Source organism: Sarcophilus harrisii, chromosome 2, assembly GCF_902635505.1.
Source record: "Sarcophilus harrisii chromosome 2, mSarHar1.11, whole genome shotgun sequence".
In the NCBI taxonomy this organism is placed as follows: domain Eukaryota; kingdom Metazoa; phylum Chordata; class Mammalia; order Dasyuromorphia; family Dasyuridae; genus Sarcophilus; species Sarcophilus harrisii.
The window spans coordinates 533434419-533578597 of NC_045427.1; the positions used below are offsets into that span (position 1 = coordinate 533434419).

The 144179-nt window shown below is 35.2% G+C and overlaps 2 protein-coding genes across 6 annotated transcripts in view; one reads left to right on the plus strand and one right to left on the minus strand.

Moving 5' to 3' along the window:
- PGPEP1L (pyroglutamyl-peptidase I like) overlaps positions 1 to 5043 on the minus strand; it is an 80292-nt gene extending 75249 nt beyond the window's left edge. The window contains exon 1 of the mRNA XM_031955520.1: positions 2297 to 5043. Within this exon, the coding sequence (XP_031811380.1) occupies positions 2297 to 2330 (34 nt within the window). The 5' untranslated portion in view covers positions 2331 to 5043. The remainder of the gene's footprint in view (positions 1 to 2296) is intronic.
- Positions 5044 to 12759: 7716 nt separating this feature from the next.
- Positions 12760 to 116811, plus strand: FAM169B (family with sequence similarity 169 member B). Of its 5 annotated transcripts, none has more exons than XM_031955525.1 (10): positions 12760 to 13168; positions 53421 to 53527; positions 55827 to 55960; positions 59467 to 59566; positions 91555 to 91640; positions 93668 to 93842; positions 100537 to 100719; positions 103166 to 103294; positions 112642 to 112745; positions 114353 to 116810. In XM_031955525.1, exons 2-10 carry the CDS (start codon positions 53503 to 53505, stop codon positions 114554 to 114556), a joined length of 1140 nt encoding a protein of 379 aa, XP_031811385.1. In that variant the 5' UTR covers positions 12760 to 13168; positions 53421 to 53502; the 3' UTR covers positions 114557 to 116810. The 5 variants fall into 5 exon arrangements, with proteins under 5 accessions (XP_031811385.1, XP_031811381.1, XP_031811382.1 ...); XM_031955522.1 differs by lacking the exon at positions 12760 to 13168 and adding an exon at positions 14206 to 14602; XM_031955524.1 differs by lacking the exon at positions 12760 to 13168 and adding an exon at positions 14206 to 14503.
- Positions 116812 to 144179: the final 27368 nt, after the last annotated feature.

The window sequence follows — 144179 nt, forward strand, 5'->3', positions numbered from 1 at the left end:
AACATTTCTTTCCCATGCTCTACTCTCTCTCAAAGGACTACTAAAGTCAAAGATCCAAAAACATAGATCTGGATGAGAAAATTGCGGAAAACACCTTGCTCCCTGCCAACCATTATTCTGGATTATCTCAAAAGGAAGAAATATCTCCAATATATATCCGAGATGGAAATTTTTCTACATAGAAAGGAAAAGCTAGGAAGCCATTTTTGGAACTGTTGTACCTGTAGTTTGAAAAATACCAAAATCGAGCTTAAAACCTATTGCCCTTCTTCAGGGATAGTCATCTAGGTAAGTCATTACTCAAAAAGTCAAGGTTAAATGAAATTTGAGCATGCTATGCATGCTTCCATTGAATAGGCAATTATTAACTACCTCTTTGTGCAAGGATTTTGTCTTAGGTGGTGGGGAATATAAAGATTAAAAAAAAAAAAAAAGGAAAACATCCTTACCTTCTGGGAATTTATATTCTGTTCTAGGGACAGAATATATAAACAAATAAATACATATACTCTAATTTGGGGAGGGAGAAAGCTTTACCAGTTAGGGTAAGTCAAAGAAGGCTTTTCTATAGAAGGTGGCACCTGAGTTGGATCTTTGCAGAAACAAGGAGAGGAATTAAAAGGGAAAAGAGTGAATTCCACATATTCAGGATATGTCATAGCTCTAACCTGAAGCTTATTAATAGGGCCTATAAAAATTTACAATTATAATTCAGAGATCCCACTGATAGAATTTGGAGAAGGAAATGACAAACTACCTCAGTATTTTTGCCAAGAAAACTCCAAATGGGGCTACAAAGAGTCAGACATGACTGAACAATAATAATTAATAAGACTGAAAAGTTTTCTCTGTTTTTTTTTTTAAGGGCTCTTCAGTGGTCATTGAACTACCTTGTTCCTATATATTCTATTGTTTTGCCCTCGTCTATCTTTGTGCCTGTTATTTTGGTAAAATGTGAAGGAATCACAAAGATAATCCAATGCTTGGTTCCTGGCAGCTGCCAGACATTTTAAATAAAAGAATTCTGGAATAGCAAAGCCAATGTCCACACCTAAGTGACTAAGTCTTATTAGGTGCTTTATCACACAGACATGAGCATGTGATGATAAGTCACAGGTTAATATTGCCAAGACAGGTGTAAATGTGATTATGGTTTAATATTAATAAATCATTTATGCCAAGTATAACATACATCTGGAAGAAAGATCGAATTCTAAGAGTATGTGAATTATGGTGTACTTTTTTTTTGTACTTTATTTTTGTACTTAAGAGTTCATAACTAGGAAAAAAGTTAAGATCCAGAATATCTAAGACCTTCATGTGAATATTGTTTAAGAGGAAATAAATAAAAAATTACTTATGTTTTGAAAACTATGAAAATAGGCAACTTTCCATTTAATTTTCTAATTGTTTTTTCTTTTAATTAATTGTTATTACAGCAGGAAACTGAACACTTCCTTTCACCACCCCACCCACAACTTCCATCCCATACCCTCAAAAACTTGAAACTGAAAAGTTTGTATTCAAGTCTTAGGACAGGTTAGACCTCACTGATAGTAACTCACAGGTCCTCAGAAATGACTTGAGATGTGTTGGTGACAGAGCCTTCAGTCCTTCACCTTTCTTAAGAGTTAACTTTTAGAGGCGAGGATCTCTGATTGGTAGGTGAGATTCAGCACTCCCTGAAGAGCTCAAGCCTCCTGGTGTGTATGCAGGGGCTGCTTGTTCAGGCACGCTCCTTTAAAGTATGTTATCATTTCAATGGTCTGGTGTAGCAATGTGGCCACTGCACATCCTGCTCTCTCCTTTATCTTGCTGTGAAACTGAGATTCCAAGGTTGGGCATGTGTGGCTCTAATTATGGAGTCTGACTATATATTATGAGGCAATTTTATCTTCCTGATTGAGAGATTCTCTGGGTGACCTTTATTTGGTTCTAATCTTATTTATTGGTCAAATAGTTATAAGTATCTAGGTAGAAATAAATATATGACTTTGAAAAAAAGAAAGAGAGCAAAAGAAAGCATGAGACACAAATAGTATAATATATAATAATTATATAACATTTAACATTCTAGAGTTTGTTTTTTTAAGATCTTTTTTTTTTAACTTCTTTTTTTTTTTTTTTTTAAATAGGCAATAGTGTGGCAAATTATTTTCCCTTGGGAATTATGAGTATGACCAGTTGTCACTCTACCTTCCCTCTTAGGGAACTTTTTACGATAAAGATCAGGCAAGTGTGCATTCCTTGCCAATCTAAAAGGAGCAGTAAATTGGAAACAAACAAAAATTCTTACCAGTCACAACCACGGTTTTGGATTTGGAATCCATGAAATTTAGTTGCAGGATGCAAAATCTGCTTTTTTCTATTCCAAACAAGAGCACTGAAATTTTTGCATTCGTGTCACCAAGGCTGAGCTGGAACTTTTTTTTTCTTTAAATTTCATTCCAAAAGGTCTCGGCTCCTATTGGATAGATGAAGTACCTCATCAAAGAGAGACCATTTGGAGCTTTGTTCAATTTCAACTTAAATCAGTAGGTTGAGGAAGGCACACCGTGTTTGCTGTTGAGAGATAAAACTTTAATTCAATTCTCCTTTTCTGTAGTTTTTTGCAGTTCCAAAATGGTGCCAAAGAAAAATAGAAATGTCTAGAAAGCAAAATGACCACCTGCTATCAGAAATATTAATACCCAAATGCAAAGTTGAATCTTTACTTAACCGAATGTGATTGCAATGAAATGCTTTTTGCCATTGTTAATCCACTGTTTGGCCATTTCTGACATATTTAGCATTTTTTAAAAATCCAGAGCTCTTTTAATATACTTTCTAAGGTAGATGTTAGCTGTAATGTTATTATTTAATTTTATTTTGTTGGTCTTAATATAGCAGGGAAAAAATGTGTCAGTAACGATACAGTTGAAGCTGTGTCCTATGAGATAAGGTAGTTTATTTAGTTATGTAAGCAATTATTTTCTGCCCTTTTTTGTATTAGTGAGGATTATATTAAATACCTTACCATATGGGCTAGTTTCCTCTACTGAAGAAAGAATATTATGTATTGTATCCTTTCAGCTAATACAAAATTTTAAATATTCATTTAGTAATGCAAATAATTGTCTTAATTTTTCCATGTGGCTATGAGAAAGGATCTAGTTCACTGAAAGACACATATAAAAGAAGTACATCAGTTCTAATGCACTATATGCTTCATATTAGACAATATGATCATTCAGTACAATTTCCTTAATTGGCCTCCTGATAAAAGTACACCCATTTAATTGGGATTATTGCCAAGAAGCAGAGTTGTACTGCTTCTCATTGACTCTAAAACAATGGGCAAATGACATGGCTAGTTCATTTAATTGGTCCCCTGGTATGGTGTACAAGCTTATTTACAGTAGTGAACAGGTGTGAATTGTCATTTGCCAGCATAGTTTTCCCTTTGCCTGGTTTTGTCAGTATAAGGTTTTCTTATTCTTCAGATGGGAGCAAAAGGATTTAAATTTCATGTACTAGTACTGCATCTGGGGTTAAAAATATAAAAGAGATCTCCATGTTGGTTGCCTGGTTTTACTATTTTCTCCAGGCAATTGGTAATATTGGTTGGATCCTTTCAAGAAGAAGTAGTCCTCTTGAGCTGTGATGGACTAGGTCATACCACATAGAACAATTATCTGAACTGCTCTTCATGCCACAAAAATAAAAGTTAAAGACTCAAGCCTTGTAGGATGTATGCTTTAAATAAAATTTAAAAATTCATTGTCAAAGACCCCCCTCCAACTTTATCTACAGCCAACTTTATCTAGAATTATCTGTTGTGTAGAACAATCAGAGAATATTGCTCAAATAAGCTTAATGTGATCAGTCATACACTTGAAGTGCTAAAATTCCCCCTCTAATTTTTATGCCCATTTTGCTATTGGGTTGCAAATTTGTTAGCTCTTTTTGAATTTAACATCAGATTTATTTTGATATAATCTTTGGTTTGTACTTCCCCACAAGATTTTCTTTTCCATGATTCAGTTTTCCTTTGTAATTATCTGATAAATTGGTTGATAATTTATTATTAAACATTTCCATTTACCTTTAAAGCCTACTATTTCTTTTAGCCTTCTCCTTTATGCCCCCCCCCACCATGCTTATTCTCTGAAAACCAAACATGACCTAGTATTCCGTGTAATACAGACTTTAAGATCTGAAATCTTCACCTTTGTTTTCTTTTCCATTATAAAAACAAATGATCCTTAACAAATCTTAATGTTGAAGACAATCTTTATGCAGACGAAATATAATAAGCCTGAGAATAAAGAAGGCAGCTGAGAGATGTTGTATTTAACTGAAATTATAGTGATTATTATTACAGTTTAGACGCCGAAGAAGAAAATGTTTGTAATCATATTTGACTTCAGGATTAAATAGGCAAGGTGAGACCTTCTAATTGAACCAGAAAGTAAGCATAGTTAAGGAGCTTTCATGCCAGGGATGGGAAAATGTGCTTTGCCAAGATTACAACAGCACCCTGAAACCTCAACTATTTTAAGTTTTGAACCAAACACAAACCTTTGAGGGATTTGATTTGAATTTCTTATTGGCAAAGTATGTTTCCTACTTTAAAGGGAGAGGGGAAAGTTGTATCATTTCTTTGACATGAAACAACCCTTGCAAAACAAAACTGTGTGCTAATCATATATGTAACACATGAAACTAAAATGTATTAGTCAAATTAATTTCTGGGAGATATGAAAGTGGGTGATTGATGAAAAAAAATGGTGTTGAGGGAAAATAATTCTAGGGAAACTCAATGTTTGCTCTTCTTTTCATAGAATCATTGAGTTTCCAGTTTCAATTACTTAATTCTACTGTGTCATTATGTAGGCTAATGCTTCTTCAACCATTCCCATCTCTCAGTCTAATTACCATTTGTCTGAATGTCAACCAATTCTCAGAAAAGAGCTCCATGACTATGGCAATATCAGTCATTCACACATTTTCTTTTTGTTGGTCCTCACCTGTGAAAATCCTATGCCTCACATTATGACTAAAATGCCGGCATGGTATATATCAGCAATTTTCTCAAGAAAATTAAGAAATTTATTGATAAAAGTATGAAAGCAGGCTTAGAAATACAAAAAAGAATTACTATGTAGTGTAATGCTTACTCAGATAATAGGCTCTGAACCTCAATTTTCTTATGTGTAAAATGACATGGTTTGATGAAAGGTTCTTTACAACATTCAATCTACATTCAATGTTATGAGTTTGTTCCTGATAGTAGGAACTCACCTTATCTTATAAGGTATACTAACATTCTGATTGAAATGCCATAGATAAATTTTCAAGTTCTTCTGAATCTAATTAACTAATATTTTTTCCTATTTGTGGGCTCTACTAAAAGGTAACAAGGCAGTCCATCTTGGAAATGCTCCTTTAATTTTTCAGCATCAACAGATATAAGTCGATTTAGAAAGCAGACCAAAGTTAGTATCCTAGAGTTATGATATGTAATTTTTATAGAGGGCGACAGCCTAACACTGTTTGATTTCATAACAAAATCTTCTATTCTAAATCAAATAAATAGAGGGCACGAAACTATTTTTCAATTTAGAGTGATTTCCAAATAATTCTATTTTGAGAATGTAAAGATTCTTTGAAATAAATGGAGAAATTCAAAACTATTTTAAACAGGATGGTGTATTTGTAAATTAGAGCACTAGGTGGCACTGTGAATATAGTATTGGATGCAATCAGGAAGACTCACCTTCCTGAGTTCAAATCCAGCTTCAGATACCTATTACTTATGTGACCCTGGGCAAGTCACTTGACACTTTTTGCCTCAGTTTCCTCATCTATAGAAAGAGCGGAAGAAAGAAATGACAAATAACTGTAGTACCTTTGCCCAAAAAACCCTCCAAAAAGAAGTCAGAGTCAGACACTACTGAACAAAAACACACAAAAATGTCTATCTTAACGGCCAAAGTACAACTTTGGGGTAATCCCTAAGTCGTCACATGAAATTTATTTAGTAAATTTTGGTCAGCAAATTTTGAGCAACAAGGAATCTTTGATGTAATAGTCCAGTCTCTTGAACTCAGTGAAAAACAGCATTATGCAATGAATAATGTTGGACTTGGAATAACAAAGTGTATGGGCTAAAATTTTATCTCAGACATTTACTAGTTGGGTGGTACTGGACAAATTAATTTCTCAGTCTTAGTTTTATCCTCTGTAAAATGTTGATTATAACTGTAGCACTTCTTACAGAGAGTAGTTGTAAGAATAAAGGGATAGACTATAGATAAAGCACTTTAGAAATCTAAAAGTAATATTTAAATACCAATTATTCTTAACAAGTAGCAGGAAGAGAAATATTTTTAAATGTTCAAATGTTTTTCTTCATAGTTTCATATTTTTTCATTTTTTTGAAAGGAACTCAGCCTTGTTATATTTTATTGAGTCTTTGTTTTCAAGGGTTTCTGATAAACACATACCATTTCTATTGCCAGAATTACACCCAAACTACTAAAAGAACATTTCATTTCATTTCCTATAATGTAACAACTTTAGCAAAAGGACTCAATTTACTTATCAAGATTTGGTAGAAGACAACTATGACTGACTACTACTTTTTGCTTAGGAAATTCACAAATACTTGGGACATTCCTAGAACAGCTGTGTTCTTAACACTGAAGAAATTCCCAGAAAAGTAGAAGAAGCCAGCTGAAGGTTTTTTTTCCCTGAAGCAAAAACAGAACTTTTTGACACTCCCTGTGTATAATGGCCTGCAAAATAGAAGAGAGGAGTTCTCTATTGTTAAAATATTCTCGTTTTTGATATCTCAGTCAAAAATTTCTTGGGGGAAGGGGAGGAAAGTGGAGAGAGATGAGAGATGGTGAGACTCAGTTTTGCATATGACATGCATAGTTAAGTGGATGAATTATATTAGGAGTTTATGAAATATAGAACAAAAGGGCCTGGAGCTTAGTTTGAATCAAGGATTCACAACTTCCTTTGATGTAAGTCTATAGACAAAATAAATCCATTGAAGAGGAAAAGGAGTTATCACAAGAGAGTGATGTGGATGCACAGGGTACTGATCTACCTACTTAGATTTTTAAAAAATAAATTTAGAAGAAAGAAGTAAGAATAGGTAATGGAAAATAAAAACAAAAGCATCTTAGGATCTTCAAGAATAGTCTTTCTGCACCAATGGTCAAAATGATTGGAGGTTGATTCTGAGAGTAAAGGACAAGAAAACAGTTGTTCATTTTTAAAAAAATTGCTATAACTTAAAAAAAAAGGATTACAATAATTGTTACTTAAAAACAAAGACAAAGATACTTGGATTTAACTGTCCTTTGCATTTATGGAATGATCTCTCAATTTAGTTTCAGTTCCAGCTAAGATACCACCTTTTATAGGAAACTTTTCTAAGTCCTCATAATTCTACTACCTTCCCTCCATTGATTACTTTCTACTGATTTTGTCTATTTATTTATTTTGTATTTAACTTTTTTCACCTTGTATATTATTTTTTTTGTATATAATTTGTTTGTCCATAATTCTTTGCATGTTGTTTCCTTCATTAGATTGTAAGCTGCATGAAAGGATGCTGCTGGACTTTTGTTGTATTCCAGTGCTTAGCATAGTGTCTGGAGTATTTTGGGAGCTTAGAATTTTTTTATTGATTGACTTAAGTGACTTTTGCATAAGAGAGAGCCAAAAAATGACCAATATGAGGTCAATAAACAAGGTAAATATGGCAATAAATCAAGAATAAGCACCTACCTATCTTTGATGAGTTCAATTATTAGGTTCAGATAAAATATTTCCAGTGCCACTGAAAAATTGAAAAATCTAACTGTTTAGCTGCCTTCAGTATTCTCTGAAAGACAGTAAAGAACAGGGGAGGTACAGCAGAACTAGTGAAAGGCAAATTTTGTCTTGCTTTTTGAAAAAGTAAAGGGAGTGGAAAACTATGGGACAGTGAATTTGACTTTGATTCTTGGCAAAGTTTTGATACATATTTTTAAAGAATGGTTATTGAACATCCAGAAAAGAAAGAAATAGTTGATCACAAAGAGCTTCAGCAGGAACATTCAAGAGCCATGCTAACTGGTCAGTCAGGAAATACCTGGATTTGGGATCCAGGTCTATAGCCTAAAGATTGGACTTTGGCAAATCATTGGACAAAGTATCTCAAATACTATGGAAAATATGAAGGCATGTGCAGTAAGCAACAGTATTGTTAGATGAATTTAGAACTGGGTGAATGACCAGATCCAAAGAGTAACTGTTGATACATTTACTTCATTTTTCTCAGTTTTTTAAAAACATCATTTGTTTTGTTTATTTAATTTTGAGTTCCAAATTTTCTTCTTCCTTCCCTTTTCTTCCCCCTCTTTAAGAAGGTAAACAATCCAAAGAGTTATTAATTTGATGACAGCTGGAAAGAAGTTTTTACTTCCTTAGGAATATGTGTTAGATTGTAAGCTGATTAAAATTTTATCAGATTTTTAGATGAAGGCATAAATGGGATGTTTATCAAATTTTCAGGTTATATAAATCTGAAAGGGTAGGATAGTTAATAACTTTTTTGGAGAGAATCAATATTTTTTAAAGCTCTTTACAAACTACAATATTGTATTACAAAAATATAATGTTCTATTGAGTTTAAAAAAGAATCAGCCATAAGCACAAACTAGGAGACCTATACCTAAATATTTTTCTGAAAAATATTTAAGAACTTTAGTGGATTGTAAGATTAATATGAATCACTAGTATGATATGGCAGCAAGAGAAGGTGATGTGAATTTACTATACTTGCAGAGAGACACAGTGTGTAGGCCCAGCATCCCTCTGGGTGATAGATTCACATACTTCCCAAAATCTGGGATCTTTAGTTCTGGACACCATTTTTAAATAAGGGCACTTATGATCTCGAGAAGATCTAAAAAAGCCCACCAGTTATTGAAGAACTTCAAAATCATACTATTGGAGGATGAGTTGAAAATCTTGGGGAATTTAGTTTGGTTTAGCATGGAAAAGACTTAGCAGGGAAAGAGATGAATAACTGTCTTCAAGTATTTGAAGGGCTGTCATGTGGAAGAGGGATTTGTCTTGCTTTGCTTAGCCCCACAGGGCAGAACTAGAAATATTGAGTAGAAATTGTGAAGAGCTGAATTTAGGTTTGTAGAAAGGAAACAAAAATTCCCAATAATGGAAGTTAGATAAAATTGTAATGGGCTAAAATGAGTGAATTCCTCTTTACTCAGAATCTTTAAGGAGAACCTAGATGACCATTATTGGAGTGGTTGATGAAGTTCAGTTTGGAGTAAAAAACCCCGGAGAATTCTGAGATTTTGTGAAGGACCAGGCTAAATAATATATGTTAATAGATGCAGTTACTGTCAGCCCTTAGGCTTAAGTGAAGAAGAAAATAAAGGAACGCAAGGAAAGAGAAAGTGAGGGAGAAAAAGGAGTGGGAGAGTGGCAGAAGAGGAAGTCAGTCATTTACACATTATTAGATACCTATTATATGCCCAGTACTGGGCTAATCAATTGGGGATACAAAGAAAGATAAAAGATAGGATCTGTGCTTAGTATAGGGTACTTAAATGTTCAGTGATGAAGTTTAGTCTTGTTTCCTACTTACTGATTTACTGATTGCATTTCTTCTCTCTCTCTCTTTAATCTTGTATATGATTCTTTAGGAAACTCTCAGTTTGACAGGCTATAAACCTTTTCCAAATCTATTATAAAAAAGTGCCCTGGAGTTGCTTTGTGATAATAAAAGTTCTTGCTATCAGAGAATACATATAGCCCCCCACACTCCCACATGAAAATGGAGGCTAGTTTTCAAAGTGAACTGATGAAAATTAGAAAAGACCAACCAGGAAAATAAAAGCAACTAAAGATTTCAATCGGCTATATAAAGAGTCTTCATTGAATTCTGCTATAGCATCTAGGAGTATTTTAATAGACAATGTAAAAAAAAAAAAAAAAAAACAACTCTGAATCTCCAAGTTCTGAGTATTTATAAAGAGATTGAATAACAATAGTATCAAGCTATAATACTACATATAGGGTTGTGATTGTGCATAACTTTCTGCAGTATGAAAGAAAGAAAATGAGGGGGGAAAAACACAGAGAAGGAAAAACAGAAAAAGAGAAGGAGAAAGAGAAAGAGAAAAACAGAGAAGGGAGGGAGATTTGGGGGAGGAAGGGGAAAAGAGGTAAAGAAAGAAAGGGAGAGGAGGGGAGAAGGGAGAAAAGCAAAGAAAGAGGGAGGAAAAAAGAGAGTTCAGTTATCAGCTTTTAACAATGCTTTACTCAAATAGCAAGTAAGGAGAGCTAAAAGGAAACTGTGGAACACAGCCAGCTCATGCTTGTTGCTGCCCATCTCTATTAGATTGTAGGTATGGGGAATCGATAATAGCACAGAGATGTGCGCAACTGTTTATAGAACTGTGGGTGCAGCTGAAGTGGGCCGTCTGAAAGAAGGGAAATAAGAGTAGTGCTACAGACAGAAATATTGTGTCAGAAGATGTGATGGGGCCCTGAAATAGCAATCTATTCAGGAGGCTATGAATGGAAAAGGCCAAGCCACCAGTTCTGGGAAAGCTCTGCCAAAAAGGAGTGGCCTTTGGTAGTAAAACAGAGGGGAATCTTTAAGTCTGTGAGATGCAGAGAAGACATCTGCAGGCTCCTCATTAGTCTCTACCACATCCACTCAGCAGAAACAGCTACAAAAACGTGGATAAGGATTGATTGGAGACCATACTATACTGTGCAGCAATAGAGTACTACTATTTGAAACTGAAAAAAAAAAAAAGGGCTGTTTAACCTTTAAAAACAGGGATCTTCTCATTAATTGTTAGCATACTGAAAGGATGACTTTCACTTTGAGATATCCTTTCAATATGCTAATTACAATGAATCAGAAATTAATAATAAATTAAAATGTACATCTTGAGGAAATCCCTAGAACAGAATTCACAGAATGATTTAGACCAGAACTGCCTTGGATGAGAAGATATGGATGAGTTTCCATTTGTATCACTGAAAGAATACTCACAAAAATGAACTCAAAGTGCGAAACATTTCAGTTCTATGAAAATGGATTCCTGTTTCTGATGGCACTTTACCCATAATCTTGTGCTTAGAAAGGCTGTACTTTGTGTATATCAGTCAGGGTTTTTTGACAGATACGCTCAAATCAAAAAACCCCTTCCTAGGTCACTATCTTGTCATAGCAGAGGACTTACACAGCTCAATGAAACTATGAGTTATGTTGTACAAATTTATCCAAGACTGATGAATCATAGTAGAGAATTCTTTTTTTTTTTTTCTTTTGGCAAGGCAATCAAGGTTAAATGACTTGCCCATGGTTACAGAGCTAGGATTGTAGAGAATTTTGACAAAAAAAAATGATCCTAGAAATGGCAAACCACTTTTATTATCTTTGCCAAGAAAGCCCATGACAATATTAAAATGTTAAAAGATATGGCTTCAGAAAATGAACCCCTTGAGCTGAAGAAAAGCCTGGTCTGCTCTGGTCAAGGAAGAGTCATCATGAATAACTGAACAACAATAACAACTCTCCAATGATGATTGGCTCTTAAACAACTTCTCCTTTTTGTTGCTGTTTTCAGTACTTCTGAGAAAATGGGGGAAACAAAGATGATCTCGGTTACCAAAAGGCCTATGGCCCTAAGACATTGGAAAAGGGGGAAAACAAGGAGAAAGAGAAAAGAGAGAAAAAAGAGAAGAAAATTGCATTAAGAAGCAGAAGGCTTGAGTTCTAGTGTCACCTCTGGTTCTGACTTTCTGAAACTCTGGACATTAGTTTCCTATTTTGTCAAACAGAAATAAGGATACCAGTCTTTAAGTCTCTAGGTTTGTGGTGAGACTCACATGAGAATAGTCAATGGGAAAGAATTTTAAAGAGTATAAGGACAGAGTTTAGTTTGCTGGGTGGGGCACAAGGTTTAGAATGATAGATTTACAAGCAAGAAGGCCCATTAGTGGCTAATTCAAATGTCTCATTTCACAGAAGAGGCAACTAAAATTTAAAGAGATTAAGTAATTTGCCTTGCTGGGATTAGCTCTCCTGCATCTAAATCCAATGCTATTTCCAAGCACTCCACTATCTGGGCTTCAAATTCTGGCTCTCACTCGTTTGTTTGTTGTGGTTTTAGGGGCAGCTACTGTGCATCAGACAGGGCTTTGGGTGGCGCTGTGGAACAGAGTGCCGGCCCCAGTTACAGGTCGTATTTGTGAGTTCAAATCTGGCCTCAGACAGTTCTAGCTGGGAGACCCTGAGCAAGTCACTTATCTCATTTTTTTTGGCCTATTTTCCCATCTGTAAAATGAGCTGGAGAAAGAAGCGGCGGACCACTTGTGGTATCTTTGCCAAGCAAACTCCTAACAGGATCCTGAAGAACAGGAAAAAAGATGGCACCCTGAGAGGTGGCCATTCTTGATAGTACGATGGAAAAGCCCTGGACCGTCAGAAGTGTCTCCCCAGATCAACTGTCATAATTACAAAATCCTTGAGAGCGGGGACTTGGTCCCGTCTTTTTATTCCCAAATGGTCAATGCCTTACCGCATGGTCAAGGGGTACTTGTTAGGCATTAGTATTGCTCTGAATTCGACTTCAAGTTGTTAAACCTGAGAAATGGGGTTGTTCATTGAGTGCTCTGCCCCGCACCCTCCCAGCCCTGAGTGGTGGCGGGGAGCACACGGGAGAGATAGGGAGGGGGAAAGTGCTGCTCTGCCACCTGTAGCCCCGTCGGCCTTGGCAGCCGCGGGCCTCGGCTTCCTTCCTCCGCTCGCCGCTCTCCTAGCCCCCGTCCCCAGTCCGGGGGCCTCAGCTGGCGCGCCCGGTGTAACCCTTCCCCTTGGAGCCCGCTCCCAGGAGCTGCACCCACGGACGCTTTCGGCGGCGACCCTGGGGCGCGCAGCTCGGGGTCCCGCCGTGGGGCCTGGGTTCTCTCTCAGGGGCTGCGCGCCCGGAGGGGCCCCACGGGAGGCGCTGGCCGAGTCCCCGGGAGCCCCTGCTGGGGGCGGGGCCGGGCCGGGCGGTTGATCCCACCAGGGCCTGAAATTCAGCCCTCGGCGCGGGGCGAGAGACGAGCATGAACGCCGAGGAGGCGCCCGCCGCAGCAGGTAAGGGGAGGGTGCCCGGGAGGGCGCGGGGAGCCTGCCATCTCCCCGGCCCGAAGCGCGCCCTGGGCGCGGCGCTTCTGCCGGCTTGGCCCCACCCCCGGCGGCGTCTCGGGTTTCAATGGCACGGCCCCGCTAGCGAAAGCTCCGGGGCCCCGGCGCTGCAAAACAAGACCGTAAACCCGTGGCGGAGTCCGGGAAAACTTCCCCAGAATATGCGCAGAATCAGCCCTCGGAGGCCCAAACCAGGCCCCCGCCCCTGGCCGCACACTGGCGCAAAGCTCGGAGTTGGCGGCGGAGCTTATCCCCTGGCGGCCCTCCACGGGATCGGGTATCGGCGGGAGCCAAGCCCCGCGTCCCCTCCCCCAGCCCCCGGGCGGCGGAGCCCGCCAAGCTCCCGAGCAAGCGGCAGCGCCCAAGTTAGGGGCAAAGCAGACCACCGCAGCCCGAGCCGATAGGAGGTCACCTTCGGCTGGCGGGGTTTGCCGGGGCTTTCCAAGGGGGCCCGAGCCCCGCCGAGGGGAGAGGAGGGCACTGGCGGGCTCCCCGAGACAATCGGACGGAAAAGCCCCGCGCTTGTGGTGTGGAAACTCGGGCAGAAACGTCCGGTCCCGAGTTTCGCAGCGCGCCGAGGGAGATCTCTCAGGCAGCACGGGGTTGCACAGTAGCTAGCTAGCCGGTTTCGGGACTTCGGAGGCACTGGCTCTTTCCCAGTCGCTTCCCCGTTCCCTCCCCCGCCAAAAGTTCCAGGTCAGGACATCAAAGAGAACGCGGAAGTCTCACGTAAGGGGACGTTGTATTTTCCGGCTATTTAAGTGGCTGAAGCCAAAGGTTAACCCAAAGGTTAACAGCCACTTTCGTCCTGGATGATGCAAGCAGTTCTGCAGCAGGTAGAGCAGAAGGAAATAAAGATGAAAAAAAGTGAGCCCGGGGGTGCAGCGGGTGTGTGTTACTGCCAGTAATGGCCAGGAGGCCGCTCAGGGCATTCCCTCTAGGCACCTTCAGACCGTCCCGGACAGCCTCCCCCACCCCCGGCGTTTAGGACGGCCCTTGTGATTTCTGCCCTGCGAAGGGGACCAGGAGCACCCAGTTCTAGGGAACCGAGCCCACTTCCTGTCTGTGGCCAGCGTGCTCAGTAGGTTAGAACCTGGTGGGTGGAGCCGAGGTCATAGGTTGGATTCTCATTAGAATCGGGCAGCTTTGTGTGCTCATGGTTACACCTGCCCCCCCCTCCCCGACTTCAAGCGCACTTGCCTGGCAAGCGCGTGCGGTCTTTAACAAACAGGAAACAGCAGCAGAGTACAGAAGCAATCCAAAGCCATCCGCGCCTCTAGGACAGTAAGCCAAAGAGCAGGAGCCACCGAGGTGGCGGAGGGGCGTCACAGGCTCGTGATAGGGACAGCCCGTGAGAGAAAGAGCGGCGGCCTTGGCCATCTGGTGGGCGCCAGAACCCCTCGCCCTCCCTCTAACTTCAGTGCTTGGGCAGCCGCCCAGCTCTCCCGCGGGCAGTGCCAATCTCCGCACGGCTGTCTGCGTGGGGGAGTGCGCGTGTTTCCACCGCTCTTGTCCTCCGTGCACCCCGTAGGAACAACTCTCGCTGAAACAAAAGCCCTCGGGGTCTGTTGACCTACTCTCTGGGCGGCACTGGGGATTATTTTCAAAGCCCCAGTCACCTCCTCACCTCTTTACTGCTCCAGTATTCTCTAGAGGCCAGTCTCCACTTAGGTCAATGCAGCATCTTTCATGAGAAGTGAATACAGAGGAAACAAACTCTTATTCGAAGGAAAGTCTTTATTGGGCAAGCTTTGCTCCGCATCGGTGGGTCTGGCCATCTTAGATATTGACTATGAATAGGGGATACCAGAAATTTAAATCTGACACAAGGGCAAACGATTGGGTATTATTTTTTCCTTTTTTGATCTGCCTTTTCTGTTCTATGTTTAAATCCTTTCACAATCATTGAAAATAGTGTAGCTTTGGTCATAGTTTACATTGCTTAAAGTGTTTACAAACGGCTTTCCCTTCTGTTATTTGTGAGGCGGGTAAAGCTGCTATTATCTTTTGCTACTAAGGTCTAGATTCCCCTCCCCTGGAGAGAACTCAGGAAATAAGGAACCAATGCGGATTAGAACCATTCTGCACCTTACATACGGAGAAAATTGAGGCAGTGAAAAAGTTAAGTGACATGCTGTTGTTAGATATGGTCAAGGGGTCATGAGACCACCATGACAATCTTCTCTTAAGGGAGGCTGTAGTACATATGGGAAAATATTTAAAGATTATCAACATTGTATATCCAAAAGAAATATTCTGCCAGCTACCAGTTTGTCTTCCCCCTTGCACCTGTGGACCTCAGAAATCTATGTACTGAACCTTGATATATAAATCAGCCAAGTCTAAGTGACTACCAAAATCAGAAGGGCACTGGGAGTATGTCTCTCCTCCCTTTTCCAGGAGTATGTTGCTCCCATGGGACCAAGCCTTCCCATCTGAATGAACCACTTGAGTGGCCCCATGTTTGTTCATATATCTGTCTCTGTGTTTGAGCTGATTTTGGATCCTCTTCTCTCTTTTTCTTCTCCCTTAGCCCTTCCCTATCATTTGACAGTAAAACAAGTATTAGGCTGGCTCCCATCGTTAGGATATATTATACACAGCAACTGAAGTCATTAAGGGGTTTGTTTTCCCTGTTATCTATGACTGGTTAGGGATATATTGATACACTTTGGTTTGTGTACACATATTAAGCATATATAGAATAAATTCAAAATAAATACATTGTAGTTATGGAGGGAGACATAGTATGAAGAGGGTTAAAGAAGGCTTGTTGAAGGAGATGCTTAGTTAGGTTAACTAAGCTAATGTTAATGTCATGTTAACATTTCATGACAAATAACAGAAGGGAAAGCCGGTTGTAAACACTTTAAACAATGTAAACTTTGACCAAAGGTAAACTATTTTCAATGATTGTGAAAGGATTTAAAGAGAACAGATTAAAACATAGAACAGATTCTTTGAAGTGAATATAAGGAGAAAGTGTGTCCTAGACATGTGGGATAGACAACATAAAGTCAGGAACATGATAGATTGAGTGTTGTTTGTATAAGGAGCACAGAGAAAGCTAGTTTGTCTGAATTGTTAGACCTTAAAGAAGAGTAGTGTATCATAAGGCTGCAAAGATACGTTGGGGCCAGATTGAGAAGGGCATTAAAAATTAAATAGAAAAGTGTACTTGGAAATTATTATTGAGTAATTAAGTGCTATAATCCAACTTGTATTTGAGGGCAATAACAATAACCGTTCTGCACCTTACATACTGAGAAAATTGAGGCACTGAAAAAGTTAAGTGACATGCTGTTGTTAGATATGGTCTAACAACCATATCTAACTTTCTAAATATAGATTTACTTTCTAAAATAAGTAAACTTAAGATTCTAATTCAGGGAGGTACCTTTGACCTCAGAAGTATCACTGAGGCATAATGGAATGCAACTCATGACTAGATTATGACTTTAAGAGAAAAGATCCTCTTCAAAAGAATTGCGTAGATAAAGGGTATATCATGTGATGAATTCTAGGAGCTGAGGAGGGGGTAGAGCAAATTGTAGAGAGCATTTGGATAAAGACTAAAGGAGGAAGAAACAGTAGTTTTGTTATTGGAGCATTTTATAGGCCACCTCTGCCACAAGGAGAAAATGAGTAAAAAGTTCAGAAAATAGAAGGACCCTTGCATAGAGGAAGCATGTAGTAATGGAGAATTTTTAAAACCTCTATTAGAGGTCTTTTTTCCCCAGAGAACTGTTAGCAGAGTTGTTAACATTTTCATGATTTTTCTTAATGTCAATTTGGATAGAATAGTGGTTTTGGAATCAGGGAAATTACCGTTTGAAATCAATATCAAATATTAGCTCTATGACCTTGGATGAGTCAAGTTGAATCAATAGGTGATTATGAAGTACTTACTGTTCTGGTTCTGCTAGAGAGCATAATGGGATAGAGTGCTGGGCCTGGAGTCAGAAAGACTCATCTTCCTGAGTTGAAGACCCTTACTAGCTGGGGAAGTTACTTAATCCTATTTGTCCAGTTTCCTCATTTGTAAAATGCGTTGAAGAAGGAAATAGCAAGCTACTCTTGTAATCTCTGCCAATACTGATCTTTTCCCTCCAAAGAGCTAACCCTACTTACTGCTCAATCCTGGCCTGATTACCGAGGCAAGTGGGGGTCCCGCCTTGCAGTTGAAACAAAAAAAATTTTAAAACTTTTGCAAAGTATTTGTAGGTGGAATGTGTGACATGGGAGACAGTGGCATAGGATCCTCCAGCATTATGCTCTCATCAGAGAAGGTGCTGTATAACAATGAAATTAGCTCAAAAAAATGTTGATTGATTGATGGTCACAAAATATTCAGAAAAGATGGAATTACTCAACAGTTATTTGTATGTTTTCTCCAAGAATAATGACCATTGCATAGTAAAGGATAGAAAAATTACTAATGGGGACTTGATACTCAAATTCAGTAGGGAAGTAGAGTCCTTTGTTTCCCTTTGCATTGGGAGAACAGGGTTGATAGGTAATTCTTACTGGTTTCTGGATACTGGGCTTAAAGAAAAGTATGAATGAGAGTGAAGAACTGGAAGGATGGCAATACTATTAATAAAAACAGGAAAATCTAGAAGGGAAAGTTTGAGGGTGAAGATGATATAATGAAAGATACAATGCAGATCACAATCTATTGATTCCTGCTTATCCTCTGCAATTCTTATTACTTAAAAGAAAAGGCTTTAATGTATAAAACAGCATGTGATCAAGAAACTTCAGGGGCTGGTTGGTGTAAGGGGGTACTTTAGCATGGGTATTTATAGGGAAAAGGTAGGGCTAAGTGAGAGATGTTTACTCTTATTGGTTATATTCACTCAAGGGAAATGTTTACTTCTTAACCATTGGCCAAATTCTAAGAAAAGTAAGAAATAGAAATGTGTAGCAGGACCCAGACTTCCTGTTATTCTGTCTCCTAAGACCCAAACTCCTTGCACTTGGGTGTGTGGTTGACCATGTCCTGTTTACCACAACTCAAGCCCCCTTTACCTGTCTTGATGAGCAACAACTTATTTTTTTCATAATTATAACTTTTTATTCACAGAGCCCATGCCTGGGTAATTTTTTACAACATTATCCCTTGCACTCACTTCTGTTCCGACTTTTCCCCTCCCTCCCTCCAACCCCTCCCCAGATGGCAAGCAGTCCTATACATGTTAAATAGGTTACAGTATATCCTAGATACAACATATGTGTGCAGAACAGAACAGTTCTCTTGTTGCACAGGAAGAATCGGATTGAGAAGGTAGAAATAACCTGGGAAGAAAAACAAAAATGCAAACACCACATTCATTTCCCAGTGTTCTTTCTTTGGGTGTAGCTGCTTCTGTCCATCATTGATCAATTGAAACTGAGTTAGATCTTTTCTTTGTCCAAGAAATCCACTTCCATTAGAATACATCCTCATACAGTATTGTTGTTGAAGTATATGATGATCTCCTAGTTCTGCTCATTTCACTTAGCATCAGTTCATGTAAGTCTCTCCAAGCCTCTCTGTATTCATCCTGCTGGTCATTTCTTACAGAACAATAATATTCCGTAACATTCATTATACCACAATTTATTCAGCCATTCTCCAATTGATGGGCATCCATTCATTTTCCAGTTTCTAGCCACTACAAACAGGGCTGCCACAAACATTTTGGCACATACAAGTCCCTTTCCCTTCTTTAGTATCTCTTTGGGGTATAAGCCCAGTCGTAGCAGTGCTGGATCAAAGGGTATGCACAGTTTTTCACCTACTCTTAACAACAAATAGAGGCTATGCTGGAACCATTCCACCTTGATGAGTTCAAGTCATCAAATCTGATGAACTATGTCTGAGAGAACTGAAAAAATTGGTAGATGTGATTGATCAGAATGGTTCAAAAGAAAGAATATTGGATTAAAAGTCAGATCCTGGTTGCAAAATCCCAGCTCTATGGCTCTTTATAGACCTTAGCATCTCATTTTAAATATGGATTGGGATTAAATGACCTGTAAGACCCCTTTTAGATCCCCTGGTTTGTCAAAGATTGTTGAATGGATGAGGTGCTTTAAGATGGGAGAAAGAAAAACTTATTTACTTTTACAAAAGAGTTCTTTATGAGTCTCTAAGATATCAGGTAATGAGCTTCACTTTGATTCCTGGTAAAATTCTGTGCAATAAATTCAAATTAAACATAAAATAAGTTCAAGATTATATCTATCTACACATTTTAACAAGAATCTTTGGTTCCCTTAACCAATGTCTACATAATAATAGGAATTTTAGGCACTTTTAAAAAGAGAAAGTGGAGTAGTATGCTGTTCCAAAGGCAAACTTTAGGTGACTTCTTGCAGATTAAAACTACTGACTTGTGTGCTCAGTCTAACATCATCTCTAAGAAATAAACCTTATAAATAATAGCATTAACTCATCACTGTAGTGGAAAACTGGAGTATACATATGTGTATATATTTTTTCGAACACTTGCTGTACCATAATACTACTCAATTGTATCTCCTGCTAAGCTTCCTCTCTCTCTCTTTCTTTCTCTTGGCACATACTAGGAATATTATAGATACTTTAAAAAGTTTATTAAACTGAATTAGTGAAATATTCTCTAAAATGTCATTTTCTCTTGCTGGGGTTTTCTTGGGCTCTCTGGAGGTAGCCTTTGTTTCAGTTCAGTAATCATCACATGAGTAGCCAGGGTTTAAAGTCCAAATCCTTTATTGTCTCCTTCAAATTCTTGTCTCCTTCATTTGAGGCTTGGCTAGTTTTTCTGGAGGCTTATCTCTCGCCTTGGTTCTGAGAGCTTGAGCTCCCGCCTGCCTTCTCTGGCTTCTGAATGTCTTGGACTGAATCCTGGTTGAGGCTCCTAGCTTATATATGCTCTCTTAAAGGTGTGAATCTTGTAGAACTATAATAAGTACTAGTACATGTACTGAACTAGAGAACTGTTAAGCACCATGCTAAATTAGATAACTATTGTCTCTATCAATTCCACTGACTTATTACCTTGTTTCAAGTTCTGGCCCATAACAAATTAACAGACATAAGGAAAAGGAAGAAGTGAACAAAAACAAGGAGCCTGAATGGCTTCATCACCTTCTGATCATGCCAGACTAATCTTTTTTTCTTTTTATTAAACAGGGTTATTAGACTGGTAGATCAGGAAATGCATAATTGTTGTTCTAGATTTTAGCAAAGTCATTGACAGAGTATGTTCTGTTCTCCCAGGAGAGAAAATGGATAGATATAAGTTAAACAATAGTTGATTTAGGTGAATTTATAATTGGTTTAATGACAGCCTAAAAGAGTAATCATTAACCATTCAATTTAAATTTAGGAGAATGTCATTAGCAAACTAGGTACCAGAATCTCTCCTTGATTCTGTCCTTTGTAATGTTATCTGTGACTTGGATAAGAAATATAGATGAAATACTTATCACTTTTTGCAGGTGATGCAAAAAGCAGATAAAAGAGCCAGTATCCCAGAAGCTCTTAACAGCCTAGAATGCTGGGAAGAATATAATAACATGTAGTTCATCAGGAATAAATATTACTTTTGGGTAAAAATTTTTAAAAATCAACAAACGTGTACAAGATAGATAAGTAGGGGAAGTGTGGCTAGAAAACAATTTTTGTATAAAATATTTGAGAATTTGTATGAACTTTAAGCTGAAGAAATATATGTCACAAGTGTAATATAGCAACCAGTGAAGTAAATGGAACCTTTCATCAACAGATTCATGGTTCCTGGGCTATGCAAGTAATGTATTCCATCATGGTCACATGTAGAGTATTATGTTATGATATAGATACTTCATTTTAGGAAGGACATAAATAAGCTGAAGATATTTCAAAAGAAAATTATGAGGATGGTGAAGGGCTTCTAGATTAACAGTTTGCAAAATGGGGCAGGGGGCAAAAGCCCCTTGGGTGCATGTCCTAGGTAGGGCATTCCTGATTAATTTGTTGCAGGATGAGAAGGTGGGTCTTGTCCACAACACAATCACAGTAACTCCTTTACCCATTATAATCCAGTATTCTCCCATTTTGACTCTTTTTGCTATTGACTTCCATGACTGGTAGAAGCTCCCAACTTTACCCCCTCCTCAGGAATATAATATAATAATGACAGACACCTGGCTGCACACCTTGGTGTTCCCTTGCCCTGCTTCTCAGGTATCTGGCAAGTATTCCTTAGTGAGTTTAGGGCTTTGGGGCAGTGACCTGTGACTAAGAATCAACTCCTACCCCCTTTCAGTTTTTTGTAGGACAATAAGAATTGCAGAGGATAAGCAGGAATCAATAGATTGTGATCTGCTTTGTATCTTTCATTATATCATCTTCACCCTCAAACTTTCCCTTCTGCATTTTCCTGTTTTTATCAATGGTATTGCCATCCTTCCAGTTCTTCACTCTCATTCATACTCCATATCCCAACAGCTTGTAAATTTTATTGTTTCTACTTCTACAACATTCTTTACATCTATTTGTTATCCCCTTCTCTTTATTCAAAGCTTCCACTTTAGTTTAGTCCTTCCTTACCTCTCATTTAGACTATTGTGATATCCCTGTGATTAGTTTTCTTTTGTCAAGTATCTCTTTTATCTCATACAGACTTTCACAAAAATATGGCAAAACATTTTAAAGAGCAGGGATTATGTCACTCCTCTTTATTAAGTTTACTAAATATCACATTCTTATTCAGATTATAATTCATCATATGACATTCATATTACCCTTTTAAATTTTCTATTTTTTGTGTGTGTGTAAATGGATAATGTATGTTATTAAGGCGAAACAGAAAGAGCATTCATCCTTTTATATTTGGAATCATGAAACCTATGTTCAAATATCAACTTTCTCACTTGTTATTTGGATGACTTTAGCAGACAAGTCCTTTAACCTCTCTGGGCTTAAGTGCCTTCATTTAAAATGAGGATGGTGGTGGTAGATTGGATTATATGGCTCTTAAAGATATTCTAACCTGTGATGTGCTACTCCAGAGTCCATAATTAAATTTTCAATGTGCTCAGAAATCATAAAGCTCTTCAATCAGGACTTTGTTGTTTTGTTGATTGTTTAGTCTTTAAAAATAATAGAAAATAGTTTTAATATTGCAGATTTAATTAAAAATGTACAATACAATTTTTTCCCCAGTTCTTAAACATTACCAGTATACTATTGTTTCCTGCTCTAAACCTAAGTATGACCTATAAAAATGTAATGCTATGATCCTAGTTGTGGAATATATACTTTATGAGTCATTAAATATACATACATTGACAGTGTGTTCTCAGAAATGTGTACTATTACTTGTGAATGACCCAAAATAGTTACAATTCACTGTTCCAAATGATGCCATGTGAGAATTAGTTAAAAGAATAAGATGTTTGACATGGGGAAAAGCACAGTATTTGAGTCAGAGATTAGACTAATTATGTGTGGAAAAAGACAAAAAAACTGGTAGAAGTTGAAAAGCAGATTTAGCCTCATTAACAAATAACACCTTCTAACATTTGAGCTGTCCCACTGTGGAAAGGACTGCTTCAGGAGTCAATGGATTTTCCCTGATCAGGGATGTTGTGGAAGGATTGCTGTCTTGGGACTAATTGTTCCATGCAGACTTTGATCTCCTTTCCAATTCCCTTAGATTTTGTGAAATGTCTGAGCAAAGGATACTCCCTACTCCTTCTCCTCCCCCATCCCAAGTCTTAACTTCAAACTTCTTGGAGGTTTCCGCAATGTGTGTCACAACTTTAATGTAATTTAAAAAATCCCTGTTGATCCAGACATTGTGTAGAGGCTGACCACAACTCTATGAACTTCACAGGCCTCAAAGCTGCCATGGTCTTTTTTCTCTCTCTCCCTTTTCAAAGCCCTTTACCACCATTCATTAGTTATTACTCACAGGCACTGTCAGTTCCCTCCCTTTGCAGAGTGAGAAACTGAAACCAAATTTATGAATTGTACCAAGTTGATTAAGATTTGCTGAGACAATGGGCTCCCTCCTTTCTATTTCTTTATTCAGGGGTCCATGTAGTATTTCTCTATTCTTCTCCTGGACTTTGCTCATTAGGATTTCCCTGTCTGGAAAAGTTTCTGATCCAGGGAATTTTCCATCCTTGCAGCCCTAGCTCTGAGTTTGTGGCAAGAGAATGTCATCAGAGACTTTTCCATACTCATTGATTGCTGTTGATCCCCTCATAGTAGTGCTTGAGGTCTGTCCAGAGTAGGAGCCAAGGGGAGTGGCAGTTATTTGGGTGGCTTTAATTTCACCTCCCAAAGTCTTTGTAGATTCCAAGAGAGAACTCCTCTGACTCTTTCCTTTCTCTCATCTTCCATTTATTTGTTTCTCTTCCCCATTCTCCCATGGAAGGGAGGAGGTATAAGAGGAAGAAAAAGGAGACATTTCAGTTTTTCCTCCTGCAAGTCTGAACCATGACTAGAAGGGCTTCCTCCTCAACCCAGAGAGTCACCCTTCCTCAAAGGGAAAATAAAGTGAAGGGTATCCTGACCCTTCTCTGTTCAATTCTGGCCAAACTCAGAACTGGTTTCTTTTTCATTCCTTGAATCTCTTTAAAGGAAAAATGAGGCTCATAAAGATTTTTTTTTTTTTTTTTTTTTTGGAAGCAGGGATAAGAATATTGCTTCCTTTTATGGTCTATATGATTTAAAGTTGTAATTGAGTTTTTTATTTTTTGTTTTCATTTTTTAATTTTAAAATTGTATGGATGGGTGAATTATAAAGAAACATAGACAAGTAGTAAATATTTATTCCCATTGTTTTTATTAAGAAAGGCTTTGGTGAGAATTAAGGAAATATAAATTATCTTTTTTTTTTCTTTGTGTTTAGGGGGAGCTTTTGTAGCAAGCCATTCATAAGAATTCAGTAAAGTCAAGCTGATATAAATAATTGATTTTATTTTGTACACAAAAATTAGAAACTGAGGCAAGGAGAAAAGGGACTTCACTGGATTGGAGGGTCATAATGAGTCAGAGCCCATTCCCCCGAACTATGGCCTTAGACTATTTCTCAGTCTATTCAGCTCAGTTTCACTTAATGGAAAAATAATGGCATTTTTGTCTTCTGGAAAAGTGTAGTTGGCTGAATATTGTTTAAGGATTTTCCTGTATTTATTTCAACATTTTCTTTAGCTTTGATGGTCACTGATGGCCAGAATGACACACAGCAGTTGAGCATTAATCATTCCCACATGTGGTATACTGTAATGGATTGAGTTTTTAAAATAACTGAGCCATTACCCCTGCTTTGATAGCACATTTTCAGAAAAGGCTAGAGGGAATTGTTTAGAAATGGTTTTGATGAATCCAAGTTTATCCATTCTTTCAGATAAGAGCTGATAGCAACCTCCACCCCTCCCCCAACTTGTTTTTGTTTTTGTTTTTATTTTTCCTTAACAAACTGAATTAAAAGATTCCTTTTAGCATAACCATCACTGTTAATTCCTTCAGTGGTACTTCTGTAAATGAATCAGAGAAATTTAAAGCTGGAATGGACTTGAGACAGGTGAGTAGTTAAAGCACCTAGAATATTTGATCAATTCTTTCCCTAAAGATATCCTAGAGAGGATAATTAAAATTCTGTCCCATAAAACTTGTTTCCTTCAATCATCGCAATGGTAGTTCCTTGTGTGTTTCATTAATATCTCTTCTGTTTTGGCTTAAACTCATTTCCTCCACAGTGTTCTGTGGACCTGGGCAGCTAACTCTATTTTTTCTTTATTTTTCTTTGTCCTTTGTTGACTTACAAAACTCAGACATTTGAGATAAAGTTATGGGCTTTACTGGAAAAGGGTGAATTTCGAGATGTTTGTTAAAGAAGCCAGGTGGTGTTCTGTTATGGACAACTTACTCTGAGAGGCATCTTGGGTTATGTGAAACAGTCATGAAAATAAGTACTGATCCAAGTCCTAAAAGAAATCAGAACGAGTCTCAGGAGAATTGCCTATTTTCTTTTTCTTTCTTTCTTTCTTTCTTTCTTTCTTTCTTTCTTTCTTTCTTTCTTTCTTTCTTTCTTTCTTTCTTTCTTTCTTTCTTTCTTTCTTTCTTTCTTTCTTTCTCTCTTTTTCTTTCTCTTTCTCTTCCTTCCTTCCTTCCTTCCTTCCTTCCTTCCTTCCTTCCTTCCTTCCTTCCTTCCTTCCTTCCTTTCTTCCTTCCTTTCTTTCTTTTTCTTTCTTTCTTTCTTATGGGAATCTTTTTAATGGAGTGGGAAGGGTGGCAGAAGAATAATTGAGCTTATCTAAATCAGACATAAACTGTCCCAATTTCTCTAAATCTGTGTATGAAAAGCAGGATTATAATAGAGGATATTGTACCCAGTTGTTGAGGACAATGTCAGTTTTGTGGATCAAACATAAGTTTTATATCCTAATTATTTTTTAACCTTTCTGAGGCTATTTAAAAACTTATTTATTCATATTTGAATTGTTTCTTAAAGTATTATTTTTCCCTCTGTGAAATAGATATTTTTAAATTTTATTTTGATACCTGGTTTGGGGAGATTGTGTGTGTGTGTGTCTGTGTGTTTGCGTGTCTGTGTGTGCATAGGTACACATATCTTTTTAAAGTTTAGAATGCCTTAGGTTAAAAAGTTAAATTCAATTGCTATTAGAACACATTTATAAGTATTTATATCTATCTATCTATCTATCTATCTCTCACACATGGAAAAAGGAAGTTCTTAATTTATGTCAAGTTCTTTATTTTTATTTATGTAAATTCTTTGCTATGTTCTTTGTTTTCATTGTGTTATAATTTAAAAATCATTGATTTTTTGAAGCCCAAGCTTTGAGTTGGGGGATCGGGGTAAGGTACTGCTGTTAAAATCTTTGTCTTTTCCATAGCTTCCCTAAGCCTCGTCCTCTATCTGTGAAATTGAAGCAATAGAGATTAAGAAAAGTTTTGATAAATTCAACATTGAGGATTGGTCTGAGCATGTGCAAAGCAGAAGTTTCACTCTGCCCTCTTGTGATAACATTGATTCACTGCAACCACTAGGAACGGAAAATTCAGCATTATTATGGAGACAACTAATTTTCATCTCCACTTTGTGTTTAATTTTGATAATGAGTTAATAATTAAAAAGCAGTTAACGCAGTGCCTGGGACATAGTAAGCATTATATAAATGTTAGCTTCTGTCATCATCATCATCATCTTTATTATTATCAGTCTTAGAAAAGTCATAATCTTAGAGAGTAGTGCATTTACTTTTCCATCTCTTATCTTTTTAAAATCTTCACCATCAACTCTAGAATAGATAAGATTTTATTTAGCATAGGTATATGGAGAAGATGCTATTATCCCTATCTAAGGGTGGTGAATTAAAGCACAGAGAAGTAGTAATTTAATAATAATTAACATTTAGAGGCAGAGCTAGAACTAGACTAAGTCTTCTAACCCACCATTGCAGTCGCCTTTTCGTTGGTATTCTGAATTCTTTTCTTTTCTGTTTTCTATTATCTCTTTTTTTTTTTGTCCTTATATTGCTTGTAGGTTTCAGATAGGTACACACTGGTTAGTATAATTGTATGAGGATTATTAACTGGTAGAGAATTCCTGGGGGATTCTTACAATTAGGGAAGTGGCTAGTCAACATTAAGAAAGTTATTAAAAAACAGGCACCATAATATAGAGTAGTATTTTTTAAAGAGAGTCAGGGCTGAGATTATGTGCTTAAAAGATAATTTGCAAGATCCCTTTCTAGAGTAAATGGTAAAGCTGTCCTTTTAAACTTAGTTGACATAGGTCACAGCCTTTAAGAAGAAAGCTTGTGATTGTGATGGAAGAAAAATTCATGCTTGATTGATGATATCATCTGTGGTGTTTATTTTGTTTATTAGGTTTGGCATTCATCATTAACAGCAAATTAATAACATGTTGTTATTGAAATATTTATTGTATTGAAATAAAACATTTGAAGAAAACCTTTATAATCAGTTCTCCACTCCCAGTACTATAACTTTTCACTTTTTTTTGCAATTGTTACATCCTTAAATCATTAAGTTAATTACAAAGAGAATAATCTTTAAACAAAAGCATTTACTTTCTTTTACAAGGAAAGAAAATATTAACTTGAAGAGTGGTGACTTCATTTTTCCTGAGAAGACAGGGAGGAAGCTGTGAACTAGCAAGTCTGAAAAGGACAGGTCAGCTTTAGGTTGGTCCTTTGTGTTAGCTTGGGAGGTGTTTTATTCTATTTCCAGCCACTACCGTGTAAGGAAGCTAGCCATAATGTCATTATTTTCTGCATACTATATGGTATGCAAATGTGTGTGTGTTTGTGAATGTATGTATGTGCATATCTTTATTTATATATATATCTATATATAGATGCAGTGAATGCAGTGATAGAGTGGATAGATAGTCAGGAAGATCTAAATTCAAATATTAGCCTCAGGAACAAGCTGTGTGACTCAGGACCTCCGTTTGCCTCAGTTTCCTCATCTGTAAAATGAGGATAATAGCCCCTTCTTTCCAAGGTTGTTGTGAGGATCACATGAGATAATATTTATAAATTGTTTAGTCTATACACAATAAGCTTTAAATAAATATTAGTTATTATAATTGTTTTTATTACTTATAATGGCATTTTGTATTTGTAAACTGCATCATGAATTTCCAGAATATTAGAGTCTTATAGCTTCTTTACCTTTTATTTTTTATTGGTAGCTTTGGTTTTTAATCTAATTTTTATTTTTGAATATATCTTTTCCCAGCAAATGATCTCTTTTAATAACAAAATTTAAAAGGAAGAGAAAAAAAATCAGTTCAATGAAAAAACACGAATTAGTATTTGCAAAGTTTTACATCTGGAGTCCTCTTACCTTTCTAGCGAATGGAAGGTAGTATGTTTTCTTATCTCTTCCTCAAGGACAAGCATATTCACTATAATGATGGAGGATTTAAGTGTTTTTCCTTGATTTTATATACTTCACCCAATATTAGTTCATCTGTTTTCCCATTCATACTCATCATTTCTTGTGATAAAATAATATTCCATGATATTCATGTATTACATTAAAAAAAGTTTTATCCCTGTGTTTTGTTTAATCATTTTTAGTTACTCCCACAATGAAAGGTTTCTTTATAACAAAATGAAACAATTAAGTAAAACTGATAATACAGTGACTTTATTTGAAAGTTTTTATAATATTTCACATCTGTAGTAAACTTCTCAATTATTAAAAAAAATAACAGAAATTTATTGTCTCTCCCTCCTACCCCCTACTCTATCAGAAAAAAATTCTTATAAAATATGCATAATTAAATAAAACAAATTCTCTTAATGGGTATATATAAAAATACATCTCAATATGTACCATAAATCTATCACTGCTATGTAATGGACAATATGTTTCATTATTATGAGTCCTTAGAAATCACAAATGGTCATTATATGTTCATAGTTATTATAAGTTTTTTTTACATTTTTTTTGCTTGTTTTTACAGTGTTATTAGTGTATAAATTGTTTTCCTGTCCTGCCCATTTCATTCGTCACAGATTTATGAAACTCTCAAAACTGTTCTTTTTTGCAATATTGATATTGTATAATATAAATTGTTCTTCTGGTTCTGTTCCCTTCACAATATATCAGTGCCTATAAATCTGTCACATTCACATACCACAACTGTTCTTGATTTGATGGGCATTCCCTACTTTTCAATTTGCTTGCTACCATAAAAGGAGTTGCTGTACATATTTTTGTATTTGAAAGACCTTTTCCTTTCTTTGATTTCATTGGGCATAGGCTTGCCAGAGGCATATCTGGGTCACAGGGGATTACAAAGTTTAATTAACATTTTGTAAATAATTCCAAAATGCTTTCCAGAATGGTTGTGCCCATCGACAGAGGTCCCCAAGCAATGCAGTGATGTGTCTGCTTTCTCCCAGCCCCTCCCAGATTTATCATTCCTCACCTTTTTTTTTTTTTTTTTTTTTTTTTTGGTCATCTTTGCTATAATGGAGAAGACATAGAATCTCAGAATTGTTTCATTTCCATTTCTTTTATTAGTAGTAATTTGAAGCATTTTTTGTTTCATAGATAACTGGAGGTTCCTCTGTCTCTTATTTGGTCTTGAACTTTTTTCCTATCCATAGATCCAATAAGTCATTTTTTCCATGTTTCTCTTATTTGTTTATATAATGCTTTTTGTCTAGATTACATACCCATGTGGAGCTTATTTTTGTATAACATATGAGGTATTAGTCAAATTCTAATTTCTCCTATGTTACTGTCTACTCTTACCTGAAATTTTTTGTGAATTCTTATTTTACTAGTGAAGTTCTTTGTATTTATTGGAAATTAGGATAATAGATATATTTATTTCTTTATGCTGTGTACCTAATCAGTTACACTGATAGATCCCTCTATTTTTAATCAATACCAATTGTTTTTAATAATTACTGTATTGTATAGTTTGAGATCTGGCACTGCAAAGACACCTTCATTTTCATTTTTGCATTTTTTTTTTGAGGTTTTTGACCTTTGTGAATTTTCTTCTTTTATCTAATTATGTAAAGTAATCTTTTGGAGCTTGATTGGTATAGCACTGAATAAACAAATTAGGTAGTTTTCTCATTTTTACATATTATCTTGTCCTATCTGTAAGCAATTAATAATTTTCTAGTTATTTAGACCTGTCTTTGCGTAAAATTATTTGTAAAATTTATGAAGTTCTTGTGCATATTTTGAAAGGCGACTTCCCAAGTATTTTATTCATTCTGTAGAAATTTTAAATGGACTTTTTCTTTTTATCTCTTCCAGTAGGTTTTTATTGATATTATATAGAAGTGATGATTTTTTGTGTTTATTTTATATCTTACTAATTTGCTGAGGTTGCTAATTGTTTCAGTTAATTTTAGTTGATTCTTTAGAATTAAGCTTATTATTATATAATCTACAAAAGAGATATTTTTGTTTCTTCTTAGCTATAGGTAAAGAATCAATTAATTTTTTGGAATTAAGCATATTATTGCATAATCTACAAAAAAGATATTTTTGTTTCTTCTTTACCTATGGTTATCCCCTTAAATTTTTTTCTTTTATTAGTGCTATAGCTAGTGTTTCTATACTGTGTCAAATAAAAGTAGTGACAGTGGATAATCTTAGTCATTTCTAAATTGATTGAAAAGGGGGTAGCTCTTGATTTTATATACTATTCGTACATTCATGCATATAACTGATATATGTGCACATGTACAGGTTTATGTATATATACATAGTACTTGTCATTTTAAAGAAAGGTCCACTTATTTCTATGTTTTCTAGTAGTTTATATTATGGAAAGAAATTAGTAGGATCTCTGAATTTTTTGAAGTAATTTATCTAATATTGGAAGGAATGTTTCTTTAAATTTTGATAAAATGCACTTGTGGATCCATTTGATCTAAGACTTTTTTCCCTTTGGAAGTTTGTCTTGCTTAATTTTTTACTCTGAAGTTGGTTATTTAAATGATACATATCTTGTTCTGTTATTGGATATTTTTTATTTTTACATTTCATTTAAGGTATCGTTTTTTGGAACTTAACTGAGCAAAATAGTTTCTAACAATATCCTTTATTTTTTCTTCATTTATTGTGAACTCATTTCTTGTTTAATTTATGGGTGTTGTATATGAGGCAGTCAGGGTTAAATGATTTGCTTAGAGTGACACTTTTTCCCCCCCTCATTTTTGGTACTAGTGATTTGATTTTCCTTTTAAATCAAATTATCCAGTAATTTATCTATTTTTTAAAAGTTCCAAGTTTTATTTCTAAATTCAATTTTTTTGGCTTTGAATTTTGCCAATTTGTTTTTTCCCCCAAGATTTCTATTTTGATATTTTATTTTTTAAATTTATTGGTTGTTTAGTATTTTTCAGTTGCATTCCAAATGCAATTCATTGACCTATTATGTCTGCTTTTTGTTGATAAACATATTTTGAGATATCAATTTTCCTCTTAGGACTGCTTTATATTATCAGAATTCTGGAATGTTTTCTCATTGTTATTGCTACCTTTAATAAAATTATCTGTCATTTATATAATTTGTTCTTTGAGACAATAATTCTTTAAAATTGTTATTTAATCTTTTGTAGATTTAAAAAACATTACTTTCAGTGGTTCTATATTTAATAAAATTTTTATTGCATTGTGTTCAGTAAAGATTAGGTAAATTGTTTCTGTTTTTTTTGCATTTGTTGTGAGATTTTTATGTTCTAACACATGATCAGTTTTTATAAGGTTCTATGCATCATTGAGAAATATGTATACTTCTTTCTGTTTCCATTCAATAATTTCAGAGGTCTATCATATCTAATTTTTCTAAAATTCCATTCAGGTTCTTAATTTCTTTCTAGTTAATGTTTTAGTTAGATTTATCTGGGGCTGATAGGGGTAAATTGAGTTCCTTAATTATTAGAGTTTTGTTGTTTGTTTCTCCTTATGATTAATTTGATTTTTTCCTTGAGTATCAATTGTTGAATATTGACATCAATCCATTGTCTATGTTACCTCTCAGCAAAATATAATTCCTTTTTTTTTTTTTTAATCTCTGCAGTTTATTTTTGGACTTGTGTCTTCTCAATAAACAAATTATCTTCTCTAAAATCATAATTGCTATTCCTTACATTTCAGCTGAAGCATAATAGGTTTTATTTCAACCCTATAATTTTTCTTCTCTATACTATTCTCTCCATATTTACTTCAGATTATGATCATTTTCTTTTTTTTTTTTTTTTCTTTTGAATCTTCTCTTCACTATTACCTCTCCAAGCTTAAGGTTTGTTTTGTTGATGTCTCTTTAATCTACCCTCTCTTTTATGTTCTTCTTGCCTCTCTTCCTGTTTTTTTCTATGCCTCTGTCGAGTTAAATTTTCAAGGAAGAAACTTCAGGTTGGTTTGACTATCAATCTTAAATTTATTTTATTTCCTCATTTCTGATTCGGAGAAATAGGAGGATTAACTTTTTTCTCTTATCAGATATCTTCACCAATTTTCACAAGAGATGAAAGTTACTCGGAGAAGTCCTTTGGACTACATTATAATTACATTTTCCCAAATTCAGCCTTGCTGGATTTTGGTTTATCTCCCTCCTCCCTCCTCCCTCCTCCAAAATTATGTCACCCCTCCTCTATAATTATCCCATTCCAATTTCTGTTATGACATCTTTGTTAAATTTTATTGGTAGGGGTAAATTTTAATTTATTTTTAATCTTCTTCAGAGTAGTAGAAGGTCAATTAGAATTGATTCCATCCAAACTAAACTATTTGTTCTTCACATCCCAGCATCCCCACTTCTTGGCTTCATATCTTTGCAAATGTACTACCTTCTTACCTCCAGTCTCTTTGCTAATCCTTGCCTCATGTTCTGTATCCTCTGGGAATCCTTTCTTACTCTCATGTTAGATGATCCTTCCTTCTCAAATAATCTTAGATAGCTTATCGGTTTTCACTATGTACCTTCTTACCAATTAAAGTGTTTTTCATTTTGCCTTTATATCCTGAGTGAATAGCATATAAGTAAGTGCTTAATAAATATTTGTTATTTTTAGACCAGATTATTGAAAAAGACTTTTTTGGACAGAAACTGGACTGTTTTGCTGAAAAGAATTAGTGTGCCCAAGCCCTTCTAATAAGGTGGAATTCTTACTCCTTTTCACTCCCATTCTAGTTTTTTAAGACCCTCTCTAGGAAGAACAGAATTTCTATGTTTTTTGTTTTTTTTCATGAAATTGTCTAGGGTCTATACATCCCAAAGGCATCCCTCTGAAGTTCAATATTTGCCCCAGTAGCTCTAGAAATGGAAAGTCATCTTATTGTTAGATTCAGTGATTTGAGAACCTCCAAGGGCTAAAATTTATGTACCACAATGAAAAAGATTTGTCATAAAAATTGCCCCATATAAAGTTTTGGTTTTCTCTAATGCTGGGCTCATAGATATACTAATAAGTCATATTCTTTCAATGATCAAATGACTGGCAGAAATTCGGGGCTTCTTCAGCCAAAGTATGAAATCTCTTGCTGAGTTATGGAGAGGGAAACAGATACTTCCATGTTGTCTTTCTAACCTTTTAAACTACAGTCTAGTGACTGGTATTAGATGTTTTTCCTAACAGCAGATGGCAAACAGCTAGACTGATGTAATTCTTGCTTGTAATTCATTCCTGTGAAGTTCAAAAACAGCTTTATGAAATTGGAGGGGACATCTCTTTGTTTTGCTGTATGACCAATTTAGGTCAAATTAAAACATATTTATTAAGTTTCATTTGTTATCCTGTGACTTGGGAAAAAACAAAGATTAATCAAGCACAGTTTCACCTAAGGGCATTATTGGTAGCAATTTCAGAAGTGGTTTCTTGAAGTGAGCTTATTAAATGCAATAGATGCTCTTTACAAACCAGATGCTTTTAAATAGGCTGTGCTCCTAGCTTGCATATTCTCTTTTTAAAGACAGACATAATCACTAAGTGCAGAAGTATATTGCTGTACTGATTGTACAAAGCCCAATTTTAGTTGTGTATTTTTAATTGCCTCTCTTTCCCCTCACTGACTTTTGGTCATTCTGTTTCACTTTCATTTCTCAATTTGTATTTAATGCCTGTTATATAGGCAAAGACTATGTAGCCAACTCCTTTTCCTTCCAAAAACAGAACATTAGCAACACCTATAGTGCCCCAAAGAAGCCCTGAATCTCAGAATTGGAAGGCTTATTAAATTAATTTCCCCAATCTGATGCATGAGTCCTTTTTATAATATCCTGAAAAATTGTTGTGTTAGCACATTCCTAGTCACAGGAAACTCACTGGACCCATGAAGGAGCCCACTTCATTTTAGATAGGTTGAATTGTGAGAAAGACTTTCCAAAAAATCAAGAAAGAGAAAAAGAAAAAAAATTTCCTAAATACTTGAGAGCAGTTAACTAAAAAGGAAAAACTAACAAAATGATAGACAGTATGCTATATTTACATTGTCTGAAAGAGAAATGCTCAATTATTGGGAATTAATGGATAGGAGCTATTATAAGATTATTCTTTTTAACAGGATCACAGAATAAAACTCAAATTGATAAAGGTGACTTGTGATATCTGTATTTATGTCCGACATCTTCAGAATGAACCTTGATTATTATTTTTTTTTAATTGACTTGTGCTTTTATTTAACTTACTCACAGTGATCCCATTCTAGTTAGCCAAGCACAGACTTCTCCACCATTCTGCGGGTTGCATTTTCGAAATGAGTCATTAATCAATGCACCTGGACACTTCTCTGAATGCTGAGTGCTTTAGAAACAGTTAGTGAATGGGTGAGGCTCTGCCACCTGTTCTGGAGCCTAGTCCATGTTTTGACAGTTTACCATGTGCGCCCTTCTTTTCACGACACCATCATCTGTTTCTTTTTCCACTTTGTGCTAAATTATATCATGTCAATACTTTACTAAGTGTTATTTTTGACACATGTATTAACTATGTCATAATACACAACACACTGTGTTCCTGGGTGTCAATATATACGGTATCATATATATCTTATATATGTGCATATATATTCTCTTTCTCTATATGTATATATACTATATCATTCTCGGTATTCCCAACATGGCACTATGTCCTTCTCACAAAGTGGTCAGAAAAAAGCAATGCAAGGACATTCTCCGGGTCTCTCTTCAGAACTTCAAAATTGATCGTACAACGTGGGAGACACTGGCATGGGGCAACCCAGCGTGGCGTGCCCTTGTCAGAGAAGGTGCTGTGCTGTGTGAGCAAACAGGAGTGAGTTAGCCCAGGAAAAACTGTGAGACGTGCCAAGTTAGGGGATCCTCCACAAATGTTTATAGGAACTCTGTGGGTCTGATCTGTGGCAGATGGTCCGAGCCCACACGGGTCTGGTCAGCCACAGTCAGACACACTGTTAGTGAACTCTACCACAGCGACGTCATTTTGGTCCTCTTCAAGGATGGACACCGACTAGTGTGTATATCTATACAGTATCTTTATATACACATACACACACATGTAACCATATAGAGCCACATATACATATATAACCACATATACACATAACCACACACATATACATATACACACATGTAACCACATATATACACAACCACATATACATGTACACACATAACCACATATACAAGATGCACACATGTAACCATGTATACATATATACATATATAACTACAATACATATACACATTAACCACATATACACATATGACCACAATACACACACAACCACATATACATAGATGCACAATACACATATATACCATATATGCATACATGTGCACACTTTAATATTTTAGTGGAGTCATGATCCTTTTTAATGTTGATTATTTCCACTATTGGCCACACTCCTTATTCTCTCTGATTTTTATCTATTTTTCTCCCTTTATACTCCTTAGAGCATCTCTCCAATGTGCTGGAGGCCTTCTGTTTGATCTTTTTTACATTCTGTATCTATCAGTGCAGCACTCAGACTGTTTATCCATTATCCATTACTTTCACTCATGATTATCTACCTCTGTTTGTAATCATATTTTTGGGGATGGTAAAAAAAATTATCTTCTGTTTGGCTTTTAAAGTTCTTTATTATGTGGCTCCTTCCTCCCTTTATACCCTATTGCTCCACATACTCTATGATGCAGTGGCACTGGCCTTTTTGCCATTCCTTGCATAAAACACTCCATTTACCTGATGGAATTTTCACTTGCTGTCCCCTCTGCCTGGAAGAATTTGTTTCCTTTCTTTTCTGTCTCCTGGCCTCCTTCAGGTCCTAGCTGTAATCTTACCTTTTGCAAAGAAGCCTTTCCAATTCTCTTTCATGCTCATAACTTCCCTTGAAGATTATTTGCAATTTTAAATTTTTGTACATAGTTATTTCATGTTGTCTGCATTGCTAGACTGTGAGTGAGATCTTTGAGAATGGAAACTGTTTCTCCAGTCTCTCTTATTATATCCCAGCACTTTGCACAATGTCTGGCACATAATAGGTGCTTAATGTATGCTTATTGACTTAATTTGATTTGATCTAACTTTATACCCCCTACCACTTAATGGTGCCATAGTTCACTTTTTTTTTTTTTTTTTTGTTTTTTTGTTTTTATTTAATAGCCTTTTATTTACAGGATATATACATGGGTAACTTTACAGCATTAACAATTGCCAAACCTCTTGTTCCAATTTTTCACCTCTTACCCCCCCACCCCCTCCCCTAAATGGCAGGATGACCAGTAGATGTTAAATATATTAAAATATAACTTAGATACACAATAAGTATACATGACTAAAACATTATTTTGCTGTACAAAAAGAATCAGACTCATAGTTCACTTTTGGAAATTTGCTATAGCCTATGGTGCCCAGCATATGTTTTTCTCTTGTCCTTTGGCTTACCTATAATTTTGATTCTTCTGAGATTATATTTTTTACATGATTTATAATCATATAACATTACTTGGAAAATATTGACATAAAATACATTTTTGTGTCAAAGAGAATATGAGAATCATTGAATGCATTTTATAATTCCCAAAGTGTAATCCAGCTTATTCTTCTATTCCTATTTAATTCTAGATACAGCTTATTGCTCATTGATGGTGTCTTTCCGAGATATGTATCAATGGGCTAACTTAATGGACAGGTCATAAAACTGTATGATATAGTCTGAATAATAAGTATTTTAAATTCATTTAGTTTTTCCTTTATGGATTGTTGAGAAGTAGTGAGATCTAGAGAGATAATAACCTTAGAACCAGAATAAGTAGGACACAAATCCTGGATGGGTACTGGATGTGTATGATCCTGGTCAAGTACTTTAAACTTTCTGCATTTTAAGCAACTCTCTAATAGGTTGCAAAAGAAATGCCCAGATGCATTGATAGAATTTCTTCATGTAGGGGAAATCATATGTCTGAATTCAATGCCAGTCCTTGTAAGACTTAAATCTTTAAAGTGATCACAGACATCACTATAACATATGGGTAAGCTCTGTAATATTTAGGTACTTGATGTAATCGGAATGTTATCACCTGTAAACAAGAACCCCTCAGGATCTTTAGGGAATTCTTCTGTCATTAGCCTATATGCCTTTCTTTTTGACTGTAATGGATACAGTTGACTAATACTAGTAATTGGCTAATAGTAATATTGAAAGCCAAAGAAGCATTGGAAAAGATAATCTTTGTGATTGCATTTATCATAACCTATTAATGAATGAAACATGGATGAGGAGCTTCTTATTAGAGAAAAACCTTAAAATCTTACTTTCCAATGTCATATTCATTTTCATAATTAAACAATAAATATAAGAGAATCTTGTGCTCCTTAATTTCCTCTATTTGCTTGTTTCTCAATTCCTAGACTTTGCCACCATAATCCTCTGCATTTGTTAATTGTTAATTTTGTTTGCTAGCTCTTGAGATCAATTTTTTGATGGATGTCTGTGTAGCACAAATGTATGTGTGTGTATACATATGTATATATATGTGTGTGTGTGTGAATAACTGTATATACATATATAATGGCTAAAGCTCATCAGGAATTAATAAATTTGAGTATATTATTTTTGCGTTGACATGCATATTTTCTAGTTTATGGTCAATGCAAGCTTCCTGCTTTCATTTGGAAATGTGAGCACACCAAAATTTAGATGTTTGTTGCAACTTGACAAAGATAAATTTTGTTTGTGTTACTTTCTTTGTTCTCAAGGCAATTAAAAAACAACAACAACAACAACAACCAAGAACAACAAAAAAACCTTCCACCCATTCACTGTATTACAGAGGAAAATAGCTTTTTAGTTAAGTGAACAAACCATTAGATAGAGAAGAGAAGAATATTCACTGACACAATCTATTACTCTATTGATCAATGATGGCCATTAACTGAATTTATTTATCATAAAAATTAATAATGAAGATACTGACAGATGCAAATGTCTATCTCTGTTTTGCTTTCCTTGTTTCCTGTCATATCCTTTCAGTGGTTTCCCTCTGTCAGGTTTTTAGTGACTAATTTGATGAGACTTCCTGATTTCCCTTGGGATTCTCTGCTGTCATCTAATATAGTGAAGTTTTACTCCCTATAGGGGGAGAAAATCTTTCTTTTGTTTAAAATGCTCTCTTTTGCCTTTTTGCTTTCTGATCTTATTTTTTTTAAGGTCCATCTTAACTGGTTAAATGTGTTTTCTCATTTCTATGTATACTTAGCAGAACTTTAAAAAAAAGTCATATGTAGATCCTGGAATAGTTCTGGTTTTTTTCTGTCCTTTCCTCCTTCTCTCTCTCTCTTTCTCTGTCTTTTCTCTCTTTTCTTTTCTTCCTTCCCTCCCTCTCTCTGTCTGTCTTTCTCTGTGTTTCTGTCTCTATCTCTCTGTCTCTGCTTTCTCTTTTCAGGAGAAATAAAATTTCTGGTTTTTTTCTCTATACTTATATCTTCTACATACAGTTGTGGATTTTAATACTTCCTCCTTGTCTGCCATTATGTCTAGACTTTTTAATTCCCCATAACTTTTCTTTCCTTAAGTATGCATCTTCCTACTGCTGAAGTTAGGGTAACCTTTAGAAACTTCAGAATTCAAGTAGCTACTCATTAGGAGTACCAGTCTTACTATTTCCAAGTTCTTAGTAGCAACTAATTTATTTTATTCCTTTATCCCCACCCCACAAATAGCAAATCTAATAAACTTAAATAAAGAAGTAGACTTAGTAACCTGGGCATCTGGTGAGTTTACAATCCTCTCAGAGAAATGGGAGGAAATGGAAGTCATTTATTCTGGGAACTTAGCAAAATGGTTCATGTAGCTTTAAACAATTAGAATATAGTTGAGGATGTTGAATTCATTTTTCTGATGTGGCACTTAATAAATGCCTGTTGACTGATTGATTTATTTTCCCATTTCTTTCACTTTCTTTACTTTTTTACTTCTGCTGGCTCAAATATGTATTTAGCTTTTCAAGTGTTTTTCTTGCTAAAAATATTTTTTATTATAAAGTTGACAAGATTTGCCTCTCTCTCCTCTTATATCTTTTACCCAGGATATAACTCATTCTAGTACATATTTAAGTAATGGAAGTTATTTCCCTCCAAAAGATACCATTTTCATACTGAGATTTGGAGTTAGAGTCACTAATTTCTCTCGTCTTGATTTCATTTATGCAAAAAGTGAGTATTGGATTAAATTGTCTCCACAGTATTTTTCTGCTCTAAATCTATTGTCCTGTGATCTTTCAAAATTTCATATGTGGATTCAGACCATCGTTAGTGTTAGCCATCTATATCTTAAATTTCTGGTGTACTAAGTGGTATGTTTGCCTTAATTCTGTATCTTTTTTTAGAAGTAGCTAGGTGGCTAGAAGAACCGGGCCTGAAGTAAGAAAGATCTTAAGTAGGTCCTTAATAAATCCTCCTTCAGTGCCTGACCCATAGCAAGTACTTAATAATAAAAATTTTCTTCCTTCCTCTCCCTCTCTTTCTCTCTACTTCCCTCCTTCTTCCCCCTTTCTCCTCCCCTTTCCCCTCCCCTTTTTCCCTTCCCCCTTTCCTCTCCTTTTTTGCTCCCTTCCTCCCTCCCTCCATCTCTCCTTCCTTCCTCCCTCCCTCCTTCTCTCTCTCCTTCCTTCCTCCCTCCCTCCCTCCCTTCCTTTGTTCCTCTCTTCTTTCATTCCTCCCTCCATCCCTTTCTCCTTCCTTCCGTTCTTCCTTCCTCCCTCTCTCCTTCCTTCCTCCCTCCTTCCCTTCCTTCCTCTCTTCCTCCCTCTCTTCTTTCCTTCCTCTCTCCCTTCCTCCCTTCCTTCCTTCTTCCCTCCCTCCCTCCCTTCCTTCTTTCCTTCCTCCCTCCCTCCTTCCTCTGTCTCTTCCTCTCTCCCTCTTTTCCTTCCTCCTTCCTCTCTCCCTCCCTCCTTCTTTCTTCCCTCTCTCCCTCCCTCTGTCTTTCCTTCCTTTTCTTCCTTCCTTCCTTCCTTCCTTCCTTCCTTCCTTCCTTCCTTCCTTCCTTCCTTCCTTCCTTCCTTCCTTCCTTCCCTCCCTTTTTTCCTTCCTTTTCAAACAGTATATTCTCAAGTAATATTTCAAGGGAAATACTTATTTACCTATGCTACTCTAATAGAACAGTTTCCCCAGAGGTGAGAATGGTTACTGCCTATTATTTTAACCATGACTGAAAATAAACATCCATTTCTTTCATTTGTGACACTCTTGGGTGATTAGTAAGCACAACACTTTGGCAAGACCCATTTTATCTCCTTAGATTCGATCACTTTGTAAAACTGTGGTGCATCTTAATATCTTATAAATGGTACTTCAGTATTTCAGAGATTTGTGATTGCAGGGTATGGACATTGCCTCCACAAATATAGATGTTAAACTTTCTGTGACTTGGTAGCTGATCTATGAGAATTACTTTAGCCAAAAAACATTTTGTATTTATTCCAGAATGGTGATAGGCTTCTTTGAAGATAGGTTAGTTCTCAGCGGACCCCTGGGCAATTCATTGTTGGGCCTTTGTGAAGAACTTCTTCATCTTGATGGCCAAACTATATATTAGTGTAGTAATCGCATGCATACCACTGTATTACTCCTGCTTTCTTCGAGTTGCATCAGTCACTTTCTGTAGGTTCTCCCTTGTTTCTTTGAATTCCTTATGGACATTATCTCTTATGATATGTTATTTCCTTACCTTCACATACTTCAGTTGGTCTCCACATTTCCCAGTCAATGGGGATCTACCTTGTTTCCAGTTACTTGCCAGCTCAAAAAGTGTTGCCATGAAAATTCTGTTATATACGTTATATATAATTCTGTCATTAACCTCTTTAGGGACTATCCATTCATTAGTGAGATTTCTGGATATAAGCAGTTTAGGGATTTATCACATAGTTCCAATTTATTTTCTAGAATAATTAGACCAGTTTGCACCTCTGCCAGTAGTGGAGTGTTTTGATGTGTGTACTTTCCTAATGCTTTGAAAAAGTGTTTACATCTTTTATCGTCTTTACCACTTGGGATAGGTATGAAGTAAAAATTCAGTCATTTTTTATAGTTGATGATCATTTGCATTAATTTTTTTAAAAAATATTTTATTTGTATTCTTTGACCACGTCTCTATCAGAGAATTACTATTATTTTTATTTTTTCCTGTTTCTTGATATCAGACTTTCCAGATAATTTTATTGTGAACATTCATAAACTATTTTTCTGATTTTAGTTGCATTAATTTTGTTTATATAAGAACTTGCAATTTTACACAATCAGAATTTTCTATTTTATTTTTTATGGTAACCTATATTTCTGGTTTAGTTAAGAATATTTTCCCCCATATCTCTAGCTGCAAAGTGTTTCTCCTTTTGTTCTTTCAAATATTTTTTTAAATGATGTGACCTTTAAAGTTATGTTGCATATCCATCTGGAGCTTATGGTGGTAGATGGTCTAGGCTGCTGGTCTTAACTTAATTTCTGCCAAATTACTTTTTAGTTTTCCCAGAAGTTCTTTTTAAATAGGCAGTCATTCTCTAAGTTGCTTCATTTTCCCCATATGTATATATATATATATATATATATATGTATATATATGTGTGTGTGTATACATATACATACACACATATGTGTGTGTATATATATATATATATATAATATATATACACACATATATATTTATTGCATATTGGATTGTTGTGTTTACTTGTTTCTGGATTTGCTTATCCAGTCTGTTCCACTGATTTACTTTTCTGTTTTTAAATCAGTTCCAAATAGTTTGGATATAATATTTCTATACTCCTTTCATTTCTGTTTATTTAGGTATTATTTTCCTCCAAATGCTAAATCTGTAGCTCAGTTTGGTTTGCATCAAAACATTGATCTGAGGCATTATAGATAGAATACTGGAGTCAGGAAGTCCTGAGTTCAAATCCAATCTCAGATACTGACTGTGTAATCTTAAGCAAGTTGACTTTTGTCTACCTTAGTTTCCTGAATTGTAATATGGCATCTACTTGTGCTCCTAGAGTTGTTGTGATAATAAAATGAGATTATGTTTATAAAGTTATTTTTATTCCTTACAGTACTATATAAATGCTAGTTATTATATAACACTTTTTAAACATTTGTTTTCTGCTCTTATTGACTTGAGTTTCTTTTAGTAGAAAGGAGATAATTAAGATTTGTTTGAGTGATGCCCAAAGATTATTCTTAGATTTCCATTAATATGCTCATCAATTTATTTTCTATGGAAAGAACTATGTCACTAATACTCCATTTGGCTATTGATTATATTACTTTGAATTTATTATTACTTATGTGTCCCAGTTTTTAAAAGCTTGATATATAAAAATCTAGATTTATAAGATATGCACATATTAAAATGATTATTTCTTTTTAAAAAGTTGAATTGAATTATTTATAATGTGCTACATTTTAAATGAAATTTATAACAGTGTAAATTTTAGTCATAATAATAATTGACAGTTATATAGTGCTTTAAAGTTTTCCAAGAAGACCTAAGTCCAAGTACTGTTTCTGACACATACTGGCAATTCAACCTTAGGCAAGTATCTTCTTAGCATTTTTAGCTAACTCTAAGGCTAAAGGTTTCAGCTGTGCTAGATAGAATTGCTTCATTGTGATTTCCTTATACCAGTTACACCCCAGGTCCAGTGCCTATTTTTTATCTTGTTTAAAGGTTCTATGTGTTATTTTATTTGAGCCTAGTCTTGTAGTGAGAATGTGTTCCTTGAGCACATTTTCAGTTTTATACAGAGACTTCTCATCTCTACTTAAGACTTAGTTAACTGTGATCAACTGCATTCCATTAAATTTTTGGAACCTCCTAGAAAATGTCAATTTTTAATTTTTTTTAAACCATTGGTAGAGTGTTTTGCAATCTTCTGGGCCTGAGCTGAGCAGCCCTTCTGCAATTCACTCAACCAAAAGGTTCTGGAACATACATTTATGATGTTTAATACTTAAGTGGAGTTTTCCAAAAATACCCAATAATTTAATCAGAAGCCATATTGATTTTTTAATTCTATCATGTGTTGTCTTCCACTTAACTACTTTTCTCCAGAAAGCTTTTTATTATTTTAATGATGCTTTAAGAGTTTTGATTTCATCTGTGAAGATGTGTCTTCCCTTCACTGATACATAGCCCATCCCTCCATACTGTTGTGAGTTCTTGCTGCCAGCACACATCATCTACCTGTTCATCAACTCTCAGGTGATAAACCTCTCCAGATTTGACTGGTTTGGGCTTTGGTTGACAAACATTCAGAATCGGTCACTGGCCTATATTTAAAGCCCTTTCAGATTGATCATGTAAACCCAAAATAAACTTAAAGTACCCAGCATCATCTTCCAACACATGGCAAATTTTGATTGTAAAAAATTATACCATAGGGATGTGTTTTGGGGAATAAGCCTCTTTTTTTTTCCCATTAAAAACAACAATTTAGGAAGAAGCTTGCAAAAATTCAATGCACTTCTCTTACTAATGTAACAGCAATCTAGTGGAAAGGGAATATTTTTCTTATTTGTGCATGGGGATGTGTGTAGTTCAGGACCCTAGATCCATGTTGAGCAAATACTATACCATAGTACTGCTCCTGCAGCTTCAGCACCATCACACATTTTCATGTTGGGAGTGAAATTGGAACTTGGTGTTTTTACATGAATTTGTTCAGTTAAATTCAGGATGTGAGGTGTCAGGTTCTGTATGTGCTCCTGCACCATGTGCCAAAGCCTTCTTCCTTCCTTTTAAAGGTTAAACAAATAGAGCATCCTAATGATAACCACATGGTCAGAATGGTTCGAGTTCAGGGAAAAGGGAAGAGCCAGATTCAGAGACAAAGGTCCCTCTTCAGAGAGGGAGGGAGCAGGATGATGTGCATACTGAGATGGATTGAGAGGGAAGAGGACCTGGGTTCAAATGACATCTCATACATAGAGTATAGCTTGGAATGAATTAGGAATAGTTAGCTTTTATAGTGGATAGAACCTTGGACCTTGAGTCCAGAAGCCTTGAGTTCTCTTCCAGCCTCAGGCACTTAGTAATTGTGTGATTGTGGGCAAGTCACTTAACTTTATCTGCTTTAGCTTCCTCATCTGTAAAGTATAAAATATGCCTACCTTCCAAAGTTCTCCTGAGAATGTAGTGAGAAAATATTTGTATAGTACTTTTTTGCAAAACCTAAAATACTATAAATTGCTAGTTATCATCATCATCATCATCATCATCATCATCATCATCAGACCCCTAATTTGCCTATGTGTAAAATGAAGATAAATATAATACATGTCTCACAAGGTTATTGTGAGGATCAAAGCAATAATGTATGTAAATCACTCTGTAAACTGAGACTGAAGTACTCAATAAAATGTGAGTTATTTGTTGTTATTATTCAGAAAAGAGGGCGGATGTTTTATTAGACCCCACTTCCTCAACTGTATCCCGAATGTGGTTCCAAAACATTCCTAAATATGACTTTCCTTTTGAACTTAGAAGATATAATTCAATCCTGGGCCTATTGACCAAATGTCTAACAAAAATTCATGTTTAAACTATCAGAATCTCCTATTGAAAGCAGTTGGAATGACTTAAATCTTTGAGTGGGCTGTGTATAAAATCATCCGCACATTTTGCCATCTTAGATTTGGGACAAAATGATTTATGCTCAGCCAAGGCAGGGACATGTTGCAAGTTGGCCAATATTAAATATGTGATAACAGAGCACCAGGCTCCCTGTCAATTACTTGGTAATAAAAACTCCACCTGGAAACCTTCCGTAAAGCTTTCTTCTGTTCAGCGATAATTTTGCTCATCTGCTAGAGAATTATAATATGTTCTACATTCTGTCTTCCAATTTTTTTTAATTCTTTGCTAAGAATATTTTGGCAAAAAAAAGAGATGATCTTCAACAAATCGAAGTGTTAATTTGCTTCTGCTTGTTGCCTACCTCTGATCTAGGGGGAAACAACAATTTGTCAGTCAAGAACTGGGAAAAGAGTTCTTTGTGCCTTTGTTCCCTAATTCTGCTCTTCCTTAAATCCCATTGGATTTTCTTCTTTCCAGTCTTCCTTTTATTCATTCTACATTTTTTTTTAGTAAAATGATCATACCAGTTCCTACACATTTTAGAAAGATGTTATGAGGAGTTACAATAATATTTGAATTCTCTGATGCTAAGTTGAAATGTTGTATCATTATAGTAATAAAAATAGCTAGTATTTATAGAGCATTTTAAAGTTCATGGAGTATTTTACAAATATCATTTCATTTTATCCTTGCAACAACCCTGGAAAACAGGTACAATTATTATTTCCATTTTACGGATGAAGCTGACAGGGGTTAAATAACCTAGACAGCTAGGAAGTGCTTGAGGGCAGATTAGAACACAGATATTCTCACCTCCATGTCTTCCATGCCCAGTTATTTATTCGCTGCTCCATTTAATTCCTACTACAAGTATAAGTATCAGCTGTTACTATTATTTATGTAGTACTCTAAGATCTACAAAGCATTCATATGTTATTTGACTTGATCCTTATGATAACTTTATCAGGTGGTATTCCCATTTTACAGATGAGGAAACTGAGTCTCAGAGGTTTAATTGAGTTTGGCAGAATATAAGTGGTAGAATTGGGGTCAGGAAATCTTGGGTTTGAATTCTGCCCTAGAAAATTACTAAATGTGTGATCTTAGACAAGTCACACTTAACCTGGACAAGCCTCAAGGTTCCTTCATCTATAAATTGAGATCAATCAGTCAGGATGTATGGAAGTGTTAATAAAGCATTTATTAAGTGGCAGGAACATATGAGTTGGAGATAAAGAAACATGAAATGTTTAACATATATCGAATTGCTTGCCATCTAGGTAAGGAGTGAGGGAAGGGAGGGGAAACATAAGGTTTTGCAAGGGTGGGTGCTGAAAATTATCAATGCATTATGTTTTGAAAATAAATTAATAAATAATGTAATAATAAAATAAAAAAATAAAGAAAAATGAAAGTAGTCTATATCCTCAACAGGGAATGATAGGAAGGGGATATAGTAGAAAGGCATATATAGTAAAGTTTTGATTCTACACCAATTCCAATCTGTATTGATAGGGAGACAATATAGTCTCCCTTCCCCCTCCTAGGGAGATCAATGAGGTACAAGAGCCAATTTGAGTAGAATTGTTAGGCCTTGGAAACTGAATGGATAGTAAAGGAGAAAGCAGAATGCGAGATAATTCAGAGCTTTTTGTGCTTGGAATTGAGTAGGAGCATCCCTATGTATAGATAAAGATCTTTGAAGAACAGATGCAACTGGTAACCTTCCTATGGGCCTGCCCCCACTCTCTTTCAGGAATATGGACATCAAGCATATACCTGGGTATTTGATCTGTGGCAGTGATCAATAACTGCTGTGTTTAGGATGAGCTTTACCTGGGTATCTTCTTCAGTGTTTGGAAGGGGAGTAGAAAAAAGACTTTCCTTCCTCGTGTTTGGTAGGTAGCTCTTAGTACATCTTCCTGTGAGAAGCTGAACAAGCCTCCCAAAAGTAACTGGGAAAGCCCATTATATGAGTTTTAAATACATTATGTAATTCTCCCTGGATTCCTTCTGTAAAATTATGTGCTTCAAATTATTTAAGATGGAAATTAATTTCTAAATACAAAATCACTATTATTTGTGAGGGGGGAAACCCTGAAAAAAGAGGCAAAGGACCATTTTTATTAAGGATCTTAGTATGACATGATAATATCAGGTTTAACTAGACTTTTTGGGTTCTTTGAAACTGCAAAATACTGTAGTTGCTTATTTTCTTTTGCTGTAATCTTTCTGTAGAGGAAGAATCAGTAATCACAAATGTTATAACTGCCTCAAAGAATCAACTCAGGCTTTTTCTCTAGTGTATTGCTTTTATTAACCCTTCCAGATTCAATTTAAATTTTAGAGGAGTAGTTATCTAGGTAAAATTTTGGTGTTGTTTTTTTCTCCCTTAAGGATTTCAAAACTGTCATGCATGGACCATGAATGTTATGAGTTATGTTAAGAGTTATAAGAATGTTATGAGAATGAGAAATATTAAACCTATATTTTCACAGGAAAAGAAGTCAGCAAAAAGCTTAGATAAAAAAACTTACTTTTAAAAAACTTTTTAATAGGTTTTTATTTTTCAAAATACTTTCAAAGATAATTTTCAACATTCACCTTTGCAAAATCTTGTGTTTCAAATTTTTCTCCCTCCTTTGCCTTACCTCCCCTAAATATCAAGCAATCCATTATAGCTTAATTGTGCAGTTCTTCTAAACATATTTGCATATTTGTCACATTGTGCAAAAAAAAAAATCAGATCAGAAAGGGGAAAAAAAAAAACACATGAAAAAGGAAAAAAAAAACAAACAAGAAAACAACAACAAAAAATGGTGAATATACCATGCTTTGATCAACATTCAGTCTCCATAGCTTTCTCTGGATGTCAATGGCTCTTTTCATCATGAGTTTATTGGAATTGCCTTGAATCACTTCATTGCTGAAAAGAGCTAAGTCCATCATATAATCTTGTTGCTGTGTACAATGTTCTCTTGGTTCTGCTCACTTCACTTAACATCAGTTCATATAAGTCTTTCTAGGTTAAAGAACCTACTTTTAAAGGTTATCATTGACCTATGATTGAAAATTAATTTTCTATCCATGTTGCTCAGTTTCAGTGGATTGACAGGCTTTTCTCTTGACTATTTACTATTTGGACTTGGTTACATGAAAAAGCTCAAATATATGCTCTCAGTAGTCAGAATATTTGGAAATATGACTACTATTTAAGGTACCTTTACTGTCTCAGCTTTAAGACTAGAACATAAAAAAGTTATGCTTTGTTAAAATTAAACTGTATTGATATCTCTTTATCATGCTTTGGAGCAAGACTTCTATTTAAGGTATCTTTATTATCTCACTGTTAGTAGAAGATAAAATATTTTATTTTGTTAAAATTAAATGGTTCTGGGTATCTTTATGAGGCTGTGATATTTGGGGTTTACATTGACTAAAGTAAAAGAAGGTCTATAATATGAGTAGTTATAGCACATTATCTTGGATTAATGAATATATGGGAAGAATTTACCTCATTTAAAATTAGATATGACATCTTTTGCATATATTGGCTGTTTTGTTTATGATTGAATGAGCCTCCTGCTTGGAGCAGTAATTGATTATTAGGAATTGCACTTAATTGGCTTGTAAATTAAGTAATGACAGAATAACCATATAAGAATAGGACGCATATATTTCTCAAATGTATGACATTAATTAAAGAAGCTTCTGAAAAGTAAGGTAGCAGGCAATTTAAAGATACTGGAAGGAACATCAGCTAAATCTGAAAAAATATAAGTGATTTACGGTTGTTAAATTGAATTTATTTCTGGAAGAACATTTTAAATTTGTTGCCTTCTTTGTTTTTGGAGTGACTTTGTAAACATAGGTTTAAAGTGAATTCTTAAATAGGGGGTTTGTTTGGGAATTTCAATTTTTTACAGTCTGCAGTGCATTATAAAAGGAACCTTTAATTTCAACTGTGTGCTTTTACATAAAAGCATTTTACATTGTACTGAAAAGATTACATTCTTTTGGCTTTGGAAAAATATTTCCTGTGCAGTTCAACCCATTAAAGCATGTTAGCGTTTCACATCTGGAAACCCGCAGTTGAATCTGTCTTCGATCACAAGTGAAATGAGTTTGGCAGTCTCAGTTTTGCCTCCAGTGAATGTGTAAAAATGTCAGATATTTGTTTACTCCACAAAGCCACCTCGTAACTCAGCACAGTGAGTAGGGGAATGAAATCATAAAGGTGGCAGATTAGGTCATTGGCAAAAGTATGTGTGGACTGTTCACTGAAAAGAGCAGGTGTGTAGTAGGTCAGCTTTGCAATGTGTTGGTTACTTTGGGTGCCAGCCCTTGGGAGGGGAGGTGTTATGTCCAGCTCCCTTACTATTCATTTTTTTCACAAGTCCTGAATTTTCCAGAAATTCAACCAAACTATTTTATATGTATGAGTAGAACTGCAGAACTTTTTAAATGGGGAGAAGCAGAGGAAATAGCTATCTCAAGACAAAGAGGGGAAAAAGATATACATCAATTTAAAAGTGTAAATATACAAAAGATATACATCAATTTAAAATACAAAAGATATACATCATTAAAAGTGTAAATATACAAAAGATATACATCAATTTAAAAGTACAGATACACAAAAGATATACATCAATTTAAGAGTGCATATATACAAATATATATATCAATTTAAAAGTGCAAATATAGAAAAAAATATACATCAATTAAAAGTTCAAAAAAATTGTAATTGTTGCCTTGCATTGATTTACCCAGTGTTTTGCCCCATCCCATCCCTTCTCCTTCCAGCACCTAGAAACTCCATTGTCCCAGGAAAGGCAAGTGATCCCTACCTAGCTCTTGCCTTGCTTTCCATTGTTGCTGTTGAATCAGGCCCTCTGTGATGTAATGACCTTGTTTACCAGCTTGGCTCTTTAAGATGGCAGCTCCTTTGAGCTCTGAAGCAATGTGTGAATGTTGGAATGTCTGGAATCCCTACAACGCAGTAGGCCTCTCGTTTCTAAATTTACACTCCTTATGGTTATATAGTACCTCCTCTGCGGCTTCAGAAAGAGGCCCTCTTTTATTACTTTAAAAAAAAAAAAAACACAACAAAAACCCTTGGTAACCCATTCTACACTTTGCCCTTTCAGATCTCACCCTTTTAGGTCTGGCGGACACAATGGACTCTTGTGCCGTTGCTGCATAGGATAAAACTATTAAAAGGAATCCTGTTTTCTAGTTGGTTAAAAACCTGTCCTTCCTTGCCTTCTCCAGGCCTATGGAATCTTTAAGTCTCCGAATTCCAAAGCTGCTGAAATGGCACCAGCCTCAGGAATTCATTTGAAAGCGACTCTTGAAAAGGAAAAGTAGCAAATGTGCCACATTATTTTGCTACTGTTAAAAATATTCTACAGCGCACACCTCTTTCCCCACATTCACTGTTGTTTATGAGGATTAATTTATGCTGGCAACCTGGCACTGCTCACAAGCACAGCTGAGCCAGTAAAGGGACAAGAAGTATGGTTCACAATTAAATCTTCAAAATTGTAAGGAGGTTATAAGAGGTTTTTTTTTTTTTTTTTTTTAAATGGCCATTTATTTTAAAGTTCTTTATGGATCAAGTATAGCTCATTGTTTTACTGAGCTTTAATAAGGGTAATTTAATGCCTAATAAAGATCAGTTAGGTCCTCAAGAAAAAGAGAAAATCTTACATTTAATATATACTTAAGTATTTCTTATATTAAAAAAAAAACAAATCTCACAAACTTTTAATTTGGGGGGCTTCAGAAGTAGTATATGGAAATATTGTGGGTAAGAAAATGTCTAGATTAGATTTGTTCTAGCCACAGAATATATAAATCCATCCCTAATTTTTTTTTTTTAGGGAATTTGATAATGTCAGGATTTTAACCCCCAAAGAGAAAGTGATCAAAAGGTTCAGAAGTAGCAAAATACATATGAACTTCTTCTAGCTATATTAACTAATATTTTCCTGAAGATGTCTTGCAACCTGGAAAACATTTGGAGGTCTGGCTACCTCCTCAAGGAAGCAGCCCATCAGGGTGTAGTGTGGTTAGGGTCCATGGTGTGGGCCTTCCCTCAAACAGCTGTTCTGCCCAATCCACGGTGGCCTGAGGATTTGATTCTTCCTCTCGGCATGAAGGGAATGTGTAAGGAGGCAGTGTCCATGGCAGGATTCAGTCCAGCCACACTACAGGAGTTCATTAATAATACTCTTATGTCAAACACTATTTGTATGTTCCCACACGTGCCTGCTTGATTTAGAGTGCAAGTTGGGAGATCCTCTGTCATCTCCACCCTGGCAATAAACTAATCTAAAACAGCAACTGGACCTATTGTCAAGCAGGAGCTGGATTTCCAGGTTGTTTCTTAAGATGGTGTACATTGAGGAATCTTTTAAAACACCCTTATGGATAGTTACTAGTCTAGAAGAACGTTGTAATTGAAGTAGTGATCCATTTGGCTTATCCTCAGGAGGTCTAAAAATGAATTTTTGAAGTCCAAAAGATTGCTACCTGCAGTTAGCCAATGGGAATAAACAATAGCATTGAAGTGGACCTGTTCTTTTCCTCCTTAAATATAAATATATTGGCATTCTAATGGCTTTGAAAGGAGTTAGTGATTTCAGTAGGCAAGGTTGAAACTTCAAATACATATATGAAACATTACATTCAGTGTTTTTTTTTTTTAATGTTATTCAAAATACACAATAGGGTAATCTCCACTGCACAGTAGCATTCCTATGATTTGAGGTATTTGCCCATTTCCTACCATCAAATTGGTCTCATTTTGACTGAAGCAATTGCCCATTCATGTTAGGTAAAAAAGAAATGAGACATAATTGACTAACTAACTAGGAACCTTTCTGGGATGGGAAGATCTCAGGGTTTCTGACCAAAACCATTGAAATTGCTATTTATATTCACTCTGAGGCAATAAAGGCTAAAACAAGAATCAAGGGGACTTGATCTAGGACTAGGAACTTTTGTTGGCCAATCAGTGAGACCCAGAGTGATTTGGGTTTAAGGTATGATCCTTAAGGAAGAAATCTATGTTCTATAAGAAACAATCAGCAAGATGATTGCACAGAGGTTTGGAGAGACTTACATGAACTGATGTTGAGTGGAGTAGAATCAAGAGAACATTTTATACAACAAGAAGATTACACACTGATCAGTTCTGATGGATATGGTTCTTTTCAACAGCAAAGTGATTCAGACCAGTTCCAATGGTTTTGTGATGGAGAGGGCTATCAGAGAGAAAACTTGTAGGAACTGAGTGTGGATCATAACATAGTATTTTTACTTTTTGTTATTTGCTTGAATTTTGTTTTCTTCCTCATTTTTTCCCTATTTCATTTGATTTTTCTTGTGTAGCATGATAATTGTGAAAATATGTATAGAAGAATTGCACATATATTTTTTTTATTTAATAGCCTTTTATTTACAGGTTATATGCATGGGTAACTTTACAGCATTAACAATTGCCAAACCTCTTGTTCCAATTTTTCACCTCTTACCCCCCCACCCCCTCCCCCAGATGGCAGAATGACCAGTAGATGTTAAATATATTAAAATATAAATTAGATACACAATAAGTATACATGACCAAACCATTATTTTGCTGTACAAAAAGAATCAGACTCTGAAATATTGTACAATTAGCTTGTGAAGGAAATCAAAAATGCAGGTGGGCATAAATATAGGGATTGGGAATTCAATGTAATGGTTCTTAGTCATCACCCAGGGTTCTTTCTCTGGGCGTAGTTGGTTCAGTTCATTACTGCTCCATTGGAAATGATTTGGTTGATCTCGTTGCTGAGGATGGCCAGGTCCATCAGAACTGATCATCATATAGTATTGCTATTGAAGTATATAATGATCTCCTGGTCCTGCTCATTTCACTCAGCATCAGTTCATGTAAGTCTCTCCAGGCCTTTCTGAAATGATCCTGTTGGTCATTTCTTACAGAACAATAATATTTCATAATATTCATATACCACAATTTATTCAGCCATTCTCCAACTGATGGGCTTCCATTCAATTTCCAGTTTCTAGCCACTACAAAGAGGGCTGCCACAAACATTCGTGCACATACAGGTCCCTTTCCCTTCTTTATAATCTCTTTGGGATATAAGCCCAGTAGTAACACTGCTGGATCAAAGGGTACGCACAGTTTGATAACTTTTTTGAGCATAGTTCCAAACTACTCTCCAGAATGGTTGGATTCGTTCACAAGAATTGCACATATTTAACATATATTGGACTAATTTCTATCTGGGGGAGGGAGTAGGGGAAAAGGAGAGAAAAAAGTTTGGAACACAAGTTTTTGCAAGGGTGAACACTGAAAATTATCTATGCATATGTTTTGAAAATAAAAAACTTTAATGAAAAGAAAAGAAAGAAATACAGCTCAAGAACCTAATGCTAGGAAGTAAGGAAAGAAGGAAGAAAGCTAATTATCTAGGCATGGCTTTGAGGAACTATTTCTATAGTTCCTGAGGAAAAAGGGAGACAGGTAACTTTGAACAGCCCTCACTCACTCAAATTCAATTCCTTTGCATGTCTTAGCATAACCTCTCTGATGTCAGGATCATATTTGAGAAGGAAGAACAAACAACAGCAATCATAAATAGTGACTGGGAAGAAAACAATGAAGAACCAAGGGAGATTTGGAAGTAAGTGTCATCTACTGTACTACAGTACAGTACAACCATACAATTTATTAGTGCTCACAGGCTCAAAATATAATTGAAATTAAATATCATAGACCTATAAGACCTAAATAGACCTAAAAGCAATACTGTAAGCAATTACAAAATTTAAATAAAATTTGAAAATGGAATCCTAAACTTTTATTCTTCCTTTAACATTCTTCTACTTTAAAAAAAAATGCACGTTATTAAGTCTGAGAAAAGAGAAAAATAAGAAGAGGGCAGTGATTTTCAAATGACTAGAAGGGTGTTAATGGAACAAGAGCTCACAACTCATTTGTATAAGATTGATTAATGCTTCTCACCTGTATGTGGGGCACTTTTAGTCAGATCTTGAGAGAATAGAATACTTGGGTCTTCTGGCTTCTGGCTTTAAAAAAGAAGACATGTTGTTTCAGATGCTCTGCAGAGAGAGGTACCCGAAGAGAAAGAAAGACTCTATTGGAAATAGTTAACATGTAGAGATTGGAGCTGGAATCTTAATCACTCCAGCTTACAATACTAGTAATTTCAGAGGATTTCCTTTTGAGATCTGGTACTTTCTCTCTCTCAGTTGAATTGATGTGTCTTGCTCCCAATGAGAAAGCTCATTCACTCTGTATTCTCTGTATTCATTCTGTATACTTTCATCCATATTATCTGATATGGTTTTATATTGGCTTAGATAAGGGGATGCATTTGCTGTTTACTATATGTAGTTTCTGTGTAACTGACGTGGTAAAAGTGATATATGGTTTAGAATGCACTTCCATTAAGGGATAATTATCAGGAACTCAGCTTGAACCTAAAAAATTATTTTCCCAAGACTATTTTTTGGAGATTTGATAGATAAAAGTCTAGTCTGGTACCCTTTCACTGAGGAGAAGAGAATGACCATCTTCTTCTGCCAGTCTCCTGCTTATTTTCTCCCCACCTAAATTGCTAGGAAGCAGTCTCCCTTGGATAAGAGTGGATGGAAAAGACTATAGATTCATCCTTCCTTTTCAGTCATATTTTCACAAACTGATGTGAACACACATAACCCCACATATTATATGCATGTATATGTGCACACAACACTTACACACACAACCTTGCATTTACATATGCTAAGATCTTTTCTTTTTAGTTTCAGGTTGGATTTTGTATACACTTTTGATCTAGAAGGACCAGATATTGATTGGAGCCCTAACCATCCCTGTTGATGTTTTTGGAGATTCCTTTAATCACCTTATAGTTTTATACCCATGGTCCAGGAAAGAGAGACAGAACTTATTCTAGTTGATGGAATGGAACATTTTCACCCTTTCCTTTAAATTAAACCTTTGTCAAGGCAAGCCAATCTGCTTTGACTGTTTTGAGAAACTTCTGTTAACAAGGAATTTGTTGTTCCAGAGAAAATAGTTGAAGTGTGTGTGTGTGTGTGTGTGTGTGTGTGTGTGTGTGTTGAGTGGGTGGGTGTAATTATACAGTAAAACAATTTTCTTGATTTTCTTTTCAAAATGTAATAGTAGAGAAAGTATGTGAAAGGTATAAATTTTTGAAAAAAAAAACATTGTATATGTGGTATATTAGTCCATCTGCCTATTCGCCTACACATTTATATGTTCCTTTTTTGATGGAGAATTTGGACTAACCATTAAGGTAAAGCATATTGCTATGTTGAGATTTGCAGACCCTAATGAAATGGTACGACCAGGGACAGGAAGTAGCAAATCCTCTTGAAACCTATCAGGTGAATTTAAGAGGTAAAGATACTATAATCCATATTGGAATTTGAATTACCAAATTAGCCCCAGCTACTTTTCCTTGCAAAGAAACATAAGCCTTCAAGTGATTTGTTCATGAATGTGGCCACTGCTGGTAGCTGTTGAAGCTACAGAGAGAATGTTGAAAGTATAGATATAGAAAAGGAAGCCCACATTCTAATATAAATTCAGTTCAATCCAATTCAACAAACATTTATAAATGAGAAATTGTGATGGAAATGGAAATCTCTGTAATTTATTCCTGGATGTCTTTAGCAACCTGGTCTCTTGAACAGAATGCTCAGTCTTCTGCAGGCATTCATGAGTGTGCATATTTAACTCAAAACCATCAATGTTGGTGCATCCCGACCATCATGACTGTATTCTATTTTCCCTGAGTGCCTGCTGCTACTGCTCCTATTCATTACAAATGAGCATCATTGCAGAAATAGGAGTGTGAAATTTAAATCCTTTTTAATATTTGAGATTTTCTCCTTAAACTCAAATCATTCTAAGCTCTTGTAATTTTCCTTTAGCACACTTTTACCCTGTGGACATTTTGGAAGATAACCCCGAAGTGGTTCAGGAATCATCTGTGGCTTACTATTCTACATTTGGGATACAAGCTGGTACTTCTCCACAGTACTATTCTCTTCCTACTGGCGAAAAGGTAATGTGACAAGTTTCTTAGCAGTGAAAGATAGGTAAAGAGTACTTTGTTTTTTTCCAACTTGGAATGTTTAATGAATTTTGTGCTGTTCATTTCTTACAGTAGCACCTCATGATTGTTAACATGGATTTTTTTTTTTTTTTTAGATAGAAGAGTCATTTGTTTTGAAATCAGATTTTCTAATGTTTAAAACTAGCATAATAGGAGAAGAAAAAAAGAAATCTTTGTTAGAAAAATCCACATAATTCAGCATTATGTTGTTCTGGGGCAGTAGACAGAAATTTGGCCTGAGTTTAGATTAATGTAACAATTATTTATTAAGCACCTGTGAGTTACAGAGTTCTGTGCAAAGTGAGGGGCAGGCAGGAAATAAGTTTAGCTAACACATTAACTTTTTCCTTACAGAGTAAGTGTCCAGGTTAGTAAAGAGGATTCTAATTCTGGCTCTGCTATTGATTAACCTTGTGACTTTAACAAAATTATTACTTCTCTTTGAGCCTCAGTTTCCTTATCTGGGATTAACAAATGGGATTATCAAAATAAATTGTCCCTAAAGGTCTTCTAACACTAAAATCGTCATTTTCTTTTACTGCTTTTGTGGCAGTAATCATAAATAAATGTGGGCCATTTTACCCTCTTACCCAGTACCCATAAGTAAGCCAACATCATTTCATCTTTGAGGCAGAAATTTTATTTTTATAAAGCACATATTATAACATATGAGAATTCAGATTTTATTTTTCAAAGCACATTTTGTAACGTATGAGAATTCAGATTTACAACTTCTGAACTCAAATACTGGCTATTTTCACAGCTGAGGCCCCTTCCAATCGGCTGAAAGGCTTGGCTGAGGAAGAGGTAGTTTATTACACTGTACTGAGCTGTTCCAGAGTTAATTAAAACAATGGTTTGTGCAGTTTACAGTGTGGCTTCCTTGAGATTTTGGAGACAAATATTTTGTAGTCATTCCCAGAAGCCAGTTCTTTCATATGGTTTGCCTGTGGAGGGAGGTCCCAGACTTAACACTCATTTAGTGCCCTCTAGTGGAAAAATAGATAACGTGGCAAGGTAGGAAGGGAAGAAAATAGTCCGAAGGCAGAATCCCGGTCTCATTTGGATGCCTTTATCCTTTTAGATTTAGTCCTAAAGGATGAGGGTAAGGAGGTTGTGGATTGGTTTTGTTAGATTGGACTCTTGGCAGCCCAGAAGAGTAGGACGATAAAAAAATCAGATCTTGGGATAATTTGAAGGAAGTTTCAGCCTTCATTTAGGATTTCGCTTCTATCTGTGGCTAAAAGTATAACTGTACCCTCCCATTCTGAATGTTATTTATTGTTATGTCTTCAGGCCCCAGTCCTACAAAAAAATACAGCTCACCCAGCCAGTTGTTTTCCTAAGACATAAACAAAGAAAATGCCTTCAGAGTTTTGTAACTACCCTGTCCCATCCCAAAAGGGAAGTTTTGATTTAAAAAAAAAAAAAAAAAAAAAAAAAAAAGACATTTGATTTCATACCATCTATGGCTCGAAGCTTGCAGTATCCTAATTGGTAAAAGGATTTGGCCTTTACTTTGACCTTGAGGATGTGGGATAAACTCCTGGCTTTTGTCTGTTCTGTTTGGAAAACCTATATTAATTATCTTTGCCATGCAAGAAATGTGCCATATGCTGGGGAGGCAAAGAGGAAAAGTGAATGAGTTTCCTGACATTAAGAATTTTCAAGGATATGTTGTGAAACTTTTTCCTAGTCAAGTTACAAAACTCTGTCTCTCTAATCCAGCTGGGAATTGTGCTTAGAAAAAAAAACAACAACTGGGGACACAATTAATAAAAAAGAAAGTCTGTCCTCTAGGAGTTTACAATCTAATGGGGAAAGGGGATGGGAGACAACTCATAAAGAAAGGAGAGGATGGAGGAGAGAGAAGGAGATTCAAGGGGGTTGCTGACTTGGGCCATCTTGTTCCTTGTAGTGAAAACCAGGTAGAATAGCAGATGCAGAGTAGAGTCACAAATGAACAAGTCCTGGAAAATGTTTTTCTTCTAGCCTTCTTCATTTTGGCTCTCTGGATTGCCTTTGCTTTCTTAGTAAGAATTTTCCCCAATTTTGACATTGTCCACTCAGAATTGATCTTTAAGTGACCACAAGGCAACTTAATATAGTTTCTACTGAAAGGGATTTGAAACTCTGAATATTTCCCTTTAGTCTCTTTAATAGCATGAAATAACTAAGAATTTCATGGATCTTATTTTTTATTTTTTTTTAATCACCAAAAAAAGCCAAAGCAGAAAAAAACAACAGGAGGGCTCTGACTTTTCTGTTGCTCTGATAGGGTGGAGGAAACTCTTGTAACCATTTGCTGTTCACTGTAGCTATTATGGTTTCCCCTTATCTTTTTTATAATCTTCAATTCTCAAAACAGAATTTATAATGAAGAGCTCTGACCCTTAACTTCAGAGTGGGTAGTAGTGGACTCCACTGTAACTATAATGATATTTTTTGGATGTGGAAGCTTAAGAAAGAGTCTCTCCTTCTCAAAGAGAGTAATGAACTCTGCACAGACTGCCCTGTCTTTGTCTAGTACTAATAGTCAAAACAAGGGAAAATACAGGAATATTGTTCTTGGTAGTGCCAGCCTATGAGGCAAATCTAAATACTGCAGGGCACCAGGAGGAATGTGACTTTCCCAGGATTCTATGCCTGGAATAAAGCCAGAGATACAGCTTAAGGCATTTATCTTATTCTGGGACCAGTGGGAGTGAGAAAAGCCCTGGGTTATTTTCCATTTAGTATACACTGGAGCTTCCACAGGGCTGTGGAAGATTATTTTCCTGAAGTACAGATCTGGGTCCATGTTACCTTTGTACTCAATAAACTCCAATAGCTACCTATTACCTCTATAATAAAGTGTAAGCTTTGTTTGACATTTAAAGTTCTTAAACTTCATATTTCTATCTTTCTGTCTTTTTCAATCAATCAGTAAACAGTCCTTAAGTATCTATTATGTGCTGTGTTAAGCACCAGGAATACAAATAAGCAAAAAGAAAGTCCCTGTCCCCCAGGATTCTAATACAATATAATAGATATAGTTAATAATGGCAAAAGTAAAAATAATAAAATAGCAATAATAGTAATACTATTATAAGACAAATCACTCTCTCTCTCTCTCTCTCTCTCTCTCTCTCTCTCTCTCTTTCTCCCTCTCCCTCACTCTCTTTCTCTCTCCCTCTTTCCCTCTCTTCTCTCTCTACATAACTCTGTGCGTGCGTGTGTGTGTGTGTGTGTGTGTGTAGAGAAGAAAGAGAGAGAGGGAGATACGTTTGTGCATAAGGGGAGATAAGTTATAAATTGCCTACGGGGTATAGTAAAGTAAGGGATATTTACTTGTCTTTTTAATAAAGTTGGATGTTGTTCTATAAAATTAACCTATCAGTACTTCTGATGAATACGCTTTCATTAGCAAAGCATTTTTTTGAAATGAAAGAACAATTTTCTTTTTAATTTTTTAGGTTAAACTTGAAGATGCCTCTGTTTGCTTCCTTCCTATGTACCGTGATGAACCTAAATATAAAATATTGGTTTTGGTTAATCCCCAGGACAGAAAGACAGGTTAGTACTTGTTAATAGAGCATTGAAGCGAGAATCCTGTGTTAATGTTATAAGTGGAAAATGAAGGGGGTGTTTTTATTGTCTTCAGAACAGTAAGGCAAATCTGATGTTTTACAGAGTTTTTAGGAACCAAGTGGCATACCTTTATGCCTGTCGATTGATGTTTGTGTCAATATTTGTATTGGATTCATATCAGCAATCTCCTCCCAAATGACAATATTCAAAGGGTAGTAATTCAGGAAAATGACTTCTGCAGTCATGGAAGTCAAGAACTCAATTCTACTTTTAGTTTGGACAATGACTGACTCTCTCTAACTCAGTATGTAATTTAAGCTCCCTCAGCTTTGTAAAAAGTCCATTTGTAGAAACCTTTTAGCTTTTTAGATGAAATCTTTTGGAGGAAGGCATTCCATTTGCTCTGTTTTGTACAAAGTATTATTATGTCTGTGGGTGCCTATTTCTTAAGATTATGTAATATAGTCAAAAATGAAGGTACTATAATATAATCAGTGTATATTTCTAGAATTGGAGGGTCTGCAGAATAAAAGAGCAGCCCTCAAAATTGGTGAGTATCTTATGTCAAGTTATCAAATAAAGGAAATTTTGTTCTTGACTTCATGATATTCCAAGTTTAGTTTATTGTTTAGTGAAAGTGTATAAATTTAAATTTGTTTGCACTCAGTGAAGTTTTGCAAGTCAGACAACTCATTATTTCTTAGAAGGATCTTTATCATGTGTCCTTGTTGTGTATATGGTTAATGTTAGCAGTCACTTTTCATGATAACCTTTCAAACATTTCTGAGGCTATTTGGGCAGTAAAGAGCCCAAGAGCTAAAAGTACTATATATTTAGCCCAAAAGAATGAACTGAAATATATTATATATGTAGTACCACAGAATGGGCCACTGGTACTGGTATCTTTACAAAATTTAGATATATATATATCAAGCAAGCAAAAGCATTGTAGCATATTAAATAAATTAGACAATCCATAAGTATTTTTTAATGTACCAATACTGTGTACTGAGTGCTGGGATGTATAGCTTAAAGAGAAATAGGCTTTGTGGGGTGAGAACAATTTCATTTACCCTGACTTTATGCAAGTTAGACTAGTTTTTTTCCTTGAAATGCAGTGAGGCCATCCTTAAGGCTGTTGATAGTACTTCCTGGTCATCTGAGTATAGGACAGTTATGAGGAGCTTTAGAAAAAGCTTGAATGGTGAATTTAAATTGGCAACTTAGGTAAGTCAGCTTCTCAACTGAATCAATTTCTGGTATTCTAAATACTTATCATAGTTGAATATCCCTTTCCTGTAATGGCTTTAACAAATCTCCTTTTATTAACTTTTGAATGCCTGATAAGTATCTTATCTGTTCCATATTGAAACTATGAGAGTGTCCTGAGCCTAGAAAACATTATTTTACATTTTGTGTGTGTGTGTGTGTGTGTGTGTGTGTGTGTGTGTATGTGTGAAACTAGATACAAAATACATACAATATAATTTATGGAGAGAAGGTACTAATTCCTGAGGGAACCTGGAAGGTCTCCATGTAGATAAAAGATGGCACTTTGGTTCTTTCTGGAAGGAATTAGGGACGGGATGAGTTGGAAGTGAGGAAGGAGTAGATTCTAGGCAGAGTGAATATAATTAAAAAGGCCTAAGGACAACCAGGAAGAAGGCTACCTTACTTTCTTATAGAGTGCAGCAATAGGACTTTGAAAAGTAGATTAGAACCAGGTTATGGAAGACATTGAATGACAGATATAGGAGTTTATATATTTGATCCTTGAGGTAACTGAGAGCCAGTGGATTTTCTGATTAGGGAAATGACCTGGTCAGATCTGTGTTTTATAAATATCTCTAATTATGTGGAATATAAATTAGAGAGGGGACTAAATTAGGAGACTATTACAATAAGCTAAGCAAGAATCTGAAGTAGAGTGGGGGCTGTGAGAGAAGAGGAAGCATACAGTATGATAGGTTTTGGAGACCTAGAGACTATAAGGAGTTGAAGTCTATTGAATGAATGTGAGAGATGAGGAAAAAATGAGGTGCTGAATATGATAATGAAGCTGTGAACCTTATAACTGGAAGGCTAATAGGGCCTGTGACAAAAATAGGGAAACCCAGAAGAGGACTGGATTTTGGATAATTAGTAATGAGTTATGTTCTCTACATATGGAGTTTGAGATATCTATAAGACATTTGGTTCAAAATATACAATAAATAGATATTTTACTTAATACTATACAGACATTTCTTTCCTTGGTTTTTTGTATGATGGTATGCTTGCAATTATATCACACACATAATTAAAAAAAAACATAGCTTATTCAATAGTCACTCATTTCGATGTGTTTGAGGTTCAGCACCAAATGATAAGACTAATGTTCGGGTACCAACTAGTGAGAATTAGGAGAACAATTGGTTTTAAATGTTGGGATTCCATTATGTGCTGAATTTACAATAGCCATTCTCTTTAGCAGAAAATGGATTTATTTAGATGAAGAGATTACAGACAAAATATGAAGGACTGGTAAATATGAAATAGATTTTGAAGACAATAGAATTACCAAGGAAAAGAGTTTGGAAAAATCCATTGAAAGAAGAAGCCGTGATGTGTGACTAGCATTGGCATTGACTGGCAGCTAAATTAATAGAGGAATTTTAGTACTCTAAAAGAATTAGGTATAAGAAGGAGAAAGACCCCATAAGGCAGAATGCTGCCATGGGGGGAGAACCCAAAAGGGATTCAGTGATGGTGGGAGCCATGGACAGATTTATAGGGGAAATTTAACCTCAGGGGTTTAACGTTACTTGGATTTCTGATTGGATCCAGCTAAGAGGCTACCCAAGAATTCCAGAGGATGGGACTGATCCCTATCAGGGCCCTTCCCTGCTTGCTCAATCAGGCTTTCTCTGCCAACTTCTCCTAGTTATCCAGGATCTCATCAATTTGGACCATAATTTTTGACTCCTGGAATACTAGGTGCCTGCTAACTGTTCCCTTTTAGATTGGAGAAATAGATTTAATATGGACTTTTTAATCATTCCTGAGTTTTCTTTCTGATCAGTGCATGGGGAATCATTTTCTTCTGAAACTCCTTCTTGTAGGGGCTTGGGGATTGTATGTGTTAAGAGAAAGACTCTTTGTTTCCCCCAAAGGGAAAAACCAGGAAAGCTTTTTGTAGCCTAGCATCATGCCTTGCCTTCAACATAGTAAGCACTTAATGAATATTTGTTAGGTATTAGTTAATGGCTTTTCCCTCACCCTGGATTTATAAAACCAAAAATAAATTTGTTCTCTTTAAACTTAGAATTTACAAAACTACAAAACGTTGGGAATATCATTTTTTTAAAGCCTAAATATTTAAAATTATGAAACAATATGGTCATTTAACTAAAATCTCCAACTTTCAGAACTGCAGTCCCTTGAAGCATTTAACAAAACTCTAGTGATGAATCTTTTTAGAATTTACATAATGTAAACAACTTACCCATGCTCATAAATGTGTTTCCTATTTATATTGAAGCTTTTTTTGTTTTTAAGAATGTATAATACATATTCATAAGCTCCAAGAAATCTCGCATTGGACTTTTTCACAGTGTATGAGAATATGAGGCTCTATACAATAAGAATTTAAGGTTTCCACATGTTTTCCCACCGTTGTGGGCTCTACTGAAGCATTATTGGGTGCCTGGAGTTCTCATGACTTAGAAATAACAAACATATTTTAACATTCTTAGTGTTTTTTAATTTGGTCCTTAACAAAAGCATGGATTTGTATTTTAACAAATTATTTCTTTGTCATGAACCATGCCCTGTGGTCTGAAAGCTCTGAGTTATAACTATTTTGAATACTTAATAGGGTAGCTAGGTGGGGCAGGGGATAGAATGCCTAATCTGGAGTCCAGAAGACTTGAGTTCAAATTCAGCCTTGGAATCCAATTAATTATATGATCTTGGGCAACTCATTTAATTTCTTGATTTAGTTTTCTCAACTGTAAAATGGGGATAATAATAGGACTAATCTTCCTGGATTCTTGTGAAGTCTAACCAAGATAAAATTGTAAAGTTCTTGGCAAAGTGTCTAGAACATAGTAGGTGTTATATAAATGTTAGAAATTATTATTTTTATTATTGTACAGACCTTCACATTGATGTCCTATGTGTTTTTCAGGAAGCTTAACTTTGATATTGCTAAAATGTATTGCTATTCCTTTTATAATTTTAGTACACAAGTTATATATACAAGTACTGGGGAGTGGGGAGGTAGAAAGGATATGAAAAGAACCAGAAGCCATTTGATAAGTAAGTGGAATGTGCACAAGAGTTAATTATTGATAAGTTGGTTGCATCCATCATGGCAATTTCCGATAGTCCTATGAGCAAATGAAAAACATCCTTGAATTACAAATTCCCTTGTGACAAGCAGTAAACATTAGCCTGACTTTGCAGTCAGGATGTAAGTAAGTAATGAAGCACTTAAAACTTGACCTTTTAAGAATTTTGAGTACTGATTCCATAAAGTTGATCTATAGTGTATATATTTTTCTTTTTTTTTTTAATTTGTTTTTCACTTCATCATATTCTCTCTTCACTTTGTGCCCCACCCCATCATTACCTTTTTTTTTTTTAAATAACATTGTCTGTTTAAAAGGTCTTGAACTTATTGATCAAGATTCAGTTTAAAAAATTATTAAAATTGCCTACTATGTGCAAGACACTATAGTCACAATGGAGAATACAAAACAAAGGTAACACCTGCTTTTTGGAGTACTGAGAAGATACAGTGTATACATAGATAAATAAATGGAAATATGTGTAAATTTCAGAGAGAGAACATAACAAAAATTTGGGGGATTGAGAAAAGTTCTTGTGTTGTGCTTTGAAGGAAGCTAAGGGTTGGTATAAAGTATAAGTGAGGAGGAAAGTGAAAAGGAAAGTGAAAAGGAAACATTTTGGAGTGGGGCACTTGTGCAAAAGGAGAGAGGTTGAAAATAAAATGCCATATATGGGGAATGGCTAGCAGATCTTTTTGAATAAAATGGAGAAGGCAGAAAGAAGAATACTATGAATTAATTGGGGAAAAGAAGAGAAAAAGAAGTAGATTGTGGAAGTTCTTAAATGCAAGGCTAAGTTAACTGTTAGCTCTTGAAGATAAATAGTAGGATGATATAATCAATGTCTTAGGTATATCAGCTGTACTTCAGGAATATTAATTTATTGGCTATGAGGAGGATGCCTTAGAGACAGAGAGACCAATTAGAAAAGCATTATAAAAAAGATCAACCAAGATGGCAGACGAGAAGGAAGCAGTACAACTCAGCTCCCCCAACAATGATGTAGTAAGAATTCCAGATTGAGCACTGATAAGGAAATTGAAGGCAATAGACCAAAGATAATTCCAATAGGGAAAAGGAAGGATTTTATTAGCATCCCTAAAAAACGCTAATGTAATCAGGAGTCCTGGAGGGAATCAAAAAGATGACTGACCTGGGAGAGAGATTTGTTGTGTTTTGATGATTTTAAAAGAAGAAAGAAAAGGTAAGGAGGAAAGGATACCAAAAAGAAAAAAAGGTAAGATTTTTTTTTTCTTTTTTTGGGGGAGGGAGAGATGTATCATAATTGCAGGATAAGTAGAAGTCTATTAAAAATGAGGGAGGGGTTTGGGATATAGTGGTCACTTAAATCTCATTTTCATTTGATCTGGTCAAAGAGTGTAGAACAGACACAAGACACAGAGACTGCAGTAGATAGACCAGAAATAGTAAGAAACAAGGAGAGAGGAAGTGGGTGGGGATAAGAGGTGGTTAAGAAAAAGTACATTTAAGGAAAAATTAATCATTAGCAAAACAAACTTAAGTTCAAAGTGGGGATCATAAAGAAGCAGTTAAAAGAAGAAAAAGTAAGGCTAAGAGGCAGATTGGGGTCTGCATGAGGAGAAGGGGAAAGGAGCAGGAAAATGAAAGCTGTTTGCTTCAAGCCTAGAACAGTGGGGCTGATCATGCTCCTTTTCACACCCCTCTTAATTTATGTAGAGAGCATATACAAAGCAAAGAAAAGAAAAAATATAAAAATAGCAAATACACAATTAATGATCACAAATACAGATATGAATGAGATGAAAAGTAGAATCCAGTAATATGTTATTTACAAGAAACCCTTCAAACATAAAAATTCACACAGTTAAAAAAAGGGTCCTGAGCAAAAAGTATTATGGTTCAGCTGAAGTCACAAAAGCTGGAAGTAGTAACATTGTCAGTAAAACATGTGCTTAATATTTCTACTTTTGGTTCTCAGATAAAGAAATAGCCAAAATAAACTTGTTTATAAGAGATAAATGAGGAAATTACATTTTACTGAAAAAATATGAAATAATTCATATTATGAATTAATTTCAGCATTTAACATATATGTGTTAAATGGCTTATCAACTAAATACATAAAGGAAAAGCAAAAAAAGTTACAAGTAGAAATTGATAGCAAAACTGTAATAGATGGAGACTTTATTGTACCCTTTCAGAGGTAGCCACATCTAACCAAAAACTAAACAACAAAAAAAATTAAGGACCTGAATAAAATTTAGAAAACTTGGATATGATAATTCTGGCAATAGAATGGGAGTAGAAAGAAGTATAAATATTTCTTAGGCATGACACCTTTACAAAAATTGAATATGTATTAAGGGCATAAAATCTCAGAACCAAAAGTAGAAATATTAAGCACATGTTTTACTGACAATGCAATGAAAATTGTATTTAATAAAGGGCCATTAAAGAAAGGACTTAAATTGAACTGGAGACTAAATAATTTAAATCTGAAAAATTATTGAGTCAGAGAACAAATCATAAAAATGATAAATAATTTAATTAAATATGTCAACAGTGAGATGCCATACCAAAATTTTTAGGATGTAGGCGAAGTGGTCCATTATAGTCTATTTCTCTAAACTTTATTGATGAAATCAAAGGGGAAAAACGAATCAATGAATTGTATAATTGAAAACACTTTGAAAAGGGGAAAAAAGTAAAGAAAACAACCACCAAAATAGAAATCGTGAAAAATAAGGAAGAAATTGATAAATTAGGATTAGGAAAGACTTAATGGTTAGGTACAATAAAAAAAGACAAACCATTAGTTAATTTGCTTTTTTAAAAAAGAAATAAGCAATATAAAAGATGAAAATGGAGAATTCATAACAAATGAAGGAAAAAAGCATGTTATTTGAAACTGTTTTACTCAACTAAATGCCAATAAAATCAAAGGCTTAAATGAAATGGATGATACTATATAGTCTTGATATCTAAACCATGGGGAGTCAAAATAGAAACATTATAGGCCAATAATCCCTTATGAATATTGATAAAAATTATAAATTTATAAATATTATTGATCACATTAATAATAACAACAAAAAAACACATGGCTATATCAGTAGATGCAGAAAAAAGTTTTTTTTTTTTTAAATACACCACCTATTTCTGTCAAAAACACAGAAAAAACCCTATTTTAACATGATAAATTATATGTTTCCAAAACAAAGAACCAGTACAATAAGGATAAATAAAAATCCTTTTCAATAAAATCAGGGATAAAGCAAGGATGTTTGAATGTTCATTGTCAACAGGACTACTTGAAAAAATTCTAGAAAGGTTGACTATAGCAATAAGACAAGAAAAAGAAATTAAAAGAACAAAGATAAATAAGAAACAAAATTATCACATTCAACAGATGATGTGTGGTATACTTTGAAATCCCCAGAAAGGCAACTAAAAATTAAATAATTTTAGCAAAGTTGCAGGATATAAAATAAATCCACAAAAAAATCACTAGCATTTTTGAGTAGGACAAGTCAAATCTAACAAGATAAAATTATTTTAGATTAAAATATTTATGGGTTTGTCCGTTAAAATATATACAGTAAATATATAACTCTAAATATAAAACATGTTTAAGGAAAGAAAGACAGACCTAATTAATTGGAGAATGTTAATTGCTTCCAACTAGGCCTAGAAAATGGAATAAAAATGATAATACTATCTTGATTAATTTGCTTATTCAGTTCCATAACAATCAAACTACCAAAAGATTATTTTATCAAATTATGGGTGGGAAAATAATAATGAAACATCTGCAGAAACAAAAGGTCAGGAATCTCACTGAAAATAAAATAGGAATGCACACACTACAATATATGCTACAAAGCTGTAATCATCAAAACAATTTGTAATTTGTATGTCTAAAGCCATAGGTCAGTGGAACAAATCAACATACTAATACAAATAAACCTAATATCCATAGTATTTTAAAAACTCAAAGACCACAGGTCCTGGGATAAGGGCTCATTATTTGAGGAAAACTGGGAAAATTGTACAGTAATCTGGCAGAAATTAGATTGATTAGTTTTTCATACTCTACATTAACATTTAAGATAAACTTCAAGTGTAGAAACAACTAAATACAAAGGTTCTTAACCATAAACAAATTAAAAGAATGAATTAGGAAATAGTTCAGGACGAAAATAAAAAGGAATAGAGGGAATCATAGAAAATAAGTACACAATTTTGATTACACAAAATTAAAGACTTTATGTACAAACCAATCCAGGACAACTAAGATTAAGAAAACGTTAAGTAAGAAAAAATTTACATCAAGTTTCTCTGATGATTGTCTCATTTCCAAGATGTATAAGAAATTTATTCAAATTTGTAAGAATAAGAGTTATTTTCCAATTAATAGTCAAAGATTACGAGCAACCAGGTTTCTAGAGAAGAAAACTAAGCTCTCTTTCAAATGAATTGAAATGTTCCAGATCACTAATAGAGAAATGAGAATTAAAGCAATTCTGAGGTTCCACTTCACACCTAGATGACTGGCAACATTGACAAAAAAGGGTAATTAAATGTTGGAGGGAAGAAACCATACCTGTTAATGAATTATCAATTGAGGTGTGATTTGGTTCTTCCATCCTGGAAAGTAATTTGTAAATTATACCCAAAATATTACCAAACAGGATTTGTCATTTAATCCAGAAATCTCTCCCAGTATGTCTACACTTAGAATAATAGAATCTTATAGCAAGGAAATAATCTTAGAAATATAACTCCTATACCTGTATCTTATTGAAATCAAACAAATAGGAATAGTATTAAAGGTACGAAAATATTTATAGTAGTTTTTTTTTTTTTTTTTGTGGTGGCAAAAACTGGAAACTAAGGTCATCCCTATTAATTAAGGAATGGTTGAATAAATCATAGCATACTTATGTAAAGTAACAGTATAGAAATGATTTCAGAGAAACCTAGAAAGATCTTTATAGATCAATGCAGAATGAAGTAAATTGAACTAGGAGAATAATTTATTCTATAAAATCAACATTGTAAATATTTAAATTTTTGAAGGATAAAAATCCTGATCAATACAAGGAGCAATTATTATTCCAAAGGACTGATGATCACTTTTCTGACAGAGCTGATGGACTAATGAATGAGAGACTTGTTTTTGTGTATGGGAAGTTATTTTACTGTACTATATTGGTTTCTCTTTTTTTAATTGAGGGTGAGGTTCGGAGGGAAAAAAATTATTGATAACTGAAAAAATAAAATTTAGCAATTTTGTTGAAATCAATGAAGGCTGGTTTGGAGGCCCCAAACTGCCTTTTCCACTGGAAGTACTGAAGAGGAAGAAATTGTTTGTCTATATTTAGAAGAGAGGTAGACTAGAAATATATATGTCTATGGAGAGAAGGTAGTCGGAATTGAAGGAATGAATGATGGAGAAAGGGTGTGTGTGTGTGTGTGTAATATATACACCCCCCCGAAAAAAATACATACATATATATATATATATATATATGTGTGTGTGTGTGTGTGTGTGTGTGTGTATGTGTGTGTACCAAAATTTGTCTTAGCTGTCTCTTCTTGAGTGACTAGAGGGAAGGATTAGAGAGGAACAGGGTCAGAAGAGTTCACTTTAAGTGGAATATGAAACTGAGTTTTCTGCTATAATCAAGGGGAAGGGAGAGGTAAGGAGTTATGGAAAGAGAAACCAGTCCTGAGAGAGGGGTTGATAAGGATAAAATAGTTGTGTGGGACAGTGACCTTTATCCAAATTAAAATCAGAGACTCTCAAAATAAAAACAAAAAAGGATTTATTATATGTTGGGAGAAAGGGCAACTCCCAGCAGACCAGGTATCCTTATAGAGAAGTACAAAGCATAAGCTACAAACACAGGATGATATAGACCCTAATCAGAAGTCCCACCTTTTATCCTTTTATCCTTTTGGCTGGGGAGTCTAAGCTTACATTCTAATTAACCCAGAGACTAAAAATCTACCCCAGAAGCAAAGAATACTAGTCAATAACACACTTTTTACCTTATTAGGTACTTCAATGATTAGGTACTTAATGAAAAATGTGTGGAGAGAGGGGCAGGAGGGGAATGTAAGTATATCTAAGATAATTGAACACCTGCAGCTTTTAGCTATAGTTAAACTTGTTATTACAATCTCAAGTCAAAGTTAGGGCTTATGTCAAGGCCACATTCTTATGAGAAGTCTTCCCTCAGTTTATTCTATTCATAGTCAACGGCACTGAGATACTGTCAGAGATTGTTAAAATGGATATTTTAAAAAACCTATCCTGGTTGCCCTTTTTTGGCAATTCTAGTTTTCTCAATGGTCTTTTAAAATGTGGATCCAAGAACTGGGCATAATATTTTAGATGTGTAGTGATGAGCCTTGTTGACTAATAAAAGCTAAGCGAAACTATTTTTTCCTCAAGTGCCCTGAAATTTCATGGGGATCTTGTTCAAGCTTTATCAAAAAATTCTCAACAGTGAGTGGTTCCTTGATCACATCTGCAAGTTCTTTCAGGACCCTGGAATGTAATTTATCTGGATTTGGATATTGGAACTCGTTCAATGCAGCTCATATATTATTTCCTCACCTATACTGGGCTTTCATGCCTTCTTATCCCAGATTTATTCCACCCTTTCTAATACAACAACTTTTTTCCTAGGTAAAGAAAGAATAATCAAAATAGGAATTGTGTTCTTCTGTTTCCTTGCTTTCTCTGTTAATATAATGTTATCTGCCCCCAGCAGTGGGCCTTATTCTTGTTCTAAACATATTTAAAGACTGACCTTTCTGAGGTCAGTTATTTGCATTCAATTTGCAAGCCTGAACTCATTCTGTACCTTAGACTTCTTGACACTATTCTAATAGTTTCATGCTATTGTTTTTGTATTCATTAGTGGTTATATGTCCCTCCTTTCACCTTTTGTATTTGTGCTTTTAAAGTCTGAGCTCATCAGAGCCTAGTGTGTTGTGTGTAGTCCCATTGTTTTATTTTATTCAGATGAATCTTGAGTTTACTATTCATCAGAATTGTCTATGATCTTTTTGTTAGAATTGCAATTTTTAGACTTTCCATCTTTCTGAAGCTTTAGTCATCTTTTGAGTCATTGATGATAGCCTTATAACTGTTACTGTTCTGAACATTTTGAGATTTGTTTCCCTAGAGTCTAGATTATATGCTTTCCTAGGGCTTGTATTCACTTACGCAGTTATTATGAATCTTAATATGACGTGATCATTCTCTCCCTCAGTTCCGCCACTCCAAAATCTGACACCACATTACCTTTTCAGTCTATCTTATGCTATTCCACTTTGTTTTTGTGTTCCAGTCACACTGGGTTGCTTCCCACTGTACATTCTCATCCTATCCCTTTGCCTTTGCCCATACTCTTCCATGCTTGGAATTGTCTCATTCTCCATTTTTACTTGCTATAGTATAGTTTTCTTACTTAAAGTCCCAAAATCAGGTGGCCTTTTTTGAGAAGTTTATTCAGATCCTTCCTAGATGAAGGTGATCCCACTTTTCTCAAGCACTTTCCTGGGCTTTTTCTTTATGTGAATCATATACTTTTTTTGTAGCATGATTGTGCACTTTTATTTCTATTAGATTAAAAGTTATTTGTTTCCTTAGTGCCGATTTAATTCAATTGAACAGATATTTATTAAAATTTTCTCAAGACACTATGCTAGGTGCTAAGGATGCCAACATTAAAAAAAAATACATGGTCTCTGCCCTCAAGGAGTTTATAGCCTAATGAAATAAAAAGTATAGATTGTTTCATTCATTGTACTTGTGTTCTCAGTGCCTTGCACATAATAAGCATTTAATAAATGTTTGTTGTTTGCTTTCTTCATTAATTGATGAGGACAAAGGAAATATCCAGGCAGAGAGCTCAGAGGAAAATCTAAGGATGGAGAAAGAACTTCTCGCTAGAGAAGTCAGAGAAGGCTTCATGGAGTAGATGACTTCCAAAATGAACATGGAAGGAAGATAAAAATTCTGAAAGGCAGAGATAAAAAGGAAATATATTATAGGTAGAGAGGATGGTTTATGTGATTGCCTAAATAAGTAGTGAGAAGGGCAACAAAGAGACCAGGTCTAACTGTTTAGAAAATAAATTTGATAAAGAATTGTATAGGAAAAAGAGTATTGGACTGAGTTTAGGAAATTGTACTGTTTATAATGACTCCCAATATTTCCCTTGAAATAAAGGCTCACCTTTTTAAGAAGTGGTACTATTACAGTGATACTGTATGGCCAGATGGGGTAGCTAGGTAGGTAGCACAGTGGATAAATCATTCTGATTTCAGATCTAGCATTAGGCATTTGCTAGCTGTGTGACTCTGGGCAACTTATTTAACTCTATTTGCCTCAGTTTTCTTATCTGTAAAATCAACTGGAGAAGGAAATGGTAAACTATTTTCAGTGCCAAAAAAACCTCATCTGTGGTCATGAAGGGTCAGACACGAAATGAAAATGAATGAAAAAATGACCAAATGACAGGTTATCCAGGAACTGTACTCACAGAATATTGTAGTCTTCAGAAATTTAAAGTTGTGGGTCACCTGGAAGGCAGTGTAAAAGTGTATGATGGGAATGAAGAGGAAGCAATGAATGGTATAGGAAAAGTGGCATAAAGAATATCATCAGAGTTGTGTGTTGGGTAAGGGAGGTGGACCAGTCTTATAATGAGATGGAGACTTTGCTATTGGAAAGCCCCAGTATGTTACAGATATCTACACAATATCAAAAGATCTAAAGGAAGATTCCTAGCAGGAATCCCCCATGGCAACAAGAAGAAGTAGTTACGAGAAGACTTGGACAAGATTTATAGTTTCCATGGTTGGAAGGAGTATCCATATTGATAGAGATCACAGATACGCTGAAGTATCTAAGTATTTGGTTAGATCCAGGTGCTTTTCCTAGTCTGGAACGTCATTGTTCCAGACTCAGGTACTAAAGAGGGTAGGATCCAGATGTAGTAAGGTCTTTTTTTTTTTTTTTGGAGAAAAAAACTATTTTATAAAATATCCATCAGTATAGTTAATGTACATTTTGTTCTGATCCCATATTCTTTATGTGACATCAATTCATAGATATCTTTGTGTATTATATATTTTCAATGTTACACTAGTATTCTGACATACTGAGATGCCATAGTCTATTTACTGTCCTATTTGGGCTATTTCCAGTTTTTCCCTAGTTCACATGAAAATAATATACACATATATTCATATACATATGTATATACATACATTTACTTACATGTATATGTATATGTCATAGATTGGCAGCTTGGAGTACTTTATTAGTGCCCTTAAGATTTCCATATTTACAGAATTAGAGAAAAATCTCTAATCCATTAGAATAACTTTCAGAATGATGTTGCTGAGAATGGTATGATATGAGATATATTAGGATTCTGAGCAGCCGTAGTGGAGATGGGATTATTGCAGTTCTAGCTAATTTGTCCCTTTTTTCTCCACTAATGCTGCCAAACACCTTCCTTTAGACCCTCATTACCTCTCACTTGGATCATAATAATAGACTTCCTGATGCTGTGCCTGCTTCTTGTCTCGTACCTCTCTGATCCATCTCTTGCTTCTTTCATGCTTCAATAGCTCTGTGATCTTATTACTGGAAATAATTCCTTCAGTAGTTCAGATCACAATCCATTCATACCTTCTCAATTCTGTGGGCTTCTTGACTGGGTCCTTTGTCTTCCTTATGGGTTCCAACTAAAGTATTGAATAGATAGTGCTAGTGGAGCATTTGGATTGCCTGTGGGTTATCACTTTGACAGTGATGGTGATTGGTGAGCATGTTAGTGAGAGAGAAAAAAGAGCCAAGAAATTATTTTCACTTATATTAAATTATTATTGTTATTAATATGCAATTAGTATTTATTATTACTTATATTATTATTTAATTTATCGCATTTAAGTGCTTACTATTGCCAGATTCCGTGCTATGCACTTTACAAATATTATCTCATTTGATCCAACACATCTAAAAGAGTAAGTCTAATTATTAGTATCCTCATTTTACATTTACAGAGAAAACTGAAGCAGGACTGAGGTTAAGTTGTTGTCCAGTGTCACAGAGCTAGTGAGTATTTGAGGCTGAATTTAATCTCAGGTGTTTCTGACTCTAACCTAGCTCTCTATTTATTTGTACCACCTAAATGTCTCAAAAAATAGGATGGGGGCCAGGCTTATTTTCTCTATTGTTCCAAATTTAGCATAATCATTATGCTAATTGTGCATGCATGCATATATATATATATATAAACACATACAAATTTACAAATGTAGGGCAACCATGTCACACATATTTCGAAGGTTTTGAGCTTTACTTCTAGGGAAGTAGAACAGCTTGGGAGAAGGCACCTTGAGTTCACATTTGGACATAGTGACTTTAAGATACTAGATGGTTATTCAAGTAGAGATATAGCAGAGAGCTGGTAATGTGAGACTGGAGAGATATTAGGGGTAGATATATGTATGTATGTATATGCATGTGTGTATATATATATTTAATATGTGTATATATGTGTATAGGTACATGTATGAATTTGGGAGTCATTGGTAGAGGAATTATAAACTTGTGGGACTGAGTAGAATCACGCATAGAGATTATATAGAGAAAAAATGAAAAGAAATCGACCCAAGGTCTTCTGTGTAGAGAATTGGGGTATAGAAAGAAGAATAAAAGTGCTAATGGGAGTCAATTCCTATTGGTCTTATGTATTGAGAGAATGAAGGGAATGCCAGAACAACAAAAAAAATGCTTATTGATTGAAGAAGGGGGCAAGGGAGAAGGTTTCTTTAGGAGAATGCTGAGTTTCAGTGAGTGACAAGATGGAAAGAATGTAAGAACTTGAGGATGCAGGGAACTTTGTTAACCATTTGTGTGTGCATGAATGTCTGGGTATAGGTGTTCCTGGGACACAGTAGGTGCTTACTAAATGCTTGCTGATTGGTTGAGGATGTGTCCAGTGGGCTCAGTGAAAGAAGATAGCAAAAATGGTCAGGGTTTGGAGAATTATAAGACTGAGCAAGATGAGAATCAGAAAGGTGGCAAAGGAAAGGCATGTTTAGCCATGTAGGGTATAATTTTGAAACATAAGGATTAGAACAGGAAAATCAGTCTGTAAACATTTATTAAGTTCTTACTGTGTTCCAGGCACTGTGTTGAGTTCAGAGAATATAAAGAAAAAGTAGAAACGTCCCTGCCCTCAAGGAATTTATAATTTAATGAAGATAACAAATGTATGAGTAGGTATATGTGAAATAGAAATAAGAATAGATGAAAAGTGCTATTAGAGAAGTTATTAGCTTTCTATAGGGTTGTAAGAAGTTCATTGGGTTGAGTTACAGCACCCTATTGAGAGACAGTCATGGATCCATGATCTCATTGCCCAGAGTACTGTTGCTACAAATTATTCTCTATCCACACCTTTTCATTTTATGTAATTTTTGTCCAAGATTTACATAAATTCTCTATAGGTATCCAATGTACTATGGGGTTGTGTGTATAATAGAGACTTAAGTATTTATTGAAGCAAATTAAATTAAATTGAAATATTTCACAAAAATTTTCCTTGTTTATTAGAGGTAGGTACTTCTTCAAAAGTTCTGTCCCTCTGCTTTACCAAGTCCATGTCCAACCTTCATGATCTAAGTTAAAATTTTATCCTTTTGGAAGCCTTCCCAGATTAGTAACATACTGTTCCTTGATCCCATTCTCCACATTTGCTGTCATTCTTACATGTTCAATTTTTAAGGTACTGTTGTTTTACTCTTGTTCATTCATTGTTTACAATGTTCATGCACACGTTTGATCTTAACTAGATTATAAACTCCCAGAAGACAGGAATCATGCTTCCTAAATCTTTTATATTTCACTATAATATCTACAGAAAGGCTCTTTATTTACATAGTTCTTTTACTCAATAAATGCTTATTAGCTAACTGCATGGGAGAAAAGCAGAACAAAGGAGACAGTGGATATGTACATGCAAAGCTGAGATGCAACAGAAATAAAAAGCAAAAAGCAAGGTCAGACCAATATGATTGCCTTTTTAAAGCCTTCAGACCAACAACCAGCTTCCAGAGCTCTTTTTTGGTGACCAAGCATAACATTCGCACTTCAAATGGCTGTTAATTTATTTACGGTTTTTGGTAATTACATGTCATGTACCCTGTTGGAAAACAAGCAGGGAATCAGAAAATATTTTTCCCCTGGAAAAACATACAAGTTGTAGGCCTGAAATGACAACTACAGCCAAGCCAAACTTTAAACAGGAATTAAAACTACTGTGGGAGTGCTTTGCCTTTTTACTGACTGGCATTGAGTTATTGGGGTTACAGGGGTGGCACAATTACAACTTTGCAAGGGGGCCAAGTAGACTCTTTTGAAATATTGATTTTTTAAGGGCAAGTGTTAGGAACCAGATTGGTGAAGCTGGAGGGTAGAGGTGGGGTGATTGGTGGGTTGGCTGCATCCCACCAGAAAATGGGAAGGGAAAAGGAATGGAACCTACTGTGTGTCAGACACTGTGCTAAGAGCTTTATAAATACTGTCTCATTTGATCTTTTGATTTGAAAAAAGGAGAAAACCTTTCAGAATCACAGAAAATTAAAGCTGATTTGAGAGACAGTTGATTTTTACTCCCTTGTTTTTATAGATGAAGATACTAATGTCTCAAAAGGGTGATGTTTCAAGTATCATACTTTTTATTTTGCTTGGGGCCTTTGGCTGGTTTTTTTTTTTTTTTTTTTTGGTTATTTTTCTGTTTTAGCACAGAGGGCCAGGTAATCTGGGCTCATCCCTGCCCTTTACTTGCCCTTTCAATTTGCCCTGGCATCATTACCCTGGGGATACTTGTCTTCTTAACACAGTGCCAGAAACATAGTAGGCATTTAATAAATGCTTATTGATTGATGTTCTTAGAGAATTGGGCTATCCAGAACTTTTTTTCATTCCTTTCCTACTCAACAAACCCATCTTTGGCTCTAGTTCAGGGGTTCTCATTTTCTTCCCATCCTTATTCCTTCCTGTAACCCTAATGGGAAGTAAATATATCACAAAATTATATATGAAGCAGATAAGTTTTATTACCATAAAGAAAAGAGAATACTGAGCAATAAAAAATTAAGAATGCTTAGAATAGAATTCATTAACTTAAGGCTAATTGTACAGTTGGTTGAGAGGCTAATATTGAAAGGCCTTGTTTGTACATTTTTTTAAATTTAATTTTTAATGTTTTAAAACTTTAAATTTTAATTTATGGAATAAAATAAGCATTTCCATAACATAGTATAGTAAAAAAAGATGATTGTACATAAAACACAAATCTACTATGTGTAACTTGCTCTTCCTTTCTACTATAGAACAAAATTATGTACATTTCATTTGTTTTTCTTCCCTCCTAGGACATTTCTTTTTAAAGGCTAGTGATAAGCCATTTTGTATCCACTGTCCTGCGCCATACAAAGTGGATTCTTATTTTTGATGATTTCTCTTTATTTTGGGGTGACTCATTGATTCTGTTTCATAGTTGTTCCTCTGTTGCTTTATTACCCAAGAAATATCCAATTGCCTTTTGAGATCTCACAAAATCTCTTTATCAGAGTCAGGCTGTCAGTCAATAAACATTTATTTTCTACTATGTGCTTGGAACTGTGAAAAGTTCTGGGGCAAGTACACAAATTGAAGGTATCCTGTCCTAGACATAAATTTACATGGGAGATCTGTAACCTTGTGGCTGGTGGCTGGATGGGGGCAAGTGTCTATCTCCATCCAACTGAGGGGTACTTGTACTTCCAAGCTAGTAGGAAGAGGAGCCTGAGCCCCTTTAATACTAATCTATGAACTATGAAGATCCAGTTAAGAAGCTCGTCAAAACAATGAGCCCTGAGCCATCATGGCTGACTGAAAGCAATCAGAGAATTTTTTGTGCATTCTGAATTGAGGTATTGGGGATAGTGGAGGGGACCTTCCATCATGTGTACCTAGGAACAGGCCTCTGCCAGCCTCCCATGTGCTTGACTGGCAGAGCATTCCTAGAGGGCTCTGGTATGGGAACAAGTAGCATACTGTTGTACCTAGGATGTACTACCCAGTTTCCAGAGAGGAAAAAAAAGTTTTTCTTCCAAAAAATTGGAAGAAATGGCTGAATTTCTGTTTGAGAGGTAGGTCACATCTACAAGCACTGCTATTTCCATAATCAGACACTAGTCATCATGGAGATCCCTAGACCCAGAGCAATTATATTTATATAGAACAACTTAGTCAGACTTTATTCTGTCAGGATGAGGATATTAAACAGGATGATAAAATTCTAATTCACATTCACTAATTCAGCCTAATTTGGGGTGAGAAAGGTTATTTTAGAGTAGTAAAATCCCCAATTAAATAATCATTTGTGAAGAATTTCAGGTACTATAATTTTTAAGGACCTACACTAGTTCAAACTACCTACCAACTAAGTATTTCCAAGCAGAAATCCAGCAGAATTCCTAGTACAGAATCTCATCTGTAATTAGCAATGTTTCTTGCCATGTGAGCAATTAATGTACTGACCTCCTTAAATTGAGTTTATTGTTTTAATAGGTTAAACATGCCTCATACAGTTTTGTTGATTTTATTAAAATGCTTAGCAGATCTTTTTTTCCCCCCTGGATAATGTAATAATAAACTGCTGTTTAGTCTAGAATGAATGATGATAATTCATTATAAATACTAAATTGGTAGATTCCCAATTAAGGAGGTTTTACTATATTGAAAAAAATTATGATTAAAATCACTTCCCTTATTGTATTTAAAAAATAATACTGGGGAATATTCATGTAGTATATTTAAGTTTTCAGAGCACACTCTCTCTCTCTCTCTATATATATATATATTTAAATCGTATCCACACAAATCTGTGAAGTAAGTGCAAGATAAAATACTTGGCCACGATCGTTTAGCCCATATATGGTAGAACTAAAGTCTTCTTACTGCCTCAGAGGACATTTCTTTATCCTTGAAGCCATGATGTTTATGCTCCCTTTTTTATGATTAACTTTTGATGCATATAGGATGAATACCTTATAATTTATAAAAAATAATTTCTAGTGACATAATAGACACTCAATTTTACTAGCATCATACAATTCATCTTCTAGTACAGTTCCCCCACTTTAGAAACTGAAGTTTCCCTTATCCCCAAAGTTAAATAACTTTTCCAAAGGTGCATAGACAAAGGTGGTATTTGAGATGATTTTCTAACTCCATAAAAACTTCCTTTCCATCACATTTTCTGTAACTTGCTTATTTGAACAGAATGGTAGAGCAGGAGGGACTTTAGCCATCATTTATTCCAATAATCCTCAACTTTCCTCTCAGAATCCCCAAGATCTTTTCAGAAGGAAGTCTGTGAAGACCAAAAAACAAACAAACAAACAAACAAAACTGTGAAGAATAATAAAACCAAGTCATTTTTTCTGTTTAAAATATACTCCTCCCTTTTCCAACTACATATCTGTATAAAACCAGATTTCTCTCATGCATTTCAATCAAAATGATAGTTTCCAGTGAACAAGCAAATATGAATTGCCTTCTCCTAAGCCATACATTAAAGAGATTTAGAAAAATATATAAAAGCAATACTATTCTTCTTATCACCTTTTGGTAAAATATATTTTTTTGGTAAAAAAAATTTTTTTTGCAAAAAATTTATGTTGACATGCAAAGAGTTTATTATTTTTATTTTTTTAAAATTAATTAACAAAGGGACAGCTAGGTGGCACAGTGAATAGAGCACCAGCCCTAAAGTCAGTAGGACCTGAGTTCAAATCTGCTCTCAGACATTTAACACTTCCAAGTTGTGTGACCCTCGGCAAGTCACTTAATTTCAATTGTCTCAGAAAAAAAAAATAATAAAATTAACAAATATGTATATATAAAAATTAATTTTAATTTCTAATATGGTAAATATTGATACATATACATAAAGAAAAGCCCTTTGGAGTTCTCCACAATTTTTAGTAGTGTGAAGGGAACCTGAGACCAAAGAGTTTGAAAAAACCACTTGTTCATCTAGTTTAACTATATCTGTAAGATAGTATACTAGGTCCAGCGTCAGGGAACCTTGAGTTCAAATCTGGCCTCAGACATATACTGGCTTTGTAGGCTCAGACAAGTCATCTAACCATTCTCTCTGCCTCAGTTTCCTCAACTGTAAAATGAGAGTAATAAATTTTAGTAAATTGCAACCCTTTCATGATTCAACAACATGCTTGTTGGGGAATATTGTCAAAGGGATTCCTGGGGGTCCAAGATGAGCCCTGGATTTTCTTCCAGAGTTGTTCTTGTAGCTTACTTACTTGTAGACAGCCGTTCTTGATACTCACTGCCTGATGAGTCTTTGCCCACACCGTAACACATGATCGAATAACAATTTAGATCATCTCACAGGAGAGCTTTTTTTCAGTAACTACCCCACAACTATTACCAGGACCTCTGCAACAAGAAATTTTCTTTTCTTCCCCTCCTAATAACATATTATATCAGTGGGTAAAGAGAAGGTGAGAGTGAGTAGGCACCTAGGCTTGCAGGAACTTGTGAAAAATTCTGCTTTGCAAGAAGAAAAGAAGGCCTCAATAACACAATGAAATGGATATAAGTACTGTAAAACAGATGTTTCTTGGCACCGTGGCGGAGAGGTACATAAGTTCACTTGGTATCTGGGAAAGTGGTTTCCTTTAAGGAAGACATCTGTATAGAAATGGTAGCCCGAGTAATTTGATGTGACAGTTGCTATGTCAACTGGTGTATTTTTCCCCTCCCCTTAAATTATTGAATAGCTTAGTAAATGTTGCATAAAAGTCATGCAATTCCTTGGAATGTGTTTATGTGCAGTCCTCTGCCAGAAGTTTTCAGTTTTCTTCCCTACGTGTATTTTGCTTTTGGGAAGATGTCATGTCACTTTTGTTTTAGCCCTGGGTTTTTGTTGTTGATTTGTAGCTACATAGTTCTTGAATTTGTCATGGAGTAGAAGCAGGTTTTGTTTGGGGAGAATCTTAAAGTTGTTGCAAGGGGAAAATTTATCAATAAGGCAGGGGAGAAAGAACATATTGGATCTAGATAGTACTGCTTATTTCTGTGAGACGCTGGGGAAAGTACAGAATCTTAGCCTCAGTTTCCTTATCTGTTAAATGAATGGTTGAACTGAAACAATTTTTTGAGACTTTTCTTTAGTTCTAAATTCTATGATCCTATTTCTTTTTTTTTAAATCTTTTTATTTTTAAAATATATACATGGATAATTTTTAGCATCCCCCCCCCACAAAACCCTGTGTTCTAATTTTTTACCCTCCTTTTGCCCACCTCCTCCTTCAGTCAGCAAATGATCTAATATATGTTGAACATGTACAATTCCTCTGTATATATTTCCACAAATATCATGCTGCTCAAACCAGAAGATCATTATTTATGGCAACAGCAAGTTTATATGATGATCAATTCTGATGGACGTGTTTCTCTTCGACAATGAGATGATTCAGACCAGTTCCAGTTGTTCAGTAATGAAGAGAGCCATCTACACTCAGAGAGAGAGGAGTATGGGGACTGAGTATGGTTCAGAACATAGCATTTTCACTCTTTCTGTTGTTTTTTGCTTGCATTTTATTTTGCTTCTCTTTTTTTCTTGTGCAGAATGATAATTGTATAAATATGTATACATATATTACATTTAACATATATTGGACTACTTGCCATCTAAGGAAGGGGGGAAAATTGGAACACAGGGTTTTTCAAGGGCTAATGTTGAAGAATTGACCATGCATATGTTTTGAAAAATAAAAAACTTTAATAAAAAATATCATGCTGCTCCAGAAAAATCAGATCAAAAAGGGAATTAAAATGAGATAGAAAACAAAATGCAAGCAAATTACAACAAAAAGAGTGAAAATACAATGTTGTGGTCCACACTCAGTTCCCACAGTCTTCTCTCTGGGTGCAAATGTCTCTTCATCACACAAATTACTCCATCTGTGTGTGTGTGTGACTCCATCACACAGAACTGGTCTGAATCATCTCATTGTTGATGAGAACCACGTCCATCAGAATTGATCATCATATAATCTTGCTGTTGCCGTTTACAATGATATGATCCAATGTCTTGAGCTCTTGCTATATTCCTAGTGCTGTGCTTGATGCTAAGAATGTTCAGAAGAGGCATAAAATAAAAATAGCAAAAGAGAGTTTTTAATCTAGTTAGGGTGACAAGTCAAACTCTTGAAATAAGTAGAAAAAGACAATATGGGGGAACATTTGGCATCCTTCCAATTGTGGCCTACTGAATTGGTGAATCTTGTTCTCTGTGGTGCTGAGGGAGTAGGAGGTAGAATCAACAAAGAGGTAGCCATGTCAATTTTTGTGAGATGGGGGACCCAATGGTGGATGCTGAGCCTTGCAAATTGTGGTGAAAGGGAATTGCCATAGTGACTGACTCAGGCACTAATATCATAGGGATGCAAATAATCTGAAAACATCATTTGTTCTAACATGTCATAAAGTCTAGTCACTGTTTCCGTACAAAGAGGCAGTGGCTAATTTTTTAGTTTTTCTCTTTGTAGGCAGTTAGTCCAAGGAATCAGCTCTGAAGAAACCCTTGAATAACTGTTCAAAAACTCTTCTGTTTTGTCTTAATATGTTTTTTTAAATATCCAAGGGTTGGAAGAAATAAGTGTTTGCTCTTTTAAGGAGTCTCCTATCAGAGATAGGTTTAAAAAAAAGTTTATTAAGCTGGTTAGGCTAGTTAGATAAAAATGTTTATTGATTCTTTGGGGAAAAAAGGGGCAAAAAATTCATCATAAGAGGTTGAGATCAGTTTGGACCAAGAAATGAGTGACATAGTTTCCTGAATGAACTTTTTCTGATTGAGGGGGGAAAAAAAGCTAATAAGAGATATGAATTTTGTGCTAAATTTTGTTTTTTGTGGATTTTTTTTTTTTACAGCAATTCAGGAGAGAGAAGAGCTTTGATATAGCCCAAACCTAGTACAATGGATCAGTGGTACAGTGTGGCAGTACAGGGCACTGCAGCTGAAATCAGGAAGACAAGTTCAGTTTTGGCCTCAGACACTTATTAGCTGTGTAACATTGAGCAAGTCACTTAATCTCTGTTTGCCTCAATTTCCTCAGCTGTAAAATGGGAATAATAAAAGCATTTACTTCACAGAATTATTGTGAGGATCAAATGAAGTAATACTTGTAAAAGTGCTTGGCACAGCGTCAGGGGCACATAGTTGGCTCTGTATAAATGCTTTTTTGGCTTTAGAGTCAGAGGATTTGTGTTCACACCTTCCTCTGATGCTGCCAGAATGACCTTAGGCATGTCTTTTAACCCCTGTGTTTCAGTTCCTTCATTTTAATTCAATTTTCTTAAATATTTTCTTTTATTTATTACAGACTCAACAATCATCAACAATCACAAACATTACAATATACAAAGGAAAAAAAAAGAGGATTGTATATAAAAATGTGAGCTGTTATATATAGTTTATTTGGGAAAGGATATAGTATATTTAACAATGTAGTAAAAAAAAAACCCAACTAAACATTAGTAGGTTGCAGAGATGGTACCAACACACATTGGTAGATGGAGTTTCTGCATGTCGGGTTGGGGGCTACCTCTGCCTCTGCCCTATGTCCCTCTCTTCTTGTTTGTGAGTCTGGACCCCTGTGTCATGAAGTGCCCAGGCCATGTTCACTTCAGTACTGCTTCATCACTGGCTCTACCAAATTTTTAATTTCCTTGGAAACAGTCTTCCTACTCCAAAGATGCCTTCTCTCTTCAGTATTCTCTCCAACCCACACCTCCATCTCATGAAGTATCTGAGCCGTGCTCACTTCACTCCCAGCTATGTTATTCACATTATATTTCTCCATGTCCCCTACTTTTGTGAACCTATACTTTTACCTTTCCTCTTTTCCAGCTCCCTTTTATGTCAATCAGCCAGTAAGGGTTGCCTGACTGCTTACTTTCTTCCTTTAGAATGTAAGCTTCTTGAGGTTATGACTGTTATTTTTGCTTGTTTTTGTATCTCTTGATTATTATTAGCACATATACTGTGCTTAAAAAGTATTTCATGTATATGTTTATTTAAATCAGTGAAGTCATGGGTTTAGACTAGTGATATCAAACTCAAATAGAAATGGGGGAGGGAGAATATTAAACTAAATTTTAGGAACCCTGAAGATCTCTCATGTTAATTTAGAAAACAATATTTTTGAATATTCCTTTTAATAAGATATATATTTGCTTTTAATTTGTCTGAGACCCTGACTACTTCTGTATTTTTTACTTTAACTACTTTAATAGTTGCCCCTATTAACTAAAGCATAGTAAATTTTGCTACAGTTCCTTATTTTAACTCTATGTATGCCTTCCTGTTTGAAGATTGTCTTTTGTAAACAACATATTGTTGGATTTGGGTTTTTAATCTATTCTATCTGCTTCCATTTTGTGGATGAGTTCATCCCATTTACATTGAGAGTTATGATTGCTAACTGAGTATTTCCTTTCATCCTCTTCTCTCCTATTTATCCTTCTCTTTTTTGTCCTATCCTTTTTCCTCCCTTAGTCTATCATGTCTCATAACACTCCTTTTTCCTTAGCTCTTTCCTTTTTTACTTCTTTATTGGTAAAATGAATTTCTATATTCAACTGGATGTGGTTTGCATGGAGGTGGGTGGGTATGTATATAGTTCTCTCTTTGAACCCATTCTGATGAAAATTTACCCTTTCTTCCTATTTCCCCCTTTTTTAAAATAAAAACTCTACCTTGTATACTCTTTTATGTGAAATAATTTTTCCCAATCTTTTTCTCCCTTCCCTTTTCTTCCAGTGCATAACTCTTTCTCAACCATTCATTCTATTTTTGAGATCATTTCAACATAATAGACTTACATTCATGCTTTTTGTCTATGTAGTTTATTGCAATAGCCCTAATAATGATGAGGTTCTCAGCAAAATATGTATCATCTGCCCATATGTAAACAGTGTAACTGAAAGTCCTTTATGATTTCTCTTTCATGTTTACCTTTTTATGTTTTTCAAGTCTGTGTTTGAATATCAGATTTTATATTTCGTTCAGATCTTGAAAGTCTTCTATTTCATTAAATATCCATTTTTTATTCTATTGGATTATACTCAGTTTTGTTGGATAGGTTATTCTAGGTTATAGACCTATTATCTTCTGGAATATCATGTTATAAATCTTCTCTTAAGTTGGTAGCTGTAAAAATGTATGATCTTTACTGGCCCATGGTATTTTTTTTCTTTTTGGATGTTTTTAAAATTTTCTCCTAGACCTGAGAGCTCTGGAATTTGGCTGTAATATTCCTGGCAATTTTCTTTTGGGAATCTCTTTAAGAAGATGATCAGTGAATTCTTTTAATTTATACTTTTGTCTTCTTGTTTTATTATATCTGGGCAGTTTTCCCTTATAATTTCTTGAAATATGTCTAGGTTTTTTTTTTTTTTATTTTTATAATGGCTTTCAGGTAGTCCAATAATTCTTAAATAATCTCTCCTTGATCTTTTTTATTTTTTTTAGGTTAACTGTTTTTCAATTTCTAAAAAAACTTTTCTGGAGATGAAGATGAAGTGATTAGTATTTAACCCATAATAACATACTTCCCAGTAATAGCCTCAAATCCTTTAACCCTATTCATAGGTTCACTCAATGGACCTAATTTCCATTCTTTAATCAATATTGTTCCAGTTCTCTAACTTTGATCCAGGTTTTTTACATGCATATTTCAAATTTCTAAATGCTAAGAATACATGATTTTCCCAATGACCTTCATTCTAATGCCTTCCCTCCTTTGATTATTTTCAACTTGTATACATAGCTTGTTAGGAAAGAATTATTTTCATGTTGTTGCTCCTATTAGACTCATGTGAGAACAGGGGTTGTCTTTTGTTTTTCTTTGTATCTAAAGCACAGTGAGTATCTTTAACCAAGTCCTTCATAGATAAATTAATAAAAGTGGACACCATGCTACAGCACTTCATAATTTTAATATGTATTAGCTACCAGATAGACAAATATGTCATTTGTGGTGTTTTCCTATAGACTTGCTCTAAGCCATTTATACCAATGGTACTTATTTGTGAAATAGTGGATCCAATTGGAATGGAATATGTGCTGTTGAAGAGAGTTTTTTAATATGTAAAGATATAACTAGCTTGTTTAAAGATTTAAATTATGATTTCAATTTGCTTCATTGATATAGGTCTTTAACTATCTTAGACTTCTTGTTATTTTCTTCAGTGCTGTTCCTCCCCTTTTAAAATAAATCATTAGTGATATCTTGATAACATTCCATTCATTCCATATTCAAGGATTCATGTTGTCAGGAACTTGAAGATTTGAATGTGTTCAGCTTTCCAAAATCATAAAGTAACCATTTTTATTTCTATTTTATTTTAATTAGGTGATATCCTTTATTGACCAAGTGCTTTTCAAGACATTTGTTTTTCCCTTTTCAAGAGGTGATCTGCTGTGTGATTTATTTTGCATTTGTTCAATAAAATTATATTTTAATTTCATCATTGTGTATTTACTTAACAATGTATTACTCAACAAAGATTTGACTTTTTAAGCAAGATAAATCTATTTTGTAACGTTAACATGTATGAGTAATGCTATCTCATACATTTTCTATCCAAAGAAATGATTATATTAATAAATTGACCTTTTATTGATTCACATTAAACAGAAACATCATCATTATCATTGCTTTATAGGCTTTCTATAAATCACAGTGGGTGAAATTAAAAATTAATAAATGAAGCATTTTTATAGCACCTTTTCTCCTAGAGGACTCTACCCATTGTGTAATTATTCCCAGAGATTATCTAATGTGCCACTGATAGATTCTTTGTACCCTCTGCCCACCTTTTCTCCCACTCTCCCACTGTCCTTGCAGAAGCCATGGGGAGCTGCAGAGGAGTGAGATCCATTTTATGTGTCCTGGATTTTTTTTTAATCACAAATTCTAAGATAATCACTTCCTCTTAAGATTCCCATTATTTCTACTTCAACAGATACTTTCTTCATGCTTTTCAAGCGCAGAAACACAATTTCTCTGGTTGCTTTTTTTATTAGGAGAACTTGACAATTTATGGCTCAATTTTTTTTCAAGAGACTGCTTCAGCAAGTATTTAGATAAAGTTCTCTACCACTTTATATTATACTACCATGCTGGGTTTTATGAATTCATCCATTTCATCCTTCTAGTCTGGTAATGTATAGTATATTCCTGTTATAATGTTGCTTTTGCATCCTTCCATTTAACCTCACCAGAATATGCTTCTCTCCCAGTTTGTGGTTTCCTCTACATGATTATGTCTTCTCTATGTACTTCTTCACTGCTCTTTTGTCTAATTTGTTCCTTTGGGATAACGTATCTCCTTCTGTTGCCATATATCATAGATTACATACCAGGTATCAATGATAGCCTAGCACAATGCCTTCCCCATGAAGGTGCTTAAAAATGCCTGTTGATTGATCAATAAAATGGCAGGCTCATTGGTAATTTCCTTGCACTGAGATCTCGTGTTCACTTTGTTTAAAACATGCTCTGCATATTTTTAGGTATAAACATCTAAGGCAATGGACATGGTTAGTCCTGCCCCATTTATTGGTTATTTTCTTAATGGACCTCACTGCTAATATTCCTCTTCCAATGCTGTAATTACTTCTGTGGTATATATTTTGGCATTTTTGTGGGCAAGGTAATTAGACAGTTTTCTCCCTTTCATTATGTTTTCAATTTAAGAGTCCTGATTACATTTGAAAGTCCTTAGGCACACACATACATGTATGTGTACAGGTATAGAGACACATATCTATATATACATTTATTTACATGAATTATATATTTATAGTTATATACACAATTCCATATGCTTATATGTGTATATAGTTTTATTTATTTGTATACAAAGATATAAATATACATGTGTGTATATATGTGTGTATGAGTGTATGCGTGTGTGTGTATATCTATGTATATATGTATTTTTAAACTAAGTCTCATTATATATACACTTCTTCCTTGGCCACAAACTTGTCATTTATATAGCTTAAGCCCTGAACTAAAAATCCAAGTTCTGTTCTCAGACACCATCTTCTTAACCAATGGTTAATCACATCCCAAATTTGCCTTTTTCTTCTGAAACCCCCACCTTCAACTGACAGCTGTGAAGAAAATTTTGCCTTTGCCCTTGAGGTTTTTAGGTTTTTGCCCAGGACTTCATAATCTATAGCAGTCCTCTTTGGATTCTTTCTTTTATCCTCACATGAATCACTAGAAGTGAGAAGTGGTTGTCAAGTTTGACAGCTTTCTGAAATATACTGAATAAATATTCTTGTCAGGTCACCATGAGTAATGAACGCCTGCCTCAGTACCCCTCTGAACACAGGGATTCAACAAACCATCCTTTATTATTTCATCCTTGGAAATGACCAATATTAGAAAGCTTCTCTTCTTTGCACTTATGAGTCCTCTTAGTTAATTAGTAAATCAATCCACAACATTTATTAAACTGCTATTGTGTTCCTTGCATTATGCTAGACACTTGGTATACGTAGCTAAAAATGAAAAACTACCTGCCTTATAATCAAAGGAGATTAATGTTCTTAACAACACACTTCCTATAGAGGCAAAGGAGATGTCCATCTTTTGAGGAATTGCTAAACAAAGAGTGGTAAATTAATATAATGGAATAGTATTGTGCTGGTAAGAAATGATTAACATAAAGAACAAAGAGGTGTGGGAAAACCTGTAGGAATGGATGCTGGAAGAAGTAAGAGGGATTACAAAAATAATATGCTCACTATCTATAATGCAAATGCAAAGATCAGCTAACGAACAAGAAACTAAATGCTATATAATTAAATGACCAAATGGCTCCGTTGAAGACTTGAGAAAAATGCATCACCTTTCCTTCTTTGCAAAGTTAGACTGTGAATGTGAAGTAGTATATATACTGTCAGACACAAAATTGTTATATTGATTGATTTTTGATGAATGATTTTTTTTCTTTCTTTTTTTAGTCATTTAAGGGATCTCTCTATGGATTAAGGGAAGAGATGATCAGGAAATGTACAAAAATGTGCAAACGATATTAATACAAATACAACTTAAAAAGAAGTATATATGTAAAAGAAAACATAGTTATGATCAAAGTAAATAGGCGGAGGTAGGGGATAAAATAGCAGCTGGGGAGGATGAGGAAAAGCTCAGTGGAGAAGATGGCATTTGAACTGAATTTTGAAGGAAGTTAGGGACTCTAGAAATAGAGGTAAAGAGAGAGTACATTTGGTGCCCAGGGAATAGCTTGGGCAAAGCGAAAGAGATGGAAGTTGGAATGTCATGTACATAGTCTGACAGCTGGACCAGTGTTGCTGGAACATATTGAGTACAAAGGGAATTAATGTGTAGTGAGATTGGAAAAGTAGATTGGAGAAGGAATGAGAGTAGCTTTTAATACCAAACAGGATTTTATTGTTTATCACAGAGGCAAGAGGTTGTCACTGGACTTTCCCGAGCATAAGAGTAACACAATCAAACTTTTGCAGGCATCTGGGCGGCACAGTGAATTAGAGCATTGGCCCAGAAAGACCTGAGTTTAAACCCAGCCTTAGACACTTGATAGCTGTGTGATCCTGGACAAGAGACTTAAACTCTTTCTGCCTCAGTTATTTCAAATGTAAAATGGAGGTAAGGATAGAACCTATGTCCCAGAGTTGTGAGGATCAAATGGGATCGGCTAAGCACTTTGTAAACCGGATCACTTTTGCAATTTGATGGAAGATGAATTAGCAAAAAGAGAGGTATTGAGGGAAGGAGAATAATTTTCCAGTAGTTTAACTGAGAGGAGATAAAGACTTACATTAGGTAGGGGGCCATATCAGTAGACAGAAGAAGGGCAGATTTTAGAGCTGTTATGCAATTTGATTTATCTAATTGCTCAACTAGACCTCTGAGAAAACAGTTCAGGGCACTTTGAGAAAATAATTTATTAGAGTCTGAAATAAGATGGAAAGGGCTGAGTTTTTGCTTTGGTTTGTTATTTTAATCTGCTTTACATTTTTTTTCTGTTATTATTAGCAGTCAACTCCCTTAGAGAATTTGGAAGTGTATGTGTGAGAGCTAAGGGTGAGGGTGGGGAGGGGTGCTGTGTGCTTATTCTAATGGCAGCAGGGTGGAAAAGTTGGAAACTCCTATCTCCTTGGACACACCTGAGCAAAACTCTGGATCAAAGGGACTGGGTGGAGCTGGCAAAAGGAGGAAAAGACTATAGAAAATACCAACTGGTGGTGATGACTGAATCTAAAAAAATGTAATTTCAGTCCAACCCCTGAAAAATAACTTATAAGACATATATATATATATATATATATATATATATATATATATAGTCTCAGGTGCTTAAAGTTCTGTCTTTTGAGCTTTTTTTTTTCTTTCTTCTCCTCCTTCTCTTCCTCCCCTTCCTCCTCCTCCTCTTTCTTCTTCTTCTTCTTCTTCTTCTTCTTCTTCTTCTTCTTCTTCTTCTTCTTCTTCTTCTTCTTCTCCTCCTCCTTCTCTTCCTTCTCCTTCTTCTTCTTCTCCTCCTACTTCCTCCTTTCTTCCTTTTCCTTCCTCTTTCTTTCCTCTCTTCCTCCCTTCCTCCTCCTCCTCCTCCTTCTTCTTCTTTTTTTTTTTTTTGACAGAGCTGTAGTTTCCCTGGCATAGGGAATTCCCTACAAGAAAATCTTTCTACCAAATAAGAGCTTAGCACCTCCTTTGCAATTTGTAATGTAATCTTAGCAAGTTGTCTGGATTACTTAGACAGTAATTGTTATGGGAGAGGAAAGAAGGGATAGGATAAACATTTATTAAGCACCTGCTATGTGTCAGGCAACAGGTTAAATGCTTCACTAATATGATCATATTGGTCTTTAGGACCCACGATCGGCTTCCTTCACAACATTCCTCACTGCCTCTTAATGATTAGATGGATTGGAAGTCTTCCTCTATCCTCTGGATGGGGGCAAGAGTTCTGAAAAAAGAATCAGAAGATCTGTGTTGAGATTTCACTCCATCTCCTTGGCCTTGGCAAGTTATTCCACCCTTCTGGGTCCCACTTTCCTTGTCTGTTAATAAGGAGTTTGAACCAGATGAGGTCAAGAAACCCTTCTAGTTCTAGGTGCTAGGAATTCACAACTTAATAATAAGATATTAGGTATGTATTTTCCAAGATGAGTTGTTCTCAGGACAAATTTATCACTCATTTTTCCCCATGGGATACAGCTGGAAGGGACCTTAGAAATCCATTCCCTTCATTATAATAATGTGGAAGTTGAGACACAAAGTGGTTACATGACTTGCCCAGAGTTACAGAACTAGGAAATGTCTGGACAGGATCTGAATGGAGGTCCATCCTGATTCTTAAGTGTTGTGCTCTATCTACCTGAGTATCTATTTGTTAGTTATCTTTCTAATGGTTCTGGCTCCTCCAAATACCTCTGAAATACCTGTTTGCCTTTATGTAATTTATCTTTGCTTTCTTTTCAGTCTTAGCTGTTTATCTGAACAAATCCTGGTGGTCCATAGAAGAGATAATGAAAACATCTGATTCTTCTAGAGAAGGTCTGATACAGGTGAGAGAGCATAATGTCAAGTGAACAAGAATTTAACCAAAATATTTTCCCCCTCGCTCTTTAAATCAAGCTACTATCTTTTGAAGGGATTTGGTAACAACATGAATGAAATGAATTGCTTTCTACTCATCTGGCTTCTGCTGTTTCACTCTTTAGACATCTGGCCATTTGCATAAGGTTGTTTTGTATTTATGATTTGCATGTTGGGGTTTTTCTGCTTAATTTCCTTCCTGGTTGCTCCTCCCATAGGTCAGAAATAAGCAGATTTCCTTAATTGTTACTGTGCAAATTCTTGCTTGCTGATTTTGGTTTTTTGTCAAAGGAAAAATATATTCCACTCTACTGGAAGGTATCAGAGCAGAGGTTGTTAGAGGGTCATATTGGTCAACAAAGGGAGCCTGAGGAAGAAGATAAGAGTAAGAATAATAAGAATAGTGGGCTATCACTGTTCAGACCCTTTGGTTCCTAGGGAACTTGGCACAGGTGTCACAATGATAGCACCTTTGAGGGTGGGTAGAGGAGAGAAGGAAGTTAAATGTTACTCCTTTTGGGTGCAAAATAAGATTTCCCCCTTTCTGCCCCATACACTTCATTTTGGTATGATATTGTAGTGCTTTCTTTTATTGGTAGGAGCAAGAGATATTTTTTCAAAGTCCATTCCAAGGATGGCACTTGAATAAAATAACCACTTTATTCAGGCTTCTGGGGCTTATTTTTTATGGGCCAGTTTTGTTCTGGTAGAGTAGGTTAGTAAAAGAAGGAAACGAAACAAAACATAGACCCAGCTCTTGTCTGAACTGGTTTTGTTAGAGACAAATAACAAACAGATTTTGGGGGTAGTTACTCTCATTTAAGTAACAAATTGATTTGGGAGTTTGGGATTAACATACTATTGGTCCTTTTCTTGTTCAAGTTCTTGCATCCTTTCACTTTAGATACTCCTTCTTTTACAGGATAGATATATTTATTCTGAATAGTTGTGTGTGTGAGTTGATTCATATTCTAAGTGCCCATGGGAAGCTTAAGATTGAAATGAAATCTGTGATGAATCATTTGGTAACATGAATAATCAAGGCTTCCAAAGTTTTTTTTTCTAAACTTAATGCTTTTGAATATTGATTTTTTAAAGTAGTATATACCTATAATTTGTTTCTATAATTACATATATAGCATAATTTCTTTTTCAGTAACTACATTAAATTAGTTTTATTATCTCATAATATATGTCTATCAACATCTTTAGAATTTTCAGCCTTGAAATTTACTTTTTCTTATTACATTTTGTTTCTTGTATAGAATTTTGCATATTAAGAAATTCACCCTTAAAATCAATTTGTTTGATAAAGTTCTTAATACACACACACACACACACAAAATAAAACTACAGGAGATTACTGTAAGCCTAAAGAATTATTGGGAGTCAAGGCCCAAGTTCTCCAGTTCTTGTCTACCAAAGTTCCTACAACAAAGGAATCTATATAGCAATTAATTAGACTTAGGCTCATGCATAAGTTAATGTTTTGTTCCAGATATTACTAAACATAAATATAAGATCAAAATTGTTCTCCATCATAGTGTAAAGATTTCTGGAGACAGGATCTTAGTGTCTTTAGGGGAAAAAAAAGAGGAAAGTTTTGGTTTCTTTCAAACTGTTTATAATGCAGTTTATAATATCTTAAAACACTTTGCCCTCATCTTCAATGAGGTAATTTCCAGTTTAGTGAAAAATGTGATTTTTTTTTTTAAAGTTATATATGATACATCTCCACAACCCATAAAGGCTAAGGAAGCTGTTATCTGTTATTATCTTTCACTCCTCAAAGCCATACCATTAAGAAAAGGCCAAGATAATAAATTCCTCTTTAGAAACTGTAATTTACCTTTGGGCCTTTGGCCTAAAAGGAATCGTATAATGATGGAAAATAGACATGGGCCCAGTGTGGACTGTGATTTGAAATACAAACATTTTTCATGTCTCATTTTTATTTCTAGTCTCACTTGGTCTTTCCTATTTTTTTTCTTTGAAGGTCCAGTCTTTTGGAGAAAGGATTGTACTTTTTATTCTTAACTACGTTATTTTTGGAAAATTGGAGAGAAATTTGGATGATGATATGTTTTTTTTACCTCATTCTGCTAAGGAGCATGCAAAAATTCTGTGGAGGAATGGAGCCGCCATTGCTTTTTATACCACCAAGATGAAAGGTGAAATAATTAGTCACATGCTTAAGGTACCACTGCTGGCTATAATTGGTCCTGGGTAAGAAGGCAAATCATTTTGGGTGTTTACCTTGGATGCTGTCATATGGAAATGTTACTTTGTTCAAAAATTGGTTTGGAGGAACTTTGAATATTCAACTGAATTATTAGAAAACTTCCTATCAGGATGATTATCATGTATTCATCAAGGGTGTATATAATCTTTTTTTGGGGGGAGGGGTGTATATAATCTTGATTCCATTTTTCTTTAGCTCCCTTATCACCTGTAGGTAGGATGAAACACGTCATCCCTTTGATTCTCTACATCTGATTCTTATCTGTTAGCATTCAAGATTGCAGTGAGTATGTAAATATTATCTTTCATTATATTTCTTTTCTTTAACATTACCAATTAGCTGTCAGGAGAAAGGCTGTTACTAATACCCGACATATGATGCAGAAAAAGCTAGGGCATGCCAAAATTCATAGACATTACCTCAGAAGAGAGTTAGTTTGTGGCAAGAAGGTTAGGATGTGAGGTTCTGACTTATTTTTAGGGACTATGACTAGCAAAAGTGTGGAACATGAGTACTTTTCCAAATAAATTTGATAGATTAATCTTCATTTTAAAATGCTTGATTTCTCAGTGTAATTGTTTAGATTCTTTGTCAACAAATCTTAGACTCAGTTTTTCCCAAAGTGCACCCTTTCAGATTCTGTAAAGATTTAAATTTTAATAAAAATAAATTTCCTCTGTGTACAACTATGGGTATAATGTTACCTGAATTAAATCTTTCTCTAGGGTAATCTAAAGTCTGATTTTAGTTTAAGCCATGTTCACAATGAATACACATTCCAGTTGCTCAGAATTGTATAAAATTTAGTTTCTCACTATTTTTTCCCCTCATCCCTCAATTATACTTTTGGTGTTTTTCCACCCAGGAAGTCATTTTAGTTGTTTGCCAGGATCAACTGGAGAAGCTTGAAATCATTATCTTTGGTTATCTTTGTTTGATCACTCATTTATGTGTTTGTGTGTGTGTTGGTTACATTGATTTTACGTATCCTTATTATTGGAAGAAGAGAACAAAGGAGTACAGTGGAATGCTTAAAAAGGAAGAGAACATGAATGTGCTTCTACTTTCCTGAGCCCCTTATTGACTGTCAAGTTTCATCCTTGTTGTACTTCACCAGCAAGATCAGTGTTCCATGTGGCTCAGTTTGATATTTTTAATAGCAGGTTATCATAGACAAACCACCTCAAAACCATACTCAGCTCCTGTATGTAAGAGAGCCATACCCTAATAAGGCAGGACTTAAATATTTTCATTTTGTCCCACACAAACAATTTCTGTTTTTAATGGCACTTCAAATGGCTCTTGATGCCCTTTAGTGTTTGCATGTTCTCCTGAAGATGACTTTCTCTGATAAAATGAAAACTTCTAGGGAATAGGAATTCTTTCATTCTTTGTATTTGCATCTCCTCCTCCGCTCAGGATTTCCTGAAGGGGAAAGAGAATAAGCATTTATATAGCACTTTCTGTGTGCCAGTCACACTGTGCTACATGCTTTTTACAAATATATTCTCCTTTGGTCCTTCAACAACCTTGCTAAGTAGGTGCTATTGTTATAATTATTATAGTTGAAGGAACTGAGGCAAACTGAAGTCAACTAAGTACTTTGCCTAGGGTTGCATTGCTAATAAGTATTGGAGGCACATTTGAACTCAGCTCTTCCTGATTCCAAGTCTAGTGCTCCATCCACTGTGTCATCAGCTATCTTTGCCACTGAAGAGGCTGTTTTTAGGGTCTAGGATACATATTCTATGCAATACTACAGTGTTTCCAAGTTGAGTGAAATCCTAGGATGATAGAATCACCTAATAGCTGATGAAAAGACCTTAAAAGATCATCTTGTCTGCTCCCGTTATTTCCCAGATGAGAAAACTGAGGAGGCTCTAAAGAGAACATTTATATTTCTCTGCTTCTATAAGGTGACTTTTGTGGATTTTTAAAAGTTTTCTCTTTATCTGCCATCATCCTGGCTGAATAGATTCATTTTATAAAGTAAAAATAATCTATTTGTAACATTCTCAGAACAAATTAAATGGATTAATATATATTAACTTCCTTCAGAATTAGAGCAAGAAAACAAATTCTTCATGGATTGTCTACCCAAACTTTTTCTTTTGTTTTGTCTGTGTATCCTGTTTCTTATTTGAAATATTTTTCAAGAATCAAAACAGAGTTGTTTTTATTGAGCTACACTGTGATGAAAACATTTTTCATGCTATATTGTTGCAGTAATTTTTTTTCAGAAGTATTCAGAGAAAATGCTTTATTCTTTGTTTTGTTTAGCTATAAAGATTGACTCTATTCTTAAGATCACATGGCTCAAGGAATAATTTCTTTAAGGAACTCCTAAGAATTAATGACATTTTAAAATAATTTTTTTACCATTGTGTGTGGCATACTAATGTGATATAACATATGTAACATATGTATATTACACATTTATATTTGAACACACACACACAAAATATATATATGGATTTGCACTCTCTCTTTGTCTCTGTCTCTCTCTCCTCTTCCCCCATCCCTTCTTTCCTGTGATTTCTTTGGTATTTGAAACTCCTAGGTGAGGTAACTCATCCTACCAATACAGTTTGGTACCTTCTCTGCAATATATAATGTACTAAAAAATGAAGCTTCTTCATGACAAAAAGACTCATATGAACCATTCTTTTTAAATATGAAAAAGTGATGGGAGAAAATGTGACTTTCTAATCTGATAGAGATCCTTTATTTGCTGCTCTATACTATTATTGGAAAAATAATGAAAAATATATTCCCTGTGTTTTTCTCTCTTTTTATAAGGTTGAAAGAGAATATTTATTTAGAATGAATAATGGTAGAAATTAGTAGCATTAAGATGAATTAAACTAGATAAAATTTTCACCAACCCATCTTCACTGTCACCCCTTCAGCTCCCACCCTCTAAATCAGAGAAACATTTAGTTTGACTTCAGGAGGAAGTTATAGTTAAAAAATCTGTCATAATTACTATTTTTTTTTCAAAGCCATGGTGCCACCCCTTGAGTTTTGTTTTGATAGTAGGTCAAATTAAGAGTTGCCACTTGATAGAGAAAGGAGGACTAGCACTGGATTTATTGAAATATTCAGTGATATAGTCATTAAACTGGGCTTCATTGATTCAGAACAATTTATCCTAGGTCAGACAAATGTTTACCTTTTTACTTGGCTTGTGTGTAGATTGATAAGAGAACAAATTGCATTTCAAGGGCCATATTTAACCTACTTAAATGAACAGTCTCTTGTAAAGATACTTCTTTATGAAATGTTTTCATGAAGTAGATACCATTCATTATAGTAAGGTATCTATTCATGACTATTTAGTCATTATGGCATAATCAATAAGAGCACTAGATTTGAAGTCAGTGAGACCTAGATTCTGATTTTGCCTTTCATACTACTATTTTCAGACTATTTGATCACGGACAAGTGATTTAATCCTTCTGTGCTTAAGACAACTCTATCTCTATAGTCTATGCCTATGGAGATGCAGAGAGACAAACAATGAAAACAAATAACAGAGATAGTTGGATAAAGAGGGAGAGGGAGGAACAGTGAGACTTTCTGAGCCAGCCTCTGAGTCTTGAAGATCTCGGTTATTAATGGGCATGTCCATAACTCTCAATGTCCCTAAGTAGCTTAAAAAATTAAGATCATACAATGCTAAAAAACTTATTTTAAAATATTATTAATTAGGAGTTCCTTAAAGAAATTATTCCTTGAGCCATGTGATCTTAATATATTATAGAAGAAGTATCAGCCTGGTTTGATAGAATTATTTCATCCAGAAATACCTTACATCGAAGAATCGTCTAAACTCTATGGGTAAACATAGTTTTGTATAATGTCAAAGAAACCATAGGTCTTATTCATATATGTATACACATATACATGTAATATGTAGTATATATGTATGTAAACATATATACATACATTATGTGTATGTGTGTTTTGATTACAAAGTATTTGATGGTTGAGAAATTTGTACATTGACTTCTCATGGACATATTAATAGGATTTCTCACTTTCTTCACCAGCTGGACTCCTCTCCCCCCCCCCCAAAAAAAAAAGTAGGTAAAATTGATCTTTAGAGCTCTTCAAATAATATTATAGTGTTATTTCTTCATCTTTATCTTCCTTGGCCCCCAGACATCCAGTGCCCTCTATCAGGCACCAAGGGGACACCTTGCAACTTCTCTTGACTCTTTTCCTATCAAAAGTTGTGTTTCTTTTTCTTTAGCATTCTGATTTGTTAAGATCAGTTAGATAAATTATAGTTGGCTTTGATTGAATATACAATTCCTCACAAATAGCAACCTCATTTGAATATCTGAACTTCAAAGAAGCAGATAAGGTGAGAATTTTAGGAGCCTCAGCAGGACTGTTGTAAAGGGAATTTTTTGGGAAGATCTGAGGATGTTCTATCTCCCAATCTGTGGATAAGACCCCGAACCTAGCACTTTCTTGCTACTGACATGACTGTGTGACACAAGGGGTTTCTCTGGTCATCTCTGGAATGTTTGAAGTCCTTGGAGACTGCAGAGTAGCAAAGTGGATAGAGTACTGGAGTCAGGAGGACCTGCATGATCCTTAACAAGTCACTGAATTTCTCATCTGTAAAATGAAGATATAATAGAATCTATCTCAGGATTGTCATGAGTATCGAATGAGATAACAAGTGCTTTGCAAATCTCAAAGTACCATTATGCTAGCCAGTATTGTTGGTATTATTATTACTACATATGTAGATTGTCTACTTCCTTTATTTCCTGTGATCACTCATAGCTATTTTACTGTCCTTTAGCCCTGTTCCTTAGCAAAGTAATATACATCACATCATATCCATCATTAATCAGCAAGTAGATTATTCTTGTGCTGACATTTCTGTTTTCAACTCAGTGGTTCATGTATTTAACTTAGCCCTTTTCTTCTTCTTAGAGAGTGTTAGCACAATAAAAGTACATCCTGTTAACCTGAACAAAGTAAAAATTTGTGCTCTCTTTGCTCTTTCTATTCCTCAGGCTAATTGTACATTTTTGATGTACTTATAAACAGAAGATTATAATTTCTCTTTGATGGATCTTTGTTCTTATCTTTTGGAGGGGATGTGATGAGGGATCTGAATGAATGAATGAAGTGCTAAGGCCATCAGTTACCATGGAATTTAGAATAGAAATGTCATTATATCTGTTAATTTGCTGACCTTTGGTGACCATCAGTCATCTCACAGTCCAGAAATTCACATCTGCCATTGTTGAATACTATCTCCTCCTAATCTTGTTCTTTTCCAAATCCTTTCCCCCAGGATTCCTTTTCTATTAAAAAAACCCCATAATTTATGATTATGACATTGAGAGGAAGTGAGGCCTCTTAAAAAAAAGGCATTAGATTAAGAATCTAGAGGTCTGGTTCTTCCACTAGCTTTGTGACTATAATGAAGTCACCTAACTTCTCTAGGTTTATCTCATCTGTTAAATGAAGAACTTAGATGAAAAGATCTTTAGGTTCTTTTCAATCATTCAAAAAATCAACTAATCAATAAATATTTATTGAGTGCCTACTGCTGCCAGGAACTATGCTAAGCTCTTTTAACATTTTTTGAATCTATGCTATGAATGATTTGGAAATCTGGAATTATTGTACCTCTTTGAGATTTTTGCCTCAGAATACATTGTTTTAGAATTCAAAATCTGATTCTTCATACTAGCCTACAGTATATACCTCTGTTCTACTAGATATTGGTAACTAGAAATTGGTCTTAATTACTTGCTATTGAGACACTCTGAATCTCAGTTTATCCTTCAGTAAGAGAGGCAGTAGATGAGCTAGATGGATCAGAGCACTGGCTCTGAAGTCAGAAAGACCTGAGTTCAGCTATGGCCTCAAGACACTTACTAGCTGTATGACCTTGGGGAAGGAAATGGCAAACCACTGCAGTATTTTTCCAAAAAAAACCCATGGAAAGTTTGGTTCATGGGTTCCTGAAGGGTTGAACAACAAAAAAAGAAGCAGTGTGGCTTAGTGTGTGATTAAATTTTTGTTTTTGTATTGCCACTACTGTGTAGAAGGTGCTAAAAAAGTTTCTTGATTAAGTGATTGTTGGGCTTGGAGTTAAAAAGACCTTAGTTCAAATCCTGCCTGTGATACTTATATGACTCAGAATCTCTCTTCTAAGTCATTAATTTTTTTTTCTAAGTCATAGAGGGTATTGAGCATTAGTAAAAGGGGTTCTCGCATTGGAAGTTCCCTATGGGAATGAAGCCATTGATTCCTTTGTGTATTCTTTTGTATAAATCCATACTGTAGTGACAGATGTGTATTTCAGTAATTTAGCAGCAACTTATGGTTCTGCTAAAAATTTGCTGGAGAACTTGGTTCACATGTTGGTTGGAAAAGATCTCTTGTTTTCATCTTGAGCAGTTTAGTTTGTGAATCTAATGCAAATTGCTGGTGGATTTCCAGTGAACTGAGTATTCCCTTGGAGCTTTGAATGGCTGTGCAGGGTTATTGCTAGGTCAGTATTACATGGGATCCAGCCCAGCCCAGCCCAATCCTGGTACCCATCGACACCTGTGAGAGATTTAGCAGTGTTTATTTTCTCCTTCTAGGTAGCCTGTGTGGCAAGAGCTCCGGCGAGTGCTACATGCTACCGGTGTTGGACACTGCATTTGTCAGGAGAGAACACCGAAGAGAAGGTCTTGGGATGAAAATGCTGCTTGACTTTTGTCAGACTTTTGAGAATGAAGATGCCTTAGGGCTCAGCTGCCCTATTTCTACGGCTATGTACCAAGGTAAAGCATAGGATGCAGAAACATTTGGGTAAGGGGTCATGAATCATTGATGTGTGCTTCATCTGTCAGGGCAATCTCAGTGGCCCTACACTACTCATTAGTTTAGTAAACAGATTCAGAAGCCCATCAGTGATAGTCCCTATATTTCATCATCAGGTTTTCTAATAGCTCTCCCAAGGAATCAAGTCTACCTACTCTGGGTAGGTGACCACTTAAATTTTCTTTCATCCTTAATTATCTCTACTGTTCCTTTCAAATATCATTTGATTAAAAGAGGCAACTCCTTTTTAAACTGAAAAATTATAAAGAATAATTACCCCCCAACAAAAATAAAATGTTCCCCCCCCCAAAAAAAAAAGGGAAACCATTGTTGTCCCTACTATAGCATGTTGGCACTGCTGCTTTTTAGGGAATGTCAGAACTTCTTTGATCTTTCATTTGTGCTTACAGTTCATTAACTTGCCCTTTCAACTAGAAATCACTGGAGAATAGCTGTTTTAGCTTAAGAAAAGATAATAAGCAACAACAGAAATGAGAGAGTACTTAGTAGGCTGAGTATCCTGTGTGGACCTCTCCCTCTTAGCTTGGTAACTCTTAACCTTGACAAGTGGATAGCAGTGTTTGGGAAGGGGGATGGAAAGTCCTCATTGGTGGCTTTTGGGCTTTGTTTTCTTTATCTCTCCAACCTGAAAAATTAAGACAAGACTTGAAATTGACCCATCTGTTGTTTCCAGGGTTCCATGTTAAAATTGTAATTGCGTTATGGTAAGGCATTGGCTTTGGAGCTGGTGAGATCCAGGTTAGTGTCTTGCCTTGGATACTTACTACTCTGTGATCCCTGGCAAATAGATTCACCTCTCTGGGTCTCAGTTTCCTCATATGTAAAATGAGGAGATTGGATTCCATGATCTCTTCCATCTCTTAATCTATGTTCTGGGGTCCCATGCCTTCAAAACAATAGGACAAATGGCAATGAGGAAGGAAAAATGAGACAATAAAGACCTGTCATTAATTTGAAGTCCTAAGGGAAAGATTCTGGAGGTAAAACAGGGATTCATATTTTTTCCCAAGTGATTTTACTTATTTCTTTGTATTTTTTGACTCTCAGGCTATTATTAAACTCTATGAATTCCTTGAATTGCTTCAAATATAGCTCCAGGCTCTCTGCAGTGCAGAGCTCACTTTATGGCATCAGTGTGTGCCAGAAACCAGGAGACCATTGCTAACTTTCTCCCTGAGGACTCTCTCCTCATTCTCATTCCATTCTGACATCATTATTTGAGTAGGCCTGGACACTCATTCCTCTCACACTTCCTGAAGTTCATTCTTTCAATAAAGCAAAGCAACTACTAAGAACATTCTTCATCTTCCTCTAAGGGAATGAAAGGCTGAATGACGGGAAGAGAGCTTGGCCAGAGCTCACTGTCAGAAAGCCCTGTGGGTACTGTAGGGTCCCACCCATTCTCAAGGTGGCTGCTGTACCTTGGGGTGACAGGGTAGAGAGCCTGAATGACATTTTATTCAGAGTTGTTTGGTGCTAATTTTGTTTTCTTCCTGATTGGAGACTTGGCTTGTTATAGCTATTCTGAGGAATGTCTCTGGGGACTTGAAATGTTTTTCTCAAGCATTTAGTATTCTAGTGTGTGGTGAACTCGAAGAGTATGGAAGAATAGTCTACACTGTACTTGAATGACTGTGAGAATTCGCTAAATTTAATCATTCTATGAGCCAGTGAAGCAATCACTCTCTTCTGCACTGATCTGGGGCCTTCAAGGAATACCTTTTAACTAAATGGCACAGTCTTCTTCCCTTTTCCTAAAAACCTAGAGTTTTGTAACAAACATACACTGAAGAGACTTGAGTATGAATCAGACAACTTGCAGATGTTAAGACTGTGCAGTGGAAAACTCTGAAGAAAACAGACTAGAAAGCAGTCTCATGAGCCACTGTGGGGTTTTGGGGCAAGGGAACATGATGAGAATGGGATTTGAGGAATAATTGTGGCAGATAGATGTAGTATGGTTTGGAGGAGGAAAAAGACTCCAGGCTGGTGGTCAGCTAGAAGGCTGCTGCAGCAGAATGTAAACCTAAATTAAGATGATAAAAATAGGGATTCAACCTGGAATTTCATTGATAGAGGGAACTGTCTAATAAGGCAATTTTCTCTGCCAATAAAGGTAGCTACCACCTTTGCAAGTTGCCTAGAACACGAGGAGGTTAAGTAACTTCTCAGGGTCACATAATTAAATATATGTCAAAGATTTAACTAACTCCTATTGGTATGCACCTGAAATTAAGAGAACATGGGAAATGAGGTAATGTGTGAAATTAAGGTAGCCCGTGGAAATACTGTTGGAATAAAAATAACCCAATTTTGTTGAAGTGTTTTATTATTATTATTTATTTTATACTTATCTAATTTTTCCCCCTTGGGTTTCCTTTTCAGTTTGCCATAAGTTCTTACTGGCCTATCCAGAGGAACAGGATCGACTGTGGGAGGTGGAGGCTCCAGGAGACTGGGGCCAGAGGGTGAACATTTGGCTAAAGATTCAACTTGAACCAAGACTTTCCTATAGTAAGTAAAATTGAAAAGTATACATTTTGGTTTTATTGTTCTGAGAGGGAAGATAAAAATTTAATTAATATAGAATAGTGAGAGTCAGATCCTACCATTGGCATTTACTATCTGTGTGACTATGGACACGTCACTTCACCAATGAAACCTTGAACCTCTGACTTCAGAGGTCAGTTCTGGTTCTGTACACCTTCTTTTATTATGTTCAGTACATGAAAAAATTAAGAAAGCATGGATTACTTGCCCTAGAATAGACAACTCTTTTTTTTTTAAATGAAGCTTTTTATTTTCAAAAGATATGCAAGGAAAATTTGATAACATTGACCGTTGCATAGCCTTGTATTTCAGATTTTCTCCTTCTTCCCCCCACCCCCTCCCCTAGATGGCAAGCAATTCAATATATGTTAAATATATTAAAATAGATGTTAAATCCAATATGTATGAACATATTTATACAATTCTCTTGCTGCATAAGAGAAATCATATCAAGAAAAGAAAGTAAATGGGTAAGAAAACAATGCAAGTGAACACCAACAAAAAGAGTGAGAATGTTATATTGTGATCCATATTCAATTCTTACAGTCCTCTCTCTGGGTGTAGATGGCTCTCTTCATCACAAGATCCTTGGAACTGGTCTGGATCATCTCTTTGTTGGGAAGAGCCAGGTTCATCAGAATTGATCATCATATAGTTTTGTTGTTGAAGTATATAATGATCTCCTGGTCCTGCTCATTTCACTCAGCATCAGTTCATGGAAGTCTCTCCAGGCCTTTCTGAAATCATCCTGCTGGTCATTTCTTACAGAACAATAATATTCCTTAACATTCATATCCACAACTTCTTCAGCCATTCCTTAACTGATGGGCATCTGATGTGGTTAGTGGCAGTGTAGAAAGCTGAGGTGTGAGAATCTCCTTCTGGCCGGCGCAGGGCCAACGTGAAAGAATTCACGACCCCAAAAAGTTTGACTGGCAAAAGGAAGTTTTATTGGCACTGCAGAAGTCAGCTTTGCTAGGAGACTGACTTCCTCAATGGCCAAGTCCTGGCAGAGAAATAACAGAGGTGTTAACACTGAGAAGAGAAGGTCTTCACAGTAGGCAGGGATCCTGACTGGCAACTATGCCAAGGAGAGAGAGGTTCCTTGTCCTGCTTTGGGCCTCTGCAAAGAAATGAGTTTAAAATTGCCCTTTAATGGGAAATATGAGACTGAAGTTTCAATAGAATGAAATTACTGCCCCCAGGCCTAGATTTCCAGTAAAATGACACTGCTTAAGTTAAACAGGAGTGATCCTGGGCTAATTTTCAGCTCAGTAGAGGGTGCAGCCAGTCCCACAAGATAACAGAATGAAGGCACTTTATCCTGATTCCCTGAGGCAGACCTCTCCCCAGGAAAGTTTCTCAGAGTTCACCCCCATTGTTTCCCCATAATAGTCAGAGCACAGTTTCAGGGTTCCCCCCATCACATCCATTCAGTTTCTAGCTTCTAGCCACTGCAAACAGGGCTGCCACAAACATTCTTGCACAAGTGGGGGTCCCTTTTCCTCCTTTAAGAACTCTTTGGGATATAAGCCCAGTAGTAACACTGCTGGATCAAAGGGTATGCACAGTTTGATAACTTTTTGGGCGTAATTCCAGATCACTCTCCAGAATGGCTGGATGTATTCACAATTCCACCAACAATGCACCAGTGTCCCAGTTTTCCCACATCCCTTCCAATATTTATCATAATCCTTTCCTGTCATTTTAACCAGTTTGACAGGTGTGTAGTGGTAGAATAGACAACTCTTGATATGGAGTATAGCAACTTTATATAACCCTTTGCTCTTGACCAGCCAAATTGAGAAGGGAATAAATTTGTACTGGACTGAAGGAAGAATCTCCTATTTGGAGATACATTCTTCTCCTCCCTTCCAAATTCACTTAACTAGCTTTCCTTTTAAATAACAAATACTCATTTGAAGTGTTAAACCTACACTTTAGTTTAAGCTTCTTGTATTTGGGCTGGGATCTAATTGCCTAGAGGGAAAGGAGAGGCCTTGGCTTGGCGGTTCTCCTGGCCTTTATCCCTGTACTTCCTTTGATTAGAGGAGGGCCTTACAGCTACAAAGAGTCCACCAGTGTTTGTGTTCCAGGTTCCCCAGGGATGTCTTAAAATGCTCTTCCCATAAGATAATTCTAGTGTCTTCATTAAGGTCCAAGAACAAAGATGGATACAGATTTATCACTGGAAGGGGGTTACTCTATGAATGGGGGGGGGGGGGTGAGAAAGCCTTACACAAATTAGTAGTTGTGAGTTGCCTCTTTGCAGCACATTCCCTGTAAGCCTGAGCCCACTTTCTCTGTAGAGTGTGGGAGAGTGTGTTACTGATATTTTGTACCAAATGTTCCCATTCTACTGCCTTCATAAATACCCCTTTCTAAAAACTGCTTTTTTAAAAAAAAAATGCAAAATTGAATTGCTTGTCTGTTTCTCTGAACTTTATTCTGTTCCATTCTGTATAATATTTTAAAAATGTTTTCAATTAAAATGCTTTAAATCATTATTGATCAGAGAAATGCAAATTGAGACAACTCTGAGATATCACTACACACATCTCAGAGTGGCTAAGATGACAGGAAGATAATGACGAATGTTGGAGGGGATGTGGGAAAATTGGGACACTGATAACATTGTTGGGAGATCCAATCACTCTGAAGAGCAATTTGGAATTATGCCCAAAGGGCTTTCAAACTGTTGCATACTCTTTGATTCATCAGTGTTTTTACTGGTCCTGTATCTCAAAGAGATTATAAAAAAGAGAAAAGGACCCACATGTGCAAAAATGTCTGTAGCAGCCGTTTTTGTAGTGGCAAGGAACTGGAAACTGAGTAGATGCCCATGAGTTGGAGAATGACTGAATAAGTTATGGTATAGGAATGTCATGGAATATTATCGTTCTATAAGAAACAATCAATATGATGATTTTAGAGAGACCTGGAGAAACATATATGAACTGACACTAAGTGAACTGAGCAGAACCAGGAAATCATTGTACACAGCATTAGCAAGAATATATGATGATCAATTTTGATGATGTGACTCTTTTCAAAAGCAAGGTGATTCAGGTCAGTTCCAGTGGTCTTGTGATAGAGACAGACACCCAGGAAGAGGGCTGTGGGGACTGAGTGGATCATAACATAGTATTTTCACTTTTTTGTTGTTGTTGTTTGCTTGCAATTTGTTTTCTTTCTCATTTCCCCCCTTTTTAATCTGATTTTTTTTGTGCAGCATGATGATTGTGAAAATAAGAATAGAAAAATTGTACATGTTTAATATATTGGATTACTTGCCATCTAGGGGAGGGAATGAGGGGAAAGAAAGGAAAAAAAAATTGGAACAAGGTTTTGCAAAAGTAAATGTTGAAAATTATCTATATGTTTTGAAAATAAAAAGCTTTAATTTAAAAAAATTAATAAAAAAGGAAAAAAGAAAGCTTGAAAGTTTTCAAAGATTGAGAGATGGGAACATTAAAAAAATGCTCTAATCATTTTTATTTCACTGTCATTACCTTCTTTCCAATTTTTATCCCATAAAAAACCCACCTCCCTTATAACCAAGTCAAGAGAAATAAACACAGACATTAGCTTCATTCTTTATATCTAATCAATCATTTCTTTGTCAGTCTTAAAAAGTATTTAAGGCTTGTTGACTAAACTGATTTTTTTAAAATTTTAGGCTAAGGTTAAGTGACTTGCCCATAATCACACAACTAGTACATATCTGAGGCTAGATTTGACCTCATCTACTGTACCACCTAGATTACTCCCATCTATATTGATTTTTCAACTGATATTCTTGAGGATGAAGCACACCACTGTGTGATTGAGCTATAGTATTGCAAAATCATGCCTGATTTCTCAGTATTACCTTAGAATCTTAAAGGAGAGATTTGACCAACCTAGCTGTGGAAAATATGAATTAGATAAGGGAGCTTGTAAAGGTTTAAATTGAGTTGTTCAAATTGCAGGACTCCCCCTGGAAATATTTTCCATTTAGGACTTTCATTATTGGGTACCCCAGATTATAAATTTTATTTTCCTTTTTTTGTTTCACATTGTAATCTTACAGAAGTTTTTCCACTGTTTCCTTAAAAGTCAGACTGGTTCTTTTTGAGATGATTTATGCAGACTCTACATCTGTTGATTCATTGAAATTTAAGGACCAGCTTGTGGGGTTACCAAATTTGGCACAAGTATTGGTGTTGAAGCTGATGCGAGAAGTATGGAGTCTGTGACCCTTAAATATTGGTGCCTGGCATCTGGAGCACACTATGATAGCTCATAAATGTTTATATCTTTCCTTCCTTCCCTCCTTCCTTCTCTTCCTCCTCCTCTTCTTCCTCCTCCTTTTTCTCCTCCTCCCCTTTCTTTCTCTTCTTCTTCTCTTCCTTTTCTTCTTCCTCCTACTCTTCTTCTTCCTCCTCTTTCTCCTCCTCTTCTTCCTCTTTCTCTTTCTCCTCCTTTTCTTCCTTTCTCCTCTGCCTCTTCTTCCTCCTCTTCTTCTTTCTCCTCCTCCTCCTCTTCCTCCTCCTTTTCTTCCTCTTCTTTCTCCTCTGTCCTCCTCCTCCTCCTTCTTTCCTTGTTATTGTTCTTCCTTTTTTCTTCCTCTTCCTTCTCCTTCTTTCTTCTTCTTTTCTTCCTCCTCCTTCTTCCTTTTTCTTTTTTTGTTTTTAAGGAGACTTTAAATGGTTGTCTTCTACAGAATATAAAATAAATAAAGGCAGCAGGGGAGAATGATACAGAAATGGTGCTACACAGAAATATTACCTACTTTGAAATTTTTCCTATTGTATTTCTTGCTTGAGCCACAATTTTTTTCTTATGATGTGAAGGAACTAGATGAGATGACCTCTAAAGTGCCTTCCAGATTTATAATTCCAAGATTTTCTGTTTTGTCTCTAGTGTTTTATATTACTGATCTTTACCATCTATAATGTAGGTGTTTGAGACAAGAATTCAAATTTAAAGGAGTTGTTTTAACAAGGTAGAACTTCCTGAAAGTTGAGATAGAAGCTTTGTTCAACACCTCTGATTTTTAATGACTGCAGGATTCAAACTGAACTTGCTTGGATAGAGTTAAATTCTCCTTTTAAAAAAAAAAGTATTTTACTACTTTACTCTTATGCATTACCTGGCTCATTCCCAATGTATTATTGGTTGCTTTCCCAACATCTAGGTAGCTGGGACAGATATAAAATTAGATGCCATTAATTTATAGATTCTGAGGGGCAGTTATAGAGTTTTATCAGATTTGGGGGAGGGATTATTTTTTTCATTTGGGGTGATTACAACATTAAAGCTTTAATATTTTGCTTCACTTTAAATTGACTAAGATAATATCACCTTTGTATTTTGGCATTAGTGGAGGGATCATTATGGTTCTTGCCAAGCAAACAGAGATGTCGGTTTCCCTTCTAAGTGTATAAATCATTTCACCTCTAGCGAGTGACAGTAAGCACATTTTAGTTTATTTAGAAAAATGGAAATATCTTGTGCTTTATAGCACCTTTCATCCAGGAGGCTTTTGTGTTATCTTTATAAACGTTAATGGGGCATCCTAGTACTTTGTGCAGCAGTAGTTATTTACTGTTACTTTGATAGTAAGGAGATAGTTAAGTGGCTTACTCAGAAAAAATGGGAATGAGAAAAAGAGAGAAAGGAGGAGGGAAGAGGGAAAGAAAGGGAGAAGTGAGAAATTGAATTTAAAAAGAGATAGAGACAGAGACGGAAAAACAGAGGAGAGAGAGCTTGGAATCCCTTTCCAAGGGCATCCCAAGCTGCCATGACCATACAGAGTTATTGATAAGGTTCAGAAATGAGCCTTCAACCCCTACAACTGTCCTTATGCATTAATAGTTCTTATTCCTTTGCAACAATAGATTTGGAAGGAGGGGGAAGAATTGGGAAGCAGGTTTTAGAAATATAATATGATGTAGGGAGGAAGAAATTTTTGCATAATTAGGAAGATGGTTGTCAATTCTAATAATTCCACTTCGTGTCATTTCAAGGGCTGCCGCCTCAGTGGGAGGCAGTGTGGACCAGTAGGAGGAAGATAAACTGGAAATTAGATGCCAGATCTGATGCTTTGACTTTTGGTGAGAGTCCTTATCCTCTCATCTTTGAGTCTCAATAAAAATATTTGAGATAATATTGGTAAAGAGCAATTTGAGGCCATCAGAAAAAGACAAGGCAGCTTTGGGTCTGGGAAAGGATAAATTAAGATCAGTAAAGCTCCCGGTTTTTCTTATATTCTAAGCTTGAAATTTAGATTCTTTGCTTTTCACTAATTTTGTAAATCATGGCTCCGTTCCCAGTTTGACTGATACCTTCTGTTTATCCCAAAGCATGGCAGCAAGAATTTTAAGTATACTCAACCTACCCTTTCCATTCTGTAGTTATTATGCTGGTTAGTTAGTGCTGAAATTTTAAGTTGTTTTCTAAGTTGGTGATGTGTGGGTTGTCAGGGCAGCCACACATTAGCTCTAATAAGTTACTCAACCCTGAATTGGCTTCTCCTCCTCAGAAACAGTCTGAATTTTGGTCTCTTAGAAGTTCTTATAGTTCACTGAATGATTCTCAGTTCCTGGAACTTTTTCCTACTTGTAAATAGTAAATCCCATAGGCACTTTTGTTTAGTTTAGCTTTTAATTAGTTAGCTATTCTTAGATTTGCTTTCTTGGATTGTTTTAGATTTTACAAGCCATAAGGCTATTCCTTCATTCCAGGCTGTTATTTTTGGAAGTTTTCTGCACACTTAAGTGCTGTAAAAATAAAATTGTATATAAGACTTCCAGTAAAACAGACCACTTTCTTAGATACTGAGTGCACATGCTAATATGGCGTAGACATTTTATGGCTTTTCCAATTGGGGAAAAGTCCTTCTTATGCTTTCAAATGTTTAAAAATTATATTTTATAGATCTCTTAGTAGCTTGTTTAAGGATTAATTTTAAACAAATTAATCTGATTGTGATTATTGATAACATATACAGCTGAAAATCTTATGTGACTGCATCAGAAGGTTGTTCAAATTGCTTTACTGAGATGGCCTGGAACTTTCTGTTTAGAACCCATACACAGTTATGCACAGATTATAGAACAAAGCAAATAGGCTGAAATGTTAAAATCCTTTCTTTGGCAACTTTCCAATCAGGCTTGCAGATATTTTTCAGTGATATAAAAAAAAAAATCAAGATGAGGTGAAATATAATTACCAAAAATAAATTATAGTCAAATCATATTTTTAAAGTAAATATGCATAAAAATTGAACTTTTAAATGATGCTTTTGTTAGTCATATCTCATAATCCCCCATTTAGAAGGAAAAAATTAGATAAGTATTGAGTAGATGAGACCATCTCATCTGCAAATATAAATTTCCATTAAAGAGATGTGTATCCCTCACCTCCCCAAATGAATGTGACTTATTGTAACTTAAAATCTGTTTTAATTCATTTTAGTGATGACATGTCATGTCCATCACTAAATCTACTCTCACAGTCTGTTGGAGAATACTAGAAAATTCTCACGAGCTGAACAATTGAGTTGCAGGAATTTTCAATAATGTTATATTTTGAAAGGTGGTATGGCTGCATCTAGTGGTAACTGAGGTAAACTGCAGTTCCATATATTATTTCGTAGATGATATCTATTCAATTCATATTTACATTTAAGTAAACATTTAATTTACAGCTAAGATATTTGTGCATTTTGTGAGTTTTTCCAATACATTATTGAATTTTCATCAATTTTTAAATAAAATTCAAGCAAATATTTTATAGATATCATAAAGATATCTTATCATATGAAAATAACAATTTTATATAGTTCATAAAAATGAGAGTAGGAAGATGTAAAAATATAGACTAATTTAAGTGCAAGTCATGAAGAAAATGTATCACTATAAATCAGAATCATTTTAAAGTTTGTTTTCTGAAAAGATCAAATTTATATTATTTCTGTGATCAAGTTTTTCCAAACCAAATTAATCACTTTAACAGTTTTTACAGTGAAAGATACACATCTAAGTAATGGCAGATAAAGAATATGCTCACCCTCCTTAAAAAATTATTTTTTCAGGCAAAGTGGAAAACCCCAGACATTTTGTTCAGGTTAATAATTAGCATTAATTTGTTAATTTGACAGTAATTTCTGAGTACCTATAGTATTCAGTGTGAAAAGGAACACAAAGAATGGATTTAGATTCTGTTCATGTCCCAAAGATCTTTACATCTAAAAATGAAGATTACATATGTACAAATAAATACACAAAGTCACATAGTATATAAGAAAGGTTCAGAGGCAGAGGCATTTGAATTAAGCTACTAAAAAAATACAGAAAAAAACCCAAAACAGATTCCCAAACTCCTTTCTAAATGAGTTGCTTAAGTTTGGGAATAATAAAAGTTGGTGGTCTCTCTCATTAGTAAAACAGAACAATCAGGCACAGTAATGGCACACAAAAAGTAACAAGAACTCCCTTTTATTGTTAATTTAATGTTAATCAAACATTTATTTTATTTATTTTTTGCTGGATCCCAAGAATATATAATTTTATAACTCTTTGATTATGATTCCAGATTACTCTTCATAATGGTTAAATTCTCAGTTCCACCAACAATTTATTAATGTCTCAATTTTTTCATATGTTCTGCAATATTTGTCATTTCCTCCTTCTATAATTTTAGCTAATCTGATAAATGTGAGATGATATTTCAAAGTTTCAACCAAACATTTATTAAAAGCCTACTGTGTGCTGGGCACAAATCAAGAGCATTGGATGTTCATTGCAAATATCCAGGGACTTGTCACACTTTGGGATGCTAAAGAAATTTCCAAGTCATGTTAATAAAAACACTTATTAAGAACATACAACTGACAGCCATTACTTAGCACTGGGAATACAAACCCCCTACAAATACAGGCCCTGCCCTTATTGAGCTCACATTTTAATGCAGAGAGTGACATAGAAATAGCTATGTATTTAAAAAGTGATATCAAATAAATTGTAGGTAATCATAGTTGGAAGATACTAACAGGAGGAGAAATCGGAAGGATCTTTTGTAAAAGAATTTGAACTGAGTGAAGGTTCAGCAAATTTTTATTTACTTTTTTCCCACTCTTTAGCTTTTTTTTTCTTCCTTATTGCCCAGCATGCATTTCTATAACTGCCCAAATTAAGAAAAGGGGGTTGAAACTGTGTAGTGGGACTAAATTCTTCCAGCAAGGTAACTAGTATAGTCTTGGCCCTTTTGTAGAATATTGCCTATAGGGAGATCCCTACATGCTTTAATTATGTTATTTCCTTCAGGGAAAGTGACTCGTCGGGTAACTTCAGAGGAGGCAGATAGCTGTCACAGAGAGAGATTCCAAGATGATGAACCCAGACCATCAGATAATGGAGAAATGAACAAGGTATCCCGATTAATTTTTCATTTTGTGGGATTCTAAGAAGGGGGGATTAATTATCTTGTCCTTGGTTATCAAAGCAATAGCCAAATTCTGAAAGACTGATTCATAAAACAACTGTGGGCTTTATCATGGCAGCAGGCTATTGAGTTAGACCCCTAATCTCTGTTACATTGGAAGGCAGTGTGAAGAAGGACCATTATAATTAGGATTCTTATGGTAATCTTTTCTAAGCTAGACAAGCTATAACTAAGCTGAAACAAAACAAAGCCCACATGGAATGCCCAAGCCTTGCATTATAAAGAAAATATTGAAAATATGAATTAAAAATTCCACAGCAAAGCAGTCTTTTAAGTAGAACAAAAGCAAGACAAATTTGGCTTTCTCTTATCCTTTTTCCCTCCCTTTAAGTAGCACATTGATTGAAAATGAAAGGTTTATCCCTCCTTCCCTTCTCATGGCTATGTTACTGGAAGTTTCTAAGCTGTTGCTTTTGCTTTTTGGAATCTTTCTTTGTTTTCCAATAATACAATCGCATGTATGTTCCAACAGCAAAATTAATTACTTGCCCAGGAATGATGATCATGATGAAATCAGACACTTGGCATGGCATCATACTTTTAAAAATTGTTGTTGTTTTTAGCTACCCCCGGATTATTTGCAAATTTGAAATTGCATGAGCGTGGGGAGAATGTTACTCACCTTCTAAAAGTAGTTTTTTCTGGTGAGAAGACCTAAATTGGAAGGCAAACCATGTGAACCAAATACAGACCCAGATTAATTTAGAAAAAAGTTGCATAGTGTTTAATGTTAACCAGTATGCTGAAATGAGAACTTCCATTTTCTTTTATTTCCAAGTAAAATAAGCTTGTTTAAAATAAAAGCCCATTTAAAACCACATTGGACAGGCTTATTATAGTTTAATTCCTTTGGGAATTAAAATCACAAAGCTTTTACCATTATCTTCAGTAGTTTCCTGTAGCCTGTCATTAAAAGGAATTGGATGCTTCTAGGGTGATGGTACATGGAATCCAGGAAAATAGGCCTGAAGATTTGGGACTCAACATTGTAGTAAACTCATAGACTCCATGAGTTGTAAGGAACCATGTAGTTCATGAAACATGAAACTGCTCTACAATATTCATGCTAAATAGTTGCTACCCAGCTCTTGAATACTTACAGTGAGAAGAAATTTGCTTATCTCCTCAGATAGGACTTTCTTTTTTAGGACAGTTTTAATTTTTAGGAGTTTCTTCTTCATGCTGAACCCACTGTGCTTTCACACATTGTTTCAACATCTACTCTCTGAGACTAAGCCAGAAATAAAACCTAAAATCCCTTCTAAATCTTCCTCCATATGACCACACTTTAAATTCTTAAAAACAGATATCATATAGGTCATAAAAGACTTCCAATATCTTTTTTCCTAGATATCTCTTGACCGTGCATTTTTTGAGTCAGAGACTTATTTCTTCTGACTTTTCCTTTACCCAAGAAGGGGATGGTTCCAAATACTTTAGCGATATCTCAGAGCAGAATTATGTGCTTGCTTCTGGTAGAGATATGTTTTGCTAATTAATTAAAATTCTTTGTTGTCTCCTTTCTGGTTTCAGGATAGTCAGAATAGAGAAGCAGCACAAAAAATAACGGAGAATAAAGATTGCATAATGATGATGAAAGAATTCACTCCACAGCCTCCTGATAAAGAAAACTTGAATCAAGAAATCCATGATGTTCAGAAGATTGCCAAGAGGAAATCAAACAAAACAGATGTAATTGAAAATAAGCCTGCTAAACAGGGCAGGCCCAGTTTCTGACTTCCTTATTCTTGAAGGGAAGAGCCCTCGACTGGAAGTTAGAGACCTGGATTCCAGTCCTAACATTGTCACTAGCTAACAATGTGACCATAAGAGTTGCTTAATTTTTCTGTTTTAGTTTTCTCATTTATAAAAACTGCCCTACCTACCTCACAGAATTGTTATGAGGATCAAATGAATAATACATGTGAAAGTGCTTTGAAATAATAAAGCAGTTGTACCAATACAAGGAATAATATAGAAAAATTATTATTCCATTTATCAAGATGCCATTACCATTTTCTTCAGACCTATCTTCATCTTAAGAAAATGCTGAATATCTCCAGCACTGAAACTTTAACTTTGCTTTTGCTTTTTCCTTTGGAGGAAAAATATAGAAAAGAATCGAGTCCTTCTTTCCCTATTGCTGCAGAACTAATGTGAAGAATTGCATAGAATGTCTAGAAGGAAGTAATTGGGGGGTTTGTAGATACTGCTGTAAGATATTTCTATGGAAACAACAATCCTTTTTCTTTAGAGCAAGATGCTACAACATGGAACCAGGATCAGATGACAGGGTAACCTTCTTTGCAAGATGGATAATTGATTTAAGTTTTTCTATGTCTGGTCTCTGTGGAAAGGAAAAAAACAAGCTAAAGGTCTATCTCCTTCAGCCTATATTTAAGTTTTATCTTCTTTTGAGTGTAGATTGTATATAGAACAGAGTTCTATGTTCTTAATGTCTTTTTTTGTATATTGCTGGTATTAAATATTTTTTTTTCATGCTGGTGGTATTTATTATAAATGTTATAAGATTAGTCAGACCCTAAAGGGAAGCCAAGATTGTACTGATTATTTTTTGAAAATAAAAAGGCTTTTCCCAGTCCTCATGGTGGTAAGTAGTGAGCTGGAGATAACCTAGTGTCCTTCTACCTATGCAGCACTTCTCTGAATGTCAGTTTATTTATTTGTAGAATGAAGGGCTTTGCCTAGATCAATGTCCCTCAAATTTATCTGTCCAAGAAATGGTTTGGAGATTGAAATATACTAATATACCTGTACATGCTTGACTTTAGGTCCCTAAGATCATAGGAATTCTGGAGTAAAATTAAATCTATGTTCCTTTCCCCCAAAAACGCCACATGTGAATGCATATTTTTAACATGTGACTTAGTATGTAACACTCTGAAGGGAAAATACCACAATCAGTGACCAGAACTCCTATGAAGACTCTGTCGATTGCTAGAGATCTGTGTTGCAATTTGGGGGGGAGGTGTTACAGGTAGGTAGTCTTTGAACTTTTTAATATGGTGCAGCGAAAAAAGTGCTAGATTTGTAATCAGAATACATGAATTCAGATCCTGGCCCTTTATAATTTTAGACAACTCATTTCAATTCTCTGGGATTTAATTTCCTCCCTTATAGAGATACTATTTTGTTTGAACCTCACAACCATCCTGTGAGGCTGAAAAGTTATTATTTTGCAGGTGAAGAAATTGGAAATTTGATTTGCTGATTTTTCCAATCTCAGATTACAGTGTCAGATAGAGACAAGATTGGCACTGAGATCTCATCTGACTCCAAACACATTGCTGCCTCTACCATTCTGTGCCACTAAGATTGATAGATCATTAGGATTGCCCCAACTGGGTTTGGCACTTGCCATTGCTAGAATTCTCATTGACCAAGGGATCAATATTCCAAGAAAACATTCTGCTTGTGAAACTTTGAGATAGATATTGTTTATATTTCTTTCCCTCTGTTCTCCCTTGAATAGAAGGAAGAATTCATTTGAATAATAATATTCCAGAATCCAGAAAGAACACACTTTAGAGTCCTTCAAATGAAATTGTAAGCCATCAAGTGCACTTAAATTTGTAGGTATAGATGTCCTGTGAATGTCACTTAAGACATGGATTCTAATGTGAAAGGAAAATTGTTTATTGTATGTACTGTACTATTTGAAAAAACTAATGGGTAGTGTTTTGTGTTTACAAGAAAATGCACTGATGTATGTCTTAGGGGTTTGATGATGTTACGTTGCAATAAAAGGTGTCTTCCCAAAGGAGAAGCAATTGATGTGTTGGCAGCATTTATTTGGGGCTAGGGAAATCAATGTCATTCAGATTTACATGATAATATTCCAGAGTTGAGCAAAATCTCTGCTTGAGCACCAGCGTATTCAATTACATGACATGCTAATACAGTAACTACATTGCCAGTAACAGTGCAATTCAGTATTAAGAGTCAGTCAGTGGATCAGTAAACATTTATTTACTAAGTTCCTACTACATGCCAGTCACTCTACCAAGTGCTAGGAATACAAGAAATGGCACAAGACAGTTCATACCCTTAAAGAACTCACAGTCTAATGGAGGAGACAATATACAAAAACAAAAATGTGCCAATACACTATGCATGATGAATAAGAAATATTTAATAGAGTGAAGACACTAGAATTAAGAGAGATTGAGAAAAGCTACTGCTTAAAAATCATGGATAATACTTTGTCATCATGGTTTTTGAAGACAAAAATGATAAATTTACTCCATATGTTTTGTAGGGTTTGCTTAGTACAGTGCCATGCTCACACACATAAATCTTACGTTGAGGATATTCATATGAAATTCTATAGTTAATAAAAAATAAGGTATTTATGAAGTTAAAAAAAAGAAGCTTGGGGAGAATTTGTTTGTGGCTAATGAGATCTGTCATTGTGGTCTGCCATTATAGTTCCTTGGCTCATAGGAAATTAATTTTAGACCTGGAAGAGAATCTGAGAGATTGTCTAGTTCAATCCCTTTGGTTTCTATATAATGGAACTGAGACCCAAAGAAATGATTTATCTAAAGTCACAACCAGATCAGGTTGAGGGATAACTCATCCTGAGATAAAGTCAGAGTCCATGACTCTCCAACTACCCAAGAATCAGTCAATAGCAAGACAGAAACATTCTGACAGTGAAAAAGGCTTTTTAGAAGAATTATGATAGTGAGAGGTTGTAATTCTCTTTCAAAGTGGCACAGAAAACTGCTCCTAAGGGATCCCCAACTTTATCTCTGCATTACCTCTGCTTTGCAGAGGCCAGGGAACTGTCAAAAAGGTTGGGCTATAGGGGGTGGAAATGCCTGGTTTAGCAGCACAGTTGTAGAACTGTGAGTTCTCCATCACAACTGCCAGCATCAGTCAGGTATCTGTTACAAGATGTGGATGGGAGTTGATGTAAAACAATTTTTAAGAGTACATTGGACTTAGAGGAAGGGTTGAATCCCAGCTCTGCCAGACATCAATGTAATCAGTCTAGGAGTAGTCTCTCTATAAGTACCCCTTCAGTCTATTGCTCTGTCCTAGAGGAAGTTGGGTTTTGTGAATGATTTTGATTCTTTTCCCTTAAGCTGTTCAAGATAAACAAAATAATGGTTCCAAAGTATTAACTGTGGAAGACAGCTTCAAAGAAACTATTAAGTAATAAAAGGCTCCATCTTCTAAAAGTATCAGTATAAAATTGATGTATCATCATTTGATTCTCTCTTCTGGTAGGAAGAAAATAAACTTTATCTTCCAATTCATAACTTCTCATAGATCTGAATAACTGGGTAACCTGAACTCAGAACACTCTGCCTCAAATCTTTAGTGGTGATCTCTAGCTATATGATTAGGAAGAAAATTGTTTAGGTTCCAATTAGTGTGAATAATTGAAGTGGTATGAATATAAATGTATGAATATGTAAGATTAGTATGAATTCTTGAAGTAGTCATATATATTCAGTTTGTAGTATTCAAAGTTATAAGTATTTAGATTATGGTAATAGGTTCTAGCCTAGTGGAAAATTACGGTGAGAATTCAAATAATATAACTTTCTGGGAATTCATTATTACATTGGTTATATTGATTCAAACATCTGTCTGTCCAGTTAACATTTCATAATCTGGACAATATATATAATTCATCCACCATGTTTTTCCAGTTTTTTTTCCCAATTTTCCTATTTCCAGTTTTTCAAAGCAGGTCTCTTTGGGAGAAGTGTAGATTTCACCGAAGAAGCATTTTAGTATTCTGAGACTTGATACAATTGACACAGCATCAGCTATTAAAAGGAACATTTGGAGAATCAACAGGGAGTCCTTCTGTTTGGGCTCTGCATAGAAGATCCTCTATGATAGTGAAGAACACCTTGGGTGAACATATGTCTCTCTGTTTTATACCTTACTTGATATTGCGACTTAGTAAGTAATCGAACAAAACTATTTCCATAGTTACACCTGTCCTAGAGTCTAATAATATTTTGACATTTTTATGGAAGACACATTTAAAAGAGATTTTGAAAGTGTATTTTTTTCATTGATTCAAATGCTTTTTGTAAAAAGAATCAACAAAAATAGATAATACAGGAACTTATATTCACTACATCTTCCAGTCAAACATGAGACTGGGAAAATGTAGTCTATTATAGAAAATCACTGCTAAATTCTGCCTGTTTCATCCTCTTTTTGGATTGGGATTAATTCCAAAGGATAAATGTACCTTTAATTTTGTAAAGATTTTTCAGATGAGAAAGAGAATTGATATTTTTATATCTTCTTGATCACTTTGGAGGTAGTAAAAGTAATAAAAATGTTGAGTTTTTTGATCACAGATAAAATTGTTTTATTATTTTTATTTAAAACCCAGCACCTAGTACATAGTAGGCATTTAAAGAATGTTTTTGACTGATTGAATACACACACACACACACAAACACACACACATACATATATAATAGCATATAAATAAATATATATATATATATATATATATATATATATAACATATAAAATCATAAGTAGCATATATAACTATATTTGCTGCACATACATGTGTATGTGTATGTATAACAAAATCCCAGGGATTTGTAGTTCTTTGCAGTTTGGGAAAAGAGAAAACTAACACAAGATTGGTTCCTGGCTAGAGGAGCAGAGGTGTTTTTTCCCCACCTCGCCTGGAACAGTTGGGAGTTTGGGGAACTTTCTAGGAGAAAAGGGGGAAGTAGTGATTATCACTGAAACCTAGATGGCAACTGGTATCTGCCACATCTGCAATTCCCTTCTCTAAGGCTATGAGAGATGACACCTCTGAATGGACAAGTATGTGTGACTGTTTTATCTGTAGTGCTCACTTCAGTAGCAAAGGTGTGGAAAAAAAGTCATCTGAGAGAGTTATGGAAGGATCGACCTTTCCCTGCTCCAGTTTTATTTCTGCTTATACTTTTAAAAATTTATTCTCTTAAAAATACATTTTCCAGACAATATTATTTCTCATATATGCCTGTGGTTGATATACAGGTATCTACATACAGTATATACCTCCGTGTCCCAGTGTTGATGGTTCTCTCTCTTGTTTATGGCATGGAGGCACAATGAGCCACAAAGGAGAGAAGGTTCTTTACTAGATGCAGGCTGGGAGCTCAGTTCCCAGACCATGTTGTGCACTCTAACTTGGGATATAAATACAAATATTTTTAACTATCCTTCCAAGTGCAGAATTACTATGAATGTAAGCCATATTTTATAAACCTACCTAAAAGATGCGAGCCAAATTACATATACACACATATAAATTTTACTATGTATTCACATATATACAGACGTACCATATGTAAGTGCATATGTGTACATGTGCATATGTGTATGCACATACATATGGTGTTTCTATGTATATGTAAATATATAGTAAAATTATATATATATGTATATGTGTGTATATAAATATAAATATAAATTTGACCACTCCTCTAAGGCTTTCAAAATTTTGTCTCATATATCTTTGTACATGGCTGATGGGGAAATTTGCTTTGCTTGACCATGTATATCTGTTATAAAAGCTTTCTTTTTCTTTTTCCTTCCTTCTCTCCCCCAGCTTTCTTCCTTCACTTCTTCCTTTCCTCCCTCCTTCCTTCCTTCCCTTCCTTTTTTCTTTCCTTTTTCTCTCTTCTTTCTCCTCTCTCTCTCTCTCTCTCTCTCTCTCTCTCTCTCTCCTTCTCTTCTCTCTCTCTCTCTCTCTTTCTCTCTCTCTCTCTCTCTCTCTGTAATGTTCCATGCAGAAGAGTGGAGATGAGAAGAAAAAAGAAACTTGTTAATAAAATTAAATTTTAAAGCTGTCTCTTCCAACAAGAATCTTCTCTGGATGGTCTTCTAAATCTCTTCTTCATTATCATCACTTCCTCACATAGAAATAAAATATATGTGTTGTTCACTAAAGCAGTGATCCTACTTCCTGTGCTTCTTCCAATTATTATACATTTTTCTGTATTTCTTCATCTTCTTCATATTTGTCATTTTTATGGCACAATAAAATTCTATTACATGAATAAATCTCATATGAGACAATATGATCTAGTGATAAGAACTCTGGAATCCACAAGATTTAAATATAAAGTTATTTAATGTTTCTGAGCCTTAATTTCCCCAACTGTGGTCTCTGAAGTTCTTTTCAGCACCACTTCTTTGATCTATTAACCATTGCCCTGTTTATGGGATGTTCATAGATTGTTCTTGCCTTTTCATTCTTACAAATACTGTTGTCATAGGGCAGGGAATGTCTTTACTTTTGTATCTGTGTCTCTAGAAATTAGCAGTGTTTAGCACATAGTGTGTGTTAAATGATTTTTTATTCATTCATTCATTCATCCTGATTGTTATTTGATATCTCTTAAGATGTTAAAAGTACTAGAGAGCTACTTTTAGTACTTTGAGGAGGACCTTGATGTAGATTTTCGAGAAAGACATTTATGAAAATGTCACAGAATAGTAGAGTGCTAAGCTGTATTACAGATTTATCTAAGGATACAATTTTGGGGGCACAGATAGATTTCCCCACATCCTCTTTTAACAATGTTCTTAGGATCTAGTCTCAATAATAGAATCAGTTTTCAAGATAAAAATAGTTTGGTAACACATTGTACTTGGCCAGGTTGCATGTCAAAAAAAATTTTTTGAAAGACCCTTGAGGGGAAAAGACTTGTTTTTGTCTTTGTATTCCCAGTGCCTAGATAAGTTTCTTGTACTGTAGTCAGAATGTTCTTGATATGGAGGTGTTGAATTGATTTTGAGTTGATTTTGAACTGATGGATGCAAAGTGGTATTTCACAATTGGTTTAATTTGTGTGGCTCATATAGTTTTTCAAGCAGTTATTAACAGTTATCTGATTCCTCCTTTAAGATTTGTGTGTTCATGACTTCTGATCATTTAGTCACTGAGAAATGGTCATTACTATTATTAATTTGTATCAATTCCTAAAAATTCTGCATGTCAAAAAGAAAATTTTCCCAATCTATTTCTTTAAAGATTTTTTTTTTTTTGGGATGGATATATTTGTCATGGGGAGATCCCAATTATCTGTGTTAAACAATGAAATCCACATATTTTTGTCTCTAATGACTTATGCTTTAGTTCTATTGTTCTTTGTTTTTCTTCCCAATTGCTCTCAAACATCATTTTCTACTAATCTTTGAAAAAATAATTTGTTTGTTAATAATTGATCCCAAGGGGAATTTGGGAAGTGTCTATTTTATGGGAGGCAGGGGTCATACTGCTATCCAATTTTCCTAAATATTTTTTTGGAGGGCAAGGGGTCCTGACCCATGATTTTTATCAGTTTAGAGATTTCCTAGTCTGGGAACTCTGTTGATGCAAAATGACAACTCATTTGTAACAATCTTTACTGAATAATAATGTGTTTGGAAATTTTGAGTTTCTTGAATATTGGTTCCTTGTCCATTCTAGCTTTAAATCTATGGTTTTATTGTTTTTGTTTTGCTTATCTTGTGTATTTTGGATTCTAAAGTTGTATTCTCTATTGAGTAACATTGACCTCTTTTTATACCAGATTATCTTGCTAATTACTATTTCATCATTTATTTGTGGATTTCCTAAAGTTCCCCTTGACATTCCTGTCATTGTTTTCCAAATAGTTTTTTTATATATTTAATTCTATAGTCTATTAGTATTTTGATGGCATTCCATTAAATTTATAAATTAATTTGAGAAGCTTTGATATTTTTATTATATTCCCTGAGTCTAAACAAGCAAATGGGATATCTTTCAGTTATTTAGATTTTATTTAATCCTATTAAAGTTATTTTGTAATTATCTTTTTAAGAATCTCATGTGTCTCAATTAAGTTATTGACAAGCATTTGGTATATTTGTTATTATTGTAAATGATGTTTCTCATTTATCAGTTTCTATTGTTTTTCTTAATAATGTATAAAAATACAAATGATTTTTGTCTGTTTATTTTAAGCCCTGGTATTGCCATTTATAATTTGAGATATTTTAAGCTCTTTATAGCGAATGTTTATTCCCTTAATTTCTTTTTTTAATCTTTCTGCATAACATTTCTAAATTTTTGTCAAATATTAGCACAGTTGTGTTTTATACCCATCTTAGTGGGAATGCTTCTAATACTTAATCTTTGCATGTAATGCTAACTTAGTTTCTTACTAATTACACTTCAAAAAAAATCATATTATGAATAAATCCTCTGTTCCTTTGTTATTTAATGTTTGGTTTTAGTATGCAAGGATGCTATGTTTTAGTTGATTTTTTTATATTGATATAGTAATGAATTTTTTTGTTAATTTAATATTATAATGATTATTTCCTTCATATTGAATCATTATTGCATTCTTGATATATCAATCAGATTTAACATATAATTTTTTATTGAGCTTGCTGAAGTTTTATTGAATATTTTTGCCTAATCACTCATTTATATTGTTTTATTGTTTTCTTTTTCTGTCTTTGTCAGTCTTGGAAAAAATTGTGCATAATAGGACATTTCTCTATTTTTAGAAATAACAGGAATTATTTATGCCTTGAAAATTTGGAAGGGGTCATTGGGAATCCATCTGGTACCATTGCATTTTTATGTGGTAATCAATTAACACTTATCCAATTTCTTCTGAGACTGTTCTCTTTGGGTTGTCTGGTTCCTCTTTGGGCATTTTACATTTTTGTAGTTTTTCATCCAAGTCTTTAAATTTCTAATTTTTTTTCAGCCTAAAGATATGAATTAAACTTTGAAAGTTTTCTTATTTAAATTTTCATTTGTTTATTTCTTTCTCATTTAAAATGTCAATATTCTGAATTTGTATTTTTGATGTGGACTTTTTTAGTGGAATTTAAAAAAACAGCTTTTAAAAATGAATTTTATCATATTTGGCATTATAGATGCAAACCTGGAAAAGACCTTAAAGGCAATCTACTTCAAGCCCTTTATTTTACAGATGTGGGAACCAAGGCACAAGAAGGTTAATGAGGCAATTAGGTGACAAAGTGATCATAAGTTACCTAACCTCTTTCAACTTCAATTTCCTCATCTGTAAAATGGAAATAATAATAGCACTTAACTCACAAGGATGTGTAGGGATCAAATGTAATAACATATTACAGCACTTTGCAAACCTCAAAGTGTTACATGAATCCGAGCTATTGTTTTTTAAGGAACTTGTCCCACATCACACACAGATAGTAAGCATCAATGAGATCTGAATCAAGGTTCCCTGACTTCTGAGCAGTGGATTTTCTATTCTTACCTAGAAAAAAACAAAAGCTCTTAATATTTTGCTCTTATTCTGATTTCATTAAATGCCATTTAACTCATTGTGTTAACCTTTTTTAATATAGATGCTAAAGTATAAATTTTCCATTGTGCATTGCTACAGTTGCATCACATCAATTTGATTGATAATATTGATGTTGTATTTATTGACAAGGTCTTCTGTTACTGTGTTTACAATTTTATTATTCACCTAGGTAGGTGTTATTTAATAAATTCTTGTGTTCTTTTAGCTTTATGCATTTTTAACCTGTGCTCCAGTAGTTTAATATCTCAGTGAATTCATGATCTCATTAATATAGACACTCCCTCTAACAGAGCAAATTATAACTCACCCATTCTTTTGCAGATTGAGTATTCCTTGTTTATGTCCTCCTAACATAACTATGATTATGGTGTTTCATAGTTCACAGTCACTCTTGGAAAAATGTTGGTGGAGCAAGGACTTTTGTTGCAGGGAACAGTGTAAGATTTTTAGTAGTTCTGTATACTTTTTCACAAGTCTATTCCTTTTCTTTTATATAATTCTGGTCCCAGGTCATCATCCAGCTAAAATAAAATAAATATCCATTTCACTAACTCAGTGAGTTCCACAAATAGAAATGATGCATTGGCATATATGCCATCATCAGGATAAAAGCCAGACTTTATTATTTGGATTTTACTGTATGGATTTTTATACTGATACAATCTGAATCGTCATAGATTTCATTGAGGAATGTCTATATTATTCTGAGGCTTGACTTAATCAGCACAGAATCATCCACAAACTGGATGATGACACAGTTTATAGGTAATCTTTTTTCTGTTTAGACTGTGTTCAGGATATCCTTCTTGGCAGTGGCAGAAACTTTGGGTGAGTATATATCTCCTTGGTTTTATGCCTCAGTTGATATTCATAATTAGAGTATTGTTGAACAGTTATCTCTATGGTTGCTGTCAGGGAATCTTGCAAGATCTTAATGCATGTGTAATGAAGCGAAACTATGAGTAACAGCCATTATATAAGCATAGGAGATACCTTGTTGGAGGAAAGTCTTGTTGAAGCTATTTTTGAAAAACTGAATCAAATGTCAATCAAGAAGCAATTTTAAAAAGTAGGACTGAAGATATGACATGTTATAAAAAATCATTTCCTGTTCCACTCTTATAATAACTGTCTGAACAGGAAATAAGCTGTCCAGCTCCCTTCTACCTTCCCTGAAGTTCCCACCAGACCAATTAATGCTTATAAAATCCAGTAAGAACCTATACTAAGTGATCTCTTCTGCCATTTTGTCAGTCATTTTTCAGTCATATCTGATTTTTCATGACCCCATTTAGGGTTTTCTTGGTAAAGATACTGTAGTTTACCATTTCTCTGTCCAGCTCATTTTATAGATGAGCAAACAGAGGCAGACAGAATTAAATGGCTTGCCCAGGGTCAAACAGTTAGCAAGTGTTATAGGCTGGATTTGAACTCAGAAGTTAAGTCTTCCTGACAACAAGCTGAGTGCTCTATCCACAGTGCCATCTAGTTGCCTTTCTTCAATTTTAGACTCACATAAGAAGCTCAAGAACAATAGAAAAGTGAATAATTATTGTAGCATTAGTTTCCAGATGGGGCCAGAAATGGCCTACTAGGCTCCCCAAGCAAGCCCTCTAGATAATCAGAAAATTCTAGGGGATCAGAAATGGTCAAGAACCAAAAAATACCATGGTGTTTACCAGTACAGTGCTCTTGCCTCAGAATTAAGACTGAGTTAGCTCTAGATCAGAGGGCTCTGAGCTCCGTAATACTCTGATATACCAGAAGATCTGCCTCTTTCAGAGATCCGTGGGGCTTCAGGTTGGGATCAAGCAGAGCCAATTGCTCTACCCAGAAACTCAGGAGGAGTGGGGAGGGAGGGGTCTGGGCATAATGCCCCAATTCAGGAACCAAAGCTGGTGAAATTAGTAAACTAAAGAAAATATCAGTGCAATTATTGAGGGGAAAAGGAAGCCTCTTCTGTTTCCTTGTCTTGGAATGTTACTCCAGCTCCTTTCCATTTTCCAGTGGTGCCTTCTCCCAACTCACTAATACACAGAATGACAGAAGGTTGCAGAAAACGAAGTTGAGGTTGAGGGCCTCTAGACCAACTCAAAGAGAAGGCTCAGTGCATTCTCCCTCCCTCACCAATATGTTAACATGTAGGAAAAAGTCCTCATCTAGTTCCAAAACAGGCTAAGTGTGAAAAACGATGGGGAAGGGAATGAAATGATACATATTCCTTGGTTAAAGTTGATATTAACAAACCAGGATGGTAATTTTTTTTTAGAGGAAGCCTTGAATTTTAAATAACTATGAGCACAAATTTCAGTTCCATTCCTTCTAATTATCATTTAGACCAAATTGTAGCAAAGCAAACAGATGTTACATATAGTGAGTTCAGTGAAGATGAAACACTGTTTCATGAGCTTTATTTTAATCACAGCCTAAAGCCATTCAGAGTGGGGCAGCCCTCAGGTGATACTTGATGCTCTCTCTGTCTACCCCTCTCCGCTCCCCCCTCTCTCTCTTGTCTCTTTCTATTTCTTTTTCTCTGTCTCTGCCTTTCTCTGTGTGTCTCTGTGTATCTCTGTCTCTGTATTTCTGTCTATTTCTTTGTCTCTATTTCTCTCTCTCTCTCAGAAAGAGTTATATAACTGCTCCCCTGCCAGCTCTCTGCAACATTGCACAAGTCATTTAAGCAGTCCCTTTCTTCAGGATGCAGCTTTCTCTAAAATGACTGAAGACATCAGATCCTCTCCAAACTCTAAACCAGTTAGCATTTTTGTACACGTGGAATCAGGTTCCAATGTATATCAAAGGCAACATTAATAAGGTAGATAAATACATGAAATAAAAAGATTTCCTAAGAGCCTGATCAAAACTAATGACAGAGCTAATACGGCCCAATCTTTGAAACCAGTGGGACTCAGCAAATTAATACTAAATCTCTTCTTAAGTGTAATAGCGTTTTTAAGCGATAAGCTACCTTTGTGAGCCATATAGTTTTAGTTTATAATGGGGAGTTACCATTTGATGCCACATGATGGCAGTGTTTGCCAACGCTCATTTTCTGTGAGAAGGCAATAAACACCAAGTGCTTTCAGTGAGATTATCTAGTTAAGGAACAAAACCAGACCTCGGCTTCACACAACTAGTTAGTATATGGACTGCCATAAATAGGTTGTTTCAGTATCTATAACTATAACTATATGTATATATATATATATAATTATATTTACGTGTAGAAATGGCTATATAGATAGAGCTTTATGTAGATCTATCTATAGATATTTAAAATATATTTAATGTCATTTATAAATGATGAGATTAGGGAATGATAGAAATCTTGACTAAGAAAGTAAAAATAATGCACAAAATAGAAAGATCCCAGAAATTCATAATTGCCTGCTTCAATATCCAGCCATAGAATAGATTTGTTCTTTTATGTTTTCTCAGAATGTTCTGGTGGCCGTATTTGAAATTGAGGTGACTATAGAGATAAATGGCTCTGAAATGATTTTTGTGTTTTAAGAAAGCTATCCAAATACCTAGGAATCTGGGATTTCTCCAGTTGGAGTCACAATAACAAGAAACTTAAGAGATTAGTCCTGGAGAATTGTTTCAGGCACAGAGATGTTAAGTGAATTGCCTAGGCTTTTATAGCTAGTTAATGTCTGGGACTAAGGGTTTGATCTCAAGTCTTGATGACAATAAACTTAGCACTCTATATATTATGGCAAGCTTCCTTTTGTCTTTTTAAAAACTTGTTTAAATAGTAAATACTTTCTCATACTTTCAAATATTCTGGAAAGATAGGGAGTCCATACTGAAGACTTTTCTAATAATACATATACAAATATGTATAAATAATTACTTTTCTATTATACAAAAATAGTTCATGTTTTCTGGCTAATTACTTGCTTTAATTGTGAGAATTTTAGAAAAAATGCAGAGGGAACCTGAACTTTGCACATTTTCTCATATAATCAGCTTCTCCCCAAAAGACAAACTCCAACCCCCAAACAAACACATCATTAAACTCCTAAAATGACACATCTTGGTTTCCTATGCTTCTGGTTAAAAATGGGAAGAGTTCCAGAAATCTGCCTGCTTAACTGGCTCGTAGCCAAGATGAGCATATTGATGATGTTGCAGTTAGAGAAAAGGATTGAAGAATTTGAAGTGGAAGTACTTTTTCATAAACAGAACACTCAGCTGCATAAAAAATGCTGCTGGCAAAAGTGAATTCTTTGTTCCTGGTTCCCTCCCACCCAATGTTTGCCAGTACCTGGAACATCATTTTAAATATGGAAAAATGAAGAAGAAATGGTTCTGTTTTATATTCTGGGGGAGGGAGGGGAAATCATTCTCTTTTAAAGGCATCTTACCCGAAGCTAGTTATTGTCATGTGAAGAGCAGGACTATTTACTTAACTTTCTTTTTTTTTTTTTCTTTTTGCCAAAGTCTCCATTTTGCCAATCTCTTGGCGAGTTTGGGGATTCCTTTATCAGTTTTAGTATGTGCCCCTAGCATATCCCCTTTTTTAATGCTCCCATGTTCTATTAGTAATTTTGTTATTGTTGTTTAGATATTTCAATCACAATTCTTTTTTTATTAAAGCTTTTTATTTTCAAAACATATGCTTAGATAATTTTCAACATTCACTCTTTTTTATTTTTTTAAAATTTTTAATAGCCTTTTTATTTACAAGTTACGTGCATGGGTAATTTTACAGTATTGACAATTGCCAAACCTTTTGTTCCAATTTTTCCCCTCTTTCCTCCCACCCCTCCCCTAGATGGCAGGATGACCAATACATGTTAAGTATATTAAAGTATAAATTAAATACAAAATAAGTATACATGACAACATTCACTCTTGCAAAACCTTGTGTTCCAAATTTTTTCCTTCCCTTCCTCCATCCCCTACCCTACTTGGCAAGTAATCCAATTAAACATATACAATTCTTTTTTACATATTTCCACAATTATCATTTGCTGCACAAGAAAAATCAGATCAAAAAGGAAAAAGATGAAAAAAGAAAACAATGCAAGCAAACAACAACAAAGTGAAAATACTATATTGTGATCCATACTCAGTTCCCACAGTCTGGCTGCAGATGGTTCTCTCCACCACAAGACCATTGGAATTAGCCTGAATCACCTCCAAACAAATCCATCAGAATTGATCATTGCATAATCTTGTTGCTGTGTACAATGTTCTCTTGCTTCTACTCACTTCCCTGAGCATCACTTCATGTAAGTCTCTCCAGGACTCCCTGAAATCATCCTGCTGATCATTTCCTATAGAACAATGATATTTCATATTTCATAACATTAATTTACCATAACTTATTTAGCCATTCTCCCAACTGATGGGCATCCCCTCGGTTTACATTTCCTTGCCACTGCAAAAAGGGTTGCTACAAACATTTTGCACAGGTGGGTCCTTTTCCATTTTTTAATGATCTCTTTGGGATACAAGTCTAGTAGAGACACTGCCTGGTATTCATAATTTGATAGCATATATTGCTCTCCAGAATGGTTGAATCTGTTCACAACTCTACCAATAATGTATTAGTGTCTCAATTTCCCCACATCCTCTGCAACTTTCATCTTTATCTTTTTCTGTCATTTTAGCCAATTTGAGAGGTATGTAGTGGTACCTTTGAATTGTCTTAATTTGGATTTCTCTGATCAATAGAGTCACAATTCTTCTTGAACCCTTTTGGGGTTTTCTTTAAAGTTAAAGAAGTGCTTTACCATTTCCTTCTATAGTTCAATTTACATTTGAGGAAATTGAGGCATACAAGATTAAGTAGCTTGCACAGGGTAACACAGCTAGTGAGTATCTGAGTCTAAATTTAAACTCAGGAAGATGAGTCCTGCTAACTTCAGGCCTGGTGCTCTATCCATTATATCTAATTAAGTACCACTTACTGGTAATATATTTCAGTTAACTGGGTAGCAAAACTTGGTATAAGGAAAGCTCTTCTTGGGCCCTCCATACCTGGTATGTATGAGACTACAAGAAAGATATGCTTTTCCCTCAATGTAGGGGATTTGGGATGGGGACTTCCTCTACCAGCTCAGATCACAATCACTTTATGTCTTAAGTAAGTTATAGATTCATCAAATTAGAGTGAAAATGGATTTCATCTAATTCAGTCCCCTCATTTTACAGATGGGGAGACTGAGGACCAGATCAGTACAATGACTTGTCTAAGGTTACACAGGTAATAAGTGAAAGAACTTATAAACCCCTAGGCTTTTCCATTATGCCATCCTGTTGCCCAAATGACTTGTTCAGAATTTTCCAGATTGTAAATGTCCATGGCCAAGGTTTCAACTTGCCTTTCTGACTCTAAGGTTAGCGCTTTATCCATTATAACTCTATTGCTGTCATGACTTACACAGAGTAGACATTTGTGGTGAGTGAAATATGAGGGGTTTTAATTATTGAGATAAAAGGCAATTTCACCACAAAGGTGGTTGGCCTTATTCCAGATCCAAGATTAGCACTACAGTGTAACTTTATTGTGTTGTTACCTTTGAAAAATACCGCATATTCATGGCATTCTCTGCTTAATTCTTCCTGCTCTGCTCCCTAAGTTTCTACACTTAACAGTTCTAAATAGCTCTTTCAATTCTCCTTTTCTCTGACCGTCTACTTCTCCAACTCTTTGGGGTATTCTCTGTTGGTAGCATTTTTTGGTTCTGAAGACCCAGGAGGAAGTTTGGGCGACTCCAAGGATCACTGTTCAATAACTAAAAATAATAGGACTAAAGTTTTAATATAGTGTCTTTCTATCTATCTCTCTATCTATCTATCTAAAACATGAATTCTTTCTTATCTCTTTTCTACTGTCATCTTATTCCCATTGTTTCATCAGAAGAGATTATTAACTGAATTTTCTTTTCTCTCTTTATTTTTCCTCAATTACATGTAAAAATTAATATTCTTTAAAAAATTTTGAATTCCAAATTTGCCTTCTTCCTTGCCTTCCTCTACTCTTTCCTCCTTGAAGAGGCAAGCAATTCAGGAGCAGCTAGATGGCACAATGAATAGAGTATGCAGTGGATAGAGTACTTATTTCCTGATGTCAGGAGGACCTGAATTCAAATGTGTCCTCAGACACTTCCTAGCTATGTGACTCTGGGCAAGTCATTTAACTCCAGTTGCCTCCCAAAAAAGAGCAAGCAATTCAAGAGAGATTATACATTTTCAGAAATGTAAAACATATTTCCATATTAGCCATCTTGCAAAAAAATATAGACCCCCCCTCAAAAAAAACCCAAGAAAAATTAAAAAAGAAAAAGTATACTTTAATTTACATTCAGACTCCATTAGTTCTTTCTCTGGAGGTAGGAAGAATTACTTCAACTGTCATGGATTATTATATTGTGAATAGTCAAAACAATATTATTACTGTGCACAATGTTCTCTCGGTTTTGCTCACTTTGTTGTATATCAACTCATTTAAATCTTCTCAGCATTTTCTGGAAGGATCTTACTTGTCATTTCCTAAAGCATAATGGTGTTCTATCTCAATCATAACCACAGTGTCTGTAGCCATTCCCTAATTGATGGGCATTTCCTCAATTTCTAACTCCTTGCCAACATAAAAAGAGCTGCTATAAATATTTTTGTACACATAGGTCCTTTTCCTTTTTCTTTCATCTCTTTGGGATAAAAATCTGGTACTGGTGTAGCTGTGTCAAAAGGTATACATAATAATATAGCACTTTGGGCATAATTCCAGGTTACTCTCCAGAATTGTTGGATCACTTTACAACTCCGTCAACAGTGAATTAATGTTCCAATTTTTCAACATCCCTTCCAAACATTTGTTATTTTTCTTTTCTATCATATTAGCTAATCTCATAGCTGTGAACTGGTAAATCAGAATTATTTTAATTTGCATTTCTCTAATCAATAGTAATTTTGACCATTTTTCATATGACTATTTGCCTTTTTTCTTTGAAAATTGCCTTTTTTAAAAATGAATTTTCAAAGGTTATGTTAAGGAAATTATAGAATTTTGTGTAAATATGTGTCAGTCAGTCATTAAGCATTTATTAAATACCTATTATGTTCTAGGTGCTATGCTAAGCCCTGGAAAAACAAAGAAAGGCAAAATATAGTTCCTACTCTCAGTTTAGTCATAAGCAAACAAGCAAATTCTATCTCTCTGTGTCTCTCTCTCCATATATATATATATATATATATATATATATATATATGTACATATTCATACAGGATAAATTGGAGATAATTAATAGAGGCAACATCCTGAAAGGAGGTACTAGTATTATGGGACATTAGTAAAGGCCTTACACAAAAGATGGGATTTTAGCTCTATCTAAAAGCTAGAGAAGTTGAGGGATCCAGGAGGCTAAGATAAGGAGGGAGAGTATTTTAGACATGGAGAACAACCGGTGAAAATGTCCTTTATGGTCACCATGCTAATTTTTCCTTTATTTTATAAACTTAAACATCAATACATCTGGTAGCTTTGTGATTAATTTTACTGAATAGATGAATTTCAGTACATTGTATGTCCTCACACCTTTTTGGTCACTCCCTCTGAATCTCTATTAGGCTTCTTTTCCTATTCATTTTCATTCCCTTTTTGTCTTATATGATATACTTATTATGTTTTGTTCTCTTGTTTCCATTTTTATTTTTCTAATACTCACTGCTTTAAAGGAGAAATATCACTTAAGACAAGGGTGCTTAACCATATATAAATCAAGGATATTTAACCTTGGTACTTGATTTTAAAAAACTGATAACTATTTTTGTTATAATTAGTTTTCTTTGGTAATACTATATATTTCATTTTATGTATTTAAAGACATTATTCTGACAGTGGGTGTATAGTTTTTATTAAAGCAAGAAGGTTTATGATGCAAAAAAAATTGGGAACTCATGACTTAGAGAGATGATCCTATAAAGCCAGAATATTATCTATTTTAGGTAATGAATTGACTCAGAACAGAATAAAAAAAAAAAGATGATGATTTGAAATTCACAGAATCCTTCCTATATTTAAGGAATTGTAATAATTATATCTTATTTATTTAGGACTTTAAGGTTTACAAAATGCTTTCCTCACAAAAACCCCTATCATTTAGGTAATACAAATACTGTACACATTTTACAGATGAAGAAACTGAGAAAGTGAAAGGTTGTGACTTGTTTATGATCACAAAGATAATAAAAGGATTTAAACCTTGGCTTTCTTGATTTTAATTCTATATCTAATATGACATAAAGAAGCATACAACATGATGCTTCCCTTCAAGGAACTGACTGTCCAGATGGGAAGAAGATAGACTATACAATCTTGAAAAGATATCTAGCAATTCTAGGCAATATAAAGTAAAGGTCAAAAGTTTGCTGGAGGAACCAAGAACTGTAATAATTCAGAAGAGGAAGAAATTGCTCAGAATCTCTAATGGTAGAATTTCAGGTTTATGACAGCTGACTAGGGAAGTATTTTGACCAAGAAGATATTTCTCATTCCATTTACATCTACAACTTAGGCATCAAAGTGGCTATTTATCTAAATTCCCTTAACTGTAAAAAGTGATAATATCTCCCAGAGTTGTCTGTCTCCCAGAGTTGTTGCGAGGGTCAAATGAAATAATATTTAAAAAGTGCTTAGCACACCGTGCTGCTGCTGCAGCTATTGCTGTTATTGCAGCAGCAGCTGCTGCTACTACTGTTTGTTTGCCCTGGGTTTGGAAGAGGATCAATGATATCACAGGGGTGTCTTTGACTTGTACTTGAAATGGACTTAAGCGAAGCAGAGTTGTACAAAGTTTTCAGCATCAGCACCTTCAGTTCCTTTGGAACAAACTGTTCTGATCCACTCATTCCTCCAGGGCTTGTCTTTACACACTTGAGACAGGCACCCATCCCCTTAACTCAGGTTTGAGGCATGTCAGTTACCCTCAAACTGGTTCAGTCAGTGTGTAGAGACAACAACTTACTGTTGTCTACTACTACAAATTATTACTACTACTACTACTACTACAACAACTACTACTACTATTACTACTATTACTAGTAGTAATTCTACTCCATCTACTACTACTACAACAATGACTATTACTATCATTACTACTACTACTATTACTACAACTACTACTACTATTGCTACTACCACTACTACTATTACTTTTATTACTAATAGTAATACTACTACATCTACTATTACTACTACTACTACAACTACTATTACTACCATTACTACCACTGCTGTTATTATTACTACTACTATGATTACTACTACTGCTATTACCATTACTACTACTACTTCTACTACTATTACTATTATTACTAGTAGTAATACTACTACTACTACATCTACTATTACTACTACCACCACTACTACTGCTACTGTTACTACTACTACCACGATTACTATTACTACTACTACTATCATCACTACTACTATTACTATTACCACTACTATTACTACTACTGCTGCTGCTACTATTGCTATTACTACTAATACTATCATTACTATTATGATGACTACTATTACTATTACTACTCCTACTCCTATTACTACCGTTACTTCTACTCCTTCTCCTATCACTATTATTATTACTACAGCTACTAATGTTACTACTATTACTGCTACTATTGCTACGATTACTATCACTACTATTATTATTATTATTGTTACCACCACTACCACTACTACTACTACTACAACAACTACTATTACTACTACTACCACTACTATGCTATTACTACTACTATTAATATTACTACTATAAAGGGCTGAAACTCTGAGTAGGTGCACTGGAATCAGACAACCGAGCACTTAAGGCTAATTACTGATTGGACAATACTCTATTAGCATATGCTTGGAAAGTGGCCCTTCTCATTATTCTGTGCTAGCTCAATCTTTTGGTGTATACAGACAGTTGTAGGTGGGATTAGGGGATGGAGTAAGAGAAGCCAGAGTCACTTTGGCTATGGACAAGGAGGAGAGAGGAGGTTGTGGAGAGCTTGTGGAATTTTTGTCCATCTCCTTTACTTCTCCCCCTAAAGACCAAGAATAAAGACCAAGGACTTTTGCTTATCCTGACTCCAGCTGATTCTAAGGTGCTAACTCAGTCTTCACAACTACTATTACTATGATCATTACTATTACTACTGCTACTATCACTACTACTACTACTGTTACTACTAATAATATTATTATCACTACTGCTGCTATTCCTGCTATTTAATTGCTGCTACTATTACTACTATCACCACCATGATCACCACTACTATTACTACTATTAATTACTTCTACTCCTACTCTTCCCACTATTACTATTATTACTTCTACTCCTCCCATTATTACTACTATTAATTACTTCTACTCTACTCCTCCCACTATTACTACTATTACTCCTACTCCTCTCACTATTACTACTACTACTACTACTATCATTACTAATAGTGGTAGTATTACTGCTGCTGCTGCTGATACTATTACTACTACTGATGAGGTCCTGAATAGTGGGTGTAGTGGGCAGAGAGAAACTGAAAGATTGATCCCTGGGGTAGCCAGGGAGAAAGCTCTGAGATAGATCAGTTTAACTTCATGGTCCCAACTTTCTGGGGACAGCATCCAGTCAGAAATGCAAGTTATGTCAAATCTTTGAGACCTACTCTCTGTAGGGATTTTAGGCAGCCTCATCTGCCCGAAATCCCAGTAATATCCCTGAAATTAAATTTTCCCTATAAAATCTACTTGCGGCTCATGCCATATTTACTGCCCTTCTTTGGATCAGTCCACCATAGCACTCTATCTTTCCCCTTACGCTTCCCCTATGCCATGTGGTATCTCCCCAACCCTACTATGCCTCCCAACCCTGCTTCTCCTCCTTACAGCTAGCTAATTTATGAGGTGCTAAGTCTCTTTCAGGATTTGGCCTGCCAACTAAGGGCATGCTCTAACTTCATGGGATGTTTCCTTTCTCCTGATGAATGTCATGTTCCACTAACTTGCCTTTTTCATCATTAATTATTAAAACCCCTTTCTATGGTCTCCCAATTCTATTTCATATTCACTACTTCTGGTGTTTATTGTACCTCTTCATTTTGTCTCTTTAATAAAATTATCTTTTGCCAAAGAGAATGGCTACTTTGAATTCTTCCTATGACTGAATCCCAACTTTTGGTGCTTCTAAAGTACATTATCTGGTGCCTAAATAACAATATTTTTTGCTGCGTCAGCCCCATTACTACTATTACTGCTGCTGCTGCTTTCCCTTCTTGAAATCATATCTACTCATATAGACTTTGGGTTATTACGTTTCCTGTGTCTTAATCACCTTTCAACACCTTACATTGCCCCAGAACACATTTTGCAAACCCACAAATCACTCTTCTTGTTACACTGGGTACTGATGTTCAGTGCATAAGTAAGCAAGAAGGAAAAGTCATTTTATCTCCTAGGTTTCATGGCTGCAGTACAAATACGATACTTGGGTTCTAGGCCTCCATTTGGGCAAAGCTGAGCCTTGTGACTCAGGCCACCTGTGCTGCCCTGACCTCCTCTCTGCTCATGAAATGGCTCTCAGAAATACATAACAAAAACATCAAAATTTCAAGAGAAAAGGTCAGGAAGCGATTGTATTCCCAGCAGACATGAAAAAATGTCTGTATTGCTTTCCGAGAAAGATGATATTTAGCATATCCTGACCTAAGCGGGCAGATACACAGGACTTTTAACATCAACAGAAAGGAAATACTAAAATCACTGAAGGGGACTATAGGAGGCTGTGTGTGCTCAGAGAAGAGATCCAAGTGATTGGAAGTGGGGGACCAGGCCTCACATTACTATGAGATGGCTGCTGGAATTCTGTTTGGTGGTGGCTTTATTCTTTAAGGAGGGTGTTTTAATGAAAAGATTGCTTGACTCATTTTTAATTTTAATTTAGCCACAAGTTGTATGATCCCACCACTGAGCCTATCTACGTCTCAATTTCAATAGCTGGAAATTGCAAAAATAATGATTATGGCACCTAACTTTACAAGATGTGAATATAATATCAAATGTGATGCTCTGTAAAAAGACATTTAAACTTAGAAACAGAAATGATGCAGTGGATAGAGTTCTGTACTTGGAGTCTGGAAGTGCCGAGTTTGAATCTCCCCTTGGACATTTACTAACTATTTGACTCTGGGTAGATCATTTAATTTGTTTGCCTGATTTTCCTCATTTATTCAAAGAAAGTGAGAGAGCACCTATCTCTCAGGGTTGTTATGAGGATTACATGAGATATGGGATAATATTTGCAAAGTGTTTTGCAAACTTTAAAGTGCTACATGAAGTGAAATTACCTGGTCTATGTTGGGAATGCCCAGAGCATCCCACTCTAATCAGCTATATATGGAGACAAATCAATCAATCAAAGGGAGAGAAGTAAGCTATAGGCCACGGTAAGTAGACTTCCTCCTTCCCCACAAAGAAGCATGTTAGAACTTTTCAAAGAAATACTTAGCTGTTGGGAGGAGTAGGAGGAATATTCTGCCTCCCCATGTCTGCAAACTTCTACTCTGTGACTTTATTCCTCAAAAGACATATAGATTCACTTGTAAGGGATGTCACCTTCATTGCTTCTGAGTGTTCTACTTAAAACTTTATCCTAGGTATCTTTTATAACTCTTGATAATCCCTCTTTGTTTTTCTTTTGCCTCTTCTTCTCCCTCTTCTTCTTTCTATCCCTTTCTTCTTCTCTCCCTTTTCCTCTTATAATTCCTCTAAACATGAGAGAATTGGTTTCATTATCCAGTCTTTCCCATATTTCTGTTATTTGGTCTGTTTATAAGTCTATTCAAGTCTTGATTTTAATTTTATTTTTCAGGAATGCTTCAAGTGAATCTCTTTTGTTGTTGTAATTGTTCTACCCTCCAAATCTACATTATTGATTAAGCTCAGGTTTGCAGGTATGTCATTTGTAGGAATGTGCTCCTTTGGTTCCAAAAAATATTATTCTATTCTTTCTTGTGATTTCTTGAAAAATAATCTTTTGCAGGCTTATTTTGTAGTATTAGATTTTTTGCTTCACTTTTAAGGATATTTTTCCTGTCCATTTGCAAGATTTCTGTTTAGCAAGATTGTTGAATTTAATCACTATTTGTCTTCAAGTTTAAAATGTTTTTTTTTTTTTTCTTTCTGGAAAATGACACTTTGAAGTATTATTACTGGGCTTAGATTCCAAAGAGATCTTAAAAAAGGGAAAGAGGCCCACATGTGCAAAAATATTTGTGGCAGCCCTCTTTGTAGTAGACAAATTGATTGATTTGTCTCCATGTGTGGCTGATTAGAGTGGGATATTCTGGGCATTTCCAACGTAGACCCAGGAAACTGAATGGCTGCCCATCACTTGGAGAATGGTGAATAAATTATGGTATATGAATGTTATGGAATATTATTGTTCTGTAAGAAATGACCAACAGGATGATCTCAGAGAGGCCTGGAGAGACTTACATGAATTGATGCTAAGTGAAATGAGCATTGTACATGGCAATAATAAAACTATACGAGGATCAATTCTGTTGGATGTGGCTCTCTTCAACAATGAGATGATTCAAACTAGTTCCAATTATCCAGTAATGAAGAGTCATCTACACCCAGAGAAAGAAATATGGGAAATGAGTGTGGACAATGAGATGATTCAAACCAGTTCCAATTATCCAGTAATGAAGAGTCATCTACACCCAGAGAAAGAACTATGGGAAATGAGTGTGGACCACAACATAGAATTTTCACTTTTTCTGTTACTGTTTGCTTGCATTTTTGTTTTCCTTCTCAAGGTTTTTCTTTCTTTCTAGATCTGATTTTTTCTTGTGCAGCAAGATAACTGTATAAATATGTATACATATATTGAATTTAAATATACTTTAAAGTATTTAACATGTATTGGATTACCTGCTGTCTAGGTAGGGGTTGGGGTGAGGGGAAGGAGGGGGAAATTTGGAACAGAAGATTTTGCAAGGGTCAGTGTTGAAAAATTACCCATGCATATGTTTTGTAAATAAAGAAGCTATAATAATAAAAAAAAAGAAAGTGGTGCTTTGTTAATATTCAGTTCTGAATAGTTTTTTTTATATGATTGATTTCCTATATTATAGTATTCAGTTTTTAAAATTGTCATGTTCTTCTGGGAGACCTTCTGGGAGAGCTTTAAAATCTATGTGAATCTTAGCTTCAAAGGTATTAATTTGGTCTCATATGGAATTAACATGTTCCTTTAACATTAATGACTTTTGCTGTTCTTCTGCCAAATTTTCATTTGCTCCAATGTTTTTGTGTTCCAAATCTGTTAATCACTTCTTTGGAGAGATTCTCTATCATGGATTAAATTTTCTCTAATCTATTAATTGTGTTTTCTAATTCTAGATTCATTGAAAGCTCTAACTTCAGACTTATGTTAATTATTATTTTCTTTTTTTAAGGATTGCATTTATCTCATACTAGCAATTTCATTTATCAAATTTAAGTGCTGTCCTAACCTCATCCAAATTTGACATGCATAAAGGCATGGAGAAAGCTCACTGACTTATAGAGTTTCTGCATTACTAAAAAGTGAGTAGTTGGGATGGATGGATTTTTGACAAGGACAAATGATGTCAGAATTTCATACCACTTTTGTTACTCAGAAGTAAGATTGTATTTTGAATATCACACAGACACTGGAAAAGCACATGGTTAGTGTGAGTAGGCAACATTATGTAACCAATAAAGAACTCCAGAAATCAGTAAGAAAGGTGTAGAACAACAGTGAAAGACTTAAAGATGGCTGAGAGTGGGGAATGACAGTAGATGTCTAGCAGTCTCCATTGTTACCCTAGACATTTAGGGGAAAGGGAAGGAGAGATAAGGACAAAGTGTGTTATACATAATCTCTGTAATAAACTTTTAGGAAGGCATGCGTGAGAATTACACAGAATGGACAAACATGGATTGGTTGCATCATTTCCTTTATTTTGGACATTTTTTTCTGTTGATATAACATAAAATCTGACTTCAATGTCAGCCAATTGACTCAAAATGAGTTTGTATATAATTTGCTATATATGCCAGATATTATTCCCCCACAAGAATGTTGTCTAGTTTTGTTTCTCCGATATCTCCAATTAAAACTAATTAAATTTTTGAATCTTAGTATAGAACCTTAGTATGGAATCTTACATTTCATTCTTATATGATTTTGATCAAGACATTTCACCTCTGAGTTTCAGCGATAAAATAAGAGATTTGGATTAGATAATCTCTAATTACTTCTAATTTTAAACCCTCTAGTCCTGTGACCCTATTTGTTTCTAAAAGTGAGAACAGCACTGAGTTAAATGTAGAGAAGTTAGAGAAATGTTAGTTTTGTCTCGATACAAAGAACAACTCCCTAACAAGTGAACCTATTGCAGAATTGAATAGGCTTTCTTGGAAAATGTTTTACTTCTAGTCAAAGTCACAACCTGCCTTGACAGTTTCATCAACTCCATTTTAGAAGGAATTGGAATAGATAACCTAAGATCTCTTTTTGGTCTAGCTCTATGAATCTATGAATGATGGATGATCTTGTTTTGGATGTTGAGAGTTCTCTGTTCCAGGAGAGGAGAGATTGGATGCCTCTCCAAGGATGTCCTCTCAAGTCTCCCCCACTACTCCCCAGATCTGAAATTCTGTAATTCTTCTCTGATGTCACTGTTGGATAATTTGGCCAAGGGAAGCTTTGGGCATGGGAACCTATGCTCCTTTCACTTTTGACATACTGAACAGCACCCTAATTTTCTGCTAAGCTGTATTGCCTTAAGCCCCTGTTGGCCTTTCTCATTAAAGGGTGAAACACTCTAGCGGGGCTCAGTGGCCAGGTCAGCAGTGCTGAAAAAATTAGATTACTGTATAAGGAACAAATCTGGAAACCACCCAGACTTTAATGTCTTCTAAGCTTTCCGTTTGTTTACAAAGAGGCAGTCAAGCTTTAAATAGCTGGTAGGCTTGAAAAAGAATGAGACCCAGAGATTTAAGAAATCCATTGCAGTAGATTAGTGCCTTCATGCTCCATAACTGCTGTGCAATACGCCAAAATTAGGTTAATGCCTTTGCAGCAAATTGTTGTAGGTCTTTTCCTAATTAATGTTTTTCTTTTCCTCTCATTGGAATATAGGCTGCCTTGTGACCTATTATTATAAACCAGCATAAGAGGAAATTGCTGATCACAAGTTAAAAATGACCTCCTGGGTTATCCTATTACAGCCATAGTGAAACTAAGTCACAGATGTGCATCAGTTGAACAAATACAGGAACTGAGTGTCAGGATCTTGGAAGCATTAAAACTAATTTCAGTATTGTCAGTAAGATTATTTAAAAAAACGAAAACTGAATAGGTCAAAACTCCTTAGGCATTTTGGTCTTTAGTTTTTTATGGTACAGGAGAAAGGTTAATTACATTACTAAGGGAGCTTGGGAGGCTATCTTAATGCAATGTGACTGTAGATCAGTTAGGATCATACTTTCATTGCGATTAAGAAGATTCCTTGTCTTAGGAGTTTGATCTCATCTGCAGCAAAATGCCACGAGCTGTGGGGCTGCCATCCCTGGAAATGGCACTAGATGGCATTATTGTACTTTGCTGCAGCTTTCCAAGATATTGGTTTCCAGCTTCCTGGCATCCCCATTCAAAGTCCCAGAAGTGAAATTACCAAAGTTTCAATCTAAAGCAAAAGCTTATTGTATTAGAAGTGTTTGATAAGTGATTTAGAGGCTGCAGGATTCACAGGCTGGGGAGAAAAGCAAATTCTACTGGATTTTAAAAACTGTTATCCTTCCAGTGACATAGGTCTTATTGAATCACCAGAGTCACAAAATGAGATCTAATAAAGCCAGTCATAGATTTCATTCTAGAAGGGACCTCCAGGCCATGTACCCCAATCCTTTCATTTCACAGATTTAAAATCTGAAATCTGACATGATCTCTCCAAGGTTTCATCAAAAGGAAAGGTACAGAGGCAGAATTTGAACCCAAGATCTCTGACTTCAGAACCACTGTCCTTTTCCCTATAGTACACATAGTATTGGTTATAGATTATTTTCTTCCCTGAAAAGCTTGTAACGTATGTGATTTTTTTTAACATAAAATAAATTGTATATAAGATTTTATGTAAAATAAATTTATATTTATTTTGTATATGGGAATCAATAGATTCCAGGAGAAATAGAGGAAATAGAGAAAAATGCTCAAGAAAAAATTTGTAACTTGGTGTCCATGAACATTTAAAAAATATTTTGATAACTACATTTCAACATAACTGCTTTCTTTTATAATCCCATGTATTTTACTTATTTAAAAACATTCAAGAAAGGGTTTTTACAAAGAGGCTTTACCAGATTGACAAAAGGGTTCATGATGTAAAAAAGGTTAAGAAAGATCCCTTATCACAAAATGAAGAATAATTAGCAGGAAGGAACTATAAAGACTATGAAGAAAATAGAAATGTAAATGAAAGCCTGTGGATGCCAGAGAAATGGCCTCTAGAGAATAGCCTTTGGCCTAAGTCTTCATAGCATTCTGACATGTAGATATGAGAGGGATGAGGATGTAAAGTGGAGAGCAACAGTGGGAAAACTGAAGCAAGGCTGAGATACCAACTAAATAAGTCTGGGAGTGGGTTATAGTGGAAAGAGCACTGTATGCAGTTGGTGCAATAAATTTTGATTGTCTTCATGCTGCATATGTACCATTTGGTCTCTTTGCTTCTTGCCTTCCTTCCTTCTATCTGTATGTATCAGACAGAATTGTTAGAGTAAAGATAAAAATTAATAGTGGTAAAGGAGATAGCTTTGTGTGAGCAGAATGCTGGGCCTGGAGTTAGGAAGAACCAAGTTCAAATCCAATCTCAGATACTTATTAGCTTTGTGACCATGGCAGGATACTTAATTTCTGTTTGCCTTAATCTACCAGCAAAAATGGTGACAAAACACTGTTTTTTTTTTTTTTTTTTTTTTTTTTGGTGAATAGATCCTACAGGGTCATGAAGAATTAGATGCAACTGAATAACAAGAGAATAAAGGATAAATCTGACTCATTCAAATAAAGTATTGATGTTTTAAAGTGGGAAATAGATAAGGGAAAGGACAATGATTCAGATTATCACATTACATCAAATCATTTATTACAGATTTAATCAATGTAATCACTAGAACGAGAATGACTCAAAACCTAGGACCTGACTTAGATGCTAATCAATATAATCTCCTTGCTAAGTGGAGAGACAGGGTAGCCAAGGGCAAGGGTAATTTAGAATGTAAACTCATTTGTTACAGATGATGGTAGAAGAGTTGAGTAGTTGCACCTCATAAAACAGTGAAGAATGATAGAAGGGGGAAATGAATCTGGAGACATGATTAAACTTGAGTAAATTAGATCATCCATTTGCATGTATAGTTGAAACTTGGTGGGTCAAAAATGGGCCAAATCCACCAATGATTTTTAGTAAATTACTTTCCTATTTTCATCATCTTTGACAATGACACATTTGAACTAACATATGTTATATTAGTAGATTGAAGTTGCACTTAAGAAAATGAAATAAGAAAATACAATGGTACAGGACTAAGTAAATTCAGAATATATCTATGCCAGAGTCAATATCATTTCAAAAGAACTGAGAGACTAATTTCCAAAATATTAAAAAAAATAAAGATAACATGATTAAAATTATAGATAATATTATTAATACGGTGTTCATGAGAATATGCTTGCTTTCTCATTTCTATAAAATCTTTCTGAATGAACTACATTATAGAAGGGAAGTAGGGATTCTTGGAGGGTATACTAGAAGAGCTTGAGCTCTTCTAGGTTGGTCCTACAACCTGAAAAGGATGCAAATTCAGACTCATTGTGGCAGTATATTTCAATTATTAGAAAATCAACTTAGTTAAGTTTAGATAGGTTCATCATGAAATTGACTAGAGATCAATGAATCTTTTGGCCTAAGTTACTTTTGAGGCAGTT

What these genes read in the sequence shown, in the direction of transcription:
- FAM169B (XM_031955521.1), top strand. Translation starts at nt 13,138, where the DNA reads ATGAACGCCGAGGAGGCGCCCGCCGCAGCAG. An exon ending in TCCCCAGGACAGAAAGACAG is followed by an intron (nt 59,567 to 91,554) that starts GTTAGTACTTGT and finishes CTTTCTTTTCAG; the next exon opens with TCTTAGCTGTTTATCTGAAC. An exon ending in ATAATGGAGAAATGAACAAG is followed by an intron (nt 112,746 to 114,352) that starts GTATCCCGATTA and finishes TTCTGGTTTCAG; the next exon opens with GATAGTCAGAATAGAGAAGC.